This window comes from Anas acuta, chromosome Z (assembly GCF_963932015.1).
Source record: "Anas acuta chromosome Z, bAnaAcu1.1, whole genome shotgun sequence".
Classification (NCBI taxonomy): domain Eukaryota; kingdom Metazoa; phylum Chordata; class Aves; order Anseriformes; family Anatidae; genus Anas; species Anas acuta.
In genome coordinates this window covers 46,874,222-47,017,341 of record NC_089017.1, presented here as the reverse complement: position 1 = coordinate 47,017,341, position 143,120 = coordinate 46,874,222, and the positions used below count along the sequence as shown (strand labels likewise).

Below are 143,120 nucleotides of genomic sequence, written 5' to 3'. Positions count from 1 at the left end.
CCCACTCCAACTGCTCCCTCACTCTTCCACCTCAATGAAGAAGGGGGAGAAGATACAATGGGAAGGGCTCAAGGGTTGAGGTAAGGACAGGGAGATCACTCACCTGTTATCATTATGGGCAAAATAGACTCAGCACAGGAAGATTAGTGTAATTTATTACCCGTCACTAGCAGAATAGAACAGTGAGAAACTAAAAGCAAACTCAAAACACCTTCTTCGCATCCACCCTCATCTGCCTTCTCTCTCCAAGTGGTGCAGAGGAACAGGGAATGGGGGCTGCGGTCAGTCCCTGACACTTCATCTCCGCCACCCCTTCATGGTCACTTTCTGTCCTAGCTCCAACGTGGGGTCCCTCCCATGGATGCTGTCCTTCCCGAACTGAGCCTGCGGGCGCTGCCCACAGGCAGCAGCTCTTCAAGCACTGCTCCCACGCGGCTCCGTCCCACGGGGTCCATCCATCCATCCCCCAGGAGCAAAGTGCTCCAGCACGGGTCCCCCACGGGTGGGGGCAGCTCCCCCCAGACTCCCTGCTCCTGCTCTCCATGGGCCGCAGCCTCCTCCAGGCCACATCCACCTGCTCCAGCGGGGGCTCCTCCACCCATGGGGGGGCTGCAGCGTGGAGATCTGCTCCATGGGGGACCCATGGGCTGCAGGGGGACAGCCTGCTCCACCAGGGGCCTCTCCCTGCACAGCCCGCAGGGGAACTGCTGCTGCCTGCCTGCCTGCAGCACCTCCTGCCCTCCTGCGGCCCTTCTCTTGGGAGCTGCAGGGCTGCTTCTCTCACGCTTTCACAATCCTCTCTCTCCCAGCTGCTGTTGCACAGCACTATTCTCCCCCCTTCCTTCAATCTGCTCCCCCAGAGGCCCACCCAGCAGCACTCCCTGGCTCAGCTCTGGCCAGCAGCAGGTCCCTTTTGGAGCCATCTGGAGCTGGCTCTGCTCTGACATGGGGCAGCTGCTGGGCTCTGCTCACAGAGGCCACTCCTGCAGCCCCCTGCTACTATGCCCTGTAAACCCAGTACAGCTTGTTTGTATAATTTGACACAGTCCTTAAAATAACCTGTTCATGCTTCCAGAATCAAGGTGAAGTGTATGAAGTTATGATGCTTTGTCTTCCTGTTTTTACATGGGAAGAAGAGATTGTCCTATTACCTATTTGTGACTATGAAAAATACAGCACTTATCTAATAAACTACAAATCAGGAGTCAAAACTGTTGATGCTGTTTCTAACTTCTGATCATTTTGAAATTATATTTTGAATTACTTCCCTAGAAGTCTGGAATTTTCTTTTAGATGTCTTAAAAAAAAAAAAAAGCTACATTGAAATACAAACTTAAAACATGAGAACAAGAAGAAGTCTATATATATACATGTGCATTTTTGATACATTTTGAAAAAATATGGAGAAGTTCATTTTTAATTTCCTGCCTCAGAATGAACAACTTTATACTGATGCTATTTTCACATATCATGACTTTTGAAAAGTTACACAAATTTTTTCCTTCTTTCTCTGTACGTATAGGAATTATTTTAATTTCTAATTTTTATTATAGCTTTGAGTGTAGATATGTTACAAATTACATGCAGTTTTTTTTTTTTTTACCTCAAGTAACTTTTCATCATGCCTTGTTTCAGAGACAAACGTTTCCAAAAAGTAGATTAAGGTACAACATAAAGATGGTTTCTTAGGCTCTAAATCTGATGTACAAATTTCCTACAGCAAACAAATTTTCATTTCTAGGGCTGAAGCATATTCTAAAAATCTAATTACTTTAGTCTTTGTATTGCTGATCTAAGTTAATTTCTTATTGTTGATTTTGAAGAAATTGCAGCACAAGATATGAACAAAACCTGCATTGACATGGTTTGGAATTTTCTGCAATAAAATCAGTTGTTTTCAATAAATCATAGCTTTAAAAAGCAAACATTTTCCCCTGTAATGCTGGTGCCTGGCATTTCAATTCTTGTTTTAGCTGTTAGAATTTGAAAACATCTTGCATCAAATTTCTTGAACCGTGGATTGAAGCCACAGATTCATAGCTCGGAGTTTGATTTGCAGCTGCCTTGTTTTGGTCAGAGCCATCTCTGAACTGCACAGTGTGGTGTTTGAATTATATGTGTCTGTTTAAGGGTATGCCAACACAGCATGCTTCTGTCCAAATGGGATATGGCCCTGTAGTTGCATCATATTTCTCAATTGTCAGTCTTGACTTAAAATTGTAGTCTTCGTTTTACAGAGTACTCCACTTTCTTCCAGCCATTAAGATTATAGTTTGGTCTTTGACTTGAAATGAATGTAGAAGTGGGCTATACTCCAGCCTGTGAATGCCAGAATTGGTTTTCCTGGGCTTTTCTCAGCAATATGTGTTCAGGGGTGCTAGGACTGGCCTCCTGCCCAGGGAATTGGGGTCTCTGCCCAGGCTGAGGGATGCAGACGGACAGACATGCCCAGAGGTAACTGCAGGACATATGGCACATAGGCACAGCCTCAGCACACAGACACAGCCCTGTTCCCTCTTGCCCTTGTGCTGCTGGAGCCAGCCAGCCTGGTGCAGGCCCATACACAACACCCCTGGGTCCCCAGCACACACATATCTACCTCCCTGGTGCTGCTGGCACCAAACTGACCTGTGCTGTGCTGGTCCCCCATCAACTGTTGTCTGGCAGCAGACTTGAATGTTGCATAGGGTGAGATGGTGTAGAGACACGTTGAAGCAAGTGGTTTAATGAGGAGGTGGGACAGGCTGCAGTGGTCAGGCTCATTCAGAAAAGCTTTAATGACCAGCCCCAGCTTACATGCAACTCCTCCCATCCCTGTACATCTCATCAGCTTGAGTAGCCCCACTGACCTTCTGCAGCATCCTGGACCATCAGGTTTGCATCTTTATCAGTTGAGAAGTCCTGTTTTGCCTGCAGCTTCGTGTCTGTGTGTTTGTTTCCCCTTCCTTATCACAATTTGATGAGGTCCGTAATAATGCAGTCTCACTGCAAAATAAGTGTTCTTTGCATATCCTTACTAGTTAGTGCAATGACCAGTTTTGTTCTTGTCACTGCCTCCCTCATCATTTGTTCTTTATTCTTACATGTTCTTGCTGATGGCTGCTTTGATCAGATGCTCTCTCTCCACATACCCTTAGAGAATGGAAGAACATCTGCAGGGACTTGCCTTCAAGAAGAGGAGGCTGTAAAAGGAGTGTCCAGTTAAAACCACTATTGTTTGTCTTAGTATCAATTGGAAGGTGTTTTCTTTGAAATAAAGGGAAAGTGTGGAATTCATGGCTTGTTGCTCACACCCAGTTAGTTACCTTGGAGATAGGGCAGAGGTTTTTGTGTGTGCTTACTTCCTAGATTTTCATGGTCTATGGGGTTCTGAGGTGTGTAGAATGTATTCAGTAAAAAAAAAAATAATTAAAAAATTCACAGAAATAGGGACAAAGAAAAGGAACGTTTTAAGAATTCAAGTGGTGCATTACTGCAGTACAGTTCATATAGGTGAAAGTTTTGATGGAGTTTCAGGAGGTAAGACAAGAAGTCTTTTGAAGCTAAGGACTGAAAAAGTGTGCTAAGTAGTAATAATTATCATACATTGAGATTAGGTAATAGAAACTTCCCTTTCTTTTCCCTGTGTGAGAAAGTTAGACAGCAATTGGCACATAGATTGAAAGTGTTCAGGCAGGATCTTAACTCTAGCCATTACACATGTGGCCAACTTATATGAAGTAAACTTTTTTTTTCTTTTCCTGGTATCTGCACAGTGATTTTTGAACCAGCTTTGTCGCAATTGTTTAAAAAAAAATAGTTTGACATTTATGCATGGCCTGTGAGATCCGTTATAAAAAATATCACTTTAGAAGTATTGTCTCTAAAGTGTGTAGTATCAAACGTGTTGGGACATTGCCTTTTCCCTTGTAACACTTTGTCATAGCACGTCCTTCTTAAAAGTTCCAGTCCAAGTAATAAGTAAAACACCAATCTCTTTAAAAGTTTTATTTATTATAACAGTTATTATTTATAAGTTATTATTTATTATAATATATTATTATATATTATTTATTTATTTATTTATTTATTTCTGATAGTGTGCTTGTAAAAGAGTCTTCTTATAGTGTACTATGTAACTTAGTGTACTTATAACTATGTATAACTATATGGTAGTTTAAAAAAATATTCTGGGATCTGAAGGGATTTTTACTGATTATGAGTTGAATTTCCCCTGTGTGAACTGCAAAAAAAGAAATGCTATTTTACATGGTAGTTTTGTTTTGTTTTCCAATTTTGGTGTGAGATGATATGAAGAGAGTATTTCAATGCGTAGTGTGTCACCAGAGTTACAGGAATTTGAAGCACTCGTTCAACTTTCACAGAAGAAAAGATGCTGTGTCTGCATTATACCATGAATGGACAATACAGTAGGGCAGTGTTTGCAATGTGATGTGTGTAGTCAGGAGAAATGATGGCTAGGAAGCTATAATAAGTACTTCACAAACTGGGTTTTTAAATGACAGTGACCATCTTGAAAAGTTATTTAATAGAATCTCTCTAAAATACTGTACCTGAACTGTAGCTACTAGAAAGAGATGAACAATTTTTATTTCAAAATAAATACTAACATGATTTATGGTATGGGTATGGGCTAGTGGTATGGAAAATCAATCTAAAACAAAAAGCTGTTCTGAAAAAATAGTGACAGTCTGTCTTTTTTTTTTTTTTTTAAATAGCATAAGCATAATCTTAGAGGGTTTGTTGTGTATTTTGGGAAAAAAAATGGAAAGTATGAAGTCATGTTGAAGGCTGGAGTGAAGCGTTATCTCTGAATTTTAAGACCCATATCTGTGAAGAGGCATGATAGAAGTGCTACTCTTTTTGTAAACAATACCATTTGAATGGACTTGAATCTGGTTAAGTTACATATCTCTTCTGTGTGATCCAAAAGTCTGTAAATATTAGTCTTTTTGGCACATATGTTGAGTATGTCAATTATTTTTACCCACACAATTATGATAATAGCAAATTTCCTATGTTTCTTGGTAGACTAAAGGTTACTCTTGAATGAATCTTTTAGTTTGAAATTAAATCAATTTTGTTCAGTGTAATTGTTGATTAAAACAGAAGTAATTCACATGTTTTTCTTCTCTAGGTATGTATTCTTCTTGGATCCGTGCAACATTGATATAGTACATCAGAAGATCAAATCTCTTGCTTTGTGTGTATCAGCTTGCCCAAGGAAAGAACTAAAGACTCTGGCTGATGTTCAGAAATTTGCAGAAACTAATGGTATGGAAAAAACATATCTGTTCATGTACAAATTTAATAGTATTAAAGAAACACTTGTACATTAGCTAAACTAAAAATGGAATCTAGTTTAAGAAATGGTGATGAAATAATGCAGTATTTTTTTAAGCTAAAGCTTTGCTAAAACTTACAATATTGATATGTTCCTGTTTGTGTCTTGTACAGTTTTGAAAGACCATTCTTAAAACAGGACCAGAAAGTATGATGAGAATTAAAGAGAAGGGCCAAAACTGTTGGGTGTGTTCTCAACTCCTACGGAAACGCTCTGATTTGTTCAACAGTAACTGTTGACATATCCTCATGTATAAGGGGCCAGTGAGAGCTGTACTGCTGTCTGTGCTTGGAGCATGTCTGTGGGTGTGAGAAAATGCCCTGCTTTCAATCAGTGCTCCAGTGCAGCCCCTGTTTTTCTGGTGGAATTATAAATAACATTACTTGCCTGTCTCCATAGTTATGTGAACAGCTGTGCCAGCACAGTGCAGGGTTAGACCAAGAGTGGTGGCTTCCTCGTGTAATTTGTGCAGAGCTGTCTGAGATAAGTCCACAGTGAAAGTAGGCGGTGTTGGAATATGATTTCACTCTTAACCCCTTAACCATGTGTTTCTCTTACATAAAACAGGTCAGTTATTTTTTGATGTGAAGTTAACATCAGTGGAGTCTTGTAGAATTGTAGAATCACAGAATGGTGTTGTTTGGGAGGGATCTTAAAGGTCATCTGGTTCCAACTCCCCTTGCCGTGGGCAGGTACTTGAAATAGTGAAATGCAGCCATGTCTTGTTTTACCACAAACACTGTTTCTATGATTATAGAAAGTTAAGTCTTGTATTAACTGTGCCTGAAATATGTTCAGCATAAACTATCTTTTAAAGTACAACAGAACCCACTCTTCCTAAAAAACAGGCTGTGTCTTGTCCACGTGATTCTTCATTCTAACTGTTATCTATGTTAGCATTTTAGGTTTTAAAATAGATCTTTGACATTTTCATTAATTAATATCAGAGCCAGGTGTTTGAGCTGAGAGAAGCTTGGCCAGAAGTGTGAAGTCTGTTCTTAGAGAAGAATGGAATCATTCGTGAGGTCAAGCCATAATTTTCATTATATGATCTTGAGCTTGTTGAAAAGAAGCACAAAACTAAATTGAGCTTTCCTCTTGTAGATGTACTCTGTGCAGGACTGGAATCACACAATTCTGAGAAGCTTATCTTCATGGTTATATTTTTGTTTGTAAGTTCACAAACCAGGGCAGGTTCCACAAAGTGGTACTTAATAGCAAGTGAACAATTTACCTATTGAGCACCCTAATTGCTATGGCTCCATACATAGTGAATGCATACTCTATGTACAGTAAAAGTTAAAGCATTATTCAATCCTATGATAGACCAAGAACAGTGAAATAGAATCAAAACTATAGTACTGAGTAAACAGAATAATTTTTCTGAGAGACGCTTTGTAGCTCCAAGAGTAGGTTTAAACTAAATAAAACTAATAAATTGAACTGGCAGCCTGTTTCAAGTGACCTTAGAAGGTCACTTCTACACTGTAGGAGTCAACTGTAAAACAAATAATAAGCAAACCTGAGAACTTTGAACATTTCTGCACGAAGCTTAACTGCAATTTCTGTGTTTGTGATGTCATCAAGTTAGAATTTTAAAGTGTCCCTGACAAGTTCTGAAGAAGGCAAGGGAGTTGTTTCATTTATTGTGATAATCAATGCTGAGTTTTCCATACTTGCAATTTCTAGTGCATAACAAAAAAAAAAAACACAAAAAAAACACACCTTAATGTATGAAGATGCATGGGTACAGAATGCAGTCAACTCTTAATTTTGCTCTTCTGAGCCCTTCTAAAAGCTCTAACCTTTTCTACAACCTGAAAATAGCAATTGTGCTAGGTATAGGCTCTGCGTAGGCTGTTGCATATGCATTTGAAGAATTAACCATTTTCACCTGGCTCAGATACCATCTCTGAAATCTCTTTACCTGTCCATACACCTTGGAATTCTTTTATAAATTACTGCTTAAGAATCCTTCCATCCCAAAGAAATCCCCATTGTTCCTCAGAGGTTATATAGTAAATTCAGATAAAACATTTTACCTAAGCATCTTTATCAGAAGTTGTAACATAGTAAAACATACTGCAACATCATTGGTTTGATTCATGATTTTATCAGTATCAGATATGATTCTTTAGCTATTTAGCATTCTTGGTGTCTTTTCCAAAATGGGAGAGAAACTTGTCTGCCTATGCAAAAAATGACAAAACTGCTAACACAAGGTAGGGTTCAGAGCATTTGTGGCAGAATTCTTATTGTGCAATGCAACGTGTGTTTTTCTGTAAGCAAGATTATAAATAAGTATTTAGGGCAGAGGAAATGCTTGCTTGAAGCATGAAGAACATTTCACGATGAAGCAGCCTTCTGGTGTCCTGAATCTGTAATGAAGCACTTGCTATTCTGCTGTAATTTAGGAAAAAGAAATGATGTGGTGAATAATGCTGCACCATTTCAGGTCAGTAACCTCTCACTCACCCCCATTCCGCTTGCTCCCTCACTGTCAGGTCCAGCATTTGCAATACCATCCCTTCTAAGAAAAGGGAGCTCTGTCCCTTGTAAAGCTTGGCTGATGTTAAGAAAACAAAGTGTGTGCCTTCAGTCTGTTCAGAGTGATTGACACATGAACACTAGCAACTGGCTGGGATCTGTTACGAAAGGAGACACGGGAGGAAAAAGCTATGCAGTTGACCACTGAGATTTTCAGCCTGTACAAAGATGCGAGTCTGAAGCAACTCCTGGAGCTGATGCAGTGCTGACTAGGAACATTTTCTAATGCTGCTCACACACAGCCATGCTAATAATTGAGCTTGTAGATCTGTGGGTTTTGCAAGACCGAGAAACTTACATATTTTGAACAAACTGTTGCTGGTCTGCTCAGATTTTCTCACCCAGCAGAACACGTTAGGCAGGGAGTGCTTGGGATTCAGTGTTTTTATTGGTCTTGGCACTTGAAAAACGATGCATATTGAGTATTGTGGCTAAGAGCTCTTTTTTCTAGAAAGGGTGATTGATGCTTCAAAATGTAACATCCATGAAACGTTACAATGACCTTTCCAAGGTCTTGCCAAAGCATTTTTAAATATCCTTGAAGATATAATTCATTTATGACAGTGTGAAATGAGCAATGAGATGTCATTATCTAAAAGAAACACTAAAACAGGTGGCCATAATTTCTGACATGTTTCATTCAACAATAAGTGTAATGACTAGTCGTTATGAGAACCACTGTTCCTATCTGTTATGTAAATGACCAGATGCAGATTTAGGAATCTAGAATATTTCTATTTTAAAATGTGTTGTCAGGCATCTTGGTTGTCAGAGTACCGTAGCTAGAACAGGCTACTCATGGTCCAGGAGTGCTTAAGAGCTCAAGGTAAAACCACAGTAAGTCTGCTACTGAGACTGGCCTGAAAAGTAATCACTGAAGGAAATCAAGCTGCATTAAGTCAGCATAAGGTCATCTCTCTGAGCTACGGGGAGGAACCAAAGGGAAAACAAAAAGGATTTTTCTTTCATTTGAAGATAATGAAATCATCAAATACAGTAGTCAAAGTAAGCCTTTGTGGCATGCTGTTGGTATTTGCCTTAGAAATAGTGGTTACATTTCTGCCAGCCTCTGACATTTTTCTTCTGCTCCTGTTCCTATCCCAATCTTTCTTTTTCATTATTTATTTATTTATTTCTAGGGGAAGTGTGCTGGTTAAAACTTGATCCCCTGTTCATTATTTTCCAGAAACCTGTTGTACCAAATTAGTTATAGGCATATTATATATACCATATAATTGATTCTGCACCATTGGGGTCTTTGGGAATCTGAATTTGCTATTAATTTTGATTTATTTTTTATTTTTTTAAAGTCTGGAATAAAAGTACATTATGATTGGTTTTGAGATACGGGGCATTATGGTTACTCTACCTTGTTACTATAGCTGCCTGTCAGAATTGTGTTGAAAATGGACCCCCTGGTTAGAATGAAACAGTTTTCACAACAGAGATAGGCTGCACACAGAGTCCTGCAGTAATCTACACCAATATGGCATTATTGATAGCATGAAATGTTTAATAGCGTTGTCCGTAAGTGCAATATTTATTAATTGTGAAGAGAGGAAAAAAAGGGACCATATTTTGTGTGTAAAAACTCTTGCTCTGATGCCATCTTAAAGGCTGTTTTCTGGTCCTTGCTTTGCAAATACCTTTTTACTTTTTTTTTTTTTTCCTTAAACTTTCTTTATTTTTATGTCTGTTGTTGGTAGTAACAAGAAAAGTCCAGAGACTTTTTGCCTGGAAAAAAAAAAAGAATGTCAGGAAGAGTAAGGTCTTGAGAAAAAGGAATAGCTTAGAGAAAGTTAAAACACAACAACAAAATGCCTTATTCTTTGGTCTTGTAAACTTGAGTAGTATGTAACTAGAGAGTAAAATGAAATTACCAGGCACCAAGTGGCCAAATATTTTTTAGGTTAGTTATGGGTGAAGTATGAAACTTACTGCAATATGGCAATATTTTAAATACCAAAAGGAAAAGAGTTGGACTTACAATGTTTGGATTTTTAAAAGTAGAAAAGTACTCAGGGAAACCCTCCTGGATGCCATCCTGTGCAGCGTACTCTAGGTGGTCCTGCTTGGCAGGAGAGTCGGACCAGATGATCTCCAGAGGTCCTTTCCAACCTCAACTATTCTGTGATTCTGTACTAACCCTGAGCCGTAAGTGGTGAAGAGCTAAAGAGGCAGTAGGAGATAAACAACGGCTACTAGGCTAGATGCGCCTTTAATTTCATTCCAGAATAGCTGATTTTATTTAATAGTGAGAAAAATATGAGTGGATGAATGAGTAAATTAATATTTGTTTTCAAGTTCCTGTACTGCTGATTGAGAAGGGGATAGTCTGGGCTTTTTAATTACAGCTGAAAATACATCTCTATGAATTTTGACTCTAGGACATTAAAGGCATTTTTAGGTTTTATACGTACAGTTATTTGTAACATGAACTATACTTAGCTATTCAAGTAGTTCTTTTAATGGCCTTAAAATCTGGAAACATCTGAAGGGTCTAAATTGTGCTGTTGTTTTTTTTTGTGTGTGTTGTGTTTTTCTTCAAACATTTTTGCAGGCACTGGAGGATACTTTTTTTAATTTCAGTCCTGTATTTATTTATAAAAGCAAGCTGTGCTTTCTCCCACCCTCTGATTCTCACTCGTTTAAATAAGTGACAGTACATCCCCCTTTGGAACAGCCAGGATTTTAGATACAGTCCTTACTTTCCTTCCTTTAAAACACACAGCACTTCTGAAAGATACTGGTGGATAGATCTAGAGAATGAAGCTTGCTTTATCCACTGAGAACACATCTTTTGCATTAATCTAAGAACTCAGGACCACAAAGTGGTTTGTCCTATGCCTTCTTGCTTGTCTCAAGGCATTTTTCTGGTTTCTGTTAGGGCCCAGAGATTAAGTTGAGGTGTTCGGGTGAAGTTTCATCCTTGTTTGGCCTTCTGCATGTATTCCTCCACCATTCTTCGCACAAGGGCTCTCTACAATATTTAGGAATGTTGCACAGTCCTCTGATGCTTCCACATTAGCTGCTAGTTCAAAGAAGTGGAGTTCTTGTTTTCTTACTCATTTCTGACTCTGATGGTAATTTGTGCATAGCTTAATGCTACTTCATTCCTAAATGAAGCATCAAATGTGAAATGTCTGCTTCTAGAGCGTCTTCATTATTCTAAAAACCCAAAGGCGAATGGGAAACTGATGCAAGCCTAAATTTTATGTATTCTTAGTGCTTGTATTGTGAATGGAATTATTTCGTATGGTGGTTGACAGGGTATAATTACAGTTGTCAGACCTCGCAGATGAAGAGTGAAGAAGTCTGGTCAGCATCGTCTATTTCCTTTCATGATAGCGGGAGTCTTTTTCCACTTGGCAGGAGTTTGTAGAGAGAAGGTTTTGTTACTGCTCCCCATAGGGACTTTTTCTGAGGTCTTACAATGTTGTGCTCTTCTGCTTTTTGTTATTGGCAGAAGTCAGCAATGAATGGTAACATACCTTCTTTTGTGGTAGTACTACTTGGCATCCTACACGTTTTGTGCTCTTTGGCTGTGAAATTTGCAGCCGAGTTCCCCACAGGTATACGAACCAGTGTCCTAAGCTTCCATTTTCCATTTTTTAAAGGAAACAGTGGTGATTGTTCCTATGGCTGGGTTAAGGTTGAAAGGAAAGTTTGTTTTTCGAGATTCTTTGTTCCAGTTGCAGCCCCAAAATGTTCTAAGGCCTGGAGGAACTCTATTTGTGGAAAAGAAACCATGGATCAGAAACTGTTGTGTCTCCAGAATACCACCTAGTAGGTGAAAACAACTAATAAAAATCTGTCAAACCAGTAAATTGCACGTTTTCATTGCTGGCTGGGCAGCTGTTGCCCCACATAGTTTAGAAGTATATTTCTTTAAGGTTGCAATATGTTGGTATCTCAAATTCAGTCCCTGCAGGACAGTTTAATGTTACTTGCCTGATGATTTCTCCAGAAGAAATACATGGACAGCCGTGGGGAGCAAAGAATGTATTTCTTCAATGATTTTTCAGTTTGTTCTCTGAGTTCTACCTGTAATGCTTTGCTGTAATGTAATGCTTTTAAGAGTGATAATAATTCAGGAACGATAGTAATGTCTCTGGTGAACTAGTTATCTCGGCAAGGTAGATCACGGAAGCTCGTCTTTCAGCTTTTCCAGGCCTTGTAAACTCAAACAGCAAGACAGCAAGACTGAGACTGGCTATGCTAAGGTAGACTCTGCTAGCCCATACTACTAACTAGTATGGGCTGGAAGGTTTGGGAAAGCAATCTATCCCTCCCGTTCTCACCTTACAAAATTCAGACTTTTATTTACTGGTGCGCAGGCACTCTCTTGTTAAGAAAATCTGCTTGATGTACAGTGATACAGCATGCAAGCATCCAGTTCGGTTGTGGAGCTCTGCCACACAGTATTAGTGGAGTCAGAAGGTTTTCAAGGCAGAAAGAAACATTTGTTTGAACAGTAAAAACTTCCTCTGCCTGATTGTGTAGGACAAAAGGACGAACAAATCTCATGGGCATTATTTCAGCTAATTTGTTTTGACGCAGGGTGGCTAATGTCCCTTGTCTGACAAGCTCCATGAAAACACTTTCCCGCTTGGCTGGGAGTCTAAAGTAGTATGTAACATGAGGTGGAAAGCAGAAGGCAGGAGACCCACAGGAATCCAAAGAGCAGTTCCCAGGTGACAGGAGATGTTGGCAGCCAGAGGCATCCACAGCTCCTTTGCATGGCAGGAAGGAGAATGCTCAGGAGGGCTCTGGGGTGACTTAGCAAGGTGCTTCCAGTTTCCTACCTAGTCAGGGACTTGTTGGGATATCCTAGTCTGCAAGTTCTGCTTCAGTAGCTTTGTGCAGATTAGGAGCTGGCATCCAGTTTTGGTTCGCTTGCTTTTGTGGGTTGGGATACAAACAGAAGCTCTTCAGGTGTACATTTCTTTGCACAGGGTCTAGAACCTTCTTCCCAGGTCGTAGTGAGTCCTGTCCTTTTCCCCTACTGCTGGAACTGGTAGAAGGTGCAAGGAAATGTGGCTTCCCACAGTTCAGCTCTCTCCCTTTGGATTATGAGGGACCTCTGCATAACTGTAGTGAAACACTGATAGTGTTGAATGAAAAAATGACAAAGCAGGAACCAAAAATTTTTTATCATTCTTTATCAAAAATTCGTTACATAAATTGAAGTGCACTTACACAGTTCCTTTTCTTCTTGCTATGGACTTCATTTTATAGTCATTTCTATTGCTTAACTTTTGGCCTGTATTCAAAGCAAAACAAAAAATATATATGCGGTATTCTTTTTCCTTGTGTTTCTAAGTGAGGATACACATGTGACTCTTTCTACTGCTGCCTGCCCCTTCTCCAAATTCCAGAATTGTTTATACACTCATTTGATTCAAAAGTTTGTGTAATGACAGAATGATGTCCAGAGTAAACAAAATTCCTTATCAGTATAGAGCCTTTTGTCCAAAAGGAACGTTAATTACTTCAAACTGTTATGTAAAGAAGATAATTTGGTCTGACGTCTGTATATTTGATGCCATGTTTTCCGTGTAATAGCAGAATAGCAGAAAACAGAATTCATATGTTTTACCTGATACCTTCATTTTGCAAGAAATCTAATTTTCTTCAGTGATGTACTTGATGTTTTGGACCGCTCCCAAAATACTAATTCATAGAAGTGATACTTCACTAGCGTTCCAGTGACTGCATGGGGTAGGCTCCTCAGCTACTCTGTCTTCTCTTGCAGTCTGTAAACAGATGTCTGTTCACAGGGACAACAATATGGCAATAGTAAACAAGATCTCTACAAATAAGAATCTACAATTTCTACAAATACTTCCAATTTCTCCAAGTAATACTCCTGTCTGCTGTCACACAGGCCAAGATAAGACTGTTTCTCAAAAGTCTCAGTTTGATTTGTGTAAAGACACTTGTCTTAGATCCAGTTTGTAGAACTCTCTGCTACCAAGTATTTCTGGAGAGGAGACTTTGAGAATACAAAGAATTGAATATCTCTGGGGAAGGTCAAGATGTCCTTAACTTACTGTGTAGGAAAAAGAACGCTGAAGGCTGCAGGGAATGCTGCCCCTTGCACTGAGCAGTAAGAAAGCTGCTAGCAAATAAACTCGGGGAAAAAAAAATCTCTTTGCATAGGAAGCTTATCCCATTGTAGGCTTTATGTCTCCCTCCAGTTTCAGAGAGACCACTGCTCCAGTCTGATATGGCAATTGCTGTATTCCTTCAAGCACTGACTCAAATGTCCAGTGCCTTGATCACTGACAAATGAAGAGGGATCTGTCTGGGTGATGTACTTCTATGAGGTAGTTTGAGTTCGGTTAAGTTTGGTTGTAGGCAACTTGATCATAGTAATGCTGTACTGACTTGTGTATGCAGGACATACATACAGCTTTATTTCCAGAGCTTTGGACATCTGATGCAATCAGGTATTGTGTCCAGCCAACTTTCTGATCTCAGCAGTTTGGTTCATTTGGTCCTTACTCTCAAGCCTGTAGACCAGTACCATTTTAAAAACACCAAAAAAAAAAAAAATCCCCTCCACAACACTTTAAAGTTTTCTTTCTATGAGGAATGTTGTCTTGTGCAATACTCATACACTGAAAACAATACAAGAAAAAGTGTGGTAGAGTAGCAGGGAAGGGAGACTGTAAAGTGTGTTGTGTCCTGCTCTTTTACAATAGGTGGTGAATTAGCCTTTTCCACTTGAACACACAAATGCTGGAGGACCCAAAGCTAGATGGAAAATGTAATTCTTTTACACTGAAGTATGTGCTGGGCTTGATTCAGTGTTGCATTACTGGAGGAGCTGTGGCGTAACACTGTGGTAATAGAAGAGCTACAGAACCAGGACCTGTATCAATTTTAATATTGTTTGCGAAGAATATTTGATTTTTTTTTCCCACCAATCTTTTTTTTTCTCCTCTCAACAGGATCCACTCTGTGTAGCTATGAACTACAGCCATCAGAATACACTACAGATCCAAGGGCTGCCAAGTTATGTCCTAAATACCCTGTTCCAGAGAGGTAATATTAACATCTTGTCTGATTGGGGATGAAGGGAGCAGAGGCTTGTTTTGTTTGTGAAAATACTGTAGAAAATACTCAGCATAGATTTCTTCTGTCTTGCAGTTGGATGTTTTATTGTACTATTGTCACATGTTTTTAGAACACATTGTGAATGCAACTTGTAAAGAAAAACCTGAACTATCCGCACATGCATTAATAAGATTATTGAGCTAATATCTTCAAGTTCTCTTCTGTCTCATGTAACTGATACTGTGCTGAGTATCAGCTGTTTTACTGCCTTTCACCCTACAGCCAGCTGCCTTCCAGCAGTGCAGTTCAGATACAATTTCTGAGGCCCATTGGATCTTTGAGAGGGAAAATGGTATAATCACACATAGTTCTCTGGCAGTGTTCAGTTCTAACACCTTAACCTCAGCCAGTCAGATTGAGCAAATTGCTTCATTTTTGATTCTTTCAGTCCCCAAATGACCAATATGGGGATGCCTAAGAAAAAAGAGGGCTATATTTTATAAACAGATTGATTTGAGTTTTATTGTTCAAAATACTATACTGGACAGCTTTCTGTGAAGTAGAGAGAAAGGATTGTAGCTCCAGAAACTCTGCAAGCTGTGTTGGCTCCACTGGAAATGTAGAGATAAACATTTCTGAAAAAAATAAATGATCTGTTTCCTGTTTTACACACCTTTCTGTCAGAATTCTATTCACTGAAGAAGAATCAAGTTGTGTTTCCACAAATTTTAGCATGTCAAACATACACAGTAGAGGGTTGTAATTTGTTATTCTTGCCCTATGGATAATCTTCTGTTACAGTTCAATAAATGTCAGTTCTAGAAACTCTGATTTTAAGTAGCTATTGTCTACATGGTAAGCTATCCAGCAAATAAAATTTCTTTAATATTGTATTGGCAAAAAATAGCAGCTGGAATATAAACTTTTTTTTTTTTTTTTACTTTTCCCCACAGCAAATCAATATTCCATGCAGCTAACCAGCTGGTATAGCTGTAATACAAAAACAAATGAAAATTTCAGTGCCAGCTTGCATACTGAAAAGGCTCGTCATTCTTAATTTTTGCTAGAATTATATTGACTTTTCTCACTGTGTGTTCCCACATCATTCAGTATGAATTAATATAACTTAATAAGAAAACAGGCAGATAGAACAGCATGTCAGAACTCTAATGATGCTATGTAAATTCCTTGCAAAAAATACCTAGAGTTATTTCTGAAAAGCTATTGTGCCACTGGCATATTTCCCTTTTGTTGTTTGGCATGAATAAAACGTACAACACGTTTGAATATTTTCTGAGATTGAAAAGTCTGAACTTGATGCCCAAAGGCAGAAAAGGCCTATACTGTATCTGCAAACCACTCTGGTTTTCAGATTTTTATGGTTAAATTATTGGAGAAAATTGGTGTAATTAGGAGGGGAAATGAAATCCTGTGGAAGGAGACTAATGAAAAACTAGCAGCACCCTTTAGGCTGAAGCAATCAGGCAGAAGTTACCTAGCCCTTCTTTTCTCAGATTTGATCTGTCAGAAGCACGAACCATAAGGTCAATGGAATGGAGGTAGCTCAATCTGTTAGGCCCATCCCTTGATACTTGATGACATGGCTTCTTCACATCCTGCAGATGAGTCTTCTGGTCTCAAGGGACTCTGATCCATAAGCTTCAAGGCACTGTGTACAACTTAGACTTATCAGTGCAGTCCAGCAATGCGACCAGTGATTCACATTTCTTCCAGTAACTGGCTACAATCTCTCAGTCTAAGTAGATCATAACCTCACTTTTTAGTTTTGGAATTGAGAACTCCAGAGGAAAACCTAAACAGCTTTTCCCTGCAGCATTTATCTCTCAGCCAGCTCTGCAGCAGTCTGTTCTGTAGAGGTTGTAAAAAAAAAAATAAAAAAAAATCAGATAAACAGTGGCATTCCAGCCAGGTTCACTACACACAGGTTTCTGTGTATGCCTGGGTGTGGCTGAGAGACAAAACGGTTGTTTTCTGAGGTCTAATATTTGAACAATTAGGTGGGTCTCTTAACTTTGTCTGCTGGCTTGAACTTCACTTGCTCTAGTTCACGATTAACCAGCATACCCTTATTCTCAGAAACTTGCAATTCCATTCGAGTATGCCATCTACCAAGTAATGATCAAGAGGCCATATAAGACAGTACAGGACATAGGAAATAGATCTATTACAGCATTTTTAATTAAACAAGTACCTTACCTACTTGTTGAGTCAAAACCACTGAAATAGCAACATATCTCAAAAGGTGGATTCTCAGGAGTCCAATTTATTCAAGAAGGCTTGTAGGAACCACTAGCCTCATTTCTTATTAATTACAATAAAGTTAGAAAATAAATATTGCACATGAAAATAGGTAACTTAAAATGCGTAGTAAAACTACTATAGCATGAGAGATGTTAATTAATACAAAGTGGTACACCAGAACATTTTTTCCTCTGTTAGGGTGTACTTTGGAACAGCATTTTAATCCTCTTCATTTTACTCTTCAGAACTGGTTATTTTCTTAATCAGATGCAGAAATTACAGTCCTTTCCCTACACCCAATTCAAAATTTGGGTGTTGTTACTGGTATTGGCAACTTTTAAATATTCCATTCTTTCTGAAAATTTGGATCAGTTAACAGTTAAATGAAACTCATGTTTCAGTATTTCCCAACATTGCTGTGTATGATGAAGAGTAGTACTCTGTATTCTAAAATAGGCAACGTTGTAAAAGGCTGAGAGGATACATAGGCTCCCTTTTAAATACAGCAGCCATAATATTGGTTTATTTTTTCTTTTTTTCTAAACAGTTGTGAATAATACAGTATTACTTTGCTGTGCTTAACTGCTGTCTTCATCGTTAACCAAAAGTAGAGCATCAATATGAGCACCTGCAAATGTGTTTATCTACCTAGCACAGTGAGTTTAAAACCATATAATTTACAATTGTCAGTCACTTCAAACAAAAGCCTAGGATCTATTAGTTATCTAGGTATGGCAGGTGATCATAATTTCTCCTGAATTATATGCAGCGTAATTTCACACACTTGGTTTTCAGAATGTTGTCTCCCACCTGTCAACCCCCCCCCAGAAAAAAAAAAAAAAAAAAAAAAAAAAAAGCATGTGGCTGGGGCAGTTGTTTTACTCACTACGTGTTTAAGATGGAGGTTAGAATTTCGGAAAGGCTTGGGATTAGCAAATTGTTATAGAGTACAGGAAATTATTGGTTTGTGGGTCATTGCTAAAATGGGAAAACTGCAAAAGATTGTGTATTGCTTCTGCAGTACACTGAAATCTTTTAAGTAAGGAAGATTGGGGAGGATGAAATAAACGTAAAGGTTAAAAGACAAGACTGACTTGATACAAAAGACATTTCTTTCGTTGGATCCAATTACAGGAAGGAACATGTAATTCATGGAATATACATCTGAACTGGAGTTGAGAAGAAGGATCAAAAGATGTAATAGGCCACTTTGAGATCTGACATAGTTTATGAGTCAGGAAGGCAGCTACTTATTGGGAAATACTTGGAAAACAAAATTACACACTTTTAAAGTGAAGTTTTTTGCTCTCTTTTATCTTCCTGTGATGGACTTGATAGCATGTTGTGCTAAGCATTTGAGAAGTTTAATGCATAACATCAGTATTTTCAGGGAGGATGCTTCCAAAGCAGAAATAAGGAAACCATAAAGGCATCTTTGCGTGTTTTGCAAAGGATGTGGTGCATTATTTTAACAAAGGTAATGAAGATAATCACTGTGATTGTAATCTTCAACAGAAAAACAAGCCTAGTGTGGGGGAAGACTAAGAATAAATATATTGGTTTTGCTTGACAACAGTTGTAAGCGCTGATGTCTTTTAGTGTAAAACGTAACCTTGCAAGAAGAGTATTGTCAGTCTGGGGTTTCTTTGCTGCAAATATGGGCCAGTACTCTGTTCTAACATGAGTGAAAGGCATTGTTTCAGCTGCTGGTTCACCATGTGACACTTGAATGTGAGATGTTTAACTGGAACTAGGAACGTGTATTTTCTGAGCCTTGCTGTTTAAGGGTGGGAGGGTAATATGCTATTGGAATGTGCACTGCAGCCTCACAGGGTTACTTGTAAGAACATCACTTCCCATTATGATCATCCTCATTCCAGCAGCACTTGTGCATTCAACACATGGTTTCTGGTTATGATGTTATGAGGGTGGAGTGGTTGCATCTATTCACCTTTCATTTGTGTGTTGATGTGGCATTTATATTAAGTAGGAGTAATTTTTTTTTCTGATTTTTTTTTTCTTGTGTCACCAGTGCACCTATTCCATTCTTCCATCGCTGTGCTCCTGTGAACATTTCCTGCTATGCCAAGTTTGCAGAGGCCCTGATCACCTTTGTCAGTGACAGTAGTGTCTTACACAGGCTGATTAGTGGAGTTATGACCAGCAAAGAGATTATAATGGGACTTTGCTTGTTATCACTAGGTAATTGTTTTTCTCATTACTAGCTATTTACTGCAATAGGAGATTGTTAACACTCTCTAACCACAATATGAGAAAAAAAAATACCGCCATGTATTGTAGTAAAAAGCCCTTAAAAATGGTTCAGAATGATACGTATTTTTTGACAGCTGGTTAACTTCTTCAGAAGCAATATACATGTGCATTCCTGTTTTTTCTCCTCTCCCACTGTGAGGGACAGAACACTTGGGGCAGTTATTAGTCAACAAGAGTTTTGACATAGTTAACAAAGCATCCCCATGCTCCTCCTTTTTATTGCAATATTCACCTTTTCTTTTTATAATATTAATCTTTTGCCAACTGAAGTCCCTTTTCCACTAAAAAAAAGGACAGGGTGAGAAGTGCACAATAATGTACTTCTCCAAAATGTAGATTTTTTAGTTTGTTTCACTTAATTGTACAGGCTTACTGGGATATTCAGAAGGAAAACGTGAAAGTTAGGTACCTATTTGTTGTATTGTATGTTACTTCCTCCTTCCCGTCCCCTTCCCCCAAAGTTTAAAAACAAACAAACAGAACACTTCATGCCTTTTGAAAATCTCAGCATTATTGAGCTGGAAATTCCCAGCTGTACAGAGGTGCTGAATGGATTTTGCGGTAGCAAAATGCTCATTTCTGGCCTATGGAGTGACACATTTCACCAGACAGAAGTACTGTAATGAAGTGTTGTAAATTAAGGTGAAATGCTATTCACCCATGTAAATTACTTTCCCAATGAGTATATTTTAGTCCTACTAAGTATAAAATCTTTACACTTAATATACTAGGTATACCTAGTATAGTAAATATTAAATGGAAAGCTCCAGATACTGGCCATGTGAAAAAGAAAAAAAAGGAGGATACTAGTTACCACTTAAAAAATAGTAAGACCATTGAGTATCTTTTCAACTGTAACTAGAGAGCTGTTTATTCTGCTAATCTTCTACCCTGACAGCTGTATTAGTCTGATAGTAATGGTAAAATGACTATTCAAAAGCTGAAACCTAGTGGCTCAATTAGCAGTGCTACTGTTGGGTTAGAGTCAGAAGTTAATAGAGGGTTTTATGTACATTTAATTTTAACTTAAGAAAATATATAATTCTTACTTTTTTAATACCTTCATAGTTAAATAGAATATATTTATTTTTAAACAATAGGGTAGATTGTGTGACTCACAAAGCCTGGTTCAAGCAGCTTTCATGTGGAAGTGTTAACTACCGTACGCAAATAAGTATGTGCAAAAATATGTGCATGCACTTATATAAAACACTCCCTAAATTGTAGTTGGCTGACACTGAAGAGGTCTTATTAACATGTAGTTCCTGAATGGCAGTGGAACTATTGAACAGAGCCTAATTTTGAATGCTGAAAATAAAGCACGAAGCTCTGTTCCTCAAGAGGTGTGTGCTCATGTTAGTAGCCTCAGAGTACTATCATGTCTTGCTGTCTGTTTTGTCATTGTCTAAATACATCTCTGTCTGTATGTACACATTATGTCTTGTATGTAATGTACCATGTAAATGTACTTATGCTCTCTTTGTTTTAATCAGCAGCACCAAAGCAGATGTAGATGTGCCTAATTTCCTTAACTATCTGTGCAGTGAGTTTGTAAGCCACAGAAAATAAATCTCTGTCTAAAAACTCTGTTGGAAGACAGTTATGTAGTGCAGTGGGAGAATTGGAAAGGCTATTCCTACTTGAAATAATTGCTCTGCTTATTTCATTTGTCTTTTTTTTTTCTTTTTTTCCAGTGTTGTCCATGATTTTGATGGTTATAATCAGGTACATTTCAAGAGTACTTGTCTGGATTTTAACAATTATTGTCATTCTGGGATCACTTGGTAAGTCATGTTCATCTCCTAGTTTTTGAGTGCCCAGTTCTCTTATTTATTCTCCATGTCCACAGGTTAGCTAAATCCTATACAAAATCCTATACAAATCCTTCCTGTCAGCCCATACAGCTCATATAGCCCTAACCATTGTCTTCTTCTTAACCTACCTCCAAGCATGTCAGCAAAGAAGGTGTTCTGGATGTGTTGATGGCTCACCAACCCATGGGGTGTACTCAAGCATGCAGGAATCAAAGGACAGCTATTGGTTATGTGGCCTTAGGACATAGATGTGTCCATGTAAACCCGGCATCTTCACCAGCCCTTTTAGTCATCTTAGACTCTGTAGGCATATCTAAAATCTGTTTTGAGGAGAGGATGCTTGTCTGTCACTTCTAATCAAATCCTCATACTTCCATATGGCCCAGGAAGTCCTGTGTGACCTACGTCATGTTTGAAGTGCAACCAGCCATAACATCTTGGGCGTAACCAAAGATTGTTTTATTCAAAATGATTTAGTTTTCATGAAGGTATCATTACTTTATCACGTTAACTTCACATTTATAAACCTATTATTCTATTCTTGATACTCAGTAACAAAGCCACAAGTAATTGGAAGTAATTCAAAGTATCATTTCAAAATGATCAGAAGTTAGAAACAGCATCAACAGTTTTGGCTTCTGACTAGTTGCTTGTTAGGCAAGTGTCCTATCACCTATTTGTGACTATGAAAAATACAGCAACCTCCTCTCCCCATGCAAAAACAGGAAGATAAAGCATCATAACTTCATACAGTACACCTTGATTCTGGAAGCATGAACAGTTTATTTTAAGCACTGTGTCAAATTATACAAACAAGCTGTTCTGGGTTTACATGGCAAGGGTTTGGTAGCAGGGGCAGATGAATGTACAGAAGGAACAAGAATAAAATAATTAAATTAGGAAGTACTTGCAATGTAATTATTGCAATTCATAACTGCAGTGAATTGAAAAAAAATGCAGGCCATCACTTTGTTTTTCTTTTTACTGCTCCTGGGATCTGTGACCACAGAAAAAGGAAAAAACAGATGTTTTCATTTAAATTTGCTTTAGAGACTGAGCAACCATGCTGAATGAAGGAATTGAATGACTTATTGCCATCTTTTACTATGTTCTAAAAAAAATACTACATTCATTACAAAAACTGAATAAGAACATGTCATCTCTGAAATATACTGCTTATTCTGTGTTCACTGTTTGTTTAAGAGATGCCAAAAGAACATCCTCCATTTAAGACCTGAATGGAGGACCTTCAGCAAAGGCTTGTGATCTCTAAATAAGCTTCTGCAAGTGATTCACAAAGAGCAAAAGAACAGAGAAGGATACGCAAAAGAGAAAAAAGTGTGTTCAGACGAGAAGTTAAGTCCCTGAGGGGCTGGTTTCCTGTATATATATATATCTAATTTCCCTCTCCTAAATTTTCACATACATCTTACAATATAATTTCTCTCTTGATTTTTCTCTTTATCACTCTTTCTTTCTGTTCTTCTTCTTTTTGTTTCTCTGTTACCCATCTAGTGGGCAATCTTCACTGCTAGGGCTCCCCATGAACTAGTCTTCTCACGCACTTAACCCTAAACCACAAAGAGCTTCAGGTCTTTTAAGTGGGCTTATTGGGGTGAGATTGTGGAAAGAGTGTATCCAATTGAGAAGAGGTCAACACAGGAGATTAGAACACTCTTCCATCCTTTGAAGTTCCTGTTGAGTTGTCTGTCAGTTCCCTTGAGTCTTCTATTCCAGACCGGACTTAAGAAAGTGAAGACTTTTGGTCTTTAGGTACTAGGCAGTATGATTGTGTCAGGAAGAAGAAGCGTCTTTCATTGGCCATTTTTTTTTTTTTTTTTTTCCACCTCTAAAACATAGGTGGTACAGGAGTCCTGTGGTGGCTCTATGCTAAGCAACGAATATCTGCCAGTACTGTTGAGAGTCAAATAGCCAAAGAAAATCTTCAGGCTCTCCTGATCTATGCCATTTCAGCTACAGTCTTCACGGTATGTTTTGCTAATGACCATATAATTTTCTTGTTCCACATTTCTGTTTGTCTCTTTTTTTTTTTTTTTTTTTTTTAATTCAGGTGGAAGGTTTATATTACACAAGTTTTAAAGAGTTTATTTCCATTACAAGTTCTGTTGGTGATATATAAGTGTATATTGTTACCTTCCTAGAATTGCTCTGTAATATCTGTCCATGTGTCAGGAGAGAGTTCCTGACCCTGCACTTTTTCTCCTCTCCTCTACTGTAAAACCTCTGCATGGACCTCCATTAAATAGCTGGATTATGGAACTCCCAATTTCACTCATTTTTGTTAGATCCCAAGTTCAGAAGTACTCTGTCATTTCAGTTTATTTAAAAGTCCTTAGACTATTCACACTTCTGAAATCAGTTGTTCCCAAACTACTTCCACTTACACATGGGTTGTTGTGAACTGAAATGCTAACGACTACTGAACTATCGTATGTTCTTTCAGCCTTGCTGTTTGTTTCAGAAACAATGACCCTGTAAGTAAAAATTGTCAATGCTGGACTAACTTCCATCGCAAGTACACCATGCAATGTCTAGAAAGAAGCATTAAATCGTGTTGTTTGCTAAATTTTGCAGTCTGCTGATTTTGGTGGTTTGTACAGCATAATTAAGGATGGAATCTGGCCTACCCTCATACGTCTGAGGCTGATAATGATCCCAAGTAAATAAGTCTGAGATTACATTTCCCCAAAAGTATAATTTGGAAAATACTTTCTCACTAAAATAAACTGTTAGATGTTTACATTTTGATCTTGTGATCTTAAAGTAGAGAATGTGTTAGTTTTCAGAGTTTGATTATCCTGGCTGTGCAAAATAATAGCTTGCTTGTTTTCAATTCTCTAATATGCAATTTGGAAACTTCTCCCTCTAGGTTATATTGTTCTTGATAATGCTAATTATGCGCAAACGAGTAGCTCTCACCATTGCCTTGTTCCATGTGGCCGGCAAGGTCTTCATTCACTTGCCGCTGCTAGTCTTCCAGCCATTTTGGACATTCTTTGTGCTTATCCTCTTCTGGACATACTGGATCACAGTCCTGCTTTTCCTTGGTACTACAGGTAAGAAGCTCACAGGCTTAATTTAAATACAGTACTGTACCGTATTTTAGCATGTTTTCACACACACAAAGAGGTCGTAATGAAAGGGCCATTGCATGTATGTTCTGTCTCCCAAAACATAGATACACTGAAAGCAGTTTCTGTTCTTCATAACCTAGGTGTCTAGTATTTTCTAGATTATTAGTGAAATGTTCTTTGATTTTTGTGCTCTTTATATGACATAGTCAGAGAGCAGCAAGTGTACTCTGAATTTCTTCCTTTTATGAAGAGCATAAATGAGAGCTTTGCTTGTGTTCTGTGTCTGACAAGAGCTTCTAGAATTATTCTTACAGGTCCAAATCTTATTTACTTCAACAGAGAAACTTAGCAACTGCTTTTTAAAGTGGGAGATCTGTGTGTTATTTTGCAGCAAGTTGTGCACAATAGAAACTATCATTCATCACTAGAACCTTAGAATTTTGAAAATTACTCCTAATCCAAATGCAGCAGTGTTTCTGGTCACACAGCTATTTCCAAATAATACAAATTAAATATTTTGGATTTCACGCTCTGAAATTTTAGCAAGGGACAGAGGTAGTAGAATCCTGTTCTACTTACTGTTGAAATTTTAAGTTTTCATCATATGATGCTCTGTGTGCCTAATGAATGGCAAGTTACAGAAAATGTTTGCCTCCAAAGTCCCAGTCCCATGCTTCACTCTGCAAAGGGATTAAATCTGTAGGAGAATTTAGGCAGATACTTATGTCTAACTGACAGAATTCTTTGATAGACCTTGATTCTGCAAAGACTAGTGTATCCTTTTAGCTTCATATGCGCTCAGTTTATTCACTGATGTCAGTTGAACAAAACCTTTGTGCAAGAAGAGCCAGAGCTTTTCAGTCCAAACCAGGGGAATTGACAAGTGCACATTATTTGTGTACCAAAAAACCCCTACATTTTTTGAAGAGCTTGTTCTCTAAACTTGAGATTATTTCAATAGATCAATTTATTTACAGGAAAAATATTTTTTTGATATACACGTGATAGCACAGCTAAGAATGTAGAGGAGGTATTGACAATGAAAGCTCAAAACACTGGTTTTCAAGGTAAATATCTTATACAAGTGGTATTACTAAGCATTTTTCTGCATTCTCATCAGCAGTTTACATAACTGTTGCTTACGATAAACGTTCTTAGTGTGAGCTAGTATGGTGAAATAGGGCAGTGCCTAGGATGGTTTTGACATGTACTCTAAATCATTGTACATCACGCTATTCAGATTCAAGACAGCAACAGACAAATCAAAAACAACTAAAGCAAAATTCCTTTTATTATGTTTAATTATAGGGGTTCTTGCTACTTTGTAGTGGTGGTTAGTCTTGGAAATTTTCACCATGTGGCTAAAATCTAAAAAGTGCTGCGCGATACTGAATGTGCTCAGAATTCTTGACTGCTTTTTTTTTTTTTTTAAATGCCATTATACTCATTGTCTCAGTAGGTGTGTTTTTCTTATGAACCATCTTCCCAAACTTGATAATTAGTAGAAGCTAGAGCTGTTCTTTAAATGGTTATGAACTGCTAACACTATATACTTTCTTCTTTCACAGCTGGTGTAATCATTGTAGTCCTTTTCTGACCTCATTAATTTCTAGGTAATCCTGTCCCAAATGAAGAAGGATTTGTTGAATTTCGGATGGTAGGCCCTCTGAAATACATGTGGTGGTACCATGTAGTGGGACTGATCTGGATCAGTGAGTTTATCTTAGCCTGTCAGCAGATGACAGTAGCTGGAGCTGTTGTGACATACTATTTCACAAGGTAAGAATAACTTAGCTTTATTGTGAACAACTTAGAAATGGAATTAGCAGAAATAACGAGGGTTAGAGTTTAAAGGAAGAATACTTTCTTTCTGCCTGAAAGCTGATGAGTAATTGGGTTGTATTAACTCTTCCTAAATCATGTGAAGTCCTAAAATAACCTGCTTTGCTGGTTATGGGTGGCATTCTTGGTATTTAAGACTCGAAGTCTTGTTTGACGTGTAACCTGTGCGTGTTGCAATAACAGGAACACTTGTTGACAAAACAGAATGCACCTGGAATACCAAATTTAATGTTAATAATCAATGCTGATGAAGTCAACACAGGTCAAAGAATAACTGACAACAAATTATTATTGTTATTTTTAAAAATGTGCTTTAAATTAATCACCATTATTAATTCTTGTACAAGATTACTCAAAGTCTTAGTAGATTCATCACTATAGATGGATCCTCACAAAATCATGTACAAGTACAAAAATAATACAAAGTATGTGTGCATTAAAACTCCATATTACATTACTATATTTGTGTCACTGTTGTGTATGAGAGCATACTTTACCTTGGCTATTGTGCGTGTATCTGCTAGCTGTTCAGGAAGGCAATACAGTTACTTGAACAATGCTTTTAACAAATTTCAGGCACAAGAGTTTAGCTTTACAGAGATAAGAGGCTGATTTCAGAATCACAGACTTGTCCAGATAAATAAGTCCCTGCTTTAAGCTTTGTCTCTAGCATTTGCAGACTTATCTGAAATTAAGACTGCTCAAAATTTGCTTTAAATAAGTGAAAATTAAAGTTCTTGCTTTAGCTATTTAGGACCTATTAAAAAAAAATAAAAAACGGAATGTACCCTCGGCTAGTTTGCCAATGCCACCGAGCTGTGTGGGAAGGGATGACACGCTGTAGGGAAGGCATGCCATCCAGAGGGACCTGGACAGGCAGGAGGGTGGGCCTGTGTGAACATCACGGGGTTCCACAAGGCTAAGTGCGAGGTCCTGCATCCGAGCTGGGGCAATGCCAAGGATAAAGAGAGCTTGGGCAGAGAATGGATTGGGAGCAGCCCTGAGGAGAAGGACCTGGGGGTGGTGGTTGACAAGAAGCTGAACACAAGCCAGCACTGTGCGCTTGCAGCCCAGAAAGCCAACCGTATCCTGGCTGCACCAAAAGCAGCGTGGCCAGCAGGGCTGGGGAGGTGATTGTCCCCCTCTGCTTTGCTCTCATGAGACCCCACCTGGAGCGCTGCGTTCAGCTCTGGGGCCCCCAGCACAAGAAGGACATGGACCTGTTAGAATGAGTCCAGAGGAGGGCCATGAGGATGATGAAGGGTCTGGAGCAGCTCTCCTATGAAGGCAGGCTGAGGGAGCTGGGGTTCTTCAGCCTGGAGAAGAGAAGGCTCTAGGCTCTGGGCAGACCGCTAGCAGAGGGTAGATTTACATTAGATACAAAGAAGCTATTCCTTACTCTGCAGGTGGTGAGGCCCTGGCACAGGCTGCCCAGAGAAGCTGTGGATGCTTCATCCCTGGTGCATCCCTTCAAGGCCAGGCTGGATGGGGCTTTGGGCAACCTGGTCTGGTGGGAGGTGTCCCTGCCCATGGCAGGGGGTTGGAATTAGGTGTTCTTTAAGGTCCCTTCTAACCCAAACCATTCCGTTATTCTATGTAGGATACAATATATAAAAAATCCTAGGGATATACAGCAACCACGCTCTGTTCTTGTCATGTTCTTTTAAGAGTCTGATTTTTTTAACATGGGTGTTTAAATAATGATGCAGATATTTTTCAAGTGCATGATTCAGATCACAAATGTTTAATTGATTTGTCTTTTTTTAATTGAGAATGTTATCTGAATTATATTTGATTCCTTATCTGCCGTAGTATCTTAAGATGTATCAAAGGCAAGGAATTAATTTACTATGCTGACAGAAATTCTGTTATTTTATTAATGATGAAATCTTCCAGTATACTGGTGAATGCATCTGTGAAGTTATTACAAGATGCTAGAGGGATGTACGCTTGTGAATAATGAAACTAGACTGAGTGAAAAACTGCAAAAGTACAGAGTAGAGAGGATAGTTTTGTGTTGGTACAGATTGCTTAGCAATGCTTATTCTTCATCTGTAATTCTATATATTTTCTGTCACCTGAAAAGGAATGATTTTACTTTTAACTGTACCTATCATTCCTTAACAGGAATTTTAAGTTAGCATGTATCAATTGCTCCCTACTGTAATTCTTTCTTGCATTTTAAAGTAGATTTCTAACCTGAAAAGGGACTCAGTAAAAAGGAAAGGGCATTAATTTGGAGTTTCCCTGTTATTTTGGACATTAGCAGCTTTCCACGGCAAATTAAATGAAATTATCTATGGAAAAAATGTTTTATGTATGTTCAATATTGATTCACCATAGTAGGACGGATTCTTTGCAACTCATGCAATAACAGATCTCAGCATTGTGCATTATAGAGTCAGCAGTCAGTTATGTTAACCTGAAGAGGAGAAAGTGTTTGGGTTGTATAGGTATAGATTAGACCATAACTTTTTATGTGATTGTGCCCAAGGGAAAGTAGAATTTGGCTTCTCCCTCCTGAGCTGTAAAAGTTAATTGGAAGAAAATATAGGGAAAACCTGTTTCAGTTATTAACATCTCATGATTAAGTTGCTTGGAGATTATTTTTATGTGATAAAGACTATTTCTTGGTCTTTTTTTGAATGAAATTTGCATGAAAATAATTTTCTCCCAAGCTGGGGAGTTGTTTTATGTTTGGAATGTTAACACTTGCTCCTTTAATACTTGCTTTCTTGAGGATATAATAGCTAAATTAGAAATGCAAAACATCCAGAAAAGGAAATTTACATAATAAATTAAAATAGTAATATCCTCTTCAAGAATGTCTCAATGAAGACCTTAAACAGAAGGGGAAGACAAGGCTGGTTTATGGAAAAATGCTGTTGTTGTTCTTTACTTTTCTTTTAAAGGGCTTGAGTTTCATACCATGAAGCATAATTTAGAATAAATTGTTATTTGTCAATAAGTGAAACACATACAACTGCTAGTAAGGCCACCATTAAGATGTACTGTTTCTTTATCCTATTTCTATTATTGCATTAGAGCCAAAGGTGTGACTTGCACAGGCTGTCAGTGTTTTATACAGAATGCACAATACACACTGACAGCCAGAAGAAGGATAAGAAATTCCTTTTGCACGCTAGCCTTTCAGGAATTTGTAGCAAATCTATAGGTAGACTTTAAATATACATTGATCATTCTACTTCATTCTTTTTCTTTTTTCAACAGGGAGAAAAGGAACCTGCCATTTACTCCTATCCTGGCATCTGTTAATCGCCTTGTTTGCTACCACCTAGGAACAGTAGCAAAGGGGTCTTTCATTATCACATTAGTGAAGATACCACGAATGATTCTTATGTATATCCATACACAACTCAAAGGAAAAGTAAGAGAAACAGATTCCATTTTCTTACTGAAACTCAAGGCCTGATGTGTTTACAGATAATTTAGTTAAACCTGGAGGGAGGTCTTTGGAAGTCTCAGTTTGGAATATTTGGTCTTTCGAAGGCCATAGAACTGAGAGTAGCTGCTGGAGTTACTGAGTATCAGTTACTGAAACACAAAGGAATATTGTTTTCTTGTTTTTCATGGTATCTCTTTCCCCCACACACACACATTTTATGCTTTCCTAGGAAAATGCTTGTGCTCGCTGTATGCTTAAAGCCTGCATCTGCTGCCTTTGGTGTCTAGAAAAGTGCCTGACCTACTTAAATCAGGTAAGATTTCCAATATTCAAAAAAAAAAAAAAAAGATAAAAGATATAATTTCTAGAATGTAATCTGAGGCTGACACATAATGTATTGTACTTTGTAACTGACCTGAGGGGTGGTACTTAAGTTTTGTTTCCATTACTGAAATTAAAATGCAAGTCATGGCATTGGTCTTTGTTCAAAGGTGAAAGAAGGTGAAAAACAGACTGTATTCATCTTTGAGAACATTGTATCTCAACTTTAGATGAGATCTCAACAGATTTGATTAGTGGTTGGAGATGATCTCCCTTATGTCTGTTCTTCCAAGCTACATCTGATTTTCAAAATACGTTTTCTGTGACAAGGGAGTGAACCTTTTCCAGGTGTAATATTTCATGTTCACAGGACAGAAAAACAATATGTAACATCAAATTGTCATTGTCATCTACAAAGTGGAGTAAGAGCTGCAAGTTGCAAAGAGCTGCACAGGCTGGTCAGGCTACCTCATAAAAGACATTTGTTTGGCCTATAGTTCCACCTCTTAAATACATCTCTAACTCCCTTTTACAGTTATGTTTTTTTTGTTTGTTTGTTTTTGTTTGTTTGGTTGGTTGTTTTGTTTTGTTTTTTGTTTGTTTGTTTTTTCCCCCCTAGAAATAGAGAAAATAAAATCATAAGGAAACAACAGTGTAATCCTTGGAAATTGTCCTGGATAATTTTGAATGCAGTCTATTGAAGTATCTAGAAATTACCTTGGTGGACTTCTATGACTTTGAAAGTCTTATATTTCCAGATTTTTTTTCTAACAATTTAATTGCTGTAGTGATGCCACTGCTCACCTCCTGCAGAGAAACTGCAAATTCTGTTTAATTAGTTTTTATTGGAATAAACTTGTTAATGCATAAATCATGAGCAAGGGAGGAAAAGAATGGTAATTCTCTACTTTGTATAGTCTTCTGTCAGCTGGTACATACTGATTGTTTCAACGACTCTCAAGGGAATCTTTACTCTTTAACATCATATGACATGCCTTTTTCAAAAGCCATGCCTGCCTTCTTTCTCCCTCCCTACTCTTGCCCCTTTAAACTCCTCTTCCCACCTCCCTCTGAAATACCTGATCATCCCAAATTTTCACTTTCTTTTTTTTTCCCCCCAGAATGCATACACAGCCACAGCTATCAACAGCACCAACTTCTGCACCTCAGCAAAGGATGCCTTCGTTATTCTAGTGGAGAACGCTTTGCGGGTGGCTGCCATAAACACTGTTGGGGATTTTATGTTGTTCCTGGGAAAGGTACGTATGCTGTATACAGCTGTTAGGGCCTTCCACGGCAGCAAGCTTTCCTTAGCAACAACTTGCACCCCCAGATACAAAATGCCTTTGAGCTCCTGTTTCTTAGCATGACTTTATCACATCTAGCTGCATCCTATAAGGAAGGGACTGAGGGTGGTTAAACAAATGATCCACTTAGAAGTAGATCCACTTCAAGCAGAGGTCATCAGAAAGGAATGGCTGAGGATATTGGCACTTTTTGCATGAATTTATTTAAAGGAGTCAGGAGAAATGTGACCAGAAATTGATTGGTTTTGTGGTTAAAAACCTGAAGTTTTAAGGAAAGAAGATATTTCCTCTGAATTCAGCTCTCTAGATTTTTGTTGAAATTTGACATTTTATTGATGACAATTTTTCTCAAAATTGCACTGGAAGGTAGTATGGAAGCCTGCATTGAGGAACTGTCAGCTTAAGTTACTAAGTTACTTTTACTCTGAGGATTAAGTTACTTTTACTCTTATAATTAAAATAGACCAGAATAATTGCTGTGGTCATCTTTTTGTCTCTCCAGGAAATGATAGAGACCTACTTTATGGAAATTTAATCCAGTGAATTATTATTATCCTTTTAAGGATTTTGTGCCATTATTTACTAAAATACTTAATACCTATCCATTTAAATCACCTGTGCTTAAGCATTTGGACATTAATTGAACTGAACTGTCCTCCTTATTACATTCTTCTATTAAGTCAGAGTTCAGTGGGCTGAACTTTTAATCCAATAATTAAATCAATAAGATGTGAGGAGAAGTAAATATATAATGAAGATAGAGGTGCTTTAGAGATCATGAAATGCATAATGCAGCTTTATGGAGGAATCTGAAATGTGTTAGGGAATATCTCCTTGAAAGGACGTCTCTCAAATTATTGGAGAAATGCCCAGGTGACAGATATATTAAAATGGACAGTGCAGCATATCAAAAATGGTATCATCTAAACAGAGCTAGGCTGCCAGCATATCTTCTCTACATTCCAAGCCAGTGTTTTCATAATACAGTAAGGCTGACCTATTTTACAATTTCATGTCTCTCTGCAGTTCATAATAAAAGGTTGGGAAATGTTCAAAATGTTGAGTGGCTACAACAGTTGTTTTGTTTTGTTTTGTTATCCCTAAAGACCAAACTGTACCCAGTGAAATATCTGTTAGGGCCTCACACACAGTGTAGTTCAATGAAAACAGAGATGATGTGCCTTACCTGAATTAGAATCATCTCTTATTATATTCATTTCTAGTCTGACCTATAATCTAATCTACTCTGACCATTTCTAATTCTGATATACTTTTCCTTATATGGAGACAAGACAATGATAAGACAAGCTTGAAAGATGTTTTGGCTGAATTGTTTCTTCCAGCAAAATGAAACACATACTGTCTCTGAAGTCCCACACTCCCAAAACAAATAAACCAAAACCAAATGCAATTGCACATTAATTGTATGGTAATATCTGGTTCTATTTATATATATTTATATATATAATTGACAGGGTAAAGTTCTTTTTTTTTAGGAGTATTCTGTAACACTAGAATTGTGACAGCAAGATACAAGTATAATTGTCTCTGAAAAATACCTTTTGTGTTGACAGATGCATTTGAAACTATTCTGACTTGCACGTGCTGGACCAACAGATAAAACATCATTCCTATTGAGGGATGTGAGGAATCAAGGCTGTAAAGATGTCATTAGCACTGGCTAAATGACATCTTTACACAAAACCCCCTAGTTTTAGGATTGGCAGAGCAAGGAGCATATAGGTTGAAACAATCAGAAGGATTTTGTCGTTGGAATTCTCTTATTTGTATGTTTTCTTCTTCAGGTCCTGATTGTCTGCAGTACAGGTTTGGCTGGGATTATGTTGCTGAATTACCAACGAGATTATACTGTCTGGGTGTTGCCTCTCATCATTGTCTGCCTCTTTGCATTCCTGGTTGCTCACTGCTTCCTTTCCATTTACGAAATGGTCGTTGATGTCCTTTTCTTATGTTTTGCCATCGATACAAAATACAATGACGGAAGCCCTGGGAGGGAATTCTACATGGATAAAGTTCTCATGGTGAGTTTCCATTGCACTCTAAGAATATGGCTCCATAGAATTGATTTCTTGAGGGTGGGGTGAATGCACTAGCTGAGTATAAAATTTATTTATTTATTTATTTTTAAAACTTGGATTACCACGCTCTCTTACTCATGACTTGCTCAGCCAAGAGTGGTGTGGTAAGCATTAGATTAGTGATGCCTCCCCGCTGCTATTGACTTCTGCTTGCTGACAGCTCAATGAGCATTCCTCATACAGAGTCATGCTCCTGGGTGTCATTTCTTTTAAAGGATGCAGTGCAGAACAGAAGGAAGAAAACAACGGGTAAAGGTTTGCTTCTTGTTCTTTCCTGAAAAGGACCTCTCTTGAGATGTGGAAGAGAACAAATGTCAGAATATTCAACCCCACACAGAGCTAGTGACTATGCTGAAGAAGCAATCTGAAATTGCTTCTCAGTCTCTCATGCACAGAAGCAACAGGCTTTTCATTCTGTGCTTGAGCCTTGATACTATATCAAGGCTCTGCGCACAATTTATTTTTAATTTGTTTGTTCCATCTTATTACCAGTTCACTCTAACTGTACGCCAAGATGTAAAAATTGTGTTCCTCCAACCATTCAGCTTGTTACTGACGGTCATTTCTTGATAATGTTTGTCCATTTTAAGTGGCAACCACAGAATATGTCCCTGTAAAATGCACCCCCACATGTAGGCTGGTGGAAGTCTTGTGACTTCTTAGTGAATTTTTCCTTTCTTTTTTTTTCCTTTCTGAATACTTGTTGGAAAAGCGTGCCAAGAATTTAACTTCATGTTTTGGTAAAACACTACAGAATCTAGAGTATATAATGAAAATGCTAGCTGTTGACTTGCTTTTTAGCAAAATGTTGTCTCAGAAGTAAATCATAGAAGCCTTGCAGGTTTCTTTAATCAACAGGAGGTGTCACAAAACATCAGCAGCTAAAGTGTACTGATATTTGTTACAAAATGCCTCTTATCTTTAAGAGAAAAGAAAAGATAGAAAGGGGAATTATTACCTTTGCTAGTCTTTGAATAGGTAATTTTGACTGGGGAAAATTTGAAGAATTTGCATTCAGGGAGGTCAACAAGACCTTGCAAGTAATTATCTCCAAGTTCTGTTTAATGGTTCTAACATTACACACAGTTCACAGGGTAGGGTGTAATAACTGGTGTCTCTGTTTTTGTGACAGTCACCCTCCTACGTTCCTTCCCGATAAAGGAGAGCTTAGTGGTAAATATGTAACATAAAACAGCACACAACAACAGATACCTGTCTGGCGTCCAGTTCTTCAGAATTAGATGATGGAGACCCTTGTGGCTATCTGGCAGGCTCTTTTGATATATCATGGGCAAGTTTGAACAAGAGGAGCGGAAGAAGCAAGTTTCATTGATTTTTTGAGCAATTACATCTTTGAAGTTTTGTATCTAGATTATATGCTTGGAGTATGCCCTAAGAAAGTACTTTTCACATTATTGCTGTTTTTCAGGAGTTTGTGGAGAATAGTAGGAAATCTATGAAGGAAGCTGGCCGGGGAGGTGGAGCTGAGGGCAGAGAGCTAAAACCAATGGTAGGTGCAGATGAGGAGGTGGCGATCCTCCAAGAGTTTCACTTTTACTTCTTCTCCCTCTTTGTCTTTACTGACTGCACTTCTTCAGGAGAAGTTTTTGTTCTCTGTATCACTCAAGATGTTCTGCTTTTTCTGTTTGTGAGCTTGCCTATCACCTGGATGGCAGAGTTTTTGTCACAGCTGAGACCATCTCCTGTAAAAGTAAGATGAAAGGAACTGTGTCATATGAAACAAATGCAGTATCATTTCATCAGGATTAGTAGTGCATGCTGTGTGGTATACAGACAGTCCCAACTGCTGAGTACTCTCAAAATAAGATGATGATGGAATTCATTACACTATTCTGACTTCAATCCTCTTTTCAGTCCTGAATTAAACAATTTTTGTTTATCTTACATACACTGTAAGAGCCTGAAGAATACTACTGAGCACATCCATTGTTGCAAAGTAGGACCAGGCATTTAAAGCTCTCACCAAATTATTTTATACAGTGCCAAGGGATTGTATACAGTGATTCCTTTCAACCTGCTCAAATGACATTTCTCCCAGTTGTTTGTTTTATTGCCAACTACTTATGTTGCTTGTCTCTTGTGTGCTCTTTCCATCTCACACTGTCAAATATGCAGACAGTGAACAATGCATCATTTATGCTTCTGCAGCCTGTCTTACTTATGATGTGCCTGTTAGGAAGGCATTGCATGTCTGAGTAGTCCGGAATAAGGAACAGCTTTACATGGTACAAGTAACAGATAGGTGGATGAGTTTGGAAAGTGGAGAACTGAGAGCATATGATGGAGAGCCAGGTTGGGCAAAGTATGACTTGTCATCATGCAATATGACTTTGTGAGATACAATCTTCTTCCATTGTTACTTTCTCAGAATATTTGGGGCCTGACTCAGTTCCTTAACAAGTGTACATTTTGTTAATGTAATGGAATCCAAATAAGTGTGTGATAACAGTAAGAATTTTTTAAATGATGTATGTGAAGCCATGTTGCATGAGCACTTTTTGACGTGGCTGGAATGAGTTCCTGCTGTAGAACTTGTAGATATGTAGCTTTGTGTGTTTTGCTATTTCATTATAGCATACCAGTTTCTAGATTTGCTTATGCCTAAATGCTGCTGTGTTTATACATTTAAAAAACTAATTCTGTGCTCATTTAATGTTTTCTTCAGGGAGTAATTCTAGCTGTTCAAACAGACACTTATGTTGGGACTTTCAGTGGTCTAAACACCATAAAAAATAAAGCTACCATTAAAATGGTTGAACATTGGGTTTGCAAACCAAACCCTCTGGTCTTATGCACAAAAAGTCTCCATCCAAAATTTTATGTTAGTCTCTAATTCAAAATACTGGTTTACAGTAAGTGGTTTTCTACTTATGCTCTCTTCAGTGCTAGCACAGACCACTAGTCAGACTTGTACTTGAGTAACTAAAGCATGGATATTAAAACCTGTAATAACCCCCTTGTAAAAAAGACAAACCAAGTACTTGCAAGTCAAGCATCTTTTGTTCTTTTAGAAACTTGATTCTAGGCACTTGAGTCTGGCAATGACAAGAAGTCCTGCTAGGACTTTCCCGGCTGGGGAAGATGCTGAGCACTTGGGACTCAGCCTGAGTGTCATGTGCTGAATTACTCCCAGTTCTGCTGCTCATTTGATAGTCTTGTTTGGAACTGACTGGGCCTTGTTTTCTCAAGAGGTCTTCCATTTTGGGGTGTTAAACTCCAGCTGAATAGGTTCTGAAATATTGGGGCCTCAGTTACTGACAAGGGCTGCACACAGCATAGGTAGTAGCAATTACTTCTTTTGTGAAATTTGTAATACTTTGCCCAAAGGCATTGTTAAAGGTTTCAGATTCATCTGGATTAAGACCATTAACAAGTCTATTCTAATAGTTGCACCTGTAGTCCACAAATTGGGTGTCTCAAATTATCTTAATTTTTCTTCAAAAAAAAAAAATAAAGTCCTTACTGTTTTGCTTCTGTTCCCTTGAAATGGATATTTTGTAGGTATGGCAATTAGTTCTATAAAAGCCAAATGCCCTAAATGCATTTGTATTTTAGATAGGCATTTAATAGTAGAGATGAGGAAACATTTTGGACCTTCTGTCTCCAAAGAGACTGTCAAGGCACAAGAAGAAAACCTTTTCACACTTCTTTCTTTATGGTTTCCAGTGACCTCTTTGACTCAGTTTCTCCTTGTCCTTTGGCATTTGTCTAAGACTATACTGTATGACTTTGTTTTCTAGGCCTCTGGAGCAAGTTCATCTTGAAACTAGCCAGCCATATTGGAACCCATTGACATTCCAAAACAAAATATATATATACATATATACATACATATATATATATATATATAAAATAAACAGCCAAAATCAGAGAAAAGGAACAGGGATTTAATACTTTTTTTAACAATTATTTTTGTGAAACATGTACTCTTTTCATACGGGTGGCTTTTACAAGCAGCTTTATCATTGTTCCATTTTTTTAAAAATTATTCATTGAAGTCATGGAAATGTTGATTCTTATCTGCTTGATATTTTACAATCTGGAGGAAGTATTGTAAAGATAATCTGAAATGATGATTGCATTTAGGGACAGATTTCCCATGACATGGCTAATCTGCTGAGTGTTTTATTTGCTTAATTTGTTTAAATTTGCATTAAATTTAGGACAGCCACATGTGAAGAAAACCTTCAAATCAAGACAAGTCTTAAATTTAGGTTTTTAAAAGGTAGTTTCAGTGAGAGTTAATTCAGTTCTAACTGGTTTGTAAGCAGTCATTTTATTCCATAGCCTGATAGGGCACAGTTTTATTTGTCAGTATCAGATATCACAATAACCAACTCCTCAGGTATTCAGGTGTGTGGGAGCCCTTGCATCTCCTATTCAATGGAAACTATAAAATGGGGAATAATAATTTTTATATGCAATCTACTTCCTGTTTTCCCTTACCTACCCTCTTACCCATTATCCCCTATCCTCCCCTTGAGTTCAATAGCCTCCTTCAAACTTCAGCAGTGCTCCTTTAAGGGTATGGATTCTTCATATGAGCAATTCAAATAACAGATTATTAAAGCTCAGTCTTAGCCATACTCATGATTATTTCATGACTAGACGTAAAGATGCTGAGGATGGGAAAAGAAATGAACTGTCTTACTGTACAAAAAAGTACTGTATGTTTCATTTCATTTAATGTCAGAGAGGTCTGGGATGTGGAAGGGACCATTCCTTGCCTGTTTTCTCATCCATATTTCTATATACTGTAGCAGGTGGTTATAACAGAAAAGGGCAGAGAAACATTTCTTTGGAAGTGTAACTGCCAGTATAGTTATCTAAGGTCATCAAATAATGATAAGAGAACGTGTTTTTTGTTTTGTTTTTGTTTTAAAAAGAAAGATTATTATGATTGAGATATTTGCATTTTTTCAGTCTGGAAGTTCACCAGATACGAATGCTACTATTGAATTGTTCAGCATATTGTAATGGTAAATGCTTAGAAGTGTATTGCTAAGAATTCATGATCTGTCAATGCTATATACTCCTTTTGTTACAATTTTTTTAAGAAAACTATTTTTGTTATGTAAAGTTAATATTTCAGAGCAGAATTTTTAAACTTATTGCACTAAATATAAGCTCTGTACAAATAAGTAATGCCTCAATGGTTTGATCACTCCATTCAAGAAAATCTTTTGAAAGAGACAAGCCCTTCTGTAGATGCTCTGCAATGGAGTGGAGAGGTATGTCTAGGTAAAGAAATGCACAACTCGTATTATTGTGGTTTAATAAGTAAGCAGTTCTCTGTGCTTCCTTTCAGAGGATCAGACTTTTAAATTGCTGCTGAGGGTTTAAAAAGATAGAGTATCATGTAACTAATCAGTGCTCTTACCTTTTAGCAATAGTGGAATATTTCACTTTTGCTTCTGCAAGTCATTTGATTTGTTTAGTCTTCTTTCAGTAAGCCAATTAATAAAAAGATTTACTGTTTTCATATCACAGAAACCAAACTGTATGAAAAGTAAGAAAATAAAAGTACATTTAGAAATGCTATCTGGGGCGGGGAGGCAGGGAGACAGAATTATCCAGTCTTGCAAGCATTAGACACCTGTTTATCCGAACCATATCAGTAACTCCACTGACATCAGGAGGACTCTCCTACGTAGGGAAATTGTAAGTTATACATCTGTGCATATGTGTATGTTAACTGGACTAGAACTTCAACCTAGGATTCAAACTGGAGCACTGTCGAGGCCTCTCAATGTGAGTTAGAGGTCAGGCTATCTAGAAGAAGCAGTTGCACTGAACACTGATGTTTGTGTAGATCAGTGGGGTTTAGCAACAAAAATTTTTAAAACTGGCGCAGATGAGTCCTAGAAACTGGATTCCAAGGCTAAGAGACTTATCACATACGCAGTTGCTTCCAGAGAAACTGTAATTTCCTTCTTGTTTGGAAATTATTGGAGGTGCTTTGATCGAAGCCTTGGATTCTACTCATTTTGACAACAAATACCTGCCGTGACAAGTTCTGCAAGTTTGTGCTCTCTGCTCACTCGAAGTGGGAGCTTTTCTCTGCAATCACAACTAGGACTGCAATTGGAAACAAATTTTGTATTTTTGTATGACTTGACTGTGCACCATTTTTATAGCAGTTTATCCTGTTTTAAAAATAAATTTGTTTTATTTACATGGTGTTTAAAAGATACAGGCAACACTTTTCTATGGGTAGCTGTAATGTTTAAGTGACAAATCTATATCATTACAGAGTTCTTAATAAAATCATATGCACCATTCCTGAGTGTGTATCCGGCATGCAGAGCTTTTCAGTCATGCCAAAATGCATTCCATCCACATGCAGCCTTTCCAGTGGCCCTTTAAAGCTTTTGAATGTTCTTTGAAGTTCATGTGCAACCAGACTGCAAGCTGCCCTCTTCCAGTGCGGTCTTGTGCAAAGAGCTAAGTAGAAGGCTGGAGTCAAAAGAGACAACTTTTCAGGACAAATTTAGCCTCTGCTTTCCTCCCGTAGTGGAGGTAGCAGAGAACATTTGACATGTAAATCCCTAGTTGGCAGTAGAGTTGCTGGGGACTGCCAATTGCGATGGATTAAGTATTCTTTTTGCCAGCTGGTTATCAAGGCCAGTATATGGACTGCTTTTTGGGAAGCAGTCTAGACCAAATAGTGTGGTGCTGCACTGGGAATAACACTGCAGGAGGAGCAGATGAGGCAGCTGAGATACAGAAATCATCTCCTTGAAAAGCCCACTGAAACAAACAGTGCTTGAGGACTGGTGCTTCAGGCTGGACAGTCTGGGTTTAAAAACCAAGCCAATATGATTACTGGTTCCCAGCATTTGTTTTTTTGCAGCCAGTCTGGACCATAGCCTCTGATCAGCTAGGCTTCAAAGGAAAAAAGCATGTCATTCTTTGAATTGTTTATTTTTTCTCATTATATTACCTTCCTTTTTGTTTTTGGAAGCTTAGCAACGTGTTATTGCTTCTTTCAGCCCTAGAGAATATTTGTTCTTTTAGCTCTCATTTCTGTATTGCTCTTTCAGCAAAGGAGTGCCAAGCGGTCAAGTGTCAGCTCCCCTTGTCCCACCGATCTTAGCACATGCCTTCTCACCTTCCCAAGGCAATGATTCAGGATATCACCTGGACCGAATGGGAGGGGGAGTAGGGGCAGAGCTGAAGTTCTGAGATGTTTATTTTTGTGTGTGTGATACCACTCCATCACTGTGCTTGCTGTGATTAGGAGTGCAACCCATCATCTCTACAATGTCGGTGCTGCTCCGCAGCTAGACAAAGCATGTGGTATGGCCAGTGTAGATCTGCATCTTCAGCCTTCCATTAGCTTACCTTCACGCTCCCAGCTGCCAAAAACAGGATTGGATTTTATACGTGGCCTTAGCTTGGCATGGTAACTCAAGGACTTTCTGTGTTAGGAAAGCGTGTCCTAGAAGGGACGACCTGAAGTGGAAAACCACGTACATGTTGTGGTGGGTTGACCCTGGTTGGCAGGTAAGCCCCTACTTAGTCCCTTGCTCCCTCCCTCCCAGGAGGACTGGGGAGAGAATCAAAAGGGCAAAAGCAAGAAAACTCTTGTGGGTTGTGGTAAAGACAGCTCGTTACATTAAAGGAAAAAAAAAATCAAGAGAAGAAAGACAACACCAACCAAGTGATGCAAAGGCCATCACTCACCACCTCCCACCAGCAGACCGATGCCCAGCCAATGTCTGAGCAATGGCTACTCTGGAAAACTATCTCCCTCACTCCAGTTTTATTGCTGAGCACGGCGTTACATGGCACGGGAGAGGTTTCTGTGGCCTCTTCGGGCCAGCCATCCCGGCTGTGTCCCCTCCCAGCCTCTTGCCTACGCTGTCAGTAGGGCCGGGGGAGAAAGGAGAAGGCCTTGTCCCCGTGTGAGCACTGCTCAGCAATGGGTAAGGCACCGGCGTGTTTTGGTCACGGGTCTAAAACACAGCACCCAGCGGGCTCCTGTGAAGACAGTTCTCTCCATCCCAGCCAGACCCAGTGCACAGGTCCACTTACCCAGTAGTTAATCCAAGACTCACTTTCCACGTTCCTGTACAGCACCTTCTCAGGGTGGTTACTTCTTTCTGAAAGGGCTTTTTTCAGAGTGGGCGATGAGCCTGCTCCACAGTGCTCCCTTTTAGGGAGGGAGCAGGGTATGCTGACTCTTACTCTTTCAGCACAAAATGGGGATGTAAAGCAGAAATGAGCCCTGTCTGTATCAGCGTTCTGGCATCTGAGCAGCCAGCGCTGGAGACAACATATTTAATGTGCCCTCAGGGCCTGCACTTTAGTGGTTTGCTCTGAGTAGTTATGATGTATTCTATGAATGTATGTTACAGAGTCAGAATAAAATGCATGTAGCAGACATATACTCATCATCATCATCCAGTGGTCATTTGGTTCTGAATGCGTATTACATGCTGTATTGAACATAGCATAGTCATTTTAAGAAACACTAGAGATTAAAAGTAAATACCTTACAGTGCACATCCCGGTTTTGTAAATCATGGCTTTGCCTGTGCAGATACTGTTTACTAAATCTAAACAACTCAAGTCCATTGTTTCTTGAACAGCTTGCGTGTCACATTATCACTACAGAAATCCTATTTCATCTTTGTGGAAAAAAAAAAACAAAACAACAACTCCTTCCCAAAGGAGGAAACTCCTTCCCCTCCATGGGAGAAAAAAACAAAAAAACAAAAAACAAAAAACCCACCACTGTTTCACAAAACAAAACCCAACAGACTTACCTGAAGCATTTCTTGCACTCAGCTTGTTTGTTGGGATGATGGAAGTTTACTCTAAATATTTTTCAGTGCTCTTCCAACTATTTCACCTCTGCTGTTATTTCCATCACATTGCAAGAGAGATAATGGAGATTAGTAACTTTGTATTTCTTGTGCTCTGTAGCAAATACTGTTCTCAAGATATATTTTTTCTTTTATACTTAGAGAGACGAGGGAGGAGATAAAACTTGTCTCTTCCCGTGTGGGTTGTGTATGGAAGGCAGAATTTCTGGTCTAGGGTGGAATTGTTGAGGTATCTTGCAGTGTTTGCAAGCTGATGCAACCAAGCCAAAGCTCTTCAGAGACGTTAGGATTATGAAAATATTTCCAGGGAGAGTAGGTAGCATGAATCCATCTAAAAATACCCATTTGGAGGCTAAAATACTTGGCATTCATTTGAGAGAAATCAGCTAAAACAGAACTATCAGAAAACTAACAAACACCGTCAGATTCTACTCCCCTGTCTCGCTGAAGCAGTGATGTGATGTGTGGATATGCTGAGAAGCATTTGGTACTTTTCTGTAGAAGGGCAGGGCTCCCCATAGAATCAAAGTTGCAAGAATTTGGAGCAAAAGTTCTAGCTAACCAGCAGAATTAGCTTGATTTCAGTGACTTTAAAGATAGCTCTGGCATCGCTGCGTATGTGTTGGAACATGCTGGTAGCATTGGGGGTTACCATTCCTCGATGTGCCACCTCTCCCTCTGTTTTGAGTGAAATATGGGCAGGTAAGGACTATTTCAGAAAGATTTAGTGTGATTATGGAGCTGAATTATTCCTGAAATCCAGCAGAAGGTAGGCGCTGACTGGAGCTCCTGTGAAAGTCGCAATTTGTAACTTTCAAATAAATACTGCATGTGCTCCAGTGTTGGTATTGGATGGGTCCATCCCTGCTGAGGCTGAAAAAGGAGGACGTCTCTCATTAGAAAAATAGTGCAGCAGACAGCGAGGTTGTCTGTGTGAAGGTGGGGAGGGAGAGAGGAGAACACAAAAAAGGTTGTTTTGTTCCCAGTACAGTCCAGAGAGCAACTGCCAGAGGGTAGGGGGAGCCACGGAGAGCAGAATTTCAGAGGTAGAAAATATTTCCCAGGATCTTCACAGTAGCTAAGAAAATTCCCATTCCATTTCACAGACATCTCACGGCAACATCCCCTGTGCCCTGCTTTTTATTTTTATTTTTTATTTTTTTTAATTATTATTATTATTTGGCTCTGGAGGTCTTCAGAGCAATAAAGAAGGTATAATCCCATACCTATAGAAAGGAATTATTTTTATACTGTGGATTGTGTTGCTGGTTACAGTAACTGCAGTAAGGAGACAGGAAAATCTTCTGAGCAGATGCTAGAGGCTTGACAGTGGTTCAAACAATACTTGTGTTGTTGTAGCCCATCAAAGCTTCACACACACACACAAAAATAGCTTTTCATCCTCTTTCGCTCATAGTTCCAACAGGGCAGTCAAACCCCTGCACTAGTTTAGTGATTTCCATTCAATAAAGATGAATTAACAAGTGCTCCTTTTTTTCCAATGGAATGCCACCTCCTTTTGGAATGGGAAAAGTAAACGTGAGACTGTTTATTGTTGTCTGAGAACTTGAAATGTTTTATACTGCAAGCTGTGAATGCAGGAAGAGAAGGGAAATTTAACAGTGCTGATCTAATCTTAGATTTTCTGTGTAAACTGACATTGTGCCAGAATACTGATGCAAAACTGTATTTTAGTCGAAGAAATGTATAGATTTTTTAATGTATCAAAATAAAGTTTGTTTTTGGTTAAATAAGAAAGAGTTCCTGTCTCTGTGGGGTGCTAAGACCTCCTCTTCCTATTAGGAGTGCTATCTCATAGCCCTGAAAGCAAGCAGAGTCCATCCAGGTCTTTGCTTAAGCTTTGCTTTGCTCTGTGCCAGCCTGCCCTTTAGATGAGAAGCTGCAATAGTGCTGCGCGTAGCTTTTTGTCTCCCTCGCTGTCCTGGTGCCGAGAAAAGCAAAGTGATGTTAGTGCTTTGCTGAGCTGGGTGGGATGAATGGGGTTTTGCAGAGCAAGTGTTTTTTTTTTTTTTTTTTTTTTTTTGTTTTGTTTTTTTGATTTCTTTCTTCTTAATAACCTCTTGCTTCTCAGATTCTCTCCTGGAGATTGGGATCTGCCCCTTTTGCTTTACTCTGTTTGTGCAAGTAGTCTCCCCATGACCTGGTTCCTTGGCCTCTCTGAAATGTAGGCGCTCGAAAGGTCAGTCCCACGCAGAGCAGGCTGATCAGCCTTCACTTGCAGAAACCCCTGCTCACACCCATGATGAAGGACGGTCAGGACTGCCAAGGCTACATGGCTCAGATTTTATTACTACTAGTAGTAGTAGAAAACATTAATAACAATATGTTAATAATATGTTAATAATGATTAATGCAACATGCTTTGCCCTGTAGAGACAGTTTAGGAGCCAGTTTCCCTGCAGAGCAGGGGAAGGTGAAGGACATCTTGTTCTGTACTATATCTGTTCTGCATCTTCCGTGGGGCCAGCTCCTCTTTCTGCAAGGTCCTGTACATGTCCCCTGCTCCCAATATTTTCTGCAGAAATATTCTTCTAAAGGGGTTGGAAAGCTACAGATGGGTGGTGAATAGAAACAATGACAGCACCTGTATAATTTTACTACCAGATTTATGTGCAATTGTAGACTCGTTCCTTTCTCCTCTGCCTCCAATGGGCACAGCAAATTTCTGCTTTCATACTGCCAGTTTTTTAATAAAAGTGCCATGCCGAACAGTGTTTTCTGCTTGTATTATTGTTTGCTGTGAACCACTTCAGCACTGCATCTGCATAAAATGGTTTAACTTCCCTGGGAGCCACCTCCACCTCCGACTCAATGTTGAAGACACTGTGGCGAATCCTTTGCACTGCTGCCTGCTGTCTGGCTGCACCTCTCAGCGCCTTGTGGTTCCTCTGAAGGTGTGCCCCCCCGTCTCCGAGAGCCCTTTTCGTGGTTTATTTAAAGGAGAAAGCAGCTCAGCTTGGCTAGGTGGGTTTAGTTGCTCGGGGCAAAATGAAAGCAGTCAATGCCTGTTGTCAGCAGGGATGTCAGGGGCAGCAGGCTCTGAAAAACACACCTGGTTCCCACCGAGTTCGCCTGCGTGAGAACTGCAGAGCAGGAGCACTTTGTGAGAGGCTGAAGCCCTGCTGGGGAGAGCAGCTCTGATTCCTCCTCAAAATGTGCGTTTCTTGGTTTCCCAGGAATAAAAAAGAAAAAAAAAAGGGGGGCTGGAGAGAGAAGTAAATGCAGAGAGAACCTAAGGGGACATGGGACATGATGTGGATGGGGTGGAGAGGGCAAGAAAAGCAGGGGCTGGAAACGCAAGAGCAGGAGCTGTCCTTCAGCAGCAGCATCTCCCACTGCGAAGGCACTGCAGGCCCTGAAGCTAGCTGCAGGGCCAGCTCCCTGGCAGGTACCTTGTGATCCCTGCCTACCACAGCTGGAGGATTGCTCGCCTTGCTTGGTGGAAAGCAGGGGTCTCCTGCCTCGCCTGGATGTGGGGACCTCCCAGCACGCCACAAAACAGCCTCCTTCTCCCCGCAGGTCCTCCGCTGCTGGAGTCTGACACAGCTCCTTCCTCCCACAGGCGGCCGCCGAGGAGCTGACCCAGTTTCAGTTGCTGGTGTTTAGATGTTTAATGACGACTAGATGTTTAATGAAGACTAGCTAGTGCCCAGGGAGAGATTATTTAGAATTTCTAATTACTGTTTAAATTATGAATGCGTGAAATGGATGAAACTTGCACTCCTGTACACAAAGCACCTAAAGAAGCTGCTTTTCTGACACCTACTGTCGTACTCTGCATCTAATGTTCAGTCCTTGTTTACCAAAAATGAAGTGGAAGAGAGTGGAGTGCAAGGGCAGATTTTCTGAGACCCTTGCTAGAGCAGTCAAAGCTGGAAATAAAGCCCGTGACAGAAGCTACTAAATTGTTTTATCTAGCCACCTGAGCTGACAGGAATCAAGTGGGAGACAAATAAATGGGTGAGCAGGCATTTCACACTAAAGTGCTTTGAAGAAGAAATCACAAGCCTGAACCCTGTGCCCTGCTGGAAAAAAAAAATCAAAAATTAAAAAAAAAAAAAGAGTCTGTCGCAGTCCCAGAAACAGTGATAAGATGTCCCTTAATTTTAATTACTTTTCTGGCACCTCTTAGCTGTATTCTGGTTCTAAATACTAAGTACTGGAGGAATGCAAGCCCTGGGCAAAAAACTGAGTAGGTGTTTGCAATGTCAGATGGAGCAGGGTGGTCTGCTCCCCCTCCATATCGCAGGGCCAGCCACGTTCCTTGTTCTTTGCTCTGGAGCCTTCCAGATAAAAGCAGGACAGCTCGAGGACAGGACACCTGCCTGGGCTGTCCCACTGCTGTGCCTCCTCTGTAACTCAGGGCTCATCACCCGCAGTCTTTGTGCTTGCCTCTCCCTGCTGACAGGGATGCCGCGAAGGTAAGTACGAAAAATCCCTGAAGCTGGAACACTTCTAGAGAAGGTAAAGGGATTTCAAGGCATGAGTTTGCTGCCTGTTTCATAAAGCCTGTTAGGAGGACTGCAGAGGACTGCATTGTTCTTGTGAGTGCAGAAGTCCTGCTGCCTCCAGACAAGGAACACCACAGTTTGCTTTTGAAAACTCTCTGGTGTTGCATCCATTCTTTGTGAGACAATGCAAGGACAAGAAACCTCAAAAATACTTCCTCAGAAGAGAAAGCTCGAGAACTTTATCAAAGTGTCATCTGCTGAAAAAAAAAACACACCACTAATAAACACAAAAAGCACAAAAGTGTGCAGGTCTGAGTTTCCCAGAATTTCACATCTTGAAAAGCTGTTAACACTTCAGAAAGAAATAATAAGGAAGCAAAAAAAATAAATGAAAGGTGCAGAACTGTACATGAACTTGATATTTATGTTCACAGCATTTTGTTAGTGGGACAGGGCCCCCAGCCATCCTATAAAAGCTGAACATACTTTAGGAACAGCACACAGTGAGACTAATAAAGAGGCCATTGTGTTTTCAGGCCATGGGCACGAGGCAACTGTTGTTCAAAGCAAGGTAAACTCAAAGCAAAGGTAAATGTGGCCATGAGCTGTGCTTGGGCCCCAGAAGGGGGCTGCAGCTACATGTTCCCTGCTGAGCTCTTGCAGATGTTTTCCAGCCATCTTCTGGAGGAATCAGGCTAGACAGGCAGTAAGTAGGGAATATGTAAAAGGTAATAAGCAGGAAAATGGGATGCAAACATAGCTAGAACACAGCCTCTTCAGGAGTGGGCTGTGGGAAAGCTCAGAGGGCATCCCAGATCATTGTCATTTTTTTGGAGAGATGGCAACAGTACGTTTCTTTGCAGGGTGAGTATTTGTGTTTGTCATTGCCTTTTACAGCTATCCTAGAAGAACAAAGCTGCTGCTGCTGGCAAGTAAAAGGAATTAGGTCACCTTTGCCTAGAATTAAACATTTGCATGGAGCTGTCTGGGAAAACTGCATGAAGACAGATGAGCCCCTGAAGTCTGGGGATCATTGGATTTGCTGCCAGAGAAACCGTCCCTTGAGTGTCTTACTTTTGCAGGGGATCAAAGCTGTCCTTACTGCCTGTACTGGGAGAAAGACTGTTAGGAGGCCTGGTAAGAAATAATGCACCACTGTATACCAGGACAAACACCATCGTGCTGTGAGAGCAGTAACAAAGCAGGCAAGTGGTGCTGAGCATGTCACGTGTATGTGGATTTACATATGGTGCTTGCTCAGATTAGTTAGTGGAAACTATTATAAATGATCACGTTGAAGCAGGCTACTCTAGAAAAATGCATCTGCTTCTGAGCCAAAGGGTTATTTTTTACATTAAAAAAGCCTCAGAAACTTCTTCATGATTTCATTCTTCCAGATGTGCCCTGCCAACTTGCTCAGCCTAAGGCCACAGCTCAAAATAAGGCATTGGCAGCATTATGAGCCTAAACAGTAACAGCTTCATCTGCTATTCTGTTCCTTCCTTTGCAGTCACAATAATGAAATCCAGGGGGAATTAAAAGCACTCTGACTGCAGAGCCCATCAGCCAGCCATTGTAATTTGGCTATGAAATAAATAACCATTGACTAGCAAGCACAATTAGCTAATAAGATTGGTGCTTCATCATAACCCCATTTCAAACAGGCTGCTGATAGAGTAAATTTGACACCAAAATAGCATCACAGGAAATGCTTATTCCTTAAAACTGATGGTGTGTCCAATTAAGCAATGTTGCAAAGAAACCGGCAGTGATTTTCTTCACAGGCTGCCATCTGGAGGGATTTCTCTGCAGGATGTTGTGCACAGACCTGTGCTGGTGAGCAGATTTTCCTGTTTGGCACCCTTTCCCTGGGCACAGCCAGGAGAGGATGGCTAAAAGCACTAGCTGCAAAAGCCATCCTGCCTCACGCTCTCCTCTGTGATACCATCCTCAAACACCTCTGACTGGCTCAGCTCACCCCCTGCACCTTGGGACATTCTGCTGGGACACAGTGGTCCCCTCTTCATGAAGACCAGGACACCCAAATGCCTGTGCTTTTTCCCTGCAGAACATTTTGGTGGTTCCTAAAAAAAGGACCTCACTGGGGCTGCAGGGTCTCAGGGGCAGCCCACCCAACTCCCAGTGAAGCACAGCTCACTCCCAGGCTGCTTTCTGAAAGGAAATTTGCAATATTTTTATTTTTACTTGTACATAAAAGCCAACTGCTCCCTTTTCTGTCTGTCCCCAGCCTCTAGCAAGCCACAGGACCTGCGGGCCTGTGGCACCACAGGGATAATCCTGGTGCCATGAAGTCTCCCGTCTTCAAGGCACCTCCCTGGCAGCATCAGTTCAGGAGGGGCCTGTTACAGAGATGGATGACTAATTACATCCATTTACATCACGAGGGATATCCGCATCCCTGCTGGGCAGTGTGGCCTCAAATTCCCCTTCCTCTGCCTGCTGCCTCGCTGCCCATCTCTGAGCCTGCCTAGGGTTGGGCTCGCTGAGTTGCCAGCCAGGAACCTGGGCTGCTGTGTGGCTCATTTCCACCTTAGGAAAGGGCTGTCACCAGCTCAGCAGCCCTGTGACACACGTTCGTGGTCCCCTTCCTCTTGCAAGGGCCACCTCCTGCCATCACGTGTCCCCCTGCGGCCTGGCGCGGCCTGGTGCCATGTCCCGCTGGGCACTGCGGGCCTATGAGCGCTGTGTCAGCCTGAGCAGATAGCGAGCTGGCCTCGCCACTGGTCCCGGCCACGGTCAGGAGATGGGCCACAAGGGTCCCTGCACCAGCACTGCTGGTCCCTGACCTCCCCCTGCTCCTGCCCCTGCCTCCCCCAGCTAGTTTATCAGAGTGTGACCCGAGGCAGCGCACCCGAGGTTGTTGCTCCCCAAGAGTAAAACAGAAAGTCAGCCCTCAGGGCAAAGGTTCTCTATTCCCTTTGCATTTCGGTTGCAGCAACAGTATGCCCAGCCGTGCCATGTTTTTTCCTGCTGCCAGTCTCGTTTTGCTCTTGAGCCACCCTTCCCTGTTAGGTGTGGGAAGCTAAGGGGCCAGATCTATCATTCACGGCTGCTCTCCTAAGGGGAAAGCACTGCCTTCACAGAGGTGCAGAAATGTAACTTCCAACCTTTTTCCAATTCTCTTCTTGTCCCTGAGGCTCATATCCCCTGAATTACTTTTTTTTTTTTTTTTTTTTTTTTTTTTACTGCAGTCATATTTTTTTCTTTTCTCTGAAGAAACACAAGATCTTTATGACATGGGTAAAACAGCCTGTGCTCCCACTGTCTGTACTTACTCTCAGCTACTGTTCTTTTCTCTGCCTGACACTCCTCTTCCCTAGCTCTTCAGCCCAGACATTGCCCCAGTTGTGCCTTCCTGTCACTCATTTGATTCTCTGCTGTTCTCTGTGATTTTCCTACAATAAGCCCTTGGAAACCATGCACGATCCCCGCTTCTGTCTTAGGGTTTAGACACCCCATGGGGAAAGAAAGTGGAAGCTGTTTCCACTCTGCAACTCTTCCTTGCCCTAATAACTGCAATGAAGGTAGACAGATGGACGGCAGCTTCAAATCTCTGCCCGGCCTCTTACAAGATCAGTTGATGACCACGCAGTTCCAGTGTTATTTTAAACTATAATCTCCTTGCTCTGTAGCCAATTGCTGGTAACAGAGAACACAGCTCTGTTGCTACCTTCTCACATGCTCCATGCTATGATTCCAGTTCCTGCATATGTGTGTCACTGTATGACACTAGATAAACCCAGGGCTCCCACTCTAATACAAAATATTACTCGCGGAATTTCAATTGTCTCCCCTTAATCACGCTACAAGCAGAGTGGAGAACAGAAACACACTTTCAAGCTCTTCTGAATAACTCACAGTGAAACGGCTTGAACAAGGACCCAAAGGCCCTATGCCCTTGTGGTTTTCAACTGCACTTTTCAAGCAGCATTTAAGTGAAAGGGCAGGATGCCAGGTCCCAGCTTGGTACAGCACTGTGCACGTAGTCACGACTGTGAATGCAGGTGGTAATCTGTTTGCATTCCAGTCAGAGCTAGTACACAGGCTCATATCCAAACAGCACAGAAGTTTTGGATTCAGTGTGTGTTTTGTCTTGGGTCCAGGTATAATTTAAATATTGCGATTTACTTGAAGCGCTCCCTTTGAGAAAACGTGAGGAAGTTACATGTATCTGCACCAAACTTGTTACGGGTCAGGTAGCATGGAGAGACTCACATTGATTGCTGCAGGATTTTGCTGCACCTTTCAACTGAAACCCAAGAGCACCTGAAAGTGACTAATGTCTTCAGTAACCAGCACTTTTTGATTAAAACCTCCCTCAGTTAATGATGCTAGCAGAGCATAGTGCCACATGCTGAGTCCCCAGAGCTTTTATGTTCTTTGTTGCCCACCTCTCCTCTGTAAGACCACAGCTGGAGGTTGGCAGACCACCCTGGCCCTGTACACTTGGACATATATATGTAAGCTCTTCTAATTGCAAGTTTGGCCCTGTGTTGGTCTCAAGGTGTCCTCTTCTGCACAAACCCTCAGCATCACCTGCTGAGAGCAGGGACTTAAGCAGCCTGGGACACAGGTGGGGAGAGGGAGTGCAGCCAAAGGGGGCTGCTGACAGCCAGGTATAGGGATGCTTGTGGGGACACAGCACAAGTCCTGGGATAGAGCAGAATAGACCTGCAGAGCTTTGCTGATCTGTTCATCTCCACACAGTGCCTGTCATGCCCCCAGAGGGCAGGCAGGCACTGTGGGGAACAGGAACAGGTCAGCTTGGCCTCAGGGTGCAAATGAGTGCTGGTGCACCTCTTTCCTCATGTACAGGACAGCGCTGGTGCTGTTGGGGACAGGGCTGGAGCTGGCTGCCCTTGCGAGGGAGCTGTGCTCCTCGGGCTTTCTGTAGAAATAGAAATATGTAGCAGTTTGGCACTAGTAGATGAAGTGGATGGAGACTTAGGCCAAGAGAATGTACTTTTAATCTTTTGTTTTTAAGCAGAAAAAGTGTAACACAGAACCAGTTGAAACTGGAATACCAGAGAGCAGGAAAAAGACTTTAATTACAAGATTTCCTAATCTTGAGGTAAGAGGAAAAGAGAAGCCACACATACAGAGAATCACCTGGAGACATACAGAGACCAATCAGGAGAAGGTGAAGCCCCGGGCCCAGAAATGCGGCTGGCGGATGTAGATGGCATGCAAAGGAGATGTGGAGGAGCAAGGACTGTAAATTAGGCTAGTGGAAAACCAGGTTCCCTCCTTGGAGGCACCCAGCTCGAGCTGTAGCACTCATAAAGAAAACTTAGTGGAAAAATCTCTCAGTTTATCAACTCAGCAGAAACCTAGGATTGAACCCTGCTGCCATGGCTGGCATGCATAATCCCCACAACACTTTCAGGCCATCTGCACCTCCCAGGGAAAAGAAAGAGAATTGCCATCCAGGCTGCAGCCTCCTGCTCCAATCTGTCTGGTCTCCTGCCTCCATGTGTGCAAGAGTTTTCTCCAGGCCTAGCCTCCAGCCCCTGGCACCCTGCTCAGTCACACACCAGGCTGTGCTCCTCTTCTCCCTGATCACCCCTGGCTCTCCTCCCAGCAGGCAACTCACAACCTCACAGTGCCATCAGGTGGGTGATCGCTGCCTGTCCCCGGAGCACCAGGAGCCTTCTCTGCAGGACACACACAGGGTGCATTCACATCACCACTGCTTTTGTGCACTGGGAGAGGAGGGCAAAACGCAGAAATGGCATGAGCAGGTCCCAAGCCCATTTAAGAGGGCAGTGCTGATCCTCACTGGGAAGCAGCTGCAGGAAGCCTCGTGTGTCCTCCTCGCCATGTGCCACCAGTCCCAGCATCTCCTTGCTGAGTGGCAGCCACTAAGGCAGCAGTGGTGGCCCTGGGGCATGCAGCAGTTTCCCATAGGAGTCAGAAGTCCTTGTCTGATATTTGCTTGGAGAACCTCCTGTGAGGGAAGGGGGAGGATCCACGTGGCTAGTGTGAAAAACAGTGCTCCTTAACTTGTAACGATCAGAGCAGTGATCATTTTCTTTCTGGAGGCTTGTATGATGCACTGTTTTGGATTTTTGATGAAAATGGTGGTGATAAAACACCAATGTTTTGGCTGTTGCAGAGCAGCACTCACAGAGAGCCAAGGATTTTTCAACTCCTGGTGCTGCCCAGCCAGCGATGAGGCTGGGGGTGCACCAGGAGCTGGGAGAAGACACATCCAGGACAGCTGGCCCAGGCTGTCCAAAGGGATGTCCCATGCCATGGGGTGTCATGGTCAGCTAAAAAAGCTGGGTTAAAGAAGGAGGAAAGGGGGGATGTTTGGAGTGACAGTGTTTGTCTACCTAAGAAATCATTACATGTTGTGAGTCCTGCTTTGCTGGAAGTGGCCAAACTCCCACCTGCCGATGGGAAGCAGAGAATGAAGTCCTTGTTTTGCTTTTCCTGCCCATGTGGCTATTGCTTTACCTAGTAAACTGTCTTTTCTTAACCCATGAGTTCTTGTACTTTCACATTTTTGATTCTCTCCCTCATCCAGCCTGGGAGAGTGAGCAAGTGGCTGTGTGGTGCTGAGCTGCCTGCCGTGATTAAACCCCAGCAGTATGCCAGCACGTCTTTCCCTGCAGGTTAAAGCTCTTCCTTCCTCATCTCTTCTTACCTGCTGCTCCCTCACCTTCTACTAAACAAAAACATTCAGTAGCAGACACTTTTACCATGATGTGCTTGCTTTTATACCACGTGAAAAATCTCCCCTTCATTGCTCCTTTTCCTTCTGCCTTTTCCCCACTCTGCCTCTTTTCTTTCTGCTCATGCCTGCAAGAGCTTTTCAAAATGTTCTTTTAAAATGTGAAGTGACTTCTGGGCTGGTGGCTCCAGGCCAGCCCTTCATATGTGGTGGCTAAGAAAATGTACTTATTCACTGCATTTTGACACGGGTCAAAGCTTACTGCAATAGGCACTTCAGCTTGAGAGGAGCAACCTCAGAAACTGACAAACTGTTAAGAGCAGAAGAACTCAGCCTTCATCTTCTCGGACAGGTGACTCCTGAGAAATATCCCTAACTTTGTTTTCACATAATGGGATTTTCTTTTCTTTTCATTGGGTCTTGCAGACTCTCTTGGCTCTACTTGAATGGTGTACATAGTTATATCCTACCTGTATAGGTATATCCTGCATCTTAAAGGGTACCTCTCTCTCTCTCTATATATATATATGAATTAAACAAACAAATTCACAGTAGTTAACAAAAACTTGGCTCGGTCCTTTTGACCCTTACCTTGTCTGACATAAAGAGTAATTAGTAGGAGAACAAAACACAGAAGGGCAGGGCTGAAGTGGCCCGAACAGCAGCCAGCACCCCTTGAAGCACTGACTCTGTAGGAACAAAGGCAACCTCCAGCTACTGGAAATGAGCACCAGGCACCAATCCTGCTCTTCCTAGCATTGCCCAAGGAAGTGCTGAGCACTGGGGAGGGTGCACGTCTGCCTCCCAGCACAGTTGCTCAGGGTGCTCCTACTGATGCTGCAGAGAAGGACACTTTGCCCTGGAGGGGTTGTTCTGGATCCTGGAGGTGGCAGGAGCTTGGTGCTGTGCCGAGGTATCGCTGTGCTACTGGAGGGCTGGCACCAGCACAGGGCAACAGCCTGCCCCCTGACTTTGTTAACAGAACTGTTTTTACTGGGCTTGGTGCTTCCCTTTATTACTGCCAGAGCTCATTTATTTTCACGTAAAGTCAGTTTCCTGGGAGGGAAGGCCAACAAGGGAAGCATCCTGGTGGGGGTCTGTTACGGAGACGGATCAGGCAGCTGGCAGAAGCCGCAAAATCATCAGTGCTTGTTCTCGTGGGGGACTTCAACTTCCCAGACATATTATGGAAGCACAACGCAACCCAGAGAAAGCAGTCTAGGAGGTTTCTGGAGAGCGTGGAAGATGCTTCCTGACGCAGCTGGTTAGTGAGCATACCAGGGGTGGCGCCCCGCTAGACCTGCTGTTCACAAACAGAGAAGGACGGGTGGGAGATGTGGTTGTCGGGAGCTGTCTTGGGCAGAGTGACCACGAGATGGTGGAGTTCTCCATTCTTGGAGAAGTCAGGAGGGGGATCAGTAAAACCACAATCTTGGACTACAGCAGGGCTGACTTTGAGCTGCTCAGGACACTGGTTGGCAGAGTCCTTTGGGAGGCGGTTCTGAAGGGCAGAGGAGTCCAGGAAGGCTGGGCGCTCCTCGAGAAGGAAACCTTAATGGCTCAGGAGCGGTCTGTCCCCACGTGCCCAAAGACGAGCCGGCAGGGAAGAAGACCCCTGGCTGAGTAGAGAGTTGTGGCTTGAGCTTAGGAGAAAAAAGAAGGTTTATAATCTTTGGAAAAGAGGGTGGGCCATGCAGGAGGACTATAAGGATGTTGCGAGGCTGTGCAGGGACAAAATTAGAAAGGCCAAAGCTCATCTGGAGCTCAATCTGGCTACTGCCATTAAAGACAACAAAAAATGTTTTTATAAATACATCAACACAAAAAGGAGGACTAAGCAGAATCTCCATCCTTTACTGGATGTGCAGGGAGACTTAGTTACAAGAGATGAGGAAAAGGCTGAGGTGCTTCATGTCTTCTTTGCCTCAGTCTTTAGCAGCAACACCGGTTGTTCTCTGGATACCCAGTACCCTGAGCTGGTGGAAGGGGATGGGAAGCAGAATGTGGCCCTCATAATCCACCAGGAAATGTTTGGCGACCTGCTGCAGCACTTGGATGTGCGCAAGTCGATGGGGCCAGATGGGATCCACCCAAGGGTGCTGAGGGAGCTGGTGGAGCAGCTGGCCAAGCCGCTTTCCATCATTTATCAGCAGTCCTGGCTATCGGGGGAGGTCTCAGTTGACTGGTGGCTAGCAAACGTGACGCCCATCTATAAGAAGGGCCGGAGGGCAGACCCAGGGAACTACAGGCCTGTCAGTTTGACCTCAGTGCCAGGGAAACTCATGGAGCAGATTATCTTGAGAGTCATCATGCGGCACTTGCAGGGCAAGCAGGCGATCAGGCCCAGTCAGCATGGGTTTATGAAAGGCAGGTCCTGCTTGGTGAGCCTGATCTCCTTCTAGGACAAAGTGACGCACTGGGTGAATGAAGGAAAGGCTGTGGATGTGGTCTACCTTGACTTCAGCAAGGCTTTTGACACCGTCTCCCACAGCATTCTCCTCAAGAAACTGGATGCTCTTGGCTTGGACTGGCGCACACTTTGTTGGGTTAGAAACTGGATGGATAGCCAGGCCCAAAGAGTCGTGGTAAATGGAGTCATGGCCAGTTGGAGGCCAGTCACTAGTGGCGTTCCCCAGGGCTCGGTGCCGGGGCCGGTCCTCTTTAACATCTTCATCAATGATCTGGATGAGGGCATTGAGTGCACCCTCGGTAAGTTTGCAGATGACACCAAGTTAGGTGCGTGTGTCGATCTGCTCAAGGGTAGGAAGGCTCTGCAGGAGGATCTGGATGGGCTGGACCAATGGGCTGAGGTCAACTGCATGAAGTTCAATAAGGCCAAGTGCCGGGTCCTGCACCTGGGACGCAATAACCCCAAGCAGAGCTACAGGCTGGGAGATGAGTGGTTGGAGAGCTGCCAGGCAGAGAAGGACCTGGGAGTGATGGTTGACAGTCGGCTGAGTATGAGCCAGCAGTGTGCTCAGGTGGCCAAGAAGGCCAACGGCATCCTGGCTTGTACCAGAAGCAGTGTGACCAGCAGGGCTAGGGAGGTGATCGTCCCCCTGTACTCGGCTCTGGTGAGGCCGCACCTCGAGTACTGTGTTCAGTTTTGGGCCCCTCGCTACAAGAAGGACATGGAGGTGCTTGAGCGAGTCCAGAGAAGGGCGACGAAGCTGGTGAGGGGCCTGGAGAGCAAGTCTTACGAGGAGCAGCTGAGGGAGCTGGGCTTGTTCAGCCTGGAGAAAAGGAGGCTCAGGGGCGACCTTATTGCTCTCTACAGATACCTTAAAGGAGGCTGTAGCGAGGTGGGGGTTGGTCTGTTCTCCCACGTGCCTGGTGACAGGATGAGGGGAATGGGCTAAAGTTGTGCCAGGGGAGGTTTAGGTTGGATATTAGGAAGAACTTCTTTACCGAAAGGGTTGTGAGGCATTGGAACGGGCTGCCCAGGGAAGTGGTGGAGTCACCATCCCTGCAGGTCTTTAAAAAATGTTTGAATGTAGAGCTTAGTGATATGGTTTAGTGGAGGACTTGTTAGTGTTAGGTCAGAGGTTAGACTTGGTGATCTTGGAGGTCTCTTCCAACCTAGACGATTCTGTGAGTCTGTGATATTTGATTTCAGTTCTAGTTCTCATGAATTCTGTGACAATTCTGGGCACTGAAGTGGTGCTTCCCTTAGTGTTAATTGCACCAAAACCATGCAAAAACCATCTCTGTTCAGTTTTCTCTGACACCAGTTACAGTTTTTATCATTGCCTTACTGACTCGAACAAGACTTCGACTCAGAGCACAGCTACAAAAAAAGCCGCTGTGATTCTCTGGCACCAGAGCACATGCTGGAAAACCATAGGTGTGGGAGACTGCCCCGAGGGAAAGAAACAGGCACCGACAACAAGAAATAGAGGAGAGGACTCGAAGAGCAGGTGTGTCATAGAGTGGCATCTGTGGGAGGGCAGCCATGTCTAGTGCCTGAACGTCACATATACAAGAATAAGTGGGAAAGTAAATAACTGCAGAATCTAAAAGTTAGAAGGCCATCTGGAGAAAAAACAGAAGGGCACTAGCTGAGTGGCTTAGGAAATATTCTCTCTTGAGACTTCAGAAGCGTTTTGAAGCAGGTTTGGGGGCACATGCAGGTAACGACCTTTGTAAGAACATGCAGAACACCAGGAGCATGCACAGGCCCTCTCACCAAAACCACAAAATTAATCCATGTAAAGTGTATGCATAAATAAAAATGAAAATTGTGTGTTTACATTTGTGTATATGCCTACAATACTTTTAGTTTTTAGTATTTTTTTTACTCTTAGGAAGACACGATGGGTATGTGCAATTTTAAAGAAAAAGTCCTATTCTGAAAGGATGTAATCACTAAGAAGATGAAATATCTCTGGACTTTGGAACTGCTTGCTGCTGGTTTGGTATGGAACAGAAGTGATGTATGCAAAGGGAAGATGGCTGGAAGGGTTGCAGTGGAGCAGTCCCAGCCATCATTCAGTCCTACAACTTACCTGTTTGCCAGGGGTGTTTACCAGCCACACACCCTGGCAGCTGCAGGCTGCTGACTTCCATAGAGGTGGTCTGGAAAAATCCAAGAGATTTCTGAGGTGTCCTCAACCCAAAGCCTATTGTGTTTTTCTGTTCAGGGCTAGCAAAATCAGCAGGCGTGCAAGACAGAGCTGGGCTGCTCTGCCATGGGTAGCAAGTGAGAATGTCCTGGTACCAGCAGTAGGTGTTTCCCCTGCAGATGTGAGACTCCTTGTTTCTTGTCAGACTGAGGTGTCAGCCCGAGCAGGCAGTCTTCACTGATAGCCATGATTTTTCTTCCTGTTCTTTTGTATGAAATTTCCATTTGTGAGAAGCATAAAACGAGCCTATAAAGTGAAACTGTGCATGACAAAGTGAGGGCTGTTTCCTTGAATTTCTCTGTTGAGTTTTTAGGCCTGTGGACTGTTAGCAAAGATGACTGGAAAACGCTGGGGCAAATGTTAACAGAGCAATGCGTGTGAAATAATTAGTTAGGAACACAGAAACAGGTAACTTGAGACACAATAAGACGTTTATCTCCACAGGAACAATTCATGCAGGTGCAGCCACGAAAAATACTAGCACGGGTTGTGGATGTTGCCTGGAGGAAAGGAAATACCGGATAGCTGGAAGGTGCCATAAATGATCAAATGGCCACCAGGGCCTGGCCCTTGCCAGGTAAGGTAGCTGTGGGAGACCTGGAGGCAGTGCTGAGAGGCCGGAGCGATACATCCTGGCACCTTTCTCCTCCAGTATTTCCCCTCACCCGTGATGGAGCCATCGATCCGGGCGCGGGTCTCGAACCCGGGTCCCCAGCGCCGCCTCGCCCCTGCGCGGCCGCCTCCCGCCCCCCTCCCCGCCCTCCGGCTCTGAGGCGGCCGCCGCCCGCGAGCATGTGCAGAAGCCCGGGCGGCATCCTGGCGAACCCACGGCTTGGCAGAGACGGGGGTGGCGGCCGCGGCCGAGGCCGGGGCTGTGGCAGCGGCAGCGCCATCGGTGGCGGAGCCTGACGCCCCGGCCCAGCCCCCCGCCTCGCCCCCCGCCGCGGTGGTCGCCATGGGCGAGCAGAGGGTGAGTCCCGGCACCACCGCCCGCAGGGCGACGGGGAGGTGGGGGGGGGGGGCTCTGGGGGTCCTGTCACGGGCGGATGAAATGCGTAGAGGCTGGGGAAGCGAAGTCTTTTTTATTTTTTTATTTTTAAATAAAATAAATGTTGCTTTTCTGAAGCGAAACTGATGTAATGGGTTTGCTGAGGCGTGCTTTTTGGCTTCGACGAGCCCCCCCGGCTGCCTCAACAGGTGCTGTGCGGCGCCGGGCGCTGGCTGTTCGGGGACAGGGATATTGTCTGGCTGCTGCTCTCCTGGCAGGGCTGCGAGGCACCACATGATGCAGGGCTCCATCTCCTTTTTCATACCCTTTCATGTGTCCGTCAGCACGCCGTTGCCTTGCAGGTGCCACGTCCTCTCTCTGTAAAGAGGGTGTTAGGGTCAGGCAACAAGCGAAGGGCATGAAGCTGAAGCACGGGGGGTATTAATGGTTGGCAAAAGCTGAGCCTGCCAGCGATGTTGATGGTGCCTCTGTGATAACATTGCTTAAGAAAAATCAGAAAACACTCTGCAGTAGCTGTCGTGGGAGAAAGGAGTGAGAAAATGTGAGGGAAGCAGCCCTGCAGCCCCCCAGGTGAGTTCCCTGCGGCCTGTGGAGAGGCCCCTGGTGGAGCAGGCTGTGGGGGGGATGGTGTTTCCTTTTTCCCTTAGTTTACTTTTCACTTTTTTTTTTTCCCTTTTATTTTTCACTTTCCTAATCTGTCATAAACCAGCAATAAATTCATAGGATCATAGGAGGGTTTGGGTTGGAAGGGACTGTAAAAATCTTCCAACTCCAACCCCCTGCAATAGGCAGGGATGCCACCCACTAGATCAGGGTGCCCAAAGCCCCATCCAGCCTGGCCTTGAATATTTCCAGGGATGGGGCAGCCACAGCTTCTCTGGGCAACCTGTGCCAGTGCCTCACCACCCTCACAGCAAAGGATTTCTTCCTAAAGTCTAGTCTAAACCTACCCTTTTTTTAGTTTAAAGCCATTACTCCTTGTCCTATCCTTACAGCCCCTGATGAAGAGTCCCTCCCCTGCTTTCTTGTAGGCCTCCTTCAGGAAAGAAATACTGTGTGCTGTTGGTGGGTATTTTTAGGCCTCTTTTGTCTGTGTTTGCAGAAAGCATCTTAATTTTGTTCAAGTTCAATCAAACCTGGTATAATTTTTGTTTGGAGAAATGTGTGTCTGGCTTAAAAAGATCCATACTCACTGGTCAGTTTTCCTTTAGGTGTGGTGAAAACCTTGTTTGACAGTCATCTTAGAGCTGCTGCTGTGTATGTCAGATTGGCTGTGCAAAGGCTTCACAAGCACTCTTCAGATCTTTTCCTTTACTCATACACAGCTATAAAAACCCAAAGCATGGTCCAGTACCATGTACAAGAAGACTAATTTTTTTCCACATGGTAGAACTGAGTAAGCCCTAAAATCCTGCTTGAAAGAGGATTGGGAGTTTTCTTGTTCATCCAAATTGACAGTTATGTTTATAGGATCTAAGGCTTAGCTGTGGGCTGACATGCAAAAACAATTGCTTCTGGTCAGTACTGAAGGCAGAAGCAGCTGGCTGGATGATGGCATCTCATCTGGCAGCCTGTGTACAAAGGTGTCTTTAAATATGTTCTATTTGAACCAAACAGTGAACAGATTCTGTAAGGAAGTGATAAAGGCGTACTGTACTGAGCATTTCTGAAAGAAGCCAGTCTGGCCTTGCTTCTTCTCCTTACAGTCCTAATTCCAGTTATTGCTAGCAGTCGCCTTGTGTCTTTTACAACATGCATTGTGAAAGTGCTGTGTAAAGCAGTAGAATTGCATTTCTCCTCTGCTAGAGGTTCGATACAGAGCATGACACTGCAAAAAGGCAATGGGACAGGGTAACGGTAAGCACATCATAGAGAGTCCCTTGAGAAATGCTGAGGAAGGGAAGAATAAAACAGGAAAAAAAAAAAACAGCCTTAGGACTGCTGGAGAAGTTCCTTGTAAGGCAGGTCGCACATCTAAGTGGGTGCTATGAAAGAATAAAACATCCTTTCTGCTTTTTAGCAAACTAGCTCAGAAGTAAATGGTTATTCAGAAATTGCTCGTGGGAGAGGGTGGGGATGAACCTTTGCGACATCTTTCAGGTAGTCTAGGTGTTTATGAGGTGTGCTTATTAGCTCCCTGTCTGCCTTGATTTCCTGTATGTTGTCCTGTTACAATGCTAAGCTTGGCAACTTGAAACTTAGTCCAACTGATTAATTTCAATTAAGATAGCTTCATTTTCTTAAGAAGCCGCATAAATCCAGCATTTTAGATTCAGATCTGTTTCTAGAACTTACACGTTCAGTATTCCAATCTGTTCAGAACTTGAACTGTAGAATTAGACTTAATTTTAAGTACCAAGCATTGATTTGTTTTTGTCGCATTCTTTGAATGAGTGACTTCTTAGCAAAATTAAATTTGTTAGACTCTTTAATTAAAAAAACTGTTGTGATATCCCTAACAATTTTGCATGTTGAGTGCGTGTTTTGTAAACTTAATCTACTTCTTTTTAAGTGGCTAGAGGTAGTATACCACAGATAAGAAATCTTGTTTCTCTTTCAGTAGCAGTATGCTTCTGTCTTTGAGGCTGTTCTCAGTTGGACAATACAAAGTGTTTACCAAAGGGTTTTACAACTTGTGGAATAAGTTTAAAAATCACTCTTAGTTGTACTCCACAGGTCACAGAATCACAGAATTGAAGGGGTTGGAAGGGACCTCAAAAGATCATTGGGTCCAACCCCCCTGCCAAAGTAGGTTCCTTAGAGCAGGCTGCCCAGGTGGGTGTCCAGATGGGCCTTGAGTGTCTCCAGAGGAGACTCCACAACCTCCCTGGGCAGCCTGCCCCAGTGTTCCGTCATTCTCACCATGAAGTTCTTTTGCATGTTGGTGTGGAACTTCCTGTGCTCTATCTTGTGGCCGTTGCCCCTTGTCCTGTCCCCACAAAACAATGAAAAGAGGCTGGCCAAATCCCTCTGTCTCCCACACCTCAGGTATTTATACACATTGATGAGATCCCCGCTCAGTCTTCTTTTCTCCAGGCTGAACAGACCCAGGTCTCTCAGCCTTTCCTACTTCCTGAGTTGAGCCCACTCATACGCTCCTGAACCACTCCCTTGTCAACAAGGGGGGAGACCTCCACTTCCCAGACCCTTTCTCCTCCCTCCAGGGTTGAGGAGTCCCAGGAGGGTAGAGTCCTTCAAGCAAAGACTGAAGCAAAGAAAGCATGCAGTATCTCCGCATTCTCGGTGTCTCCCATTACCACAACACCCGCCTCGTTCAGCAAGGGACCTTCTGCAGCGATAATTCTGTCATCAAGAGTGTGGTGACAATAGCTGGTCTGGTTGATTAGATGACTTGGGAATTTCGGTAATATGGGTAGCAAAACGTAAAATAGTATACTGCAGAATAAAGTCTTGAATTTTCTCAAACTAACAACTGAAGATCTTTAATTTGGTAGAACACGTAGATCTTTGATACTCTTTTTAATGAAATATATCTTGTGATCTCTTGTCAGAAGAGTTGAATCTGCCACAACTAGAACATGTGTTACGAATTTCCATTTGTGTTGAAATGGTGATGACTGATGTCCTTTTGCAACTTCTTATTTGTTTTTGTAATTCTAGGAGGATCTGCAAAGGATTGTCTCTACTCTAGCGAACAAAAAGGATGAAATTGTCAACTTTATTGACATACTGAAACAAACAATAAGAAACGTACAGGTATTTATGTTAAGACTCATAGGCTGTACCTCAGAAAGGACCAGTTTTCCAGTTTTGTCAGCTATAAAGTGGTTGTGTACTGTATAAGGAATGGGCTATAAGAATCAAACTTAAACTATAACTTTGTGTTGGAACCACATAAGAAAACACATTACTTTTGAAGTGGAAGGTATAATGGTATCTCCATTTGAAAGGTATAGTGTTTTTGGTTTTCTGGAAAAACAAATGAACAAAAAACACTACTTTGGGGAGTTTGATTTGTTTGGAAGAGAGAATCTGTTTCTGATGCGTGACCTCAAACTCCTGTTATTTACAGGTAGTCTGTTCTTTCAGACATCTGTTTGGCAAATTGGATAATGAGAACATCTAGATACTTCAAGGAAATTCTTTGCTTTTTCTTTTTAGTAGTTGCAAATTATTGGGCTTAAGTCAACAGTTATCTGTTGATCTGTTTTAGGGCATTTTGCTCTAGGTTCAGTTTTCTGCAGCCTGTCAATAAGCAGTAAGTTGTTTCTTGTTAGAGCTGAGCCGATTTAATAGCTGAAATGGAAGTAATCCAGCAGATTTTTAATCTCCTTTAAATGCAGTTTATAGTTTCACAGGAAGTTATTTTATATGAAACTGGATATCTGCCTCTTTACAAGCATCAGGTAGCTACGATATAATTGCAAGAGGGAAATGAAGGCCTTTTAGCATGGAACAAAGTTGCTATATAACTTGGTTCTGTGCAGGTTTCTGAGTATCACAGAAGTTTTCATGGATTTCTGCTACTGCCATGATGTTATGTCTGCTTAGGAGGTATCTATTGTTCTTAGTGTTTTCTCCTCTTTGCTAAAGTGAGGAGCAATAACAAGGTATATAGTGGTCTTGGCAAAGTGTATTTGGGTGAACAGTATGATTTTCTGCTTAAAAGGCTAGTCTGCATGGTTTCGAGTAAAAATTGCAACAGTCTTCAATTCTCTTTTTAGGTAAACTCTTCTAACGTGTTCCGTGAGTTGGATAAAGAATTTGATGCTCTGCATTCAGTGCTGGATGAGATGAAGGAGAGTATGGCCAACACTATTCAGCAAGAAAGGACTGAAAAAATTCAAGCTCTGAATGTAACTATAAAATTTCTTTTATCTAGTTGCAAAAATTTTCAGATGTAGTTTTAAATTGCTATTTTAAGTCTTAACTTGAAAATGAGGCTATAGTAGTCTTGCAAGAAATACAGTAACTACAAGGTAAATGTCTTCTGTCATGTAAGTGCTTCTCTGGTCTCTGCTAGGATTCTTCACAGTCTCTAGTGCATTTATGTTCTGGACATAGTTATATAGATAGAAAGTGGTACAACCTATAACTTACAGACAGAGAAGGACTTAGTTACGTTTGCTGCCATCATAGCATGGTTTGGGTTGGAAATGACCTTAAAGGCCATCTAATTCCAACCCCCTGCCGTGGGCAGGGACACCTCCCACCAGACCAGGTTGCCCAAAGCCCCATCCAGCCTGGTGTTGAGTACCTCCAGGGATGGCGCATCCACAGCTTCTCAGGTAACTCGTTCCAGTGCCTCATCACCCTCTGAGTGAAGAATTTCTTCCTTATATCTAATCCAAATCTACCCTCTTTTAGCCATTACCCTTTGTGCTATCAGTACACCCCCTGACAAAGCGTCCCTCCCCAGCTTTCCCATATGCCCCCTTTAGGCACTGCAAGGCCGCTGTAAGGTCTGCCCAAAGCCTTCTCTTTTCCAGGCTGAACAACCCCAACTCCCTCAGCCTGTCTTCATAGGAGAGCTGCTCCAGACCCTTCATCATCTCTGTGGCCTTCTCTGGACTCATTCTAACAGGTCCATGTCCTTCTTGTGCTGGGGGCCCCAGAGCTGAACGCAGCGCTCCAGGTGGGGTCTCAGGAGAGCAGAGCAGAGGGGGACAATCACCTCCCCAGCCCTGCTGGCCATGCTGCTTTTGGTGCAGCCAGGATACGGTTGGTTTCTGGGCTGCAAGCGCACAGTGCTGGCTTGTGTTCAGCTTCTTGTCAACCACCACCCCCAGGTCCTTCTCCTCAGGGCTGCTCCCAATCCATTCTCTGCCCAGCCTCTATTTGTACTTGGGATCGCCCTCACGGAGATGCAGAACCTTGCACTTGCACTTAGTCTTGTTGAACCTCATGATGTTCACACAGGCCCAGCTCTTAAGCCTGTTCAGGTCCATTTTTTATTCAGAAAATTTACCTTCACTTAGCCAGACAGTTTAAAGAAACTTGAGGAGCTGTTTCTTAAAACAAATTGCACAGGATTCCTTATAAGTTTTGCTTTATCCTCATACCATATACTTGGTGGTGTAAATCATTTCAAAATTTCTGGGTGCACCATATAAGTTTTACTTTTATGCCTCCGTTTTTATATTTCTGCGTTAAGTCCTTCTGAAGAGTCTCAACAGACATAGGTCTGCACACATTGATGAATACCTGAATTTTAAATATTTATTGAGAAGCACTTATTCTTTAAATAAGTTATAGAAGAATTTCATCTGTGGCTTGTATCGATTATTTTATGTTCTAGTGAAACAAAACTGAAGTTAGTCTTGCAAATAATTGTTCAGGAGGGGAAAATTATTTTAGTAGTTACTCTTATGATTGTCTGACTTGACTGTTGAGAAGTGTTCTGTTAATTTTGTTAATATCTGTTAGTTGTCTGGTGGTTAATCTAATTTGATCAAACAGGGTGTGGTTTAGCCACATTCTGAGGGCTCATCAGTACTGTACAGTAGTACCATGAATCGCTGCCCGGTATCCGTGTTAAACATGAGAGCTGCTATTTAAATCAGGCACGGATGAAGACGATCGGAACGTTGCAGATCACTGATGTCATGAAGTCCTCTACTCATCTTTCAGCTGAAGCTGTTCTCTGACTGCAGGCATAAGGGATATTTTCTCTGCTTGATGACAGATCAAGCTTCCTCTGTAACTGAGGCGCACTGCAAGAGTGCTTTTCCTAACAGTCAATCTACCACTCCAACAGAGGAAGACTGTTGTGCTGAATGTATCAATCCAAACCATTACCTTTTGTTTGGCACTGAAAACTTATGTATGAGGAAGTCAGAGAGCTTCAGTAAGGTCTACAATTCCTGTTTAAAGGAATTGACTTGCTTAATTTGTCTCCTTGAAGTGCTTATACTCTAATTCTGTAGCTGATTAGGTAGATGCCTTTGAGAATAAGCTGTAACTTGAATTACTTTGCATAATAGTTTAAATGACTTAGGATTTACTTGTTAGGTTGGTCCTTCACAAATAATTTCCTTGGAAGTTAATGCTGGAAAACAGAAATTCTTCTTTGCCCTTGCTTTGAAAGTACTTTTTTTTTTTTTTTTTAATTTTATGGCCGTGTATTTTAATGACACTGAAGTACTTATTTTTAATTCTCGAATGGTGATGTATATGTGAACTGGTCATATAAGCACCCAGTTACTGTGTCACTTCTGCAAAGCTGTTTGGAAATGCGTCTGGCATTTGCTGCTCTTTGAGGCGTTTGCTTGGGACATTTTGGCAGTGTTGCGGTATATCTAAGTTTGTCAGCTATGAATATCCTCCAGAGAGGAGAGCAACTGTGTTAGATGAATCACAGCTCGTGTTAACTGCGTGCTTCCGGAGTTACCTGGAAACTGTGTGTAAACCTTTACCAGCTGTTAACTGTTCCCTGCTGCTATTTTATCCTTGAGCAGTGAATTTGAGGTGCATCTGAGGGCACCTGGGAGCTGACCAAGGTCAATCCACCCCACTTGCCAAGACTAGTTACATTTGTGAAGTGCCTGAGAGACCTGTCTGTTCTCAAAGTTGGTGCAACTTCTAGTTCACTGCTTTTGAGCCAGTGACTACTTTTGAGTCTTGTTTAGTCCTTTCCCAGGTGTTTTAGAGAAAATTAGCTACTTGATGATTTGTTCTGAGATACTATAGGGTATAAATATCATGTGGGTTGAAATGCATCTTGAACAGCTATACAAAAGCTGCTGGCAGGTTTAAAAAACGCATCTTGTTTGACCTTTTTTGTATGTTCAGAATCCTGCGGAATATTCAAAATTAATCTGTTTAGGGGTTATATGCATAGTTTGTAATATCAGAAGTTCAGTGTGGACTACTTTATTTACTGTAAATAGTTTATTAGTAATAGTGTTTTAGTTAACCCTGAAAGGAGTTTCTCTTACTCCCTTCTTTCTCTATTCCCATTCCCTTACCCCCATACATTATACTGCAGCATTCTTTTTTAGGATTATCTTACGCCAGTTTTAGAGCTTGCAGGAGAAAAACTATCCTTCCTTTTTTCAATGTTACTTCTACGTTAGGCAATATTAATTCATTGATGAAGAAAACTTCTGTAAGTAGAAAGAGAGGTATACATGGATATAGGCATTTCATTGCTTATGATATCCTAATTTTGGGAGAAACAAGCCTTAAAAATCAAGTCTGTCATTTAAGTTAGGCTTCTGCATACACCACCTGCTAAGCTGTTTCCCTTTTGGATTTATAGGACATGCCATGAAACACCGTGCACTTGTCAAGCACAGTGAAGTTCTTGCTAACACTGTGTATGTCAGTTGTAATAGCCTCGACTAGCTGAGGTAACTTCTAAGTTGTCAGGAAGTCATAGCAAAGTTGTGTAGCTCTAGTACTGGTAGCTTGCAAATCACTTTTTTAATGTGAATACATCAAATTACTTTGACTTTCTTATTTTGCTTCAGAATCAGCTTGGCCAGTGTAGCAGTGCACTTGAGAGTTCTGAAGAGCTGCTGGAATGTGCAACAACGATACTGAATATTAAGAACCCCATGGAATTCTCAAAGGTAAAAAACATTAAATGGATATGCATTAGGCAGGTGTTGGTATGTGGCTCAATTTGCAACAGCCTTTGCGTTACGGAACTGGATCCTGCAAACTTAACAGGAATACTGATTCTAAGGTTTACAAGGCATATAAAAACCACAGTTAATGCACTGTAGAGGAGTTAAGTCAGTAGTCTTAAGTTTTAATTTTCTTTTGTCAAACTATTCTATGAAGGTCTGGAATTCAAAAAAGTTTAATCTGTGGCCAGGGTCAAATGTGATTGAGAGAATTCACAGAACTGCATGAACAAGCTGAAGTTTTCTATGTGTTCTAGTTCACTTAGTATTAGGGTCTTGCACCATAACTGTACAACTCTGGGCAATTCCTTGCAGCCTTAGTAACTCAATCAGAAGTATAGGGTTAACTTGAATATCTGTATCAGGCTGTTTTCAGCATTGGCTATTGTGGACCCAACTCAGACATCTGTTGCTGTGTTCCAGATGTGTAGGGTCTGTGGCTGGGAAGAAAAAAAAAAGCAGAGCCTACACTCAGGCCCTGTATAAATACACAACCACATTAACATGTTTCAGCCTTCTTTCAATTCTAGTATCAATGTTACTTAATGATGCTAAACTGTATGTGTAGAAATGTTTGAGACCTTACATGCTCAGCTGTGAGGCTGGTATTCAGTTGTCCATCATGGTAGCTAGTATATACAATATCTAACAAAATAGATATTTTCTTATGTAGAGTGAGAGGAGAGGGAAACAAATGCCTTCTTCCAGATAACTGTCAGTGTTTACCAAATCTGTATTGAAGCTAGGTAAGTCAACCCAGAAAGTGAAGGTGAAGTAAATCTCTGTAAAATTCAAATTGGTGTGAGTGATGGCAACATCTCAAAGCCATGGCAAGTGTCCTGTCACTTGCCCTTTGTTATGTGACACTTGAAAAAACATCTGTGTTCTAACTGCAGCTGTTCTTAGATGACAAGATGTGTTTCTGTTTTGCAGAACTTCATGCAAGCTGTGGATCTTTAATTTGCAACCCTGAACTCTTTAGCTGATCTGAAAGATTTTATGAAACTTAATTCAGGGCAGCTCTTCCTGTACTCCTCCATACCTTCTAATGTATTTGTAAACACCGAAGGCAGGAGCTGGATTTGGGCCACACATCGAGGTTCTAATACAAATATTGCATACATTGTTACAGCCTATTTGTAAATCAGAGGCGATGTGTCTAACTGGAAGAAGAATATACTTACAAACTAATAAAATATTTCTAGATATACACTGACTAGGTACAGCAGTCTCCGTATAACGTACTTTGCTGAAATAATCCTCACACTAGTTGCAGGCAGGGTCAGTCACACCAAATCCAAGAACCAATTACTTTTGCCTTTCTGCATTTTAATTGGAGGAACAAAGACAAAAATTACTCCACTGTCTTACACTGCCAGTTGTACCTTTTGGCAACATGTTTGTGTGGAAGTTGCTTTCTGAGTGTCAGCTTTGATTCATTTGCCTTGAGGAGTGACAATTCTTAAACTGAATGTTTTTCTTTGCACTTTCTGACTTCTCACAGTGATGTGTAAAGAAGTGTTAGCTCTTGAGAGCTATGTAGAATGCAGCTTTGGATTAATTTTAAGTTGTTTTACAAATCATCTCTAATGCTTTTTTCAACTGACCATGCAAAGGAAAGTTATTTGAATGTTTGCTGGAAGAAAATTTCTTTAAATTGAAAAATTTAAATCTGAGGCTTAAGATACCAAAGTCCATTTCACTGAACTCCTGGTATCTAGGATTTTAAACTTTAATTACAGCTAGATTGAACTTGTAAATATGTCTCAGGTATATCATGCATAATAATACTGCATTAGCTAGTAACTCGTTAAAGCTTCTGGACTACTAATAGGAATGCCAAATGTAGCTGAAAGGGCAGCTCCAGCCCTGACTCCCTTTTATTGGCATACATTTTCTCTGGATCCTGCAGTTAGTTCACGAGAAACTAGCGTAAGAGTAAACTATTTTTTTTTCTGGTGTAGATTTTTGATGGCTGTGTCCGCTGAATTAGTTTACCTGGTCAAAAGAGCATGAATGCCAAACAGCACCTGGGAGTGCAGTGGTTAGGTAGGATGTGATTTGACACTGCTGTGCTGCCAACCTGAGGTTGGCTGATAAGCCTTCTTTGTCAATGGCCTGGAAACAAACTAAATTTGAAGGAGCTAGTAAGGAACTGTCTTGCAGAGAATTTTTCATTGAATTCTGAATATCGCACATTCCACAAGATGTAGAGGTTACAAAGAAGGCTTTATAAGTAACAGTCTTGTCTACAGCTGTCATGTGGGAAAATCCGTAGTAGTTCCTATGATAATTTTTTGTTTTATATGAAGCAAAGCTACCTCTTAAGCTAAATTGTTTATAAACATTTTTTCTTTCTACTTACCACTTTGGAAATATAAAATTGATTTTATAGTAGGGAAATCTATGTGGTTTTTTTAACCCCCCTCACGGAGTGTGTTTTGTATTTAATGGAAACATTTGGAAGTCCTTCACTTTTGTTTGACTTACAGGTTTAGTGATGTCATCTTTTTGGAAGGGAAAGTAGGTAAGATGAACTGTCTTAGTAGCAGTGTTAACTGTGCAGACCCAACACACCTAGCTAAGCCATCACAACTTGTACAATAACATTCTGTTTTAGGTTTGCAAATCGTCCTGGTGAGGGACTGGGATTTTGTAATTTCCAAATACCAGTTAAGGTTTATCTTTAAGATATGCCATTATTGTTTCTGCATTTGCTTCAGTAGTATCATTTATACGCCGTGCAATACTGTATTTTGTGTTTTGGAGTAATGGCATATAGAGAGAACCTTTTAGGAAGCACAGTCAGGGTAGTACAGTAACTTTCAGAAGGAATGTATTAATCCTATTTTTTTCCTTACTTGTGAATATACATCTGAAATAAATGGGGTATGGCTAAATACCACTAATAAGCATTTTGCAATTTAACTGAAAGTAACAGTAGTTAAATTTTAACAACTTGTTCATGGAACTCTTTTAAAATGTGATGGGGAGTAATTTAATTGATTCAGAGAAATCTGAAGAGGCAAAGTTACACAGAGGAAGTTTAGTAATTTGGAATTGGTTTGGTGTGATTCTTGAGATTGATTTTGTTTCCTGGTGATATACATTGTTGCAGTTCTAACCTATACTATTAACATGCTTTTGGGGAATTTTATGCAAATGATAAACTCATCGTGATCTCAAATCTGAACAACAGAACTCTGAGATTGTTCTCGGTCTTCTCGCATGGCATTGCCTTTGAGACTTGCATGGAAATACTAACTATCTTCTCTCTTTTCTCCCTGATGTGCATCAAGGCTGCCAGACAGATCAAAGATAGGTACAGTACAAAGTCTACCCTTTTTTGTCTCTTTGAATTAGTTTTATCCTTGAAAATACATTTATTTTTAACGGAACATAGTCAGCTTAAATGAAATTCATTGTCTCTGCTTTCCTAAGTGTTCCTTTATGATGTCTCAACTTAGGAAATAAAACCAAAACTTTTATTCTTCTCCTTCAGTGTCGTACCTTGCTGGCTATGGATCTTTCATAACTTAATAAAGAGATGTTTTTAATGTAGGGAAACATAGCCCTGCAGCAGCAAAACTTCTGGTTCTTTTAATAAAAGAAACTGAATTATGTTTCAAGCTGACTCTGTCCCTTTATATTGTGATAACTTTTTTTGCATTTACAGACTTTTGCTAGCTAACTTTGTTTTTGAATGTAGCTGTTAAAATACTTATGTTGACATCACTAGACTGATGTCAATGAATTCACAGTTTCTGCTGGGTTTTCTTTGAACTATGTCTTCAAACTACTGTTTTGAAAACAACCTCACTGTTTCAAAATAAATGTGAAGGCCATTTTCTGTCACGTAAGTTAATTATGCTCTGTGAATCTGGTTCAGAAAATTTGCTGTGCTGTGCATGACATTTTGAAAGACAGCTCACAGGGTGCTACCAGCATGTGCTATTCTTATTGACCAATTCAATTGAGAAAATTGGTTTGCTTTCAGTTTACAGACTTTCAAGGAAGAGTCTGGTTGTGTAAATTCCCTGAAGTTTTATGAAAAATTAGTAATTGCTAGAGGAATTAATCTTCACATTTCCAAGCGTAAAGAACTGGAGTCATTAACGAATCAGATGGATAGTGGCAGTGATAGGATTCTTAATACTTTTTATCTGTAGAAAGTGCCCTTTTATTCCTTCTGGTTTCTTGAAATGCTGCGTAATCTATTGCTTTTGAACCATCTTGTATAAGGTTGTATAAGATTGGTGCCGAAACAGAAGTTAAAAATCTGTCTGAGGCTTACTACTTAGTGTTCTGTTACTGCTAATCAGCATTTTTCTTCTTGAAGGAGAAATCTACTCTAACAGTCTGACTAAGCAGTGGCATCTGTCTGCTACTAGCCCATACTGAATTTCAAAAGGTCAACTCTGTCTTATCAGCTGACTTGTCTGTTTTACTGTGTTTGTTTCAGTGTCATAATTGGCTCATGGTTCCCAATACTATAATTCTTTTCATGCTTATCTTTAATACACAGCTTCATATTTCCTTCTCTTTCTTTACTGCCTTAAACATTTTTCATCCTTTAATACAACTTAAGTTGTATTAGGGAAGTTTAGGCTGGACATCAGGAAGGGGTTCTTCACAGAGAGAGTGGTTGCACACTGGAACAGGCTCCCCAGGGAAGTGGTCACTGCACCGAGCCTGACTGAATTTAAGAAGAGATTGGACTGTGCACTTAGTCACATGGTCTGAACTTTTGGGTAGACCTGTGCGGTGTCAAGAGTTGGACTTGATGATCCTTAAGGGTCCCTTCCAACTCAGGATATTCTATGATTCTATGAACTGTAGTTAGCACACCATCTCTGTTAGCTACTAGTGAAGTACTTAGCTCACAGAAAGTCTTATGCATTAAGTATTCTAAAGATGTAACAGATCTGTGAGTGTAAATTGGATATAAGTTCTTGTAGTTAACTTCCTATTGTGACGAGTATACTACTTTCTAGCTAAGAGTCTTTAAAACAGAAGACAGACCCGCGTGCTGTCTCAAATCAGTCAGTTATTCAAATTCTGCTGCATGGCCTGATGACTTCATTGTTAAAGAACCAGAAAAGAGACTGGCTATCCTTTTGTTGAGGTCCAGTCCAAGTAGTACAGGAGTGTCCAAAGAGTATCTGGAGTAAGGACTGAGTTAAGAAATGGAGATGGGAGCAGTGCTTCAGTGTCTCTTGTAAGGCTGATGAAATTCCTGCATGCTCTGAAGTTGTGGGTATCTGCAACCTAAACATTTCTTCATCCTCAGTTATGAAATACAGTATGAAATCAGAATATCCAGGTTGTTCACTGATATTTGTAAATGCCTTCAGAGCAATACTTAACAGTAGAAAATGCATTCCACTTTGGAGGTAGTAAGTGATCTGAGTTCTTAATTTCAACTCAGGTTCTGGCACATTAAAACAGATGATTCGGTTTTTCTAGTCACTTTTAATATATCTTTGCCTAGTAATGCAATCACTGGGAGATCACACCATATTGTCTTTGAGACAAAACGTCAGCAAAAGTGTTTTGGTGCTAAGCATTGCTAAGCTGTGCTAAGCATTGAGCAGTTATGAAAGACCAGGATATTTTGTAATAATTCGGAGAACAGTATTTTGACTAACAGTTTGAAATTAAAAATACAGATTACCTGATCCTTGCTTTTGAAAGTAACTACAGGTCTTAATGCAAAATACGTCTTGCTAATTCTGCTTTCTTGACTTTAGAATCACAGCGTGCCCAGCATTTCGCATCTGTCTGAAACCAACCATCAGTGATAATATGAGCCATTTGATGGTGGACTTCACACTGGAACGGCATGTACTCCAGGCTCTAAAGTTTTTGCCAGGTAAAACAGTGTGCAGTGACTTTAATTTGTTACTATTTCAACAAATAACTACATTTAAAAAAATAATAATACCCTTGTGCACCCTGATAGACAAATATTTTACTGGATGTTAAGCTGAATATCTTGGGGGTAAAAGAGTTTTCTATTTTTATTGTGTTGATTTCTACATAATGCAGCATTTCAGAAAATCAGTCTCAGAGGTGAGAATGAATATTCCAGGCATTGTTTTTTTTTTTTTTTTTTTTTTTTTTTCTCGAGTTGTCAGTTCCCCTGTACTTCCTGAAACTTCCTGAAGTTTCTGAAGACTGTACCTGGTACCTTGATGCTTAGTGACACCCTAAAGTCCTAGTAATATGCAATAGATTGTGTGTGGAACTGTAAGCTAATACATCACTTGATGTGAATGGTGATACAGACCAAAATATGGGATAGTGTTCATCTTACTGGAGCAATGAAACTTTGGATGTTTTCTGTTGTGGTTTAATCCAGCAAGTAGCTCAGCACCACACAGCTGTTTGCTTACTTCCCCACAGTGGGAAGAGGGAGAGACTCAAAAAAAAAAAGGTAAAAAGTGCAGTAGCTTGTGGGTTGAGATAAGGACAGTTTAATAAGGAATGGGAACAAAACAACCCCCCACCCCTTCTACCTCTCTGCATATAAAAACCAACATAAGCGATGCTGTGGTGGTTTTACTGTGCTAGACAGCTGAACTCCAGCACAACCACTCTCACTCCTCCCCAGAAGAGGAGGGGAGGGAGTAAAGGAAAGCACAACTCACGGGTTGAGATAAGGATAATTTAATTAAAGGGAAAAATAATTATTAAGGAAAGATTATTATGAATTGAACAATTTAACTAAAGGGAGAAAAGGGAATGGGGAAAAAAAGGGAAAAACAAAACAAGTAAAGGCTGTGTGGAAGTGCAGAGGAAAGAAATTACTCTCTACCACCCACAAATGAGCGATGCTTGATGGCGTCCTTGAAGCAGGGCCTCAATGCATGGAGCCAGTGTTCAGGAGGAGGACCAATGTTTTCACCACGAGAGCCCACCCCTCCCTTCTTCTTCCTGTTTCCACCTTTTATTGCTGAGTGTGACACCACATGGTATGGAACATCCCTTTGGTTGGTTTAGGTCAGCTGCCCTGGTGATGTTTCTCTTCTCACTATTTGCCTGCCCCCTAGGAGGGTTAGAGAGAGGCCCGATGCTGTGCCAGCACTGCTCAGCAATAGACACAACACTGGTGTGGTAACACTGCTGTTCTAGCTACAAGTGCAGAGCACAGCACTGTATGGGCTGCTGCAGGGAAAGTTAACATCCCAGCCAGACCCAGTACAGATGCACAAAGCAACTGCTCACCACAGCAATGGATGTGTGCGCAACCAGTCCCTGAGCAGCTGCCAACACAACCCATCCCCCTGGCCAACTCTGCCTTTTTTTTTTTGTTTGTTTAGCATGGTGCCATATGGCACAGAATGTTCCTCTGGTCACAGTTTGGGTTGGCTGTCCTGGTTGTGTTCCCTCCTAGCTCTCTGTGCACCCCCAGCTTATGCGCAGGCAGGGCAGCATGAGAAGCCAGAAGTCCTTGGTTATGTGTAAGCACTACTCAGTAACAACCAAAACATTAGTGTGTTATCAACATTTTTCTCATCTTCAAAACACAGCACCATACCAGCTAACATGAAGAAAATTAAACTCTATCCCAGCTAAAACCAGGAAATTATTACAATTGATGCATCTTCATTACTATTTGATACAGGTGAACTTAGATGCTGTATTCAGTGTATGTTTCATGCATGTTACTCATTTTTTTTCCTATTTAAACCACTTTGCCCTTGACTGATACCAAGAATATGTTGAAAAGAATACTACTGGCAGGGACGTAAGTTGCTTCATCTGTAAATCCAAATCTAAATCCTAATCCAAATCTTTTAAGGATTAAGCAGCATCAATTTTCATTTTGCCCATTTTTCTTGTATACTGTAGATACACTATATAAAGCCCTAATAAATTATCAGTAATATTTCTAGTTAGCTAGCAGTGTCTAGGCACAAATTGCCATTGCATTTTTAGCTTCCAGATGTCAGTCATTGCTTTGTATTTGATAGATAAGGGAACAAGCTAGGTCAGCTGATCACAGCACACCTTTTTGACAGGATAGGAGCATTAAGATCTGACACCAATCACGAACAAAGTATTGTATCTGGATGAAGAATTTATTTAGTATGAACCTTCTTATGTATGTGTTTTCTGTATCAAATTTTCAAATTTAAATTGTTTGGGCCTTTCATTTGTAAACTGAAAATTCTAACTGTCCGGATATCGATCTTGCTTTCTTCTATTGTAGTGCCAAACTATCCAATTGCTCTGACACTGAATCATTTTTCCAAAAACTGCAAACAAGAAAACATTTTGTTTCCATGTCCTCCAGCAAAAATGTTCCTTGGACTTGGACACCAGGGATTTTGTAAATACCTTCTTCTGAAAAACATACTCCAGTGACTGAAGTGCTCTCTGATTTAATGAAAATAAAATTTCTGTTATTTATAAACAGAACTACAGTATTTTCTTTAGTGAATCATTGGAATTCTCTCCCCTTCTTTCAAGACAAAGGTTGAAGAGGAACAAAAGCTTGCTGACTGGCTAGTGGAAACTATTATCCTGTTAATTGTCTGTGGTGGTGGAAGCAAACCAAGTGATACTGTTGCAGGGATGCAGCTGTTCTTGTCTTTGAAAGACTCTAGAGAAACAAAGTTTTGTAGCATTAATTTAAATGTACATTTGTAATTGCAGGCTCATGATTCCTTGTTGCTCTAGCATGTACTTGTTACCGCTTCCAGGAGAGAATCAGCCCAACTTACTAAGAAAACATAAATGTGGGAATTAAGATGCAAATGTTAACTGTAGAGTTGGTAATGCTTTTCTTCTTTTGTAAGACACATATTGAGTGAAAACGATATGCCTAGACTTTTATTGTGCTTTGATAATGGAATCCATTCACTAAAAATAATGAGTGTTGGTGGGCTAAGGACGATTTCTGAACTCTTTATAAATACAAGGAGACCACAGTATATTAAGTCTGTTCTCATCTCTGAGTTGTTTTGTATATTTGTCTTTCTGCAGTCCCTAAAGTTCCAGAGATAAATACAGCAGCGTGTCTGGTTGCTGATAACTGTGTAACAGTAGCATGGAAAATGCCTGAAGAAGACAGCAGAGTTGATCATTTTGTTCTAGAGTATAAGAAAACCGACTATGATGGGCTTGCTCGAGTTAAGGATGAACAGCCTTGGGAAGTGATAGACTATGTGAAGGATTATGTATATACATTATCAGGTAAAGGTTGTTTATATACTTGAAAAAATATCTCAAAAAAGAATCACAAGATATTGCTTGGAAGTTTTGCAGAATACCCGTTTTTCTGTAACCAATGAAGCTTTGTTCCATACTGGTCTTGGGTGTTTTTTACAATTACTTCTCTGCCTCATATACGGAGTTGGATGTTTTGTAAAAATGCACACATTAACTGAAGTTCATGGTGATATGTTTAAGCTTGCTTTTTTGCAAATTGAAATAAGTGGAAGGCAGCTATATGGAGTGTCCTAGTCTGGTAAAGTTGTCAGTACTAATTCAATTTTCTCAACACCCACTTTTTTAGGTTTGAAATTTGATAAAAAATACATGACTGTTAGAGTACAAGCTTGCAACAAAGCTCTGGCTGGGGACTACTCAGATCCTGTGACTCTGGAAACCAAAGGTAAAATCTGAAAGACTTTTAACCGCGAATGTAGCAAAAACCTCGCACGTACTGTCCTGCTGTCATATATGAACTTGTAATTTAAATCACTTCTCAGCAATGCTTGTATAGAAGCAGCACCCTAAGCAAAAAGGAAAACAATTCCTATAAAAGATCAAAAAGCATATTGGCAGAAAGCAGGTCTTTGAGCATTCAGATACTAAAAATATGTTAGCTTTCCAATGGAGCTTAACGTTAATTGCTTTGAACTGTGGATTGACACTATTACGTGCCACTACATCATGCCAATGTCTAATGAGAGAGGAAGAACATTGGGGCTGAGCATCAGTAGGACTCTTAGGGCATCTGTGCAGTTCATGTAGTTTTCTGTTGGTACATAGCATCTGACAGGTAACACATTTCCTTAAACGGAAGGTACTAAAAAGTAGATTTTGACTTGGTAGCTGTAGATTCTAATTATGGTCAATGTTCAAAAAACAAACAGCTCCAAATTGCTAAAGTTACATCACTGTATAAGAAATCAGTTGATGTGAGGCTGGGGGCATCCTGGCGTTGTTTTGAAAATAAATTAGATTAATTTCTTCAAAGTGATGCTTTGTGATAGAACACAAGTCTTAACTGTTATGCCGGAAATAATTAACTTGATGCTTCAACTATACTAAAGTCTGCAGAGTAAAGGGCAAAATGGCTGATACAAACAGCTGTGGCATGTGTGCTTTACTCTGGCACTTGACATAAGTGTTGCTGATGCTTCTCAAGGCTTGAAACTTTCCTAAAGTACAGCCAGTGTATGGTGCTCATATGTATAGAATCTGATATATTTACTAGCTACTTTAATTCTTTATTGCAACACCAGAAATTGAATTCTGATTTTGATTTTTTTGGGTAGATATTAAGCTGCCAATGTAATTTTTAGTGCATCTGTCCACCTTAACAGTGCATCTAGTTCTCTTTCTTTTACTAATCAGTCCACAGAAACTCAGAATCCTCATCAATGTGCTTACCTCATTTTTAAAAAAAAAAAAAACTTGTGTTGAGCTCCAAACTCATAAAATTTCGAGTACTCTTTCTTCCAGCATTAGACTATAATATCTGATGCTATTAGGACACTCACAAAATAGTCTATAAATATGCATCTTTCAGGGACTTAGCGCATTGTATTAATTTTGCTTTCTTGGATGGAGAATTTGGCTGTAGCAAATACCAGGTCACTTCTAGTTTCATGCATCTAATAGTGTTTTGATAACTGCAGTGAACTTCACAGTTCAACTCTGCTTATGTTTTACCCTGTCAGTTTATTATTCTGCAGGTTTGCAGTCCTCATAAACATATTGTTGGAGAATCAGTGCTGTACAGTGTAGAAAATGTGTGGCTTTTTAAATCATTCATGATTACGAGAACCAAGGAAGTAGGCTGTAACTAGAGAAAACAATTACTAACAAGGTGATGTTTCTTTTAAGTCAAATACTACTCTGCTACAATTTTACTACTACTTTCATTATGTTCTTTGAATAGCCACCACTGGGAGAGAACATTGTACTACTTCACCATTTCACATTTTGTCTTGACCAGCATTTGTGTTTGGTTTGGACGATACTTCATCTCATCTGAACTTGAAAGTTGAAGAAAACTATGTTGAATGGGATCCTACTGGAGGCAAAGGTCAAGAAAAAGCAAAAGGGAAAGAAAACAAAGGCAGGTAAGAACTCTGGTTTGTAAAAGTTTACACTGTCTGGGATGCCTCATGTGGCAATTAATGGGTGAGAACAGGGAGAAATTAAAGCATTTGATGGTAGGACTGTGGGACACCAAATTTTACTCAGAAGTCTTTGGAAGGAATATGTATTTCCCTGCCCTTGTAACAGACAAAGAGGCTATTTATGGAATCAGTTATAAAAGTGTCTTAAACATTAAGTTGGATTTAAGTCTTTATACCTTAGCAAATGAGTTTTATCAGTCAAGGTACTAAAATACCTCGTAGATAAGGTAAGTGTCAGGACGTAACTGATATTCAGCCATGAAAGACTGTGCTCAGTAGTTTTGCAGGTCAGTAATGGTGCATGGACAGCATTTTTACCATGAAAAATAAGGAGAGAACTGGCTGCTATGTCCTTTTGCAAAAGCTCAAGTTAAGAATAAAATTGGTACTACAGGTGGCTGTTAAATTTATCTCATAACCTTCATTGGTGAGGAAAAGATACCACTAAAGCCAGGTAGTAAAAGATAATGATAATAGAACTTAGCTCTTGTAAAAGTGGTGGTATTAAAGATCTCTACCAACTATTTTTGTCTAGGAAAAATACGTAAGTAACTTCAGCAGAATTCTTGGTAGATTATTTGTTGAACTTTATACACTTAAACATGTTTACTGCTTGGAAGCTGTCAATGATAGTGGTTGGAAGGACCTCACTAGCTTGATTTGCTGTGGCGATTATCCACCTAAGATCTGAATATCTCCAAGGATGAAGAATGGTACTTCCCTGGGCCCCTATTCCAGACCACCTTAATGGGAAGGCAGGAATACCATAATATCTGACTGGAAATTCCTGTGTTTCAACTAGAACCAGATGCCTCTCAATCTGTCAGAGTGCACCTCTGAGAAGAGCCTGGCTTGGTCATCTTTGTAGCTTCATGTTATGGTGCTAAAGACCACACCAGATTTCCTGATATTCTTGTCTTAATGCTGAGCAAACCCAATTGTCTTTGGGTCTTCCTCTGGTCCAGTCCTGTAATTGTTTTGTTTAGTTTTGTTTTTATTTTTGGCCCACCACTGTACTTTTTCTAGTATGTCAGTGTCTGTACAGTCCTGAGCAGCCCAGAACTGGACTCAAGACCCCAAACAGCCTGACAGCTGCCGTATCAAGAGGAACGATCTCTTGCCGTGGCCTCCTGGTTGTTATGCTGATACAGCCCAGGATGTGGTTAGTCACACATGCCACAAGGGCACACTGCAGACTGCTGTTGTTCTCCACCAAGCCTTCCACTTGCTTTTCTGCAGATCTATTCTTTCCTCAGCAGTCCCACAGCCTGTCCTATTGTTTGGGGCATCTCCCATCCACATCTGTGAGCCTCATGGTCAGCTGGCTATCTCCACAGTTTTTGGCTCGCTTACCAGTCCATGTCTCACCACTGCAGATGTGGAGAGCATGTGAGAATGTCCAAGGTGTGAACAGTGTCCACTGCTCCTCTCGTGTCCACAGGGCTGGTTACTTCTTCCTCAAAGACAGTTGATTTTCAGCTGGCATTTCTTAAGTATAAAGAGCACTGCTTGAGAATAATATATGAACAAATACCTTCCCTACAGACATACGCTGCCAGAAGCATGGTAGAGTGCCTTTTAGTGCTGTCTTAAAAATGGGGATAATTTACTGTAATAATACACAGTTGTTTAATGACTACTTATTTCTGTCTGACAGTGGCCAGTATCCTGTCCTGAAGAGCAATAAAAGGTGATAATATACCTCTTAGGATCTGGTATCTTGTTTTGCTGGAAATCTTTGCTAAATCCATTTGCTTGATGTAGTGAGTGAAATAAATCTAACAGCCTTTATCAGTAACAGTACACATATGCTTTTTTAAATTCATCAGAATTTTAATGTGGATTCCTGAAGATTATGTACGTATTTTTCCAGTGACTGGAAAAAAAAAAAAGTCTTATTGATAGGATGCATCCTGGTGTGCAGGAAGCCAGATGTTCAGTGGAAGAGCATTCTGCATTCTAGAGTTGGCACAGAGATTCCTGTTATTGATGCTTAACCTTCGGGCATGTGATGGCATACTAGATTTTTTTTAATGTGATTAAATTTTCCTTGTGTAGAAATTAAAAAAAAAAAAAAAGTTATTTTAGTTCTTATTTTAGAATCCAACTACCTGTTGCCTCTGAACTTGTGGGATAGCTGCTATTAGTCATCAGAGGAAGAGATGTGTTTTTATACTTTCCAAGAGGATGGAGCTTAGGCTGATGGCGTGTGTAAAAAGCTTCATGGCAAGTCAAACCTTTGGAAGAAGTCAAACCTTGTGTGGAAGAAATGCATTAGTTATTTCACTAGCTAGGAAAACTGTGGGGAGTTAGAAACTGGGCATCAAACTGACTTAGTGCTAAAAAAAAATAATTCCTGTCTTTCTGTTTTGGAATGGAGAGTTAAGAACTTAGAATTAAGGGGGAAAAACAAACAAACAAACTTTTTTTTGTCTTTCATGCCAAATACTAGTGGTCATTGTCTGAACTGGTAAAGGCTGTTAGATTTCAGTTGAGAAAGCTTGTGTAGTGGCTGCTTAAAGAAGATTTGAAATAAATTATACTGAAGACCTTTTAATGTCTTCCTAACTTTGACAAAATTTTAACAGAGCACCTGCTTTTTTCCTTTTCTCTAAGTGGCCAGATTTGCTTTCTGCGTAACTCAGGTATACCTAACCTAATAGAAGAATTTCAGCAACTTTTTTTGGAAGTTTGCTGGAAGTGTGAATAGTCGCTGTTGTACTTAAAGCAGGATGGAATCTGCAGTGAGTGATGGTTCCTCCTGAAATTATGCTTTAATTCTTGGCTTTGCTGTGTTTTTGTTTTGTTTTCATGCTACTGCTCATTTCTCTTTCCTTTGGTAAGTAATCTACAGCTTCTTCTATGTTAACAAAACTGAAAAGTATTTGATGTAGTCTGCACTGTTGCATGATGTACACTCACCCTATTCACATGCTTCTTGCAAGCAGTTTAGAAGATTAGCTGGCTTCTGATCAGTACTGGCTAATTTGCATGCTGAATTGTGATGCCAATGTAAACAATCTTTTTTCATCACTTTGAGAGCAGTGACTTTTTGAAAGCTTCTGTAACTGGATTAAAACAAAGTTAGTCATGAAGATGAGCAAGACATTATAGCACACTCATAAATAACACTTTAATAACTTTCAGCTTTTGATTGTCCCGTGACTTTATTTTAATGATGGTATTAAGCAAAATGGGCATTTTCTGACCCTTTATGAAATGATATTGGAGAACAATTCCAGAAAGCCTAAAGTCGGTGTTGAATGAATCAGAATGGCAGCAAACAAAATTTCACTATGCTAGTTCTCAATACTTAAGTATAATTAGGTTTGCAAAATTGTAACTGAGGTGAAGGTTGGAAGGAAAACATCCTTTTTTGTATGTAGGGTAACCTATGCTAGATTCTGGGGATTGAGGATTTCAAAATTACTTCTGACATGTATTTCAGAGAGATACTTGCCTTTCATACTGTTTAAATTTTGTTAATAAAATTAAACTGTAAACTACATAGCTGTTTCCAGGAAGCTAAATTTTTTTGCTACTAATCGCCTTTAAAATAATAACCAGACATGATTCCCTGGCTACCAAGGTTTAATATCCACTGTAATTTGCAAATAGCCTTAATTTTATTTAATGATTAAATTGCTAGAATTATTTTTGAGGGCATAACTAAGGTAAAATAAAATGTTTGAAAACCTCATTAGGAAACCTCATTAGGTTAAAATTATTCTTTTATGCAACTGATTGCTCATTAGCATATTCTCCAGAGTGAAGTGTTTCTTCATTTATTTTGCTATTGCTTCCTGAGAATGGTGTAGAGAAGTATGATTAGAAAATCTAAGCCTTTCTTGATTAGGATTAGTAATGACTCTTGTGGAGTTGCTGTATGCTCCTCAGCACAATGTGCTGTGACAATTTTATTTTCTGTATTCTTTGACTTACTGTAACCAGGTAAAGCCCCCAACCTTCAATATACTTTTTTTTTTTTTTTTTTTTGAGAAGAGTTGTGGTGCATTAAACTCTGGAAGTATCATCTCATCTCTTTTTAATAAATTGTTTAGATTTGACACTCCTGGCTTTTGTATCTACTTCAGTGTACATTTTTAAATAGCAATCATCATTTTATTCCTTTTGTAGCTCTTCACAGGGTTGCACTTTCCTGTTATTTCTTTAGTAGTTTATACGAGCTATGCATGTACTGAGAAATCTACTTAACATAAAACTGATGATGTTATTTTCTCCATTCATTGATATTTAAAGTCCAGTGGAAATTAGGCATATTTGTAGCTGATTTACAAGGTTTATTAGAAATATTCTGAAGGAAAACAGAAACCTGAACTAAGGTTCTGCATGTTACAGAACCTTCTACATAGAAGGTCATTTAAACACGGGCCAAACATCTGCTTTTTTCTCCCATTTCCTTTCTGAGCTGCCTCTGAAGTGATGTCTTGCACTTTTTTCTGCCCATCGTCTCTTCCGTCTCAATTCTTGTGCATGCATACTAACTCACTGTTAGAGGTTGTAAGCGTTGCTAGTGGCTGAACCATTTGTGCCATTTTAATAGCTTGTGCATGTTTATTGCAACCTTTTGCTTGGGAAAACTTGTTTTAGTGTGCGTTTCTGTAGTAGTGTGCAAATCTTCAATGGTTCTTTTCTTCTTAGAAGTGGTGCATCTCCTAAGAGGACTTCTGCCTCAAGGTCCGCAGCGAAGGGCTGCAGAGATCGTTTTACTGGTGAATCATACACAGTGTTAGGTAAGGTGAACTTTTCACTTCTGTGAGAAGGTCAGATTATGAAAGAATCAGAGGAAAAAAATGGGTTCTTCCCAGGCTGTGTACTTGATGCTGTCCCCCACGGAGATAACCTTGACTATTTGACACCAAAATTTTGTGCTACAGCTAGTGAGTTCAGCTCTTTTGAAGTTCTCTATTACAAAGTTCAATAGTGACTGACATAGGTATAAAATGTGAATTGATCCTAAATGCATTTTGTCTCATTGGATGTAAGTAAAAGCTATTTCCTTGTTCTACTTTATAATTGTATTCTATCTACTTGTACATTCATATTTTTTCCTTGTAGTTAAGGTTTTTCTATTTATAGTCTTCGCTCTAAACTAAAATGGAGCAGATCCCACTGATGCCTATAAGGAAGCAAACATTGCAACGTACACTTAATTATAGTGACTAAATACACTTTTTTGGTAGGAGACACTGCTATTGAAAGTGGAGAACATTACTGGGAGGCGACAGCACAGAAGGACTGCAAAAGCTACAGTGTAGGAGTGACATACAGAAACCTGGGGAAATTTGATCAACTGGGAAAGACTAACTCAAGCTGGTGTATCCACATCAACAACTGGCTGCAAAGCACCCTTTCCGCAAAACATAATAACAAAAGCAAGACCCTAGACTTACCTATTACAGACAGAATAGGAGTATACTGCAACTTTGATGGAGGTAAGTTACAATTTTAAGGAACTGAGGTAAAACTTACTTGACTATTGTGTCAAGTTGAAGCAGTATAAGGCTAAAAGTACATTAGAGTTACTTCCAGACTGGTACAGTTTCTTATGACAATAAGGGACCACGTTGTTCATGCAATATTGCTCATAATATCAAATGACCACAGTTTATCTCTGTGACAGAGAAGCTGAGAATTTTCGTAGTCATGTGGAATGGATTTAATGTGTTCCAAGGACCTTTCCCTGGAAAAGTATCAATTTTACAAAAAGTTAGGTAGCGACAGCATGTAAACATGTATTTTAACTTGCTTTCTGCCTCTTTCAGGTCAGCTCATGTTTTATAATGCAAACTCAATGGAACTCCTGTATGCCTTCAAAACAAAGTTCACTCAACCGTTATTACCAGGTTTTATGGTCAGTATCAAAAAAAAAATCTATTTCTAGCACTGAATTCACTTTGTTGAAGACTAATAATTGTGGTTTACACGTCCCTTGCAACTGTGGCCCTGAAGCTTCTCAAACCTTTATTTTTGTACTGTGTTTACACTGATGTCATTCTGTCATATCATACTGAAACAAAACACTGCTTTTAAACACTGGAGAACAGAGTTTTGCTTTTAATTGTCATTTTAAGTACTTGTTGTTACTATATATAGTAGTCTTTTAAGAAGTTTTCCTATTAGAAACAAGTCTTGCACTATTGCACTTTAAATTTCGTTGTAGACTTAGTCTGAAAGCACAGTATGTGTATATAGCACTTCATGGTCTTATTCAAAATTGGCTTCTATGTGATTGGAATATCTGAGTGCTGTGACTAGGGGGAAGACGTCCAGCTGTGGGATAAGTTTCCTGACAGCTCTATTGTAGGAGGGGAAAAGAGAAATGTTGTAGATGCTTCATCGTGTTTGCATTATTGATTTTTTTTTATTTATCTTTTTCTTCCTTCCCTTAGGTTTGGTGCGGTGGGCTTTCCGTGTCTACCTGTTTGCAGGTGCCAAGTGTAGTGAAAGCATTCCAGAAAAGTGTAAATGGATTGAATTCTTCAACTTGCAGTCTATACAGTGTGCCAGTAATGCCTATTGAAAGTTCCCATTGCTGAATATTCTGCGCAGCTGCTATGCACAGAAGCTTGGGAGCGTTGTACTAACATGGGTTTGCTACCAACTGTTGTTTTAAGGCCTGGTAGTGCAAAGGTTTGTGAATCCATACAGCCAGACAGAAAACTAAACTATTTATTTGAAAAATAAGTTGGGAAATTAAGAGCTGCAGCTATGTACTTTTCTAATACTGTATGTAAGCATTTTGTTATGGACTTGAATATTAATTTTTATTATGGATATTATTTTTCTATGAAGAATGTAACAAATGCTATTTTCTTAGCTCTCCTAGCAAGAATTATTTGGCTATAGATTGTGTTACTACTTTGCTTCCCATTCAAACATGAGATAAATATGTATTTTAAAAGAATATCAATTCATGTAGACTAGCTATGAAGGAGCACTGAGACCAATCTGTGCTTCTTTCTGATTTGATCCTACTATTTCCCATGAGTAATTAATTTAAATATCTATTTAGAGTTTGAGTTCAGCTCCTGTTTATCACAAATTACAGAAAATGTAGAAATGCAGAGACACAAGCACTTGTCTGGCCACCATGAAAACTCAGTATGGGTAGTCAGCCATTGTACTAGGCATGCTCTCAGGTAAGAGGTAGAGAACCAAAAATCCAGACTTTTTAAAATGCACAGCATGTTACTGCTCTCAGAAGTCCTGTATTTTGGGTTTGCTCTCGGTTTTCCAGTTTTGTGGCTTTATTCTGATTGGAATCTGATAACTGGCAGTTCACATTGATCGAAGTATTCATTGGATACGAATGACGGGTTGAACAGCCAGTTCTTGTCTGCAGGTAGCAAAGGTGCAGTGCAGCCAAGTCTGGGACCAACGGTGTAAAAGCTTCAGATCAAATACAGAGAAGAGAAGGGGGAGCTATTGCTGTAAAGTGTATTTCAGCTCTTTCTCTGCCCAGATTTGAGGCTTGACTAAGACTTCTGAAACACAGTGTCAGTATTAAAGCTGACCTTGAGCAGAGGCAGCACTGAATTCCTGGTGACAAAGGGGCATGCTTTGAACCCTGGATGCATTTTTGATACCTGTTTTGAGTAGTTTACCAGCGATTCCTGAAACTTCCTGGATAACTAGAGAAGACCAAACATTGCATTATTTCTGCATTGAGCAGAAGTGTGGCAAATACATTTAGCATCCCACTGTTAATTCCCTAGGTTATACCATGTATCATTTGTATGTGGATCTGAGTCTGGCTTTTGGAAGATCATATCCTAAAGAAATTCTGTATTCTAAAGCATCTCTGTAAGGCCTCAAACTTAGTCCTTCCTGCCTTGTTTAAGGGCAAGGGAAAAGTGAGCAAATGCTTTGCAAACTGAGCTTTAATCTGGTTTTGGATCTGTAGTTACATTTGTTCTTCCACAAAACAAGTGAAATGGTGGGCCTAGGTGTTCTTTTGTCTCAGTTCTTACTTTGGGATCTTAATAATAATAGTAATAGTCAAATGATTTATACTAGTGGGAGAGCTAAAAAAAAAAAAAAAAAAGCATGTTATATTCTTTGTGGAAAATGTTACCTTTTAAATGAGAATATTTGTGTATTACTGACTGTTAAAATCTGCTTGCTTCCCTCCGATCAAGTCCAGGAGCCTGTAAGTAATTTTCTGATATATGTGAATCAACTCTTTCCTAACTGGAGATTTTTCTCATAGAAATCATGAAGTTGGCAAGAAGTTTGAGCCCTTAATGTTCACTTCATACCTGAAACTTGTTCACAGTGCAAGTGTTAAGAGATGTTCAGTTAGCTGTAATCTCTCTTGCAGTGGAAAGTGTAAACCAGCTCCCACTTTTCCTGTAGACCAGTTGAGTGTTTCAGGTCTTGAAGCATGTGATAATGGAATGTGACATAATCCTAAAATGGACAACATCTGAGTCTATCACGTAGTATCCTCAGTTGTTACTGTCCAAATATTTACTATTTCTTCCTCATTCCTTTCTTTTTTACTGCAATAAACACCTGACTAGGGGCTCAACTGCAATAAATGCATCATGACCTGACTCGCTCTCCTAGACCCTACTGGTGAGAGAGAGAGAGGAGGTGCATGATACATGCTTCTTGAGACTTGTTCTGTTTGAGTGACTTAGGTAAATAGGCATTTAAATAGCCTAGTGTTTGTTCATACCACCTTGGTTTTGGATGTCCATCTACAGTTCCTATTTAAATTTCCCTTCAGGAAAGAAATCAAATGTTTATAACGTGGTTAATTCTCATTACACACTTTTCCTTGAGTTAATCTCCAGTGGTATATAAGAGCATTTAAATGAAGAAATTGTTTCAGCAAGATGTACTGAAACCTACAAGGTGAACTTGATTATACACAAAGTGTAAAAATGCATTTTTTTCTTTCATATTTAGTTTGAAGGAATCTTGTAGTGTTTCATACTGTGATAGTGACTTGCAAAGTTTAGTTTGACTGATGTCCTAAAGGAACTTAACATGTGACTTTTTACCCTAAAAAGCTGAATTTGTTATAAAATAGTTTGCACAGATACCAAATTCTTGCTGCTAACAGGTAGTTCCATTGTTTTCTTAGTAAATGGGGATATAAAGAATTGCCTTAAGCACTTTTAGATTTTTTTTAGACTTCTCTGAGTTGGTGTCTGTCTTGACTGAGTACCAATATATTAGTGATATGGTTGGTGCACTGTTTGTACAAAGCAAATGAGGAAAAAAAAAGTGTTTGTTATGAAGTTTCTCTGCAGCTAAAGGGGGTTGCATGCAGCCTGTGAAGTTCCTTTTTCTCCAGGAGGCATCTTCAGGGGTTGTTCTTTGGCGATGGATTTGAGCTCCTGAAGGTTTGCAGTTCTGTCTGTGTTGTCTGTCTGAGGGTTACCGCTCCCCTGCCTGCTGCCTTCGATCCTCACCCAGCCTCCCCGCTCTGGAGCTCCTGCAGGTTCCTTCGGCGACACGGACACCTCGGAGCTCTCCGCCAGGTGACCAGCGTCAGGTGCTGACACCAGTTGGTCAACTGGTACCTGTAGGGAGCCGAAGGGCTCGCCGTGAGTTCGCGCTGTGGCGGAGCGCCGCGTGTTTCAGTGTGCGGAGAGCTGTGAGCACTGACACAAGTGCTGTCAGCTGCAGAAGGGGTGCCTGCAAGCACCCGGAGATGGCTGTTGCTGTGACTACCAAATAAACGAAGCAGAAGCAGATGTCTCCTTCTTCTCCTTGCCTCACGCGAGCCAAGCACCTCACACACCCCCTCCCCTCTCCCCCTGCCGCTCTCCCCTCCCCACAGCGGCACACACCGACCCTCAGCCCCACGCCCCCCCCACACTCGGGCACAGCCCGCGGCGGCCATGACGGGGGCGGGCGGCGCCTCGCCTCAGCTCGCCTCAGCCCCGCGCATGCGCCCTGCGCCTCCCGCCTCCCGCAGGGCGGCCGCGCGGCCCGGTTGGGTCCCCCCGGTAGCGGCCCGGGGCCATGCGAGTGGCGGCGCGGCCCCGGCCCCGGCCCTGGCCCCGGTCCCGGCCCCGGTCCCGATGCAGAAGATCAACAAGAACGCGGTGCTGGCGCTGCTGAGCCTCAGCAGCCTGCTGTTCCTCCTCTTCCAGCTCGCCTACTACAGGTCCTACCTGGCGCACAAGGTAACGCCCTGCCTGTGGGCGAGTGCAGCGTGCCGGCAGCCCCACGCCCTCCCGTCGTTTTTACAGAAAAAAACGGACTTCTAATCTATTTATTTATTTTTTTGGGGGGGTGGGGGCATGCTTAATAAATTGGGGCAGCCCTGGTGCTGCGTGGCGAGCAGCCTCTGCCTTCTGCCCGAGTTGCGGTTGCGCCCAGTGCCTCCTGCTTTCTGCTGGCAGAAAGAATTAGGAACCAGAGGCTTGGTCACGCAGTCCCCGCATGTCTGTCAATCCCCAAGGCTTATGGTGTCCTTCTAAATATACCGAGCCCGAGCACTAGGCTATGACTTCACGCTCAGCACTGTGGTTAGGTGATCGGGTTCGGTACAGTAGCTAGGTTAGCCACAACCATAAAGTGCTAACTGGATAAATGCCCTTGAAAGTCCTGCTAAGAAATCATAAGAAGCAGTTCAGTTGAAACTTACTGTTTTTCCCCCGTTCTTATTTGTTTTTGCTAGAACGGAGCAGCTTTTTCAAAAGCCAGAGGAAGCCAGTCAGGCCAGGACAGCACTAGATGGGTACGTACATCATCGGCTCACCTGGTTCTTCTGCAAGGCTCAGAGAAATCGTACAAAACTGCAAACTCAGTGCCCAGTTCTCTTGGCCCTTCACTGGAGCTATTTAGCGTTAAGGACTAAACCATACTCCCTTCACTGAGTGAAAGTTGTGAAGTGTTTCAAAACTGAAGTTCAAGGTGAACACTGAGACAGCTGAGCTGGTGTTACAGCTCTCGCTGTACAGTCCTTAGAAGTGTTGTTTACATTTTTAAGAAACAAATGTTGTTCTTTCTGATATTGAAGTTTTGATCCAGGCTTTTGTATTCTTTCAGACTGAGTATTGAAAAGATTGGCTTTTGGACTTCCACCTTGCTTGATTGTATCATGGCAAAAGAACAAGCTGCAGGTCTCATGTCATAGAAAACTTATTTGCTTGCTGCACTTGCTTAACCTGCTGCGAAGTGTTTCAGGTTACCTGGTTATCCTGGGTTGTAAAGCTCTTTGCAAGCAGGAAAACCCCACATTTCAGCATTCACTAGTTGCCTTATTCCAGCATTCAGCAACAGTGTTACAAGTGCCATTACGTACTTGAAACAGAATATTTTTGTTATCTCTTATATAAGACTTACAGGAGTCAGTGCAACCAAAACTTCATCTTGGCCATGTGAAATCAAAAGTTGTGTTGTGGTTTTGTACTGAGTTTGGAACCACTTTTACAGAAGTCTTCTGTTAACAGATCTCCCCCTGCATGAATAGCCCAGGTGGTTGGGGAGTACAGAGTGCTGGGAGCTGGGTGCCCTTTGCTTTGGATGCAATATGATAATGTTGCTAGTTAGCAAAACAGCCATTTAAATGCCTTGTTTCTGCTGAGCTGGAGGAAAGGAGCTCTAGTTAAGAGCTGTACTTGGGAATGCTCCAAACCAGCTGCTCTGTGGACTGCTTGCTGGTGCCAGGAACGTCTCACTGTTCTTGGAGGTGGCTTCCTTTTTGGAACTACCTACATGGTGTTAGGTGACATAGCCACAGTGAGCTTCCAGTCTGCCACTCTTTGGGCAGAGCTCTCATTAGCTTTAACATGGTATTACAGGATTATTAGTAAGAAAGCAGAATGGTCCATGTGTTTTCTTTAGAGTGTCTTCCTTTGGAGTCCAAAGTACTCTATGTGAATGAGTTCTGCTTGATGTCATGACCATCCCCTTCTACTGATTATTTAAATTACAGTTAGAAGCACCTGTTCCCCTGGAGAACTGACAAGAAAAAAGTAGATCTGCACTGATTTGCTTCTTGTTTATCTGCTTGTTCTAACTACAGAAATAACACTAGCACATCACTTACCTTTCAGGTCCATGTAGCTGAAATCACTGAGAGGGTGGCCTTGCATCTGCTTGTCTAGATTCTGTTTGTTGATCAGCATTCTGTCTTCACTCATATTTTTGCACCTCTCTGAAGCGAAAGCCCTGCACAAGAATGGGGAGTTGGCATGCAGAATCTGCTTGAACAGGAGTTTGACTAGGAGAAGGTTAGAGCTTGAGTTAGAAGACCAGGGTCAACTTGCTGGGCTAGTAGCTTGGACAGCCAGACACTGCTTTCCCTTATCATGCCTCATCTAGAAACCTGGTGACATAAAGCCTGACAGTGGTGTTCTAACCATTTTTTTTTCCTGATCAGAACTCTGCTTTCAGTCATTAAATTTAACTGTTGCTGTTAAATAGCTCAGCTACATTTTCAATCATAGGGCAGCTGTGATTGCTGTAAATCTTCCATATGCTATGGATATTAAAATGTAATTGATCAAAATTCTCCTCTGAGTCAAGTTCCTCTCACCAGGCACAAGACCCTGGTGGTACAGCCTTTACCTCCTTTTGCAGCGTTGCCATGGTTGAGTGCCCTGCTTAGCTAAAGACTGGATAAATCTTCAGTGCTCACTTCCTAACTTCTCACTGAGTCACACTTTGTACACAAGTTTTAATTGAATCTGAAAGATCTTTCCTATTGTCTTAGAGACATGGAAAGCCTGAAGCAGACTGTTACCTTCCAAAAGAGGAAATTTCCATTTCCACATTTTTCTTATAGAAATAAAGTACACACTCAAAAATGTATTGGGAGATATGGTAGATGAGATTTCTATCTGAAAATTGGTCAAGAGTTTTAATGTATTAACTTCTGTACACTAAAACGTGATATTTCTAACTTCTAGTTTTCTCCTCTGTTACAGCATGTGGTTAGGAAGTTCCTATCCTTAATATCCAGTCACAATATTCCAGTGTATTTGATTGATCCTTTAATTCTGGGACTTGTTGATAAAGACATTGAACAGATCAGAAGTTCTTCTGATGGCCCTAGTCCAGAATGCAAGTACTTCTGTGTTCCAAGAGACTTCACTACGTTTGCACTACTGGACAAAACGTGGAAGCATGAAGTAAGTGTGTTTTCTTCTTCAGTTCATATTGCATATTCTAATGCATTTAACTATTGTAGGATTTTGTGACATAATGTTTACATGTTTGTATTAAGAACTCTGAATTCATTGTGTGGAAATCCTATAAGGCTATTGGTAAAATAAACTGTTTTTTGAAGTAAAAGGTATTCAGGCATTAGCCTGTGTGGCTTTAGAAACACATGAGTTGTTGAGAGTAGCAACCCTGTCTCTTTGTCAGAGAAGTGGTTTGAAGATGGATATATTAAGAGTCCTTTCAAACAACTGAAAGTTTTTTAGAAACTGTCTGCAATATTCATAAGCACTTTTAATAACATGCCACCCCCAAAAAGGAAAAAGAGTTTGTTCTTGTATGTTCTTGTAAAATGGAATATTTAAAGCTGTGATGTGGGTACAGACGTAATCAGTCTCGAATTTGAGGATCTGTCAAGAAGAAAATTCAGGTATTGATGTGACAAGGCTGGGAAGATTATTATAATGTGCTGGCTTACATTTCTTTTAGTACATCCCAGTACTTGCACCATTTTATTTTGTCACTTAGTGTAGTGGCACCTCTGTTTTTTAGTAGTTTGAGATTTTTAAATGGATGTATTAAAAATAGAGGCATAGTAAGTGATGAAGGACAAAATGGAATCCAAGACTTTTTCATCAGCCAAGTGTCATCTGGAAATACATATTAGATTAATTTATACAGACTAGAGATGCCAATAATAAACAGCTTTTTTCTTTTCCCTTCCTCATTTGCATCCCTGTTTCCATCCCCATCAAGAAACATTAAAGTGGTCAACAGCTATTTCACTGAAGCAGTCCTACCCAGGTGAAGAGTGGTGGCACCCTGCATTTGATCAGGCCGTTATTTTACCCACAGCAGTTAAGGAATTAAAGGGACTGAGAACAAAGTTGTGTTGCAGAACACTAATACAATTTCACTTCTACATTCCTATGTTGCATGTTGTTTGTGTCTATAGCATTCAGAGAGATGTGTGTTTTATATACATATATAAAACACTTCAAGGCAGGTAATTGAAAGGGTCTTTAAATGCTGATAGGTTCTTATCAGCCAGAATTTCATCCCTTTTTTTCTGTGAAAATAGGAAAGCCTATTACCTGGTGTAGCGTTAGTTGTTTGGTGAGATTTAGACAAATATTTGTATGCATTGTAAAATAAGATCTTCTAGTAATCATTTTTGGATTAGTGGTATGATTATTCAAGGCCTTGGGAACACCAAGTTCAGAACAAGCCTACCTTTAGAGAACAATCTGAAAGTGCGGAGAAGTCTGCTCTCGGAAGGAGCAAACTTAGACCAAGCATGAAACTTGAGTTTGGATTCAAAGATGTAAAATGTGAGCTACAAAGAACAGGTATTGTGCCAGAGAGTGTTTTATTCTGCAAGGGAATTTATTCCTCTTTTTTAGAGGAATTTGCTGTGTAGCCAGGTCAAAACAGGCAGAAAGCAAAATGAAAGAAGTTCTGACTAAGGTTGAATGTAGCAGATATTTTTTTTTAGAACAGAATATCCCAAAACATAAAGACTGCAGTCCTCATGGCTTTGAGATCTTCAGCAAAGGCACGGAGTAGCCTTTACTTACTCTGGTATTAAGTGTGAAGATCTGAGTCATTGGTTTACCATTCATATATTAAGAATTCTGAAATTTGTTAATAGCAGTCTTCATGTGAATGGTTTTCTTAGAATATTGAAAATAGCTTTTAATTATGGTAAAGATTTTGGATTATCCTTCATATTATACAGGTAAGAGTTTCTGCAAAGCATTATTTTGTTGATGCTACAAAAAGCACAACATAGAAAAGGATTGCAGCAATTAGATTGTTTTATCGATCATTTGATCAACAAAATTTAAGAAAAGGAAATACAGTGTTTGGAATTAGTTATGGTTCGTAATCTTTAAGGTTTTATAAGTAATTGGTGCTTAAATCTGATTAGAAAATAAAAATTGGGAATGTCAGCTAATAATAAGCGTTTAGCATTCAATTTTGGTTTATTTTCCCTTTAGCTTCTCTCTTTCTGTTTGTCTTTCTCTCTTATTTTTAGGTGGGACTTTTTAGAACTGCTGAGAAAATGGGGTTCCAATGGCTAAAAGTACTAAACAAGGACCCCCGCTTGGATGGTATGGATGACCTGTCTGGAACTGAAATTCCTTTGCACTACATTTTTAAGCTGGCGTCTCATGCCATTCACCTGGTGGTCTTCTATGAGAGGAGCGGTAATTACCTCTGGCATGGCCCCCTGAGGCTCAAGCAGCATATGGACAGAAAGTTTGTGCCTTTCCGGAAACTCCACTTCGGTCGCTACCCTGGAGCATATGAAAAGTGAGTTCACAACAGAGGAGGAAAAAAGCACTTCCAAAATAATTTGTTTATCCTGTATATATAAATTTACTCTCTTCTCTAAAGTTAGGCTACGAAATCTATCTTTATGAATAATTCAGCTCTCAAAGTGCAGGTAGATTAAATTTATGAAGGAAAATCTGATTCAGGCTACTCAAACAAGAGATTTCCATCATTTATAAATGAAAAATGAGAGGTAAAGTTCAAGTGGCAAGAGATGTAGTAATGGATCGTACATACTTGGTGTTCTTACTAGAAACATACATGTCCTAAAGTAGAATACAGATACTGAGCATCAGTTGAAAAGCAGAGGCAACACAAATCTGCTTAGTAGTAGTCTAAGGAACATGAGTAAAGAGAAGTGATTTGTACCACAAAGGCAAGTACCAACTACTGCACCTAACCCATGCTCATGAAGCTCCAAGTTGACTCCTGTCTTGCATAAATGTTTGAATTGGTGGTATTATTTATCCCGTCTTACGCTTGAACTTTGCCTCTCATCGGTAAAAATTATTGTAAGTGTATGCCTTTTCCTACAGCACTTTCAGTAGTGATATTCCAGGAAATACCGATCATAGCAAATCTTCACTGTTTTCAAAGCCAAGCACGTACCATTATGTTTTGAGAACAGTGTTCCTATATGGTATGTGTATATGTCACGATAGAACAGCCAGACATTTCACAGGTCAAAGTAAGTTATTTAAGTTTTCTTCTTTAATGTTGAGAATGCTCTTCCTTCCTTTTAAAATATGGAATCTATACCAACTATGTTCCTAAACATTTAAAAATGACTGTGTAAGCTGTTAACTATGACATTTCATTCATTGTGAAGGCTGAACAGTTCTTAAATTTTCAAGGCAATTAGCCTCTGAATAGAGGTTGAAATTTGATTCTTAAAGTGTATCTCATATTTAGACAAACAAATAAACAGCCTGAATTTTCAAATGTACTGAACAACAAACTAAACAGATTTAGTACAAGTCATGAGTCAATAATGGAACCACTGATCTGAAAATCTAAGTATGGACTTACTGGGATAGAATTTCTTTTTAGACAAAATTTGGAAGGGTTTGAGGGAAATATTAAAACTTTTGTTGCTCTGTGATCATAATCAGTTTTGGGTATATTTGGACAAAGGTGTCACTGGCAGTAATATGTAATAAGTTTTTAACCAGAGCTAGAGGACAAAATGACTTTTAGTTTGTAAAAGAGTTGGATGGGGTAACTTTTCATCTTTCTTTCCATGCAGGCCTGAACTCTTGCTTGTTTCCATTGACGACTTAAAAATTCAAATTCCAAAAAATCCGTCCAGTTTTCTAGAGGAGATGACACACTCTAGATTTCTTGAATGTAGGTACAGAGAAGCTCGGGCTTTCTTTCAGGTTAGTGGTAATCAGGTGGTGTCCCTGAGATGTAATGTACATTTTCACTGATTTGCCAAAGCCTACATAAACAGTCCCATTTAAGTAAGACACAATTAATCATTCACTTACATAAAGCTAAGTGCAGACTTTGAGACTCAACAGAATTTAGTAAAAGGTAATAAAAATAAAACCTTAACTGAAAAATCATAGTCTTTCTTTTTGATTTGTTGAGTACATTTTTTTTTCCCCATTTTCCAAAACTATGAAAGGATGAGGTAACCAACATGTCTGAAATTCTCTCACATTCTTATTGTTAAACAGATTTCATGAGATCTTGTGTATCTTTGTAGACAAAAATTTTACTCAAGGCATTTCTCAGAGTTCTGAATAATATTTACTTTCATATTCATATGAACCATACGCTTCAGTTTTTCTCGTTGCTTTTTTGACCATGTAAGCCAATGTTTTTATCATTGTTTAGAGCATTATCTTTAGAACACTGACACCTCGTTTAGGAGACAATGAAAAACTTCCTGCTGGAGTAGGGGTAGTGTGTCATCCTGGCTTGACAAGGACTGAGATACAGTTCCAGAGGTACCACAGTTAAGGCAGTGGAGTCAGAGTCAGGTCACTCAATTTGAGTAATCTCCAATTTTGCAGAAAGGGAAAAAAGAGGACGCTGGAAGTTCCATTCCTGAGACATTTAAGATCTCAGAGAAGGGACTTCTCCTTTGGTCTCTGTGCATGACATCTGTCCTTGTTCGGTTTAGTAGGCTGTAGCTCCCCATATGTATGTATAGCAGGAAGGTTTACAGAAGGATACCCATGTGTTGTCACTTCCCTTGTTAAAAGGACAGAAACTGAACATGCCCCTCTTCCACTCTGAAGCCCTGAGGCAGTAGTTGCTGCAGGTATAGAAAATGCAGTTCATGACAGTGGTGAGTCCATTGTTCATATGTCTGATTTGTGAACGTTCATCCCGACTGCCATGCTGTTCTTGGCTTTGCATTACAGAAGATGCTACCACAGTTGCAGTTGGAAGACAGACATTACTTTCTTTCTCTTTGTGTTTAGTGTTTGGTGTCAGAAGTTGTCAATATGCAGCAGTAACACTTGGTGGCGCCAAATAAACTTGTAACATGCCCCAAGTAAATCTAATTCTGTCCTTGCTTTCCCCCAAACGGTGGGTATTGACTTCGGTGTGAACAGAGCTAAGATTCATGCATATTGTTGCCAACACTGTCTAATATATATAGTCATTTTCTATTTTACCCTGACCTTACATTCTGCTAGGTTGGAAAAAATGAATATTGACATTTCAGAGTTGAAATTTAACTTGTCATTCTAGTGCATGTTCTCAAACTGGACTCTGTGTGTGAGAACAGATAATGCCCAGATATTGCTTAAATAAATTTTTAAAGGTCATTTTTTCTTAGGACACCAGAAAATGAAGGGACAAGTTTGATCTCACAGTAGCTTACCTTTGCCTTCTAGCTGTATCCTGATGATGCCTCTGTTGATGCCGTGGAATTTAGAAAAAGAGCAAAATCCTTGCTCCATCTGGCTGCCCTGACACTGAATAACCTGGGAGTAAAGTTCTGGTTGAGCAGTGGAACTTGCCTAGGTAAAACTGTTCTAATTCATCTGAAATTTGAAACACTGTATCCTCTGTTGCTTTTGCAACTTTCCTCATGGTTGTCAACTGAGGTTAGCAGCTAAATGTGCTGGGCTGGAGGGTGATATCTGTGAAGTGTGAGGCAGGTGTTCCACATTAGCTTTATTAAAATAAGGCCTTTTTGCTCCTGATTTTTTTTTAAAGGCCTGGGCCTCGGAGATGCTGGGCATATTTCAAGTGAAGTGTTAAGTGTTGTTAGCAGTTAAATGTATGGTGTTGATCACTGCTTGGAAAGTAATCAGCAGTTCCCTAAGTCATGTGGCTTACAATTTATTGTCTTCCTGGATGGAAAATACAATGATGGGCACATTCTTCTGATGTCCTTGTAGACTCATCTGATTTTCTTCCCATGAAGTTTAGCATTTGTCACTGACTTTTTACGTATAGTTGATCCTTTCACTATTGAAATAGGTTGTGAAAACTCACATGTGCACAATTAGCTTATATTTATTTTATTCCTAGGGAATATCATTTTCTAGATTTTAAAAAGTGGCACAGACAAAAGAATGTTCCACTTATTGTCTTACTGTCCTGCAGTAATGTTTTGGAGATGAGTAATATCTCAGATGCTAATTAAAATAATAATTTAAAAACACAGCTGTAGCCCTGTAACTGTTCATTTCTGATTAGATTTGGACACAGATAAAGTGTATGTTTTCCCTTTAAGACATCTTAATTAGAAAACCAGAGATATTTTCTCTTTTAAACAGTTAATACTTTCTCTCTCATTCCTGGCTTTCTGGAGGAAGAAGCTGGCCCTAAGTGCTTTAGTGTAAATTTTCTCCAGCATGATTCCTTTGGTGCAAGAGAAAAGAAAAAGTCTTGTTTATGGTCTCATTCAAGGATTTCAGGCTGATGACCTTTAGACTGGTCATTTTTATATTGATTTTGGTTTTTTTTGATATATTTCTTACATTTCTGAACTAACTAATTCATTTTTTCCTTTTTTCCTCTCCTCAGGCTGGTATAGACAGTGCAATGTCATTCCTTACAGCAAAGATGTGGATCTGGGGATCTTTATAAGGGACTACAAAGCAGATATCATTCCAGCCTTTCAGAAGGCAGGATTACCACTGAAGCACAAATTTGGCAAGGTACATAGATAATGAATAGGTTGCTTCATCTGTCTTTCTGTAGGTTTGAGTACCACAGTTCATTTAGATAGAAGTGGGTATCTGAAGTCTTCTCATGCAGACTTTTACTCAGAAATACTTTACCAAAGCATATAATCTCATTGATTTCTGTGTGTTCTCTTGAACAGTGTGTGAGAAAAGACCTTTCGTATTAGCTTCACACTTGTTTGGAGAGCCTGAGTTTCACTTCAGAAGCAATTTTTATTAAGTTTTAGAGGAGTCTAATCTGCGTCAGTGCTGCTAGAGGAACTTAAGAATCAAGGTTGGACCTGGTACTTAGGGACATGTTTTAGAGGGTGACAATGGTGGTGGGGTGACAGTTGGACCAGATGATCCTGAAAGTCTTTTCCAACCTTAATAATTCTATGATTCTAAGGTAGAATTTAATCTTTGATGCTGGGCAGGCCCGATCAACCCCAATCAGGGGCAGATTGGTGATAGCTCTGAGATGTGCATCCTTCTATGCAGAGATAGCAGAAGGCGAAAGATGGCTTGACACTGGGCTTGTCCATTACTAATTTATTTTTTCCAAAGTATAAGCTGCAGAGAGGAATCAGAATGAAGATAGAATGGAGAAACAGAAGTACAGGAATTCATATCACATGTTCAGCCACAGTAGATGTTACCATTACTGGTGCTAGTGAGTGCTTTATCATAGCAGAAGGTATTACAATAGGTGTTAAATAAAGACACTTACTAGTCCTGTTTATTCACTAATATTATTTCTCTCTTTTATGTGAGAGTTTTTTAACAAATTGCACTCTCAGATATTAGCAGTTCCTGCTTGAATTGTGGTAGGCTGTTGTACGAGCTGTGTGAGGAAAAGTGGGAATCTAAAGAAAGCCATTTTCTGTTCACAGTGCAAAGCAAATACATCTGTAAATGTTGATCTGTTGTTGTCTTCAGAATGACTGTTGTGTTGTTGTTCAGAATGACTTAGAGTTGATCCCAGCATAAATGACTCTGTGCTGGAGTTGTGGCAGAAGCCAAGGAGATGGTGCTGGAGCTTTGGGGCTAGAGGGAGGAAAGAGAAGGCAATCCCTCTGACGTGCAGAAAACTTGTAGTTTTCTCAAGGCACCAAAAATAAAGAAATTGTTGAGTTAGTGTATTTTCTACAGTTAGGATGGTAGTCACTGCATTGTTAATGAAGACAAATTTGTTCTCTTAAACATACGTAGCTTTGTGTTTTTATGAGCATATATATTGTGTGTTTTTGTCTTCTAGGTGGAGGACAGTTTGGAACTCTCTTTCCAGGGAGAAGATGATGTGAAGCTTGATATTTTTTTCTTCTATGAAGAGGATGACCACATATGGAACGGAGGAACTCAGGCAAAATCGGGCAAGAAATTTAAGTATGAACTGGATTTGTACCTCTAATAGGAAAGAAATTGAACAAGTTAGGGCTTAGTGTTAGCATTTTGTATTGTGTGCTGTTGTCTGGCAAAGTCTGTGCTCTTTGTCACAGTTATCAGAGGAGAATCAGTGGAGATTTTGCACTTTGAGACTAGAAAAGTGGAAAGATAACAATACTATGCCTTACTAGAGAGGTGCTCGGCTTGTCAAATGTCAGCTCTCTTGTGAAATCTAAAGCAGCGCTGTCATGTTGTGTATCAGGCAGATGCTATCTGGAGTGTGACAAGCTCTAAGTTAAAGCAAGAGCTAAAATGAGAAAGAAGTCTCTAAAACTGCTTGTTGTACAAACTTATTTTGTAGTGAAAAACAAATCCTTAGGCATCTGCCTTGGTGAACGTTATGCCAGAAAGTCTCAACTGTCCTAGCAAAGTAAACCCCGTCGTTTTGGATGTTGTGGTAATGATCTGGAATACTTCGTTGACTGTAGTGTTGTGACAGCAGTGCAGACAACTACGGCAGACCTTGTTCATATTTTGTAAATGCAATTTTAAACAGGATCCTGCATTTCTTGTTTCAATCTTTTAGGTATTAAATCAGCAAATGCGTAGAACATCATTTTAGTCTGCTTAGCAAGCTGAATATAGGGTTTGATAATTAGTGTTTTTTTTTTTTTTTCCATCACCCACCTTAACCCAGAGACTCTTGCAGACTAGTTGAAAGCCTTGTTGACCTATATGGGATATCATTATCTTCCATATTTTGCCTGAACTGCATTTGCTTTCAGTTAGCTAACAAGAACATAGTGAACACTGTCACCCAGACAGTGATAGTGTGTGACTCCTTGCCTTAGTTACCTTTGTTCTGAAATAATAAACAAAGATTGGGGAAGATTTTTGATGACCTGAGTCAAAAGGTGCACTTATAAATAGACTAATGGAAGAGTTACTGGAATATTCCCACATAGGAGATGTGGTACGTCTGTGTTGCAGAGTGGTTTTCCTAGAATACAGCAACAGTTTCATGGTTCTCCAGAGCAGGTTTAATATTTGTTTCTCCGGTCAAGATTATGGAGGATTTTCTGTAATATATTTTTGAGGAGTCAAGCTGACCAGTAAGTTCCTTTTCTTTTCTCTGTGCTTGTGGTATGTCTAAATTGAAATACTTGTTTCCATGCCAGCAGGGCTGAAATTCAAAACTGTGTTTTAGTGTCAGACTTTGGGACCCTCAGTTTTGCTCAGTCTTCAAGCCCTTTCAAAATTCTAAGGGAAGTTAAAGTGAGGATATCAGGCAAAAGAGAAGTGATTGTTTGGTAGTGTTGAATCCTAAATCCACTTCAGTAGCTCTGAAAAAATCTCACCTGCTCATACCATATAAAATAGTGTCAGAAGAGAAATTGGTTGCTACTAGATCATCACAGATAAAGGATGGAGGCTGCTTTCCATGATATTTATGTTGTTAATAAATGAAGAGTAAAATAAATATTTTTCTTTAAAGCTAAATATTTATACAGGCATTTTCTATACATCTTGCTAAATAAAAGTATGAAAAATTGAAGTATTTCTCAATTAGTCATGAAAATATTTTTCATGAGTCATTTTGTTCCGTTTCCTTCGCAAGCTGCTTTCAAAACCATATGAATCTCTGTGCGGTTTGCATCTTCATGTGTACAAATACTTCCACAACAATGCAGACATTAGCAAACTCATACATACTCTGTAATTTTGTCTAGAAGTAACAACAGTTGAAATTTCTTTTTAGTTTCCAAATTTGTGCTGGACAATTTTATTCTTCAGCAGAGAATACGTATTTACAAAAACTGATCCTGTGAATCAGATTTATATTGTATGCTTTAATCCTTAAAATAAATTAATTTGTAGTTTCTTAACATCAAGGCCTTTGTGTAATGATAAAATCTTTTCAGTGCTTTTATGTCCAAAGATTGATGAGACTGAACATGTAAGAAAAAGGTGAGCAGTGTGTGTACATAAGAGTATGTAGCCCTATCTGAGCCACTTGGAATGGGTGGACAGTGAGCAAGGATTCCAGTGGTGGGAAGCATCTCTGAAAGTTAGATTTTTCATCAATGAATGTAAACATCTGATTTTACTTAAGTAATCATTTCGGTGAAGTTTCAAACTGACTTAACTTTCCAGATTAGATAGTTTATTTAAATTATCTGTTCATTCTCCTTAAAATTGGTTATTCAGAGTTCGCTCCTTGGAGGATATATTATTTCAGTGGTTTGCTGATAGCTTTTGCTTATGCACACCCAGTGCAATTCTGTTTAAGTGAATGATTTCCTGGGTTAACAAGAGCTACTTGGTGAGTGTAGACCCACTAATAATGTTAATTTACGTTATTTTCCTTTTGGTAGATGGCTTTTTTTTTCTTGTTGCTTTACTTTAGAGCTAATCAGCAATCTCTGGATATGAATCCCAAAGTGCTTGATTGCTATTTTTTTTAACCTCCATTTAAAGCATAAAAGCAAGGTTTTATTTTCTGAAATTGTTTGTTCAGCTCTTAGAAATAAAGTTGTGTTTATACTTAGAGGAACTTGCTGGATTTTTAATTCATGCAAATGCACAAATCTTTTAACTTTCTTCTGTCTTCAGAAGTGCTAAGTGCTTGTGATTCCTTTTAGCCTGTGAGAAGGAGTTTTTAGATCACTTTTTTTCTGTTAGAGATTTAACTTCAGAATTGATCCCCTGCAGGAATAGTGTATAGGCTTTGGTTTAATGTGCAGACAGTGACACTGGGCTCCGTTAGGATATCATTCTGATCAGACTGAAGTTTACCTGTGAATTTCCACCAGTGTCAGTATACTTCTAGGAAGGGCTCCCATTTTCTCCAGAAACGAACAGGTACAAATAGAATACTATTTGACAGAATGCTAGTGACAGGGACCAAGTAATTTCTTGTTGGCAGAATAGCATGGAAATAAACAGCAACAGAATTGGAAATGCTCTTCTCCTTAAATATATGACACTTACTAACCAGCTATTGTTGGTAACACTGCTGTCCAGTAAGTAAATAATGCTTTACAGATAGGAAGCTCTGAAATAAGAAACAAAACCAAAAATTATAAATGTAGCTTGACTTCTCACTGTAGTTGCTTGCTTTCTCTGTGGACTTACTGAGATGTGTCTTTCAGTCTTCTACTAGTGACCATCTTCTTTTGTGGTGCAGGTATCTCTTTCCAAAGTTTACTCTGTGCTGGACTGAATTCGTAGAACTCAAGGTACACGTTCCCTGTGAAACCCTTCAGTATGTTGAAGCCAACTACGGGCCAGACTGGAAGGTTCCCGTCAAGATGTGGGACTGGAAGAGCTCACCGTCCAACGTGCAGTACAACGGTGTCTGGCCTGTCGATGAGTGGGACGATGTCATTCAGATCTACTAATCAATCACCTCCCTGGTATCCTTGAAACTGCCACTTTGTAATTTCCTGTCTCCCAAGAGCATCAAGATCCGTTCCTTTTATAACTTCTCATCAGTTCCCCAAGGAGACGTTTTCCATTTTTTGCTTAACAGATTTTTTCACATTCATCATGCATTCTGATAGTTAAAGGTTAACGGCAGAATGTGGGAACTGAAGAGAAGGGAAGCTGAAAGTAAAGATGTACAAAATGGTGTAAACACATGGGCAGTTGACCATTTAAGTAAAAACTGTAGCCAAGTGGCTTAGACTTTCCTAGGGATCATCAAAACTATTCATTTCTCAAGCTCAAGAGAAGGAGAGGATGGAAGAATCCTGGAGAAGTTCTTTTTTTGTTGTTGTTGGTTTTTTTTGTTTGATTGTTTTGTTTTGTTTTTTTTCTGAGATGCTCCTGTGAATTCACAACTTTTAAACACCCTATTTATGAGTACCTTGAATGCGTTTTATCTGAGTCATGTATCCCTCTGATGTGTAATAGGTTGCTCTTGGAGTGGAATATTTCAGTTCAGAACCTGTGTGACCCATCTGCTTCACATTTGTGGGATAATGGTCTAATATTAAATGAGTGGGTGGAGGAATTGAAAGCCCTGTCTGCATCAGAGCTTATTCAGTAAGAGTTTAACTAACCACTGCATGCAGTAACACGAAATGTAACAACAGGGAATGTTACCTGCTTTTGTTCTCTCTTTTTTGTGAACATGAGGGTGTATGCTGCAGGGAGGTGCTTGCCTTGAAAAAATGTATTACCTGGTTTTGATATCCCAATCAGTACCTGGTTTTGATATCCCAATCAGTGTTCTCTGTACAGGAACTGAGCGGATTTTAGAGGATCAGAGCTATCCCTGCTTTCTTACAATTAGATGGAAATGAGGGTCTCGATGCTTTTCTGTTTAGCATGGGCTCGCAGAACTGAGATCCCTGTGAATCACAGCTCTTTTCTCTAAGTGTAAGCAGAAGTGTGTACAAACACCAACTGCTCCGTCAAATTTGCAATAGCATGATTGCAAGGGAAGTGTTAGCATAACATTAGGCTTTGGATGGGAAGGGAGTGGAAGCCTGACAACTCTCTCCTCTTGTTTCTGGTTGTCTTTTGGGTCAATGGAATAAGCTCTCTTACTCAGTGTTTTGGAGCAGAGTAATAGTTTTTATGTGAAATTATGTGTCCAAGTTTGTTCCAGCCCTGCTGTGCAGGGAAGGCGAGACCATTTAGTTACCAGTGAGTTATGACTGATGTGTGGTACAGACCGGGGAATACTTTGAACTAGTGTCAAGGTACTGAATATTTCTCCTGTTTTCTTGCAACTAATCTGCATCCATTCTTTCCTTGCTAACGTAGAAGGGCTGTCCACGAGTTGCAGCTGTGCCACATTCTTACTGGGGAGGTTGAGTGTGTGGTTTGCATTCTGCTGATGTGCAGTTTTCAGCCATGCGGCTGTTTTATGGCTGTATCATTCCAGGTGCACTCGGGGTCTTCCCTGCTGTCCCCATCCTGGAGTGTGCTGCATCCATTTCCCTGCCAGTCCTCTGTGTTCCAGAGTTCTCCTGCCACTGAGACACTGGAGTGAATTATTGAGCTTCTGGCAAAACCTGTCATGCTGGCTTGAAGTGGTGCTGTAACTTTTCCTAATTAAGAAGGAGATATGAAATCCTGCTGTTGCCACTAACTTGCAAACATAAACATCGCATCATGAGGGATAATTTCTCAGGTAGATTTTTTTTGTATTTCTTTCCTTAAAATGGAAAAGGCCAATGTCCTCATCATTCTAGTGCTCGGAGCTCTGTTGTCATCAACTTCTTTGTTTAATAGTGTACAGTAAACCTGCAAGTTTTACAAATGTGATAGATCTTTAAAAAATGAAAGGAAAGATGCTATCAGAAAATTACAGTCCTGTCAAATTTTTGACTTTGTATTTGTACATGGAAAGAATTTGTAATGGAAAAAATGCATGTTCCTGAGAGAGGATGTCTTAAATATTTGATTATAACTGTGTATAAGTTATTCGAGTTAAAATATTTTCTCTTCAGAAGATACAAAGGAATATTTAACACAGATTAAAGGAACGAGGGTCTAGTTTGCTACTCAGGATGTGGTCTCATGCTTTGTTTTGTCATCTTGGGCAGCGTTTAACACATTCATTGTAGTTTCTACAAAATAATGCAGAGGCAGAAGTTTTGAACTGTTTCTTACACTGCTTATTGGACATCAATCTTGAGCTTTTATTTTTTAATAAATTTGATGAGATGTCAGCTATGCTGAGTTCTAATATGATTTACCGTGTGCTGGTAATGGTGTTTTATCATGACATTTTTATGCCACTTGCATTGGAGTTTCTTCATTGTTGAAGCTGTTTTACAGAGGAGCACTTTATACCTTCATTATCATTCATCTAGTCTTGCAGCTCCTATTACAAAGCTGTTTTTCAAAACACTGATGTATTTAAAATATTCTGCTTTGAAGTTCCTTTTCCAGTGCCCCCTTCATCCAACAGATTTTCGCTTAGAAAAGAATGCAAAATTGCATAAAATTGAGTCTTCATGTTTAGCAGAACCTTGTGGCTTATTAGCAATACGTGTGGGCATTATTTTGTCTGTTGAAAACATTTTGGTTTATTTGCCTTGCTTGTTAGCAGAAAGAAATATGAACTTCCTCTGATGTCAGAAAGAGAAGCTGGAAAATCAGGAGGAAAACAAGTCAGCAGACCGCAAGTAGAAAATTGAACTGAGAAGGATAGCACGCACCTGTTCTGCAGCATTTGTTGGTTCTCATTAAACCAGAACACATTTTTGGCCTCATACGATTCCAAGATGATATACCAGATTGCATCCATAACTGAGCACATGATGAAACAGAGAAATATGAAGTTATGTTGCTGTTCTCAGTCCAGTAATATGTTACGTGTGGCTCTGCTGATGATTCTCAGCAGCAGCAGAGCTAGTCTGTTAGTGCATTGGCTGGTGCTGGAGTCAGATTCACCAGTGCTGAGCATAAGTGTGGCATATGATGGTCAAGGTGACACACACTGCTTCCTCAAAGACTGTCAAACTGACCTACAGAGTCCCCAAGTTTGTGCATACCACTATTTGCATTTTTATTGACTTCAAAATACAGGTAATCAAAATGCACAACAAAGACTTAAGCAGGTGTCCATCTGTAGAAGAAAGGATCCTGCAATTACACAGACACATTGTACTTTTGCCTGTCTCCTGACGTGCTTCATCTAGTGATTTGTCTGCAGGTTTCCTGCTTCTAGGACTGTGTCTCAGGAGTGGTGTAAATATTATTGAACTGGTTCTCTTGGAAGGTTCTGTTAGGCTGACACCATTCCCCAAAGAAACATGCAGATTTAGGCATTTGTTTCCTGTTAGCTTCTCCTGAATTGCCTAATCCTAAATACATTCTTAATTGTAGACCTGTTCTGCCTTCCAAAATTACCATCTTCAGTTTAAAAATGATGCAGACAAGAGGTCAACTTCTGTATTTTCTTAAATGCATGTATTTAAGGTCTAAATATGCAAAGCACCTCCATCTTCATGTAGCAATCAAAGCATGTTACATATGCTTACTTGTTAAAGATAGCAAAACCTGTTCAGGAAAGCTCTGGAGTAACTGCAAGGAAAGTTGGAAGAAATTGGGTTGCTTGAAGAAAAGAAACCGTAAGGATCTCTAGCACATTTTCAAAATTCACAAAAGGGGGTTACAAAAAAAAAGAGGGAATGTATGTGCTCTCTCCATAACTGCCAAGAAATAAAAATCAATTTGAGGAACACAAATTGAGGTCGTTTGTATAGAATACTGGAGTATGTTACACATGGAAATGGGTGAAGCCTTTGGCTTTGGTGGTCTCTAAGAACACGTCAGACATGTCTGACAAGGCCGACAGTACTTAAGGATTAATTGTAGTTAATCCTCTCATCCAGTTGGAGTGAGCTTCTGTTTTCAATTATTCTGTTGCAGTTTTCAGTAATTTTCTGCTTTTACAAAATTACAATTGAAACAATCGTTTGTCTGTAACCTTAAGGAAGTGTTATGTCTAGAATCAGACTCTGGAGCTGAGCACCCACTGGGAATGATAGTGAAGGCAATGTCCACACCACTGTGGAAACTGGAAACAATAGGAAGATGCACCACCTTGAGCACTTGAAAACCAGGTCATTTAGTACAGCAGTGCAAGATAGCTCCTCCAGAGGATGTCTGAGCCAGACCGAGGCTGCTGAACAATCCTGTTATTCCTGCACAGAACAGGCAATGCTCTGCCATGCAGGGCAAATAAACATCTGAGGGCGATGCTGACGCTTTTGATCTGTCCGGAAGGAACATTCTGATATGTCTGTGTATGTTTCAGCTTACTCTTCTTTTAAAGTCAGAAGCGGAAGGTAGACAAAACTGTGTGATGATACAGGTATGAGAGAGTCACAAAAATATGCCCCAGGTCTTTGTCTGCTGTCCAAATGAAAACGAATTCGCTGATTTTGTTATGCCCTTTGCCTTGAAACAGAGTCTGGGATATGCTGGCCCCTGGTATTAAAAGCAAACAGTTTGTATCCTCTGCTGCTTTAGAATTCTCTCCCCTTGTCATATGTCTAGAAGTCTGTCAGCTCAAGAGAAAAACAGTCTCTGCTTTTCACTGTCACTTGGAATTGCTTATTTTGCACAGATGAATGAGATGCTGAAGGGGTGACATCAGAGCAGTAACACAGATACCTTCCTTCGTACCAGCCAGACTTGCACCAACTTGGTTCTGTCCTTTATTGTTCATTTGCAGAATTCTACCAGTTGACATAGCAGATCAAGCAATTCTGGTGCAGCAGCCTCACTGTTCAGGCTTATTTTCTTTATGGTCATGTAACTGTATCACACTAGGTATTGCACAATAAAACACAGGAACTGCAGGTCTGCATACAAACACACAGAAATTGCTATGTAGCACTTGCACAAAAGGTTTAGATCCTCAGCATTGGTAAATAGGCACCAGCAGCTGATTTTCATCACTTGATGGTTTTGCCTAACAGCATTAGTTAGGTTAATAGTGAGCTCTCTGTTGAGGCTCAGTTTTATATATAAATGTCCTTATTGATTTAGCCTGCAACAGAGTACACGACTTATGAGCTAAATGAGCGTTATCAAATCCAGGTCACTGCTGTAATTAAGGGCTGTGGGCAAAAGCTCTCTTTAAAAAAATGAAAAAAATGAAGAGTCAATGAAAGTTTTGTTCTGAAAGGAGGGAAATGAACACTTGTGGTAATGCAAGCTTTCCTGAAATAAATCTTTCCTCCAGCTTAAAACAAGAGCCATAGTAATTTCTGGATAAAATATCTGCGCCTAGTGCGCTGTAGATCATGCTGCATGCTCATAATGTCCCCCTTTTGGCCCTAAAATTTCTGAATACCTTCCTTTATCATCAGCTTGAATGTTAGTAGGTACAATGCAAAGGAAACGTTTGGGATTCTAGAGCAACTTGGCCAGCGTACGAGCTACTATTTTCAGAGTTTTTTTTCTTCTTCTGTCTATGGAGCAGAAATCTTTTATTTGACATTTCAAAATGAAACCTTTACAATTCTGAACGGGAAGCTGGCTAGGATAAGCAGCAAGCAGTCTTGCAAAATTACTCTCATTACTGTGGTTGTGTTTTGAATCATTAGAAAGCAGCCGCTGCATCATTTAAAATACAAACCTGGGTGAATGATTTAGGAACGTGCTGCAGATGGCACTTCCCAAGTTGCAGCAGTTCTTGGAGACACTGCAGATAATCTGTATGATTGACATGCATGCCCAAGGCACTGCTACTGAGGCGATGGGTGAAGCCCTGTATTTGAGCACCACATAAAGCAAAAGGCCTGCAAAATTTTGAGCAGGATTATACAGATGTGTATTGGAAATGGGCTGAAATCCTGAGAGCAGAGATTGCTTGCATGGGAGCAGAACTTCTCTTACATGATGGTGTAGCTCTGTCAGTCAAAATACCCTGCAAACCACAGCTTTTTGGAAGACTTTTACATCCAAAGGCTTTGCTGGTGTTTATTCTGAGGGCAGTGAGGCCCTGGCACAGGCTGCCCAGAGAAGCTGTGGGTGCCCCATCCCTGGAGGTGTTCAAGGCCAGGCTGGATGGGGCTTTGGGCAACCTGGTCTGGTGGGAGGTGTCCCTGCCCATGGCAGGGGGGTGGAACTGGGTGGGCTTCAAGATCCCTTTTGACTCAAACCCTTCTATGATTCTACAGGTCTCCGTTTCCTACCTCCATGCTTTTAACATGATGTGGAGTTGCTGAGGGCCTGAAGGAGAGAGTGGGTCTCCTCACCAAAATGACTGTGATATCCTCACTGGCCCCTAGACCCAGCCTCCATCCCCCCTTGCCCCAGCATCCTTCCTGGAAGGAAATTTTGTGGCAGGAACTGAGGGGGGCTGTGAACTTGGGAATGAGAATGCTGTTTGTGACATACATTCGGTTTCACATGAGCTTTCCATGGATGGAACCTGTCTGAACAGAGCATCTCTGAGAACTCTGGTCGTGATAGGTTGGACATCTCTTGTTCTTCGTGCTGCCAGGGACCTCAGTCCTTGGGTGAGCCCCGTTGCCTGCACGTCCCCGTGGTGTTCTGTGTCCCAGGTGCCACCACTGCAAGCTCTCCAGAATGATGCCTCGTGCAATGGGGGGATTAACAAAGCATTACTACAAAGACAACTCTTGGAAAACTTGGTAAAGCATTTTGTTTTTTAAATGAGCCTTCTTAATAACAAAACCTTGCTACAAGCACTGTGTCTTTCAGGCACCTGCAGGTTCAGTGCCTGTAGTTAGCACGAAGTCCTGCTGGCTGCTGGCCTGCTGTAATTCTACCTCACCATTATTTCTTAATGGTGAGCCCGGTCTGAAAATTGGATTATACAGAGTCGGTGATCTAGAAACCAGGAAAAATAAGGTGAGAGTGTTTTTTTTTCAATAAAATGATTGTATTCAAGCATTTACTATGCATACAGACCAAACATGGGTACTTAGGCTACATTTTGGCTTCCCCTGTATTTCCCACTGCTAAGGCAGGTGATGTTGGCACCACTCAGGGCAGTAATGTGCCTGGCACAGTGCCATACTGTGCACAGATATTCAGGCTAGCTCTGAAACAGGAAGAAATTTGGAGTTGTAGTTAATAACAAGCTGAATGCATGGTAACACAGCATGCGTAGTGACTAGAGGAAGTAAATTGGGATGTATAAAGAGTGTTAGTGTCTGCAGGAAGAGTTAAATAAAACTTTTGTTATTACGCTCAGTATTTTACCCAAAGCATAGAGACCGGTGCTTGCTGTCACGTGCTAAGGAAGAGGTGGAACAGTTGGAGAGTGCTGAGAGGAAAATGGTTGAACACAGAAAATGATCTCCAGGGAAAAGTCAAAAGAAATGGGGTTGTTTAGGCTGAGAAGTCTGTGGTAGTCTGAAGCTACTGCCCACCTGGCTAATAATGCAGGAAGTATGGAGACTAACTTTAGGAAGTTCAGACTGAACCACAGGGAAAGTTCCCAAAATTTTGTGGCGAGGGCAGTAGTATGGGTGAGGACATAGCAGCATTTCTGTGACTGGAGGCCTTCAAGAGCATGGTTGGTTGGTAAATGTCTTGCAGAAATGATGCGAATGCGTGTCCTCTTGCTTTTACTTGGAGGATGATATCTGATGGAGTTTAGCATATTACTTTATTATTTATTTGTTTTCTTTTGATTTATTTTACTTTATTTTATGGTGGCATCTAAACAATATTCAATCACTTCTATTCAGCCTGTTGAGAGACCCAGTGGAACATCTTTGTCTCGGGAGCTATGGATAGTGTTAGCAGGTGCTAGTCTGTGAAGTTCAGTGTGCTGATCCCAGGAGTGGTTCATAGTGCTCATTTCATGAAGTTCAGGTTTGCCAGGCAACAGTGGGGTAAAAGGGTACAGATATAGGGGTGTATGCCTAAGCAGAAGCAGAATCACAGAGTGGCTGGGGTTGGAAGGGACCTCTGGAGGCCACCTGGACCAATTCTCCCCCCACCTCACCCCTAGCTGGTCAAACAGGAACACCTAAAGCAGGTTGCCCAGAACTCTTCCAGATGGTTTCTGGAGGTCTCCAAGGGGGGCAACTCTTCAGCCTATCTGGGCTACCTGTGCCTGTGCTCCGTCACCCTAACAGTAAAGAATTGCTTACGGATGTTCAGAGGGAGCCCCCAGTTCTTTTCTGCAGAGCTGCTTTCCAGCTGGGTGGTCCCCAGCATGTCCTGGTGCCAGGGGCTGTTCCATCCAGGTGCAGGACTTTGTGCTTCTTGTGGAAGTGATCAGCCACTCCTCTGAGTTTTGTGTCATTTGCAAACTTGACATCCCAGCAAGGGATGTCATCATCATAGAGCATGTCCCATGGGTTTTGATTCAAAATCAGTTCAGGGAAGTTTTATGATGGACTTGTTGCAATTTAGGTTTGGTCTGGTGCCCTGGAATGCTACCAAGACACAATGTGAGCAGTCCTGGTGCTTCACTCTCTTTGCTTTTTACCAGCTCAGCCAGTGCTGTTCCTACCACTTCAAAAATAAACCAAGTGGCCCTCCTTGACATAAATAAACTAATTACGGCTCCTTCTACTTAGTCACCTCCAGTCAGAAAAGCCAAAACTCTTGAGTACAGCAGCTTCCCCATAGAGCTACTGTTGAACCCTGTGGCCTCTCTTTGTGAATTGACACCAACCCTCATTTATCACCAGCCCTGTCTGGAGCTGTATCTCAGAAGCCCATCGGGGTTGGCAGGAGCATCTTCTGTTGAAAAGTCTGCATGTTTGCTCTCTGGGCAGTTGTAATCATCTCACATTGTCAGCATTCAGGCTTGATCACCCATTAGTAACAACCTTTCCAGCTGCACTGAAAGAGGGGGACTTCTGAACAAACAGAAAGGGAGAGAAGATTAAATAGGTGACAGCCGGTAAAGACAGGAGCCAAGCCAGAGCTATTTATTTCAAATTATTTTATTTTGGGAAGCCAAGACATGTTTGTGGCAGGCAGGAGGGGCTCCATGACTGACCAGACATGTGGTGCCTTATTACTGGGGCAAATTCATTTTCTTTATTTATAAACATATGTGTGCCTTGCAAACTTATTTTTACACATTCTTTTCCAGCCGTATTAATAAAGAAATGTACAGAAACCACGGGGAGTTTTCTGTGCCTGAAAAGAAACTATTAGAAATAAGCAATAGTGCTGCCAAGCACATCTGTAATGACTGCAGTTATGCTGGCATTGCAGGCATTTATCCCAGAGCAGATATGCTTTAGCAGGAAAGGCATAATCTCTGCACACACCTTTAAACACTAACTCACCTTCTGGTCCACGAAGGAGGAGTTAGAGACATACAGACTGTGCTCCTGTATCTCCCCTACCTGTGAGGGGATCCTGTGGGTTTGAACCAATTATTTTGCAGGATTGGAGCCCCAGCCCAAGGTGTTCTCAGGCATGATTGTTTTGCTCTGTGAGCCTAACATAGACATGTAGCTTCTCTGGGAACGCAGGAACACCTCCAGTGGGATAACCTGGGGCCCATCTCCAGCACACAGCTCAGGCTGTGCTGTCTGTAGCTGCCTTTGATGACTTCCTTGCATACTTGAAGCCTCCAGCAACCAGTGGCTGCTTGCTGTCGCGACTTCTCTTGGTTAGCAATGCTGCTGCAGTGCAATAGTCATTTGTTCATAAAAAAAGTACCTGGTTTTTGCTAGTGAGAGCAAACTACTACAGGCACTTATTAACAAGCAGCTAGCTAATAAAGTCAGACAACCAGTCTTCTGCCTGTTGGCCCACCTCAGACCTGCCTTTCACTGCTGTACAGTAGAGCTGCTCAAACCTACAAGTAATGGCCAACAGTATTTCTTGTGAACAAGCAAGACAAGGAAAGGTCCAAAACACCACATTGCCTGTTCATTTTCTGACTCATTCGCTGGTGCTCACAGAGAGGTTTGGAGTGCTTAAAAAAAAAAGGTGTGAGTGAAACAGAGTTGTCTCCACTTGTAGTGCTAATTAGTGCACTACTCCATGATGTTAACAAGTACTAATACAGAAATGCTAAGCCCCGTGAGCGTCCCTTCTCTCTTGCTAGGGTCTCTCTGCTAATGACCCCTAACAAAAGTGTGCAGCAGTAATAGCTGGAAACAACACGCTACGTGCATTAAACAACTTCATAACCATGCCGGCAGTAAAAGCACAGAAGAGCTTGTGCTGCTCATCATCTGTATTTTGTGGCTGCCTTTCCCCTGGGACTCGGGAGCATGTGTAGGTTTGGCATGGGTTCACCCTCAGAGGGTGGAAAGGGACCAAGCCCAAGCTGCCTGCGTGTGGCCTGAATCCTGCCCGGGCGCTGTGCAGAGATGGGCCCGCAGCTCCCAGCCCGTGTCTGCTCCCCAGCAGGGCCCTCCGGGGCCTGGGATGTTTCCTGCTGGCACTGGTGGTGCCAAGGGGAAAAGGGGGAGGCCGTGGGGCCCTTCCAATAGCTGTCTGATACGTGCTGAGGCTGGTTTATTGCACCCTCCTCCTTCCTGACCCCATCCTCAGGGGTGCAGAGAGGGAAGGCCGCTGAGGCCTGCCCACCGCCCTGGGTCACCAGGCCGACACCAGCACACGGCTCCATCCCCTCCTGCTGCAGCTCTCACGGGGTCCAGCCTGCAGGCTTGGGGCTGTTCTTCCTCTTCCTCCATATCCCTCCCCCAACGCCTCAGCCCGTGCTCCATCCCGGAGAGCTGAGGCACAGCCCGGGGGCTCTATTTGCTGGGGGGGGGAGCGGGGGGAAAGCGGGCAGAGGGGTGTGAGTGGAAATGAGTTGTGCTGATAAGCCTTCTGACTGTATTTTGTTTTACCGAGGTTCTTAACAAATAATCTTTCTGCAATGCAAACCTGGCTTATCAGGCTAATGCAGATTGTCTGAAATCCTTATCTCCACGGGCCAGTTAGCTGGAGTGATCCCCTTTTCACAATGAATAGAGAATGAAGAGCTGAACACAAGCCCACCCCTCCCTCCTTCCAATCATTGCCATTTACTGGCAGTGAACCGAGTGGCTCTGATTCCCAAACTCATAAATAACGCAGGGGCTTCAGAGCTGAGCTCTCCTGTCTTTCCAAACAGTTGCTCAGCTGTGCAGGGAGGCTGAGCCTGGGGGGGAGGAGGTACGGGGGCAGAGCTGGTGAAGGGGAAGAAGGAGAAGTCACTGGTTTGTTACAGGCTTTGCAGAACGGTCTGTGTTTGAGCTGGCTTTTAACGCTAGAGATAGCGTGGTTGCCTCGCGCGCACAGAAGCGTCCCTTGCTCTAAGCATTGCAGCGAACCCAGGCTCAGACGTTGAGATTAATTTCCTGGGCATTTTTTTTTTTTTTTTTGCTCTGTATCTCTGCCTGGTGTGTGCACATGCATGTGTGGCAGGGGAAGCTGCTGCTATTTGTAGGTTTGAGATTAACAGTGAGAAATGTGCCCACTGCTCAAGAGGAGGATTTTTATTCATTGTATTCATTGTGTATATGTGTCTGCTGCTCCTCCTGTGGGTCAAGTATGTGTACCTGGGGATCAGATGTCAGCTAAGTAGCTCCGCTCCCTTTTCCTATGATCCTGTGATAAAAATAATAGCATGTGTAGGGAAGTTTTATTTTTCTGGCTGTGGGGCTCTGGGAACATACACATAAAATCCATCTCTGGGAACCCACGATGGAGCAGGCAGATGTGGCTTTGTCTCTGTGTGCCTGTGATCAGTGACGACATCCTCCCAGTCTGGAACATGATGCAGTGTCTGATGGCTGCATCAGGTTCTAGCCCTTCATGTCCAAAATACACAACAGGCCTGTACTAGAGAAACAAGAACAAGGGAAGAAGGAGCCTGAATGTTATCCACAAACATGTGTCAGTGTTTTGTTTCTTTCCCTTTTGAATGTTTTCCTGCTCAAGAGGCAAGGGTCTTGAGTCAACATTTGCTTCAAGGGGACTTCTCTAAGCTATAGCTGTACAGAGAAATAAGGCTCTGCATGAAACAGGCTTCCCACAGCATGCAGCACTGAGAAGTGCTAGCGGAGTCGCTGTCAGCTCCTCTTGGCATCTGGGCAGGTGCCAGTACAAAGGATTAGTTTAGCAACAGAGATGAACTTCCTCAAAGCAAGAGAGCTTTCATACCCCAGGATGCAGTTTATCACCTTGTATTGATGCTAGTTAGCTGCTAAATCCGAATTCACTCACGAATGTGAATTACACCAAAGCATGGAAATATCTTGGAGATAACTCTACCCTGGAGCATGGCAGTATTGAGACTGTGCAGTATGTTGGGTGCCTTGCACTTCATATGGCATCGCACAGGTAAAATTGCTGCCTGTTTTTGCATGTGAAGCAGGTCAGACCACATCAACAAGCAGCCAGGAGGAGTTTCTGCCTCCAGGCAGCCCCAGGGTTTGAACCTCAGTCTCTGTGCAATGTATGGCAAAGGGGTGTCTCACTGCATCACAGCTCCTCGAAGAAAACACCCTGTGGAGATGTCTTTGTGTGTGCCGTCAGCATCTGCAGCATTTCACCTGCTGGCTGTTTTCCAGGTTGTGGTCTTAAACCTTTTCCCCACAAGCCAAAAGTAGTTTTCCCTGCTTGCTTCAGAAGAGGAGGATAAATTCTAGAAACAAAGGAGCAAGATGACTTTGTGATACTCTGCAGTGCCCCTCTTTAACCAGACCATGGCGTGGCATTATGTATTCACACTGCTGTTGATAGCAGTGAGAGATAACATTGCACTGCACCTCTGTTTAGGTGATACCTGTGAATGGCAGCTGTGACACCAGTCCTCAGAGACTCCCTGACAAACACAGCAGCCATGAGTGGATGTGTAAAGCATCACAATGCTGTTACGTGTTGCTGAGTTTTGTAGTATGTCCAAAGGGCTACTTTGCCTGTCTTGAGGGTTTCTTTAGCCCGCCTGCTGAGTCTGAACTTCTCCCCTGTATCTGGGGCCTTGTGCTGTGTTTGTGGGTGAGCTGTTTTCCAGGCTTATCCTTCTCTCCGAAGTGCATTGGTCTGCTGGGTCCTGCTGCCTTTCACACAGTTGCCACCTCAGCCAAGTCAGGGGATAACTGGACCGTAGGTAATAAAAAGACAACATGCTGTGAGGCTTTACAAACTCTGAGCATGCTTGTCCCCATATCACTGCATTTCTCTTGGTGGGAGAGGAGTGGGCTACAGCTGTTGGGCGATGTTAGAGAAGGATAGGGTCAGGCGTGCCCCCAGCCAAGCCGGGTAAGCACAGCAGAAACTGTACATTTGGTTCCTGCATCCCGAGGACCTTTCTGCCCAATGCCTTTTTGTGCTGGGTCCGGATGGGTCCTAGTACACTGCCCATGCAGAAACACAGAGGACCCAAAGAAGCTGACCGTTTTCGGAGGTGATGGCTTGTCCTGGTAATGCCAACTGGCTCAGCTTTCCTTTTAGCTTCCTCAGGGCCAATGCAGACAGATCAATTAGGGACTGCCCAGCAAAAGCTGCAGCTCCTCAACCCTCCCCCAAACAATAATAAAAATATGCCCTCGCTTTTCTCCTTCCTTGAAGACCCCAGGAGAGAATTAGCTGGTGCTGCAGGTGCAGTCATCCTGCAGGGTGGTGAGAGCAATGAATAGTAAGGTTTTTAGCTCAAGCACACTAAGGCTGTTCAGCAGCCATTGGATAATCCCCTGTTAATCAGATTATGTAAATTCCTACTTCAGCATCCCTATCCCATCTCTATCCCTGCTCTCCAAGCTGGAAATAAAAGGCACTCTAAAAAGGAACATTTAAACCGCAAAAAGGCCGTGCTGCTGAAAGGGGTGGGCAGAGGTTGCCGAGACGAGGAGCAGCGCAGCAGGGCTTTGTTTCTGAGCAGGCGGGCGTTCCTGCTCGGCAAAGCATTGGAGACACCAGCAAAACGGAGGTCAGGAGTGGCTGCTGCCCGTGTGTCAGCCCTGCCTCAGGTCCTGGAGACCTGAGGGCTTCTCCTGGGGTGTTGCTTGTGGTGCACTGCAAGAGCTTCAGTGACCTCCTCGGAGGAAAGTGGCTTTCCTCCCTTTCTCCTGCATTCATGATGCGTTACAAGGTCACTCCCTCATGCTGCAAAGCCCGGCACTCCAAACCACGTTTTGGTGAGACGTGCTGCAAGCAGTCCTGGCTTAGTCACTGAGCGCAGGGACCAAAGAGGACTGAGGGACAGGGTACAAACACAGCCACTGAAGCTGTGCTCACAAAGCCCAGGCATGCAGGTGCTGCATCCCCTGAGCCTGCGGTAGTGCTCAGTGCATGCAAGGTAACCACATCCTCTGGCTCTGGGCTCCGTGTGGGCTCCTGAAACACTTGTCAGGAGCCTGGGCAAGCACAACAGCATCTTACACGAGTTACAATGAGCACTAGCACCGAAAATCTGGCTTACAGTCCTTGCTTGGTCTCCGAGGCTGTCACATTTTCACCAGGTAGGAGCGCTGTTTTTCTTACAAGGTGGAGTAGAAGGCTGAGGAAGGCAATAGAGGTCAGTAACAAGTAGCAGAGAGGAGCTGAGAGCTTATTTATTCTTTTTGTGGCCACTGAAAACCACCCAGAACACGGAGCTGACCTACATTTGCTGTATAATACTCCCAGCTGAAATCAACTCCTTTTGTTTGTGATAAAGGTGGAGGCTGCCGCTCCCACAGCAGATGCAATACCCTGGAAATAAGCTTTTTAAGCCCAAACGGGGCTTTCCACTAGGCTTTCAGTATTCATAGAAGATCAGGAGAATTTGTTCCTCAGACCTCCTCCCCCTGCTGCTGAACTCACACCGATACCGATGTCTCATTCACGGTGGGTAGCAAACCTGTCTGAAGGGCTGTGAAAAATATTGCACATACAGCACGGGGACATCACGGGTTTGATGGGCCAGGCTAGCTACAGGGCATGCTGGGTCTCAGGGCACAAGGTGGCTTAGTGGGGGTGACAGCAACAAAATCTGCACACAAAGGGCTTTTCTGGTGTTACTGGAGCTGCTTCCCTGCGCTGTGAGATGAGAAACCAGGGTGCAGGGATGATGCTGATGGTGGGGAATGGCCCTCTTGGTCCAAACTTCTAGGAGCTTCTGGCTGGCCTTACAAAATCATTTGGAAAATACAGCTGGTTGTATATGCAGATTTTATGTTTCTTACTTACCCTGAGGAATTTTGTCAAAAATCTGTTTCCCCCCTAGAAAGTAGAGAGAGGTACAACATAACCATATTACAAATCAATCAGCAGAACTGAAAGAGTAAGGGGTGATTTCTGAGTGCTGTGGACTGCTGCTGTTCTGCAGCAGCCGGTGAAGTACAACAGTGTCCACAAGCTGAGCCCCTTGGAGACAGAGATGTCTCCAAGGGGCTCAGCAACATTAGCAACATTCGAAACAAAGCAATTGAAAATGAAATTTGAAACAAATTGTACTATTTCTCCTTCATCAAGGTAGGAATGAGGGTATGCATTCATAACTGACAAAAAAAAAAAAAAAAAAAAAAAAAAGAAAGGATGTCAAATCTTAAAAGTAAAAAAAATACATTTATGACACAATAGTCAGCACGTCTGCTTTTTCTATGTGAAATGGACTGCAAGACAATAATGCACTCCTGAGAGGCAGTTTTTTTGCACTTACCCTTTGCAAACACATGCACCACTAGTCTGGCAGTAAGCAATCTCAAGCACCAATTATCAGTCCTCTCCTCGGAGAATTTCAACCTCATCCATTTTCAAGCAGCAACCTTCAATAAGAAGAGATATTAGGGAGATTCAGAGCAAAATCTCTTGATGCTTGCAAGAGCTTTCCTCAAAGAGGAAACATGGTTTCAAAGCCTTGGAGGAGGAGAACTTGCTAGATGGTGCAAAAGGCTGGGGACTCACAGCACTTCAAATACCTGCATTGAGTATTTGGCTTGAAATTGATGAAAATTAAACAACTTTTGTCATTGGTTAAAAGACTGCTGCGGAAGGCACAACCACTTCTGTGGCAGAGACCCTTCAAGGCTTAAAACATGGCCAGGAAGCTTTACCCATACTCTGCTCCTTGCTCCTTTGAATCCTTCTTTCAAGTGATTCTTAGGTGGTGGCTTCATTGCTGCACACAGCCTGGGCAAGCTCACTGTTCTGTGGCAGAGGAAATGGGACCTCTGGGGTGAATGTCTTGTTTTTCTCATTTCTAGGTGATTTCCAGAGAATCTGTATTGTCTAGGTACTTCTGTGTTACTGGGAAAATGAGCTGCTTGCCTCTCCCCTTCTGCTGCCAGTGCCTGGTTCAGAGAAACATTAGGTCTCTTTCTTCTGTGGCTAAACATTTTCTTCAAGGCTATCAGCGAGTTTCAGCATTAAAAAGGAAAAGATTTTTGGCTTCTGGAATTAAGCTGAAAAGTGTGGCCAGAATTTAAATCACCCCCCGATGTGAGTGTTTTGTTAACACTAATAAGAGATTCAAAAGGTTACAGAAAGCTTTGGATGATGGAAGTTTAATATTTCAGCAGTCTGAATGCAGCTGCTGTTTTGAACCCCGAGCAGCCTCCTCCAGCTTGCTATATTCAAAATCTATTGATCTAAATTTCAATTTTGAAGGGCAGAAGCCCAGATGTGCATAATTGCTTCTTATTGTTCCCATCTGTAAAATGTGGCTCTGAAGGCTCGGTGGTAATGTTGCTGTCTGTTTGCAGCCTCGTGCTGTCCTTTTTCCACCCATCACTTTCTGTCTGCTGCTTTCACCAGCCTGAAAGTGTCCCCTTACAAGGGGGGGAGGGAATAATTTGAACCCAGGCCCATTTCCTGAAATCCCTGCTCATATTAATGTAGGATTCTCTTTGATTTCCTGCCCATCTGCAGCGAGAGTTTTGCCGAGGAAGGGCAGTGTTTTGAGGTGTCTCCCAGCAGTTTCTGCACCTGCAGAGCGCTGCAGCCAGTTGTTCCCAGCTCCTCCAGCTGCACACGCTGCAGTGCTCCCACCCTGCTCTCCCCATCAGTACCACGGGGGTACTGGGGCTCTACTCTGAGAAATGTCCAAGGAGGGAAAGAGTGCAAGTTACAAGAAGTCCCCTGTTTCCACTTGACTTTTCATGAACTGATTACAGGTGGCTGCTAAAAAGCTGGACCCGCTGCAGCTGCCCCAGACTCCAAGGAAGATTTCAGAATGGGTCCCTGCAGAAATCTTTGTGAGAAAGAGCATGCCCAGGGCACAATATTGCTTTCACTGCTCTTGTTCCCTTCTCCCTGCCCGTCAGCTGTTCCGGCACCCTGGTCCTGGCTGAGGGCAGACCCTGGTGCCCCCAGAGTGCTGTGGACACTGTGGATGCTCTGCAGAGGCAGCAGGGCCTTGCCTGGACCTTGGGGCTTGCAGAAGAGGAAGGCTGGTCTGTGACAGCCCTCGGAGGGTTGAACCTGGCTCTGGAGAGCATTGACACGTGAATGAGAACAAATAGCAGCCCATCCGGCCCCTCTCCCAGCAAGGACAGATGCTCTCATGTCTGCATGTTTTCTGCTGCTTCATCTCGCTGGGTTTTGAAGGTCCTGGGCAGATGGGGTACCTCAGGCAGGCAGTGGTAAATGAGGGGCTGGGGGAAGCAACACAAGGGGAGGAGCACTCTGCAGCTTTCCAATGGCGTGGAAATCAGGCTTCTGTGAGGCCAAAGGCCCCTCTGGAATAGGCCTAGAGTTAACACAACACTCGTGCTAAATGAGGCGGTTGACACAGCTTTCAGGCTGTAGTGCTGCTGTTAATTTACTGTGTGAAAGGGCTGAACCCCCTGGTCAAGGGATGAATTGCCCCACAGAGGACAGAGGCTTTTCTCCCCATGGAGGAACTGCATCCTTCCACCCCGAGATGTCAATATTTATGGGGGCAATCCTCCTAGCTGAGAAATGTGCAGCGCTTTTACAAACCCAGTGTGGCAGAAAGCGTGGAGCCCTACCCAGGATGTGCACCATGGAGATGGTCACAGTGATGTTTGGAGGTCTGAGGTGGCCTCCAAATATCTCCAGACCCTCTGAACCTCTCCCTGGAGCTCTGTGCCTGACTGGAAAGGGAGCCTGGGGTTTGTCAGGCCCCCACAGCAGCTCCTCTGCTGGGTCCCTAAGCTGAGGGACCCCTTTCATGCAAGGGCAGTCTGTCTTTTTGTTTTTAGCAGGCAGATGTGAGATGGCTTGGCTGCTGTCCCTGAGCTGAGAGGACATTTGGGGGCTACCCCAGCAAAGCAGAACGAAGTCTGCACGTGACAGACCCTGCGTCTCAGCCGCAAGGGTACAGAGCGGGGTTGCCCTTACCTTTAAATGCAGAAGTTAAACCCAGCCTTCGAGCACTGCATGGGCCCCACAGTGAAGGGAAAGCTGGCTGATGTGTGAGTGCATGCCTGCAGCTTCTTCTTGTACTCGGACCCAGGCAGGCACCGGAGCAGCAGCTCAGGCTGTGCTCCAGGCTGCAGGAGGTGCAACCAGGGGCTCCACGTGGAAGCCAGCTTTTCCCCAAAAATGTAGCAGCAGGGTCAATTTGCCTGCACGTGGCCATCTCCACAGCATCACGGCACTGTCAGAGCAGAGGGCATCTCCTGCTCAGGGACACGGTAAACACGCCAGCCTGTGTCTGAACCCAGCGTCGTGTTAAAGCCAGCTTTTGAATAAACATTGGATCTCATTTACAGGCTCAGAGCTGACAAAACAAAACAAAACACACACACCAAAAAGAGAGAGAGAAAAAAAAAAAAAAAGAAAAAAGAAAAAAGAAAAAAAGATTTTATTTCCATCTTTTCCTGCAAAGTGCGTCCAACCCAGCCAAAGTTGTGCCCTGACTAGTAAGCACGGTCAGAGTTCCTGCCCCAGCCCTCCAGAAAGGGGCAGAGAGCGGTGGTGAGGAGAGAAAAGGCAGGACAGAGAGAATCTCCCGGGAGATGCAAAACGAGCTCCTGGATTGCTAGGACTAGTGGTGACACGCGCCAGACAAAGGACCTGCTATTCTATAAATGAGGCGGCCAGGACCAGCACCAGGCGGACTCCATCCAGCGAGAGCAAGCTCTGCGGCCAGGCACGGCGAGAGCTGCCGGGGAAGGAAAAGAGGAGACGTCCGATTTTGCTGTCCCTTCACCTGCTGACCAGGTTTGGCGAGCTGCAAGCACCTGTGACCAGAAATGTAAGTGACGACTTACTCATCTCTCTGCAGAATTGCCGCCCCTCTCCTGGGCTTACCTTGCAACTTCCTCGGGCATGCTGACGTTTCCTTCCCGAGACACACGGCAGGGACTTTCACTTATTGTCATGGCATCTTGGGATCTTGTCATCGAAAGGCTAAGAGCAAGGCACCTTATCTGGCAGACGTAATGGTTACGGAAACAGCCACTTCTGGGTGACTGCCTTTAATTAAATGAAATAATTCTGTTGCCCTGTTCCTGTACTTGGGCTTTTCCAATTCTTAGAACCCACCCAGTGAATAAAACCTTACACCAGGTGAAATATTGTTTTGTTTGTTTTTGACAGAAAATTTTGGACAGAAAAATGTTGATGCATAGATGTGGAGCAAAAAAAAAAAAAAAAAAAAAAAAAAAGTGATTTACTGTTCCAAGTATTCCTAGATTTTCTTACATTATAACTTCGTAATTGCCCACTAGGTGAACTCATTTATACCTCTGCAAAGTGATGTGAATGAGTTATTGCACTGGTGTAAAATGATTACACAGAGCACCATAGGAACCCTGAGTTGAGAAATAGAGCTTAAACGAATTCTCCAGTGTTTGATATTTGAAACAAAATATTTGCAAAAGCATAAAGAACAAAACATGTGCCAGACCTTTCTGTATGATTATGCACTAGCCTGTGTGGAAATCCTATGAATGTGTCAACAAATAGGGATGTTAAAAGGAGCTTTAAATTTCAAACCTCACATATTTAAAAATATCCCCACTACTTTACAGGACACTGCCTTAGAACAGATGTGCCTGTAAAATGCACAAGTATCTGAATTTTGCCTAGTTCAATAGTTCACTTAGTAGGAAAAGCTTAATGATTTTATTCATTTAAGTTCAGCGGGTAAATGTTGACAACTCTCAAAGTTAAGAAACAAACAAACAAACAAAAAACCTTTTGAAACCTCCCAATCTAGAACAGGTTCATATTTCCAGGGCTAATCTACTACATAAAGTTGTGTGTATCTGAAAAAGCAAATAATAAAAGCAGCATTTTTTTTTTCTGAAGTAGCTGTATCTGTTTGTGTGTGAGAGTATAGGACAATATATGGGTTTTAGGATCTTACTCCACCGTACATTTCACAAAAAAAATAGCTGAAATAAATGCAATTTGCTTTTATTACCTGTTTACACGGGATATTAGAGTAGTCATGGTGTGAGTAGCTGATCCAAGAAATGAGGAGCTCACAGAGCCACCAAGCAAGGTGAGCAGCTTGGTGACAAAATGCAGGTGCCCATGGCTGTGTCTGTGATGATCTTCATGCTGGCCTTTCCACCAGGTGTAGTCTTGTGGAGGTTAGCAGCACGACACCTATGGAAAACCGGCAGCACAGTCCTTGCCTCATGGTGGTTGGTATCACAGCTTTGGAGGTCACGTTTTGCCCTGGTGGGTATGTTTCTCAGTGCTTTTGTTGACCTCTGATCTTACAGGCAGCAGACCCCAATAATTCCTGGGATGATGCCATGGTGCCCTGCAGACTGGTTTTAAGTCATGTTTGGTAGGAAAGGAGGACGCTGTACACAGATAGTGGGAAGGCATCAAAATTTTGGTCCTGCTGAAGTCACAGAGAGATTTTTCTGTCAGCCTCAGAGCAGACCTGGACAGGATGTGGAGTGAATATTTTCTTGGAGTCATACCCTGAAACAACACCAGATAGACCTTCCCAGAGGCACATGTCCCTAAGGACTCCTGCAGCAGAGTGAGCTGCCACAGGCCGGTCCCTGCCGAGCTGAGAGATGGGCAGCATCTGATCCCCTTCCTTTAAGCTGAGGAGGGCAGGGACTTTGTAATATGTAATATTTGGGAAGTGAATTCAACAGAGGCTGTTTTTAATGGAATCCCAGTGGAACTGCAGTTGAACCTTTGACTCAAGAGGGCTGTACGGGAGATGGGACCAGGAAGACAGAAAAGCTTTATTACAAAATGTTTCCTGGATCTTTCTGAATAGACAGTGCTAGTGCAAGTTAAAAAAAAAAAGGGTTAAAGCTCTTGGCTGAATGTCTCTTTCTCAGCTGCTGTACAACATAGCAAGCTGTTGTGTCCATGCCAATACACTAGACTTTAATTTAGCAAGAACTGTTGCAAAGCAAGAGGGCTTTGTTGTTGTTGTTTTTTCTTTGCACAGAGCTGTGGTATAAATTGATTTTACTGTAAAAAAGCATTGGCAAGTGGGGATACATGGGGAAAAAAAAAATCCTGTGTGCACAGGGAGTTAATTTTTGCAAATCTCTTTATCATTTGTGATAAGGTTTCAACCACGTATTTTGTTCTCTGCCAAACACCTGTTGGGTGGCAGTCCATTGCTTTCCAGACCTACCTTTCCAAAGACAGTTTTAGGAACAGCATTTGAAGGTGTTCAAATTAAAAGTGTCTGTGGGGAAGACTTATTTTGCCAAAATTTCACTGATTTGCTGACAGCAGTGAGCTCACACCCCTGCAAGAAATATGCACCCTCCAGGTGGGCCACCAGACTGCAAGGCTGCACCACTGTGGGGCAAGGCTGGCTGCTGTGAAAATTACCTTCTGAAACTGTAATCAGACGTAGTTTGGATGAGTATCCTCAAATGTGGAGGCTGACTTAAGCCTGTGACGTTTACACCACTCTTTTGCGCTCCGGTGGTCTCCTTTTCCTGGAGGTTCAAAGAGAGGACGGCGTAGCTGGGAGCATCCTGTAAATGCTGCCCTTAGACAGGAGAGCTCCCAGAAGTGGAGATTTCACTGCGTGCGCTTTGTCTCAGATTTACAGACCTTAAAAAAGGTAAATCACTCTGTCAGCGCTGGCTGGTTTTTATGGTGCTTTAGCTGCTGTGCTGTGCTTTGTACCGCAGCACGATTGCCAGATAACCCTCCCGACAGAGGCGTGAGGCAGTGAAAGGAGACGTAGTTTACTGCTGGAGTCCCTCCTCGTCCCACACCTGACTTAAAACAAAATGAATTTCGCTTACAGGTGTTTGGAGGCGCTCCACCAGAGCTGGGAGCGATGGCTCTGCTTCACCTCATGGGCCCAGCACTCGTCACTGCCGGGTGAGGCTGGGCCACCCTGAGCAGGCCACTGTGCTCACACAGAGATGATTTCCTTTCCAAAAAACCTGCAGCTGAGACAGGCTAATTGCAGGCAGGAGGGACATGGAGGCACAGGAAGGGGAAGAGATTTGCCTGAGGCGAAAGGGGAGTGGAAATGAGGACAGAAGTGCAGCTCCCTGGTGGCCTGCACAGCCTTTGGCTCACTGTGCTGTGCTCGCCCACCAGCACACCAGTGGGATTTCGGGTGGGGGGCACTCGGGGAGGGGTCTGGAGGTGCTGAGGAGAGCTGGGAGGGATGATCCCGAGCCTGGAGGTGTGCTGCCCCTCCTGCAGCCTGCTGAGCTTCCCGAGAGAAGGCCTCCAGGCCTGAGCAGACAGAGCATGGTTTAGCTGCAGAGCATCAAGACTATTTCTCCTATGGGGAGGAGAAAAAGAAAAGAAAAAAAAAAAAGTCGCACGTGTTACTGATAGGCAGTGTAATGTTTTGTGGCATCTGTGCTCAATCTTCTCCTCTGCACAGTGCTGAGCCCTGTGATCCACGGCTGGCATGGAGCTGAAGAGGCAAACAATGAACCTCCTCCTCCTCCTCCTCCTCCTCTTCACCACATCGCACTGAGGCAAAGCGAACAAAGCGTGGCCGCGGGGAGCTCTGCTGGGGTGATCTCTGCTCCCCGTGGTGGATCAGGCTCCCAAGCACCTGCCTGCTGTGGGGCCTGGGCACCACCTGCTGCTGGGCTGCCATTGACGCCAGGGCTGAGGGGACTTCACAAAATCGATGTGTTAAATAACCCATTCTAGCAGGCACCGGGTTTTTCCCCTGTGGAGCAGCAGCGTGGCATCGCAGGTTGACTAGAAGCACTCCAATTCTTGCTGGCAGCAGGCATCTGCTGTCTGATTAAGATTTGCAGGAGTAGGTCTCCAGTGGCCGGTTTCAGCATGGATTTAACTTCAGTGAGGTCAAAGGTATAACTTGAGGGAGGAACTTTCTCATCCACGATCTTTATTTAATAGCAGCCTGCTAATTATGACTGAGTGCTGGGCTGCCGGTGAGTCCCCTGCCGGCCCTCAGGCATTAACCGCTGGCTTGGGGGCCATTTGCTGGGGAATGTCCTCGCAGGGACGGCGCTTTGTGCCTCGGCTGCTGCTGCTGCTGCTGCTGGGAGCGCCTGAGCTCTCGCACGGAGAGGCTGCGAGAGCTGCTGCCACCGAGGGAGAGGTCTTCATCTCCTCTATTGTTTGGTCTTTTGTCTGGTGACACTTGCGGCTGCATTAGCCGCAGCCAGAATTTCCCCCCCCCCCCTCCTATTTTTGCTCATTTCTAAAGAGCAGGCAGGGGGTGGGAAGAGCTTCATCTCTCCGTGCGGTGGGTGGCGGTGTTTTGTTTTCCTCTGTCTGGCTGTCAGGGCAGATTCACTGCGGGGCTGGGGCTATGGCTTCGCACAATTCTCTTTACACGCTGCAGATGTGGATCGCGGCTCACGAAGCTGCACTAACCTGCTGCTTCTGGGTATCTCCTCCTGATCCCGGTTAAATCCTGTCCTCGGTGGCTCCGCTTTACCCCTCAGAGTTACTCCTCCAGCGGAAATGCTGTAACCCTCCGGGTCTACATTCCTGAGAGCAGAATTAATCCCCTTGAATTTAGCCTGCTGCTGTCCTGGTGCCTTTCTTATCAGCTGCATGTGGGGCTGTTAAGCTGTGGCTGGCGGAGGTGACCGTAAAGCACAGGGTAATCCAGGTGTGCAGCTTCATGCTGTTTGTCCACGATGTGTGTAAGCAAAGTGGTGATCTCTGCATGGGTTTAAAATGGACTGAGGGGGTATGGGCTGTGTGCAGCCCCTGGGCAACACCGCACCAGAGAAAGCTAAGGGATGTGCAACATTAGCAGAGACCTGAAGCTGCAAGTAATTTCATGCTGAAAGCCACCCTTGGTGGGGAGGAGGGCTGGAGAGAAGGAGGGAAGAGGAGGAAAGGGATGAGACAAAAGGAATGGAAATCAGATCCCTTGTCAGCAAACACGCTGCCTTTTGGCCGGAAGGTGCCGTGATTAGAGGGAATTGGAGGGATGGGCAGGTCGTGATGTGAGGAAAGAAGAAGCTCTGTTGAAACATTACACTCGGGCAGCACGGGACCAGGCTCATGAGGCTCCTCTCCTGCTTCCAGCAAAAGCTCTGAGCGCCACGACAGGAAATACCAGGACAGCAGTGGGAGAAAGGGAGAGGGATTTAAGGTGGAGAGGTGCATGGAGGTGGGTCACACCTGCAGGGCATCTCCCCATGGGGTGTCAGCACAGAGGGGAGCGCTGGGGTGGGAGGAAGCTGTTGTTCGGGGATCCTGAGCAAATGTCAGAAGTACAAACACGCGTTTTTGAAGTGTAAAGCAGGCGCCGGTCCCACAAAGGCATCTATTTGCTGACAAGGGTTGTGACCACAGAGGTAGTGTTGTCCTTTCCAAGTGAAAGAGCAGAGAGACAAAGGCAGCGTGGTGTGCAGGAGCAGGCTGGGGTTATTTTCCCACCAATAATGCTGCTAAAAGGACAAATTCACAGCGCTGACCTGCTCTCCTGGAGCGCTGCACTGGGCACTGCCTGCAGCAGAAGAAAGAGCAGGAGCTGACCCTCAATCAGCATTTGTAGCCCAGATGTACACCCAGAGCCACGCACCAGAACCACAGCCCAGAGACTGAGCAGACTGGCAAAATGCTGTCCTCCTGGCCCAGTAGAAGGAGCAAGGAATCCCAAATAACTTCTCCTACCTCATGAAAAATGACTGACCTTGTACAAGAATAAAGTTATCCTAAAACAGATAAACAAAAAAAGTGGGGGGAAGGGAAGCAGGTGGCACTCTGAAAGTCACAGGGATCCAAGCAGCTGCTTGGAAAAATAAAACTGTAATGGTGAAAGTATTGCCCTGGGAATGAACGTGCTGCAGTGGACAAGAGCAGAGGAGGACAGCGCCTGAAATCTGTATCGCTGTTTCAGCAGTGTTCTTGCCAAAAAGGTAGCTAGCTCTTCCGGGTGGGTGCAAAGTACAAAGTAGATTTGTTCACATAGCACAAACCAAAAGTGACGCGCAGAGTAGGAAAACAATTTTAAAAGAGAGGTGTGGTTCCCATTTGAATCAAGCAGTGGGTCTCCATGCAAATCTACAAGAAATATGAAAATCTCTCAGCCATTTGCAATACTGGGGCTTGTTTCTTTTTCAATGAGCCACTCATGAAGCAAGGACATTCTGACGGGACAAATTTCTTGTTCCTGAAGGTGGAGTAGACAACCGGGCTGCCAGTGATTTCCAGCTTCTACCAGAATAGCAATGCGGCAGCTCTGTGAGGGCTACAGCTGAGAGGCGACGGGGACGTAGGGGCAGCGTGAGCCTAGCCATATAAAGCCTACACAGGCACATCTCTGACCATGGCTCCAACGTGATTTATGACCCTGTAGCTGTGTCTGTCTGGTGATTTGCAATCCGTGCCAGGCTGAGACTTCTTGGCCTGCCTTGCATGTCTTGTCTCCCTGCCAGGGGAGCCCCTCCAACCTCTGCATCACCGCAGAGTTTCCCCCTTCTGGGGGTGAGGGGTGCTTCTCCCCAGCCCCTGTGGGACTGCTGTGTGGGTGAGTTTGCCAATAAATATTAAGAGCCTGGGTTTACACATGCAGAAGAAGGTCGGTGGAAATATTTGCCCTTTATTCCCTTGGATGTTTTCCGTTCCCTTGGATTGTTTTCCCTGCTCCAACTGTCTGTGTGCCATTGGCATAAAAAAGCAGCTTCAGAAATGGAAAAGTGGATGTCTGCCACAGGGCCGTGTGAGAGCAGGGAAGGCTCTTTGGAGGGAACTACATCCATCGGATGTTTATGAGCAAGGACCAGAGGGCTGCTGGGGACCGAAACAGCCTTCCTGGGAAAAGGGAATGGGCAAGAAAAGCTGTGTGGTCTGGCACGTTACAGATGGGCATGTATGCCTTCATCCATCTCAGCTGGTCTCTGGGATTCCTTTTGATGGCAATACAAGCAAGGCTGGGTCAACCCCACAATCCCTTGATGACCTCTCTGCCAAATTGCATTTAGAGCCACCCCTCAGAGCTTGCAGAGCAGTCTCCTGCTGCCAGATCTGTGCTGGGCAGTGGGTTTCCTTTGCTGCTCAGCTCCCCGAGGCGGCGCGGCCAAGTAATCTCTACGGGGACATTTTGGCTGGAATGCCTGCACGCTTTGTAGGAGTCACGCTTAACCTCTGCAGCCTGCAAAGCCCTGCCCGGGAGCACTCGTGGCATTTCTGGCTTAGCCTTGGCAGCTCTCAGAGGCTAAAATAGAAGTCCAAATGGATCCAACTGGAGAGTGCCTGCCGCCAGCAGCGAGCAGTCAGTGTGGGCTGGGCAGGGCACCAGAACATAGCCTCCCTGGAGAAGTCTCCCAAAATAACCATAATCACACGTGCTCATTAATATCAGCTGTCTGCCCGCTGAAGGCCCCAACCCAAGGTCCACCCAAGCCTGGCTGAGCTCATGCTGTGAGCCACGAGGCCTGGGACAGGGGGGAGCAGCCCCCAGGGAGGTGTGAATGGGGTTTGGGAAGCACGGGGGTGTTCTTGCCCTCGTCCTGCCTGCCTGCCCTCCCTCCAAAGAAGTGCCCTGTGGGTCAGCAGTCAGGGGTGTCTGGCATGGACTCACCATCTCCTCTGCTTTGCAGCGCTGTGGGAATGACAAGGAAGATCTTCACCAACACCAGGGAGCGATGGAGGCAGCAGAACGTCAACAGCGCCTTTGCCAAGCTGAGGAAACTCATTCCCACCCACCCGCCCGACAAAAAGCTCAGCAAGAACGAGACGCTGCGGCTCGCCATGAGGTACATCAACTTCCTCGTCAAGGTGCTGGGAGAGCCCGGCCTGCAGCAGACGGCAGCGGCAGCACGAGGCAGCCTCCTGGGCTTCTTCCAGCAAGCCCCACGCCTGCAGAGCATGGAGGAGCTGGCTCTGGTTGAGAGCTGTGGCGCCTCCTCTCCTGGTGGGAGCAGCAATATTGCAGAGTGCTGCTGGCCAGAGACTTTGTCTCCTTAGCAGACAATTAGAGTTTGGTGTCTTATACATGTATTTCCCACCCCCCACCCTTTTTTTTTTTTTTTTTTTTTTTTTTGTGGGTTGCTTCTGTATGTACATTGATTATTTATTTATATTTATTACTTTTTTTTTTTTTTTTTAATAAGTTTTTATTTAACAAAGGAATTCTTTGGTCAGCCAGCAACCTGAAAGACCAGAGAGAGATCTCTCAGACCCTGGGAGCCTGGAAGGACTCACCGCTGCCACAGCAGGGTCCAAGCCAGAAGGGCATTCTGCCCTGATCTCTGTTAGAAAGAAATTCATCCAGTGATTCTGGCAAGGAAAGAGGTTGTTCTCCCACGCTATTTTGAGGAAAAGCTACTGAGCTCAAGTAATCTTGACCGTACCACAAAATTTTTCCAAGAACGACATCTGACCTCAGTTGCGAACAATTTTTGAGGGACATTTGCTGCAGTCATTCACCTGTGGTTCCAGTAGCTACTGTCTCTCACTGTTGAACCTGCAAATCTTATTTCCAGCTTGATTTTTTTTTTTTTTTTTTGAAACTACAAGTCCTAGCCCTTGAACCTGGCCACACCTTTCACTGGATTGGAGGAATCCATCATATTAGAGAAATATGCTATTAAACAAAACTAAACATTAGTTTAAAGAGGTCCCAGGAGAAAGGCCTCAGTGATGCGCTGAGAAAACCTTCTTGGAAGTGCAAGTGAGAGGTGCCCCGTCCCACTCAGAGGTGCAGAAGCAGTGGGTGCAGTCTGGGTCTGGCAGAAGCTGCTGGACATACAGGACCAGCACACTGTGGTCCCTGTTGGCACAGGGAACAACCACCTTGCTCTGGGCATTTAGGTGACAAGCAGGCTGAGAGAGGTCTCACGAGGGGTGACCATTGTGGGTTGTTGCACACAAATCAATTCAATTTCCTGAACTATGGATGCAGATTTTTCCTGATCTATGTCAGCAAAGATCTGGTTTGCCTCTGAAGAGTATAAACCTTTTCTAGAGGAACAGAAAAAATGACACCAGGTGTAAGCAGATCCTGTTCCGATCCTGTTCCCACTGACACAAGTCTTTTCTCTTTCCATGTGGACCCAGGTACACTTCAATACTTAGAAAAAAAATATATATATTCATGACAAGTGAATAAATGGAGCTCACATGTGCCAAGGCATCTCCCTGGGCTGTTTCCACTTATTCATGAGGGCAGCTCAGGGCTGGTGCTGTAGGATGCAGGAGTCAGTGGAAAACTGATCCAAAAATTAAAAAACAAAAAATCTGAAAGGGTTGGTGACTGTGCCATTTTGTTTCTGAACACTGTGAGTCTTTGGTTTGCTTATCTCTGCATTTCCGAGCTATCAGGGCTGAGGACTGTGCTGGAGAGCAGCTAAGTGAAAACACACTGAGAGACTCTTGGATGGCCTGTGCAATTAGCACTGCCAACTCTGCCTGCTCTAATGTCACCAAATGGAATCGCAGCCTCTTCTGCACAGAGCCTCAGAGGTAATGAGCCAAGTCCTAGCTCTCTATTTACTTGCTGGGAGTTACAGCAAGACAAATTAGTCCACGTCAATCAAGGTACTTATTGGTGAGGTGTGGTGGTGCTCTTCGGTCCATCACCCACTTGATATCCTAGGAAACACACATCACCAAGTCAGAACATCTTGTAAGAGGAGTTATTACCGAGGGAAGGTGAAAGACAACCTGTCTATTTTGTAACACAACATGCTTATATATTTTTTATCCTAAAAAGTTCCCTTCTTGTTATTGCTTTGGTTCATATCAACACTTTCTTTGTTCTCCTTTCCATTTAGGAGCTTCTTACTCTTATGTTCCACTTGTGTTTGACTAGTTCTGTCTACCAAAGATTTTTTTTTTGTCATATCTTTTTTCTTTGTGTTTTGCAGATTTCTTATCTGTATGATCATGAACAAATATGGTGCACCACCTGATCATATTTTGTGCTATATGTTTAACATCTAATATATTCCAAATAAATTATTTAAGAAACAAATCTATCTTTGTCTTTATAGCCTCTAAAATTCAATTTTACATTTTTTGTAATATTTGGTAGAGGATATCAGAAACATCACAGTATAATTTCCAGTATAGAATCATTCTACGACTCAGCACTTATGCAAGATTCTTGTTCTTAAGGAACAACTTGGAAATACTAACAGATGATGAAAAATGACAGAAATTCTTTGTTTATTATAATTTATACTTTTTGGTGGAAATCTATTTCAGTCTACATATGAGGAAGATTTTGACCAGCTCTTGAAAAATACAGATAAGTAAAATTTAATTGTGAAATACTGTTTTGTCTTCCAAATATTTACAACTCAGAAAATTTTAGCCAACTCCATTTTAAAAAGCAGAAGTAATCCTGAAGAGTTAACATGAACTCTGATTTGAGTCTATTGTTATCCAGAAATGTTTAAATAAGTACAATCTCTGGATTCAGACTGGAGCACAAGTTCAGATATAAAAACTCTTCCAAAGTTCAGAGGAGCTTGGGATGTTAAGCTGCTCTGGCTAGCACCCGGTGGGAACAACCTAATCCCCAGCTGAATACAGGGCTGGGAGGGGGAGAGGGAGTACTCAGGTGACAAATGAAAAAGCTGTGAGGAAAAGACAGAAAATCACTGGGACACAGGGACAATTTCAGCTTCTTTCTCAACTGGATGTCCCATACTGCTCTTTGGAGGGGAACTCCTTATCTAGGAGTGTAGTGATAGGGTAGGTTTAGATTAGATATAAGGAAGACATTCTTTACTCTGTGGGTGGTGAGGCACTGGAACGAGTTACCCAGAGAAGCTGTGGATGCCCCATCCCTGAAGGTGTTCAAGGCCAGGTTGGATGGGGCTTTGGGCAACCTGGTCTGGTGGGAGGGGTTGGAATGAGATGGTCTTTAAGGTCCCTTCCAACCCAGACCATGCTATGATTCTCATTCTATGAAACACCAAGACAGATATTTCTATATAATATGTGCCTGAGAAAGATGTTGACCCGAGAGATTCTATTTAAAAATAATGAAATCAGTAAATGTGACCTTTAAAATATGCATTTGCACCGTGCATGACAACATCAACTTAAGAGAGTGTCCTCTGCAGAGAGCAAGTAATGCTGAACCAGTCGGCATACTCAGCATCAGGTGCCCACTCTTCCTCTGGGGGTGGGCATGGTAAAATCATGGTGCTGTGCTGTGAGATAATGGTACCTGTGGCGTGGAGGTCTACCACATCACGTGAAGCTGGCTGAAAATGTCTCTTGTTGCAGCAGTGGCAAAATCTCAGTGCAAATGACAAAAGTGTCCCTAGCCATAAGGCCCCTCCTGAGTCTCCTAGTGGTAAGTAGCAGCCCTAAAACGGGTTGTGTGAACTGCTGAACAGCACTACCCCCGTCCCATGAAGTTCTTTGTACGCCTTTGTATGCCTTCTCCTTTATTTTGAATTTCCACCAAGATCAACAGAAGAATATACCTCTGCATTTCAGGTGGAAGGAGGACTAGTTTCTTTAGAGGCTGGCTGCTGGCAGAGAAGTGCCACTCCCCTGCTGACACAGAACCCGGGGGGGACTGATGCCACAGGAACTGAGCACATTCTCAGTACCTCCTTTGTGGCTATGGATCGTAAATGAAGCACTCATTGGATATTTGGGTTGAGCAAAGCCAGAGAAGCACTGCAACATCTTGCTCTGAGCAAGAAGTGGGCACTGCAGCACCAACATGCTTCAGAAAGACATGATTCAGGAACCTCCTAGTAATTTATATTCCCATATCTAACTGTCTCCCACAAATTTCTTTGCTGGTAGGGAATGATATGCAGTGACCAGGGCTAAAGTAGTGTGAGCAAGGCAGATCTGACTTTTGTTCTTTGAAGGCTGGGTGATGAAAGGAGGTGGAGAGAATGGGAGACTTAACTACTGACCTGTGGGGCAGGGGTCACTTGGGAGCCAGTCTTAAAATCTAAAGGCCATAGACAAAGTGACAGAGCCTAAATCCATCAGTTTCCAGGGATGTAATTGTGTTTTTAAGACAGCAGGTGCTGAGAGAATCGAAGGGGAGAAGGTGGGTGGAAGAAGCAGCTCAAACAAGTATAGGGGTTACAGAAGGTAGAGATTACCCCTGTCTGGTCAATGGATGTATCTGGCTGGATTTATTCATTATTGTTCTGCCAGTAAGCCATGGGGAGTGTTTTCATTGCACTCTGGGTTGGTCCAGGTCTTTTATTTGAGAAACACAGATAGCCTCATCCCATTGTATCCTCCCCCAGCCACCTTCCCGTGTGTGCACACCCCATCTCTCCATGGCTTGTTTTGCTGCCACAGATTGCAAACCCTACAGTGCACAAATGAGTCTCCTGTAGTACGTCCCTGTTCTGGAGCATCTTTTGGAAAAGGAACCTCCCAGGGAACAAGGCAAATGAAAAGCCACCATCCTTTCTGTGGCTACATCTCCCCTGCTGAGTGTCAATGTCACAAAACAGCACGGAGGTGGCTCAGGATGAAGAGCAGAAGTCAGTGAGACTTGTGAATCTCAACATGGACTGCACTGGGCCCCAGGTGGGACTTCTAATTCTCATGTTGGCAATGCAGAGAGGTATTCACAAGGACAGGGATGGAGAAGTTTCTGTGCACCCACCTTTCTGTCCCATTACACCTGGCTGGGGGTACTGTGAGCAACACTTAATACCTCAGACCTGGGGAAGATCCTTCCCAACACCCAAGGTTAGCCATGAAATACCTCTGCACGATGCCTGAGAAACCTGCCTGAGCTTAAGAGAAGGGAACTGAGGATGCAGATTACAGTTTACAATGGGGTTTGGTTTATAGCATCAATTTTTCTCTTGGTGACTGTATTTGGCAAACCCTTGAAGACAGCAGTGCTCAGCTCCTGGAGCTGAGGAGGGCTAACAGCAGCTGAGATTACATCTTCCTCAAATCACAGCAGAATTACTGTGTCCTGATATGTAGATGTACAACCACATAAAATATAATCTACAGAATCCCACAATTCAAGACTACACAGTACTAAATTCACACTGTACAAGGGTTTACATCTACTGGAAAGACCTGAAGATTTCAAAGAGGAAACTTCAGTGGCTAAAAGCACTCGGAGTGCAGGCTGTTACACCGAGCCAGCCAGGCTCAGGAACTCAGGCCAACTGACTGTGACCCAAAGTGCTTTACTGCCTGTGGGGTAAAAAGTGTTTCAGAAGGACGTATCTGGCCCTGCTATGAGATGAGTAACAGCTTTCTGCAGTGATCTCTGTGGGTCTGAACGGGAACAGCTCACTGCCAGTTGCAAGGATGGCTGCTGGCTCACCGCAGCAAGTGAGCCTGACAGGCTGGCTTTGCCAAAAACACTCAGCTCTGGCACAAGCTGCTTGGGTGGGAAAAGCTCCCACTGCTTGAAAGGCGACAGAAACAGCGTGGTGCAGAAGGGAGCTGCCCGTTCTGCCTCCTGCTCCTGAGCTATGCAGAGGAAACCCTTCTCCAACATTTTTACAGGCACAGAAAGTGGCTAGCTGCTGTCTGGCGAACGCATTTGGCAGAGGATGGTCCTGCCTCCCAGGCCACATTTCTGCATGTTCACTCAGGAGGCCAGCGGGTGTTCCCTAGACCAAGACGGGGACAGAAACTCGTGGTAGGCAGCCTCTGCAGGCAGACTTCACCCATCAATTTTTAATTGCAGAGCTGAGCAGATTAGAAAGCGTATGTGTTTGTGTTCCCCTCACCACCTCCTTGAAGGCTGTTAAAGTTCATGTAAGGTCACGTGCAAATGGCAGAACACAAATTTTTCCTTTGAAATCTTTCAGATTAAGGGAAAAGGAAAATGACAAGAATGAAAAGAAGAGAAAATGTCAGTGAAAGTGAGAGAAAGCGTCCAGGATGATCCTTGCATTTCTGGTACATCTGAATGGACACTACTCTTGATGTGGGTGTGTAGACTTCCTCTGTGTTACAGCTCTGTATATCATCTACAGAAAAAAAAAAAGAAAAAAGAAAAAAGAAAAAAGAAAAAAAAACACGTTGTTTCTGCTATATCAACAGATAAGTGAAATTGTCAGATAATTCTGAAATCCCTGATGTAAAATCTCCCATTAATTTCAAACATTGCCAGAGTGGTTCCCATCAGCACTGGCTACTGAACTAATGCAGACAAATACTGATTATATTTCTGAATATCTAAATACATTTTGTATTTCAGTTAGCAATATATTTGTTAAATTAATTGCTTATTAATAAAGTGTTGGTAAAATAATAAAAATATAAAAGTTTCCTTTGTTTTTTTTACCACTTTATCATTTAAATACTTCAAGCAGTTCTCGGCCATGTGCTGTTGAGGTAAATGGGACCAAAGACAGTATTTCTTCTTGAAAACTGCAGATTCGAGTCAGCCAGGGGCTTGTCATAAATACTGCCTGAAAGCTTGACTTACCCTGACATTTATGTTTGCTTTTATCCTGACTCCGAAGCACTGAAAAAATCTAGGGCTGAGGTCGTCAATAAGACTGTTGATCTTGAGGGCTCAACTTAAAACACTGTAGTGTTGTCTTGACTGCTTTCCGGGGTGCTTTCTGGATACGGAGCTTTTTCTGGAAGGTATCTGAAGACTCTTATTAAGTCAGGCACCTTCAAGTCATTTCATCTTTGTTCCTGAATATATAAGGATATAAGGCCCCAAGCCCTTAGCTGCGTTTAAAACCTGTGGCTATGGATTTGTGTCTTGAGTCCTCTGGGAAGGGTCTTCTCCCAGCAAGGGCAGAATGGAGATAATTAGGGCAGGCACTAAGGCAATCAAACAGATTGTTTACTACTCTTAGCAATGCAAGCCTAACACAGAAAATGCCCAGAAAAATAAAATAAAATAAAATTAAATTAAATTAAAAAAAAAAAGAAAGAAACCAAACAACAGCAACAAAAAGAAAACTCCACGCCCGGTCAGGAGGCTTTTTTCCTACTATGTCTCTTATCAGTCTCCTGCAGAAATTCTAAAACTCTTATCTTGATAGGCCAGATTACCAAGCTGATCTCCTCTCCATGATGAATAGGAATCAAACAATGTTTTCTACTGTCAGCAAACCATACATCCCCAGTCCAGACAATTCAATTAATCTCTCCTCTCCTCTCCTCTCCTCTCCTCTCCTCTCCTCTCCTCTCCTCTCCTCTCCTCTCCTCTCCTCTCCTCTCCTCTCCTCTCCTCTCCTCTCCTCTCCTCTCCTCTCCTCTCCTCTCCTCTCCTCTCCTCTCCTCTCCTCTCCTCTCCTCTCCTCTCCTCTCCTCTCCTCTCCTCTCCTCTCCTCTCCTCTCCTCTCCTCTCCTCTCCTCTCCTCTCCTCTCCTCTCCTCTCCTCTCCTCTCCTCTCCTCTCCTCTCCTCTCCTCTCCTCTCCTCTCCTCTCCTCTCCTCTCCTCTCCTCTCCTCTCCTCTCCTCTCCTCTCCTCTCCTCTCCTCTCCTCTCCTCTCCTCTCCTCTCCTCTCCTCTCCTCTCCTCTCCTCTCCTCTCCTCTCCTCTCCTCTCCTCTCCTCTCCTCTCCTCTCCTCTCCTCTCCTCTCCTCTCCTCTCCTCTCCTCTCCTCTCCTCTCCTCTCCTCTCCTCTCCTCTCCTCTCCTCTCTGCCCCCTTCTCCTCCCCTCAATTGATTCCCATGCGTTAATACCATCTAAGAGTCCTCAGTGAGAAGAGGATCCGCTTGCGATGCAGGTGCAAGTTTTCAGCACCACAGCACAACAGCAATATCACCCCCTTCTGCCCTCCTCAGGGCTTCTCTTTGTGAACCACTTTTTCTTTTTCTTCCCTTTCAGCTCTACAACCCCATGCAGCTAATCTGATTATGCTAATTTGTACTTCATGAACCCAAACACTGCAAGGGATCTGTGGAGGGTGAGCTGGGCTGGGGATGAGGGTGCTGAGGACAGAGGAGAGGGGGTGGGAGAGGGGAGCACGGACAATGGGCTCAAGTCAGTTAACAAAAAAAGCCGTCTGTATTGTCAGACAAAGCACACTCGGGGTAACCCCTTGCTGCTCTTGACAATTTAGAGTGTCCCAAACTGGCCTGCGCTACAGAGCAGAAAAGGGAGCACGGAGAATATACAATGAAGGGGCACAATGGAAAGCCTGTTTCCTGTTGAACGTTTCTTTTCTTTCTCCTTAGCTAATCCTTCCCAGTACCTCGTAGCTGAAGTACGGTCTGCAAATTGTTGGTCAGGTGGTAGCTATGGCACTAGACAGCTTCTGACACACGCAAATCTGTCCAACCAGGCTGGGGCTGCACTTGAAATTTATTGGAAGCTGGGCAGTGGGTTTGCAGATAGGCACACACAACTGGAAATGTGGGACAACCCCCTGCAGGAGATGACGGGTGCCCCCAGCCTTGTTTTACCAGCTTTTTGCTTTGCTGCAGCTGGAATTGTTCAGGGAACAGCCCTGAGAGGAAACACAGAAAGGTTATGGAAAAATTGTGTAAGATTAAAGCAATGTTATTGTAGAGTTTAGGTGATCACAGAATGGTTAAATTTGGTGGGGACCTCCTGGGATCGTCTGGTCTAACAGCCCTGCTCAAGCCACGTTACCCAGATCAGGATGCCCAGCCAGACTTTGAATATCTCCACAGACTGAGAATGAAACCTGTTCCCATGTTTGGCTGCCTTCACAGTATTTTTTTTTTCTTGCGTTCAGATGGACTTTCAAGTTTTTAATTTGTACCCCTTGCCCCTTGTCCTCTCAATGGGTGCTTCTGAGGAGAGTCTAGCTCCTTCTACATCATTTCCCAACGTACACTTGTACTCATTGATGCTTCCCTTTAAACATCTCTTCACCAGGCTGAACAGTCCCATCTCTCAGCCTCTGCTAGATAAGATGCTCCAGTTCCTTAATCACCTCTGTGGACCTCCAGATGACTCTCTCCAGTAGCCCCATCTCTCCCTGGGAAGCCCACAGGGTAAGGATCACCTCCCTCAGCCCTGGTTGTTGCTTGGGATACTGACATTGCTGCAGCACTGGTGTGAGCTCAGGTTCTCTGAATGGTGTGAGCATGCACAGCTCTACCATTGCCTCTGCTAACTGTATTTGTCACAGACAGACCTGAAGTATATTTTGTCTTCCAAGCTGGTAACTGCTGGAAGGAGGCATCTCATTTCCACACATCACTAAAGTGCAGTGTGTATGTGCAAACCTGCAGAGATGACAAGCGAGAGAAAGGGACATTGCAACACTTCCAGCAAGAGATGGGCCTGAACCTGCTGTCCCTAAAAATCTGGTGAATATTGCTTTTTACTACCCAAAAGAGTATGGTGGGAATATTAAGCATTTCCTTAATGTCTGTTTTTTTTTTTTGTTTTTTTTTTTTTTCGTTCTGCACCCCTTTCAGGCAGAAATTCAGAATGGTGGTTTCTGAGAAACAGCTCCCGCCTCTGGTGACAATAAATTATTTGCTATTGGGAGGAAAAGGGAAAAATGGAAGAAAGACATTTGCTCTGTACTCCACCTTAAATAGCATAGCTCCCCCTTCTCATGCAGAGCAGACTATTCGCTCAGTCCTGCAGCCCTAAGCAGAATATCTCAGGACACCATTTTATGAAAGCAAATGGAGGAGGAAAAATGACTGTCTTAAAGCTGTCATCTCAGGTTCAGTCTTGAACTCAGCTGCATTTGCATTGCATTTCAGAGAGGAGATTACATTGAGGTTATTTGATAGGGTAGAAATTAGTACCTTGCTAGCATTGCTCCTCTATATGTGAGATCTCATTTGCTGAACGTGTAGTAGTGTATTATAATATACATATATATCAGTATTTAACAAAACCAGCTCTAAATAAAACTGTGAGTGGAATGACTAAGCGAAGAAGCAGAGAAAAAATCAGGAAGGCAATATTAACAGATTAAGTGTGAATGTATAAAATATGCTTTTTGAAATTACCACATGCTGATTGGAGCCTCTGTTCATAATACACATGGAAATATCCCCTGTTGTTCTTTTCCCTGGGAAACACAGAAGCATATCAGATATGAGCCAAACCAAAGGGTATTTTTATATATTGTACATGAATACATCTGATTAAACAAATAGCTTGATAACAGACAAACCATAATTCCAGACCCTGTGCTACCTTCAGGCCAGATATTTGAAGGTACCAAAACATCTAAAATCTGCTGTTATCTAATGAACTTTAAAGACCTGTGCTTACGCCCTATTAGTGGATCTAGCACACACAGGACAGTGCATCCAGCAGGACTTCTTGCAAGGGGAATAGAATCATAGAGGTATTTAGGTTGGATGGTGATCTGAACTGTACAAGGTCTTACTGTATCCCTTTCTTCCCTTGTTCAGCAGGTATTAGGTGAGATCAGGCTGCTGAGGATTTGACAGAGGAGCTAAACATGGTAAATAGTGTAATCCAGAGAATGTGTTGCTCTGGTGCCTTGGTTTTCTCCTAACCTGGGGGATGACCTTGCTGAGACCACTGCTTCTCCTGACTTTTTGTTTATAGAGAGTAAGTATAGAGAAAGCAAGCATATTTCTCTTGTTGTATACTGATACTGTGTTTAATTCAGTGGGCTTTAGCCCCATTTGAAACTCCTAATTAATATAATAATACATTATACTAATGCAATAACAGTTAAAGTAACAGAAATATCTATGGAATGTATTGCCAACCATTACTGGCAATCATCTTGAAACTAGCTAGCAGTGACTACTGGTAACATGGAATTTGTCTGGAAAATTCCCAGGAAGTTAGCTGAAGTAGGTCTTCAGTAGTAGGCCTAATTTCAGCAGACTCTCAGGTCCAGAAGTAGGCTTCCAGGTCCAGAACAGACTATCACCTTCTGGAGAACAAAGTCAGACTGGTCAATTAACTATAACGACAGAGATAAAAATACGGAAGGTGAAGATTTTTTTATTGAGCACACACTCTGGGGAATCATATATGTAATTAGAGAAGAGAGAAGGTGCTGTTGCCATCCTACAGTGCTTGTTGGAGCTGAACCACAAGTCATTATAATGACCAACACTGCAGCCATGTAGCACTGTAGGAATAGAGCAGCACCGCAGCACTGCCGATAGTGAAGGGAAAGCCATCTCTGAACCTTGACTGGAACAAGAGAAGGTGACAAAAGGACAACTAAAGAAAATGTGGACCCCCTGCTGAATGAAACAGGAAACCTGACTGAACAGGACAGTGTAAATACTGAGGTACTGAACGCCTTCTTTGCCTCAGTCTTTGCTAGTAGACTTCCCTGGACCAGGGGGAAAGACTGCAGCAGGAAGATGTGTCCTTAGAGAAAGAGGATCAGGTCAGGCAATACTTAATCAAACTGGCCATGAGGGCATCCATCCACAAGTGCTGAGGGAGCTGGCAGATACCATTGTGAGACCACACAATAATTATTTTTAGTCAAGCATGGTGAATTAGATAAGACACTAAAGACTGTCACTCCTACCTTCAAGAAGGGCAAGAAGGAGGACCAGAGAAGCTTCACCTCAGTTCGTCATTACCTGGGAAGGTGATGGAGCAGCTAATCCTGGAAACCATTTCCAGGTACGTGAAGGAGAAGAAAATTACCAGTAGTCATCAGCAATTCACCAAAAGAAAGTCCTGCTTGGCCAGCCTGACAGGCTTTTATAATGAAATGAACAGCCTGATCAATGAGGGTAGCGTAGTGAACATTGTCTTCCTGGTCTTCAGTCAGGCCTTTGACACTGTGTCCCATAAAATCCTTACAGAGAAGCTATGATGTATGGGCTGGGTATGCAGACAGTGAGGCGGGTTGAACACTGTCTGAGCGGCCAGACGTAGGGGGTAGCAGTCAGTGGTACAAAGTCCAGCTGGAGGCTGGTAATGAGCAGAGTATCCCAGGGGTCCAGCCTCGGTCCAGTCCTTTTTAACATCTTCGTTGATGATCTGTATGATGGGGTAGAGCACACACGCAGTAAATTTGCAGATGACACAAAATTGGGGATAGTGTTGGATTCACCTGAGGGTCATGCTCCTAACAAGGGCAACTCAACTGGCTGGAGAAGTGGGCTGACAGGAATATCGTGAAGTTCAACACGGAGAATTGCAAAGTCCTGTATTTGGGGAGGAATAATGCCAGGCACCAGGACATGCTGGGGGCCACCCAGCTGGAAAATAGCTTGGCAGAAAAGGACCTGGGTGTCCTGGTGGACTCCAAGTTGAAAAAGGGCAAGCAATGTGCCACAAAGGTGGCCAACAGGATCCGTGGCTGCATTATGCAATCACAAACAGATCTAAGGAGGTGATCCCATCTACTCAAGAGTTGCATACAAACTAAAACGTAATAGGTTTCATCTAAACATCAGCACTTCTGTACTGTGCACATGACTGAGCACTGGCACAGGTTGCCCAGAGAGGCTGTGAAGTCTCCTCCTTGGGGATCTTCAAAAGGCATCTGGAGATGGTCCTTTGCAACCTG

At 42.1% G+C, this 143,120-nt stretch overlaps 4 protein-coding genes across 8 annotated transcripts in view; all 4 read left to right on the top strand.

Moving 5' to 3' along the window:
• The window catches only part of SLC44A1 (solute carrier family 44 member 1), a 65,485-nt gene extending 23,434 nt beyond the window's left edge, over positions 1 to 42,051 (top strand). The window contains exons 4-16 of one of the 2 annotated variants that reach the window (XM_068665950.1): positions 5,138 to 5,274; positions 14,848 to 14,941; positions 19,248 to 19,417; positions 21,184 to 21,273; positions 23,164 to 23,291; positions 24,194 to 24,380; positions 26,012 to 26,177; positions 29,472 to 29,628; positions 29,876 to 29,959; positions 31,089 to 31,226; positions 33,080 to 33,316; positions 34,803 to 34,883; positions 37,135 to 42,051. In XM_068665950.1, coding sequence (XP_068522051.1) covers positions 5,138 to 5,274; positions 14,848 to 14,941; positions 19,248 to 19,417; positions 21,184 to 21,273; positions 23,164 to 23,291; positions 24,194 to 24,380; positions 26,012 to 26,177; positions 29,472 to 29,628; positions 29,876 to 29,959; positions 31,089 to 31,226; positions 33,080 to 33,316; positions 34,803 to 34,883; positions 37,135 to 37,158 — 1,693 coding nt within the window. In that variant the 3' untranslated portion in view covers positions 37,159 to 42,051. Of the gene's footprint in view, positions 1 to 5,137; positions 5,275 to 14,847; positions 14,942 to 19,247; positions 19,418 to 21,183; positions 21,274 to 23,163; positions 23,292 to 24,193; positions 24,381 to 26,011; positions 26,178 to 29,471; positions 29,629 to 29,875; positions 29,960 to 31,088; positions 31,227 to 33,079; positions 33,317 to 34,802; positions 36,375 to 37,134 lie in introns of those variants that run through there. The other variant, XM_068665949.1, reaches the window with a different exon arrangement.
• A 16,742-nt stretch (positions 42,052 to 58,793) lies between these two features.
• On the top strand, positions 58,794 to 88,728 carry FSD1L (fibronectin type III and SPRY domain containing 1 like). 4 transcript variants are annotated; one of them, XM_068666097.1, is made up of 14 exons: positions 58,794 to 58,986; positions 62,647 to 62,742; positions 63,711 to 63,842; positions 67,458 to 67,559; positions 70,916 to 70,938; positions 73,367 to 73,488; positions 76,608 to 76,817; positions 77,140 to 77,238; positions 78,811 to 78,937; positions 80,655 to 80,687; positions 83,663 to 83,751; positions 84,202 to 84,453; positions 84,784 to 84,872; positions 85,411 to 88,728. In XM_068666097.1, exons 1-14 carry the CDS (start codon positions 58,972 to 58,974, stop codon positions 85,555 to 85,557), a joined length of 1,536 nt encoding a protein of 511 aa, XP_068522198.1. In that variant the 5' UTR covers positions 58,794 to 58,971; the 3' UTR covers positions 85,558 to 88,728. The 4 variants fall into 4 exon arrangements, with proteins under 4 accessions (XP_068522198.1, XP_068522200.1, XP_068522199.1 ...); XM_068666096.1 differs by having other exon boundaries at positions 58,795 to 58,986; positions 83,660 to 83,751; XM_068666099.1 differs by lacking the exon at positions 80,655 to 80,687.
• A 189-nt stretch (positions 88,729 to 88,917) lies between these two features.
• FKTN (fukutin) lies at positions 88,918 to 104,135 on the top strand. The gene is made up of 9 exons (XM_068666095.1): positions 88,918 to 89,163; positions 89,661 to 89,720; positions 91,915 to 92,118; positions 94,188 to 94,465; positions 95,733 to 95,865; positions 97,342 to 97,471; positions 98,483 to 98,616; positions 99,881 to 100,008; positions 103,196 to 104,135. Exons 1-9 carry the CDS (start codon positions 88,924 to 88,926, stop codon positions 103,407 to 103,409), a joined length of 1,521 nt encoding a protein of 506 aa, XP_068522196.1. The 5' UTR covers positions 88,918 to 88,923; the 3' UTR covers positions 103,410 to 104,135.
• A 15,027-nt stretch (positions 104,136 to 119,162) lies between these two features.
• On the top strand, positions 119,163 to 130,690 carry TAL2 (TAL bHLH transcription factor 2). Its single transcript, XM_068667644.1, has 2 exons — positions 119,163 to 122,569; positions 130,323 to 130,690. The coding sequence occupies exon 2, from the start codon at positions 130,333 to 130,335 to the stop codon at positions 130,687 to 130,689; it is 357 nt and encodes a 118-aa protein (XP_068523745.1). The 5' UTR covers positions 119,163 to 122,569; positions 130,323 to 130,332; the 3' UTR covers position 130,690.
• The last annotated feature ends 12,430 nt before the right edge of the window (positions 130,691 to 143,120 follow it).

Coding starts and splice junctions, on each gene's coding strand:
- FSD1L (XM_068666096.1), top strand. Junction 73,489..76,607: donor GGCTCTAAAGTTTTTGCCAG/GTAAAACAGTGT, acceptor GTCTTTCTGCAG/TCCCTAAAGTTCCAGAGATA. Junction 84,454..84,783: donor ATACTGCAACTTTGATGGAG/GTAAGTTACAAT, acceptor TGCCTCTTTCAG/GTCAGCTCATGTTTTATAAT.
- FKTN (XM_068666095.1), top strand. CDS start 88,924: ATGCGCCCTGCGCCTCCCGCCTCCCGCAGGGCGGCCGCGCGGCCCGGT. Junction 95,866..97,341: donor AAGCTCGGGCTTTCTTTCAG/GTTAGTGGTAAT, acceptor TTTGCCTTCTAG/CTGTATCCTGATGATGCCTC. Junction 100,009..103,195: donor AAATCGGGCAAGAAATTTAA/GTATGAACTGGA, acceptor TTTGTGGTGCAG/GTATCTCTTTCCAAAGTTTA.
- TAL2 (XM_068667644.1), top strand. CDS start 130,333: ATGACAAGGAAGATCTTCACCAACACCAGGGAGCGATGGAGGCAGCAG.